Genomic DNA, 144,179 nt, shown 5'->3' on the forward strand with positions numbered 1-144,179 from the left:
TACCATAACCTTAGAGACGCAGAAGGAGTAATATCAGTGAATCTGTTACAAGAGGTTGGGGAAGATATGTGGGTGGATCTAACTGTTGATGTGTATTCACTATTAAAGTATCGTATCAAGTATTTTTACTGCCCTGAAAATTCTTTTTGTCTCTGACTATTCATCCTCCCCTCTCCCTTAACTCTTGGCAACCAGTGATTCTTTTCTTGTCTCCATAATGTTCTCTTTTCCAAAATATTATATAGTTGGAATAATACAGTGTGTAAAATTTTCAGATTGGCTACTTCACTTAATAATAGGCATTTAAGGTTTCTCTATGCTTTTTCATGGCTTGACAGCTCATTTCTTCTTAGCACCTAATAGTATCTCACTGTCTGAATGTACCACAGTTTTTTTGCTTTTTTTTTTTTAAATCCACTTATTTACTAAAGGATATCTTGGATGCTTCCACATTTGGCAATTATGAATAAACAAAGCTTCTATAAACATCTATGTGTAGGTTTTTGTGTGGACATAAGTTTGGGAAAATACCAAGGAGTTTGATTGCTCTTTGTACGGTAAGACCATGCTTACATATGTCAGAAACTGCCAAAATGTCTTCCAAAATCGCTGCACCAATTTTTTTTTTTTTTTTTTTTTTTTGCAGTACGCAGGCTTCTCGTTGTTGTGGCCTCTCCCATTGCGGAACACAGGCTGTGGACATGCAGGCTCAGTGGCCATGGCTCACGGGTGCAGCTGTTCCACAGCATGCGCCTCACCATTTTTTTATTCCTACCAGCAGTGAATGAGAATTACTGTTAATCCAAATCCTTCTGAGCATTTGGTGTTGTTAGTGTTCTGGACTTTGCCATTCTAATAAGTGTGTAGTGGTATCTCACTGTTTTAATTTGCATTTCCCTAATGATATATGATGTAGAATAACTTTCCATATACTTATTTTCCATCCATATATCTTCTTTGGTGAGGTATGTTAGTGTCTTTCGTCCATTTTTTAATTGGGTTATTTTCTCATTATTGAAAAAATAACCCTATTAAACCCATTTTTTAATTGGGTTCATTATTTTCTCATCATTCAGTTTTGAGAATTGTTGTATATTTTGCAAAACAGTCCTTTATCAGATTTGCATTTGCAAATATTCTCCCCAATATGTGGTTTGGCTTTTCATTACCTTGACAATATTGTTCATGGAACAGAATTTTTTTTATTTGAATAACCGTGTAGTTTAACTCTAAAACGTGTAATCACAGGTAGTTATGAAATTATCTTCAATAAAGTAATAAAATTAGTCATACTTTAATTTATGTTTTTAAAAAAGACATCTTTACAAACTTTGATCCTTTCCTTGAATCATATATTCATTCATTTAGGCACTCATTTATTTGTTCAATCCATTATGTCTACAGCAAATATCTATTAAGCCAAGCTCTGTCTACACATAGGACTACTAATAAGTTATATGTGACACACTACAGAGTCATCATTACATGTTACTATACTGTGATTTCTTAATTAAAAATCTTAGATACTATTATAATGATTAAACATTTAGGGTAGGGAGAGATTTATACAGGCTGGAATAGTGTTTGTGGATTCAGAAGGTGGTTGAATTTAAAAGTAATCACAGAGGGTTGATTATGTTTGTTTATCAGGGAGAAGGGGCTTTCCAGGTTATTTAATCATGCAATAATTACTCATTCAACAATATGAATTTGTTAGTGTAGTTAAAACTTCGAAGATTGATCCATAGCTACAAATTATTTTTGATGTAAAAATGCAGAATCTTATTTAACTGTCCTTAATTATTTTGCAGTATGGAAATTCAAGGTTTCAATAAGCATCTCAATATGAAAGTTTTAAACTGAAGCTCTGTAAATGAACAAAATATAATCCCAGAGATCTGGGTACACAGCAAGACTAGAGTCAGTTTAATAAACTATCAATGTGTCTAGTTTGAAATTTGAATTACTAAAACAATTAAAGGAAAATCATATGGCTGACAGTTTCACCCATTTGATCCTTATTAATAGGGTGAAGCATGACATATGCAGGCCAATTCAAAGTCATTGCTCTAATCTATGTAGGCAAATACTCTTTGCTGTTCAACTGTTGACCATGTTCTTGGATTGGAAGAATCAACATTGTGAAAATGACTCTACTACCCAAAGCAATCTACAGATTCAATGCAATCCCTATCAAACTACCACTGACATTTTTCACAGAACTAAAAAAAAAAAATAACAATTTGTATGGAAACAAAAAAGACCCCGAATAGTCAAAGCAATCTTAAGAACAAAAAATGGAGCTGGAGGAATCAGGCTCCCTGACTTCAGACTATACTACAAAGCTACAGTAATCAAGACGGTATGGTACTGGCACAGAAACAGAAATATAGATCAATGGAACAGGATACAAAGCCCAGAGATAAACCTACGCACATATGGTCATATTATCTTTGATAAAGGAGGCAAGAATATACAGTGGAGAAAAGACAGCCTGTTCAATAAGTGGTGCTGGGAAAACTGGACAGGTACAAGTATGAGATTAGAACACTCCCTAACACCATACACAAAAATAAGCTCAAAATAGATTAAAGACCTAAATGTAAAGCCAGACTTTATCAAACTCTTAGAGGAAAACATAGGCAGACCACACTATGACATAAATCACAGCAAGATCCTATTTGACCCACCACCTACAGTAATGGAAATAAAAACAAAACTAAACAAATGGGACATAATGAAACTTAAAAGCTTTTGCACAGCAAAGGAAAGCATAAACAAGACCAGAAGACAACCCTCAGAATGGGAGAAAATATTTGTAAATGAAGCAACTGACAAAGGATTAATCTCCAAAATTTACAAGCAGCTTATGCAGCTCAATAACAAAAAACAAACAAACAACCCAATCCAAAAATGGGCAGAAGACCTAAATAGGCATTTCTCCAAAGAAGATATACAGATTGCCAACAAACACATGAAGGAATGCTCAACATCATTAACCATTAGAGAAATGAAAATCAGAACTACAGTGAAATATCATCTCACACCAGTCAGAATGGCCTTCATCAAAAAATCTAGGGCTTCCCTGGTGGCGCAGTGGTTGAGAGTCCGCCTGCCGATGCAGGGGACACGGGTTCGTGCCCCGGTCCAGGAAGATCCCACATGCCGCGGAGCGGCTGCGCCCGTGAGCCATGGCCGCTGAGCCTGCGCGTCCGGAGCCTGTGCTCCGCAACGGGAGAGGCCGCAACAGTGAGAGGCCCGTGTACCGGAAAAACAAAACAAAACAAAACAAAAAAATCTAGAAACAATAAATGCTGGAGAGGATGTGGAGAAAAGGGAACACTCTTGCAGTGCTGGTGGAAATGTAAATTGATACAGCCACTATGGAAAACAGTATGGAGGTTCCTTAAAAAACTACAAATAGAACTACCATACGACCCAGCAATCCCACTACTAGGCATATACCCTGAGAAAACCATAATTCAAAAAGAGTCATGTACCAAATTGTTCATTGCAGCTCTATTTACAAGAGCCAGGAGGTGGAAGCAACCTAGGTGTCCATCATCGGATGAATGGATAAAGAAGATGTGGCACATATATACAATGGAATATTAACCATAAAAATAAACGTAATGGAGTTATTTGTAGTGAGGTGGATGGACCTAGAGTCTGTCATACAGAGTGAAGTAAGTCAGAAAGAGAAAGACAAATACCATATGCTAACACATATATAGGGAATCTAAGGGGAAAAAAAAAGAAAAAAGGTCATGAAGAACATAGGGGTAAGATGGTAATAAAGATACAGAGAGAGAATGGACTTGAGGATATGGGGAGGGGGAAAGGTAAGCTGTGACAAAGTGAGAGAGTGGCATGGACATATATACACTACCAAATGTAAAATAGATAGCTAGTGGGAAGCAGCCGCATGGCACAAGGAGATCAGCGTGGTGCTTTGTGACCACCTAGAGGGGTGGGATAGCGAGGGTGGGAGGGAGGGTGATGCAAGAGGGAAGAGATATGGGAACATATGTATATATATAACTGATTCACTTTGTTATAATGCAGAAACTAACACACCATTGTAAAGCAATTATACTTCAATAAAGATGTTAAAAATTTTTTTTTTACCTAAAATCTGCTCATATATTTCTGATTCTCCTTGGTAGAAATTCTCAGCTGCTAAACTGATGAGTTTTGATATTATATTTTTGTGAACGACATAGTAAATTGCATTAAGGAAAATCAAAGCATCAAAATAAAATAAGGACCTTACTAGATGTTGTGATGAATGTAAAAAATGCATACATAGGAAATCATCTGTCTTATATTCATGTTGATAATGATAACTAATTTGGCTCAGATTTCTTTTAATGTTTTTGTTAATTTGATTTTGATAGATAACAAACCTTGTATATATGAAGAATTCAGTAAGGTCATCTCTGTTAGCTACAATTTTAATACACTCTTCTATGTAGATTCAGATATCAGGCATACTGAAATATGTCATTTAAATCAAAGCTCTGATCTATTTCATCAATGAGGATGGTATATAATCACTATTTTACTCAAATCTCAAGAAACAGCATGTCTTTGGGAAACATTGGTCAACAGTTTAATTAAAACAGAAAATACTAATAAATGTTTCTTAAACTTACTTTATGAAATTGTTTGGAAATTAGTCAATAAAGGCATTATATGAACACTACGTAGTAACTTCAATTATAACATTAAATCCTGATTTTTAAAAAAGTTTAATTCATTTCCTATCATGTATAGAAATTACTGACAGAACAGAAGGAAATTTTCTGTTTAATCAAAAATTGATTCCAGGACCCTGAACCAAAAGATATATTTTGGGAAACATCATTTATTGACAACTATCTAGCATCAGCTTTATAATATCAAATTATACATACATATAGATTTATATATCTATAATATGCACATATATATGTATAAAAGCTTTAATTCTGAAATAAGTATTTTATTCGTGCTGACCTATGTTGAAGAATGAAAAAATCACACATATATGTCAATGAATCAAAATTTTCCCAGTTTTGATATATGGCATTTTATTATTATTTAAGTTATTAGGTAAATATTTAGCTTACCAAACTCAGTACAATTTTAGTGGCAAATTGATTATTGCATTTGGGAAACCAGAGTTTCTTACAGACTATACATCCCTAAGCTGGGTAAGTCAAAGGCAGTTGTGAGAAAATGTATAAATTCAGCTTTCTGGACTCTATCTCAGAAGAGACTGATTTGGAAATCTAGGGTTGGGTCTGATTATTTGTAAAATTTTTTTAAAGCCCAGGTGTTTCAGATTTGCAGATAAGTCTTACATAATCATATACAATTATTGATTTCACAGGTTATTCTTAAGGATTTGTCCCATTAGCTTATTACTCACAGGATGAAGTTGATATAGTGGAAAGGACAGATTTATGTCCAAATAATGGCTGTGTGTGAATAGTCAGCTACTTAAATTCTTAAAGCATCCATTTTATCATTTATAAAATGGTAATTATAACACCTACATCATGTTATTGTTGTGCTGAATTAAGTGAGGAAATAAATCTAAATGTAAGATAATATACTGTATTTAGGAACTTCTAAGTTCAATACATTGCATTTAATTGAATTTGGAGTACATTTCATTTAATTAAGAGAACTACCCAGATAAATTGATTGTTCCCTCATAGATTATAATAATTAAGAAAAAAAATCTTCATTTCTGTAGACCAAAGGCAGATTAATTCTAGTTTTTATCATCATCTTTATCTCAAAATAAATATTACTGAAAGTTGAAGGATTATTTGACCTAACATTATGGTGCAATATGGTTATGTTTGATTTATGTAGATCTAGATATAAATAATAGCATGGAATTAACCTGTCTTTGAACCTTATTGTAGATCATATATGCTAACAGTGATTAGTTGCTAGGAGAAAGATTTATTATACTTGATTAAAAGTAAGTGGACATTCTGAAGCCTGGGCTATGGAACAAATGTTCCCTAATAATCAAAGATCATATGGGAGAAAGTCACTAAAGTATAGTTGTCAATTATATAGTTGAGAGGAGTATAATAAATGCTGGAGAAAAAAATCTATTAGTGATACATCCATTTATACACATATACATATATGTATTCTGAATAGATAGAGTAAATAAATGAATTTATTTATTCATAAGAATCAGGTATAATATTAGACAATGTTATGGATATAGAAATTAATACAAAAGAATAAACAGATTCATTAGGGATTCATATGCATAAAAATTATGCATTTGACTGACACAAATAATGTAACTGATTAACACAATAGTTATAACACTTAGGTGCCCAAACCTGGCATTTTGTTAGAGCAATCTAAGGATTTCAGTTTTATTTTATAAATAACAAATGAAAGCTCCTGTTCCTTAGTCACAGGCCCACATGTTCTGAAGTGAAGCTTAGATATGTATACATTTTTAAGGTTTGGCTTTGAAACTGATGTAGACAAATATTTGGAAATCATTGCTGATAGATTTTAGAGAATGGAGATTTCTTCCTGTTGGGAGGTCAAGGAGTTCTCTGTGGATGTGTTGGTGTAGGATGTGGAATAACATGATGCTTGCTGATTTTATTGCCATCTGTGCTTGGGTATTCAGTATAAATGCAATGTTGCTTTTCCTCCATTTCCAGTGAAATTTTGTACTATATTCACAATTATTCACCTGCATCATATTTTTCCCCTTCCTTTTTAAGAATTTTTTTTGTTTACTATCAATCAAAAGAATGAAGATACAATATCTTCTTGTTTTGACCATTTTGCATTTCATTTCTTTTCATATTCTGTTTAAATATCAAGGAAATAAAGGCTGCATTTTTTGGTATGCTTAAAGTGAGACAGAATCTTATACTATGTTAATGTTTTAAGAGTTTTTAAATTAATTCCCAGTGATGTGAAATTTATATTTTCTACCTACCACTGTTTAAACTTTATCTTCCACAATAGTCCAATGAGCAAGTTTCATTACAGTGATACTGAACTACTTTGTATTCTCTAGAACACTTTGTTATCTCAAGCCTCTGGGTCTTTGCACATGCTCCTCTGTGATAATTATCTTTTAAACACTAATTCACACATTAATACTGAGCTCTTGGAAAATGTGCACTCCCAGATGCAGAGTTTTTCTATACATACATCTATTGTCTTGCTCATTACACTGTATCGTAATTATCTGCAATTTCTTGGCAGAAAGAATATGTCTTTTTCATCTTTATTCCATAACCCAGCATGATTTCAGGAATATAAAGCATAATTTTTAAAATGAGAGCATACATACATATTTAAAAATATATTTCTATTTCTGAAATAAAATAGAAGAATTGCTTGAAATACTCTCCAATGCATTATAAAGTGGAGGCAATCTCAGAGTTATTGTGGGCTCAGTTCCAGACCCAAAGTGAATGTTGCAAAAGTTAGTCATACAATTTTTTTTGGTTTTATAGTGTATATATATTTTATGCTTACACTATACTCTAGTTTATTGAGTGTGCAGTAGCTTTATGCAGAAAAATACAATGTACATATATTAATTTAAAAAGACATTATTGCTAAAAAATTCTCACCATCATCTGACCCTTCATAATCTTTTTGCTGGTGAAGGGTCTTGCCTAAATATTGATGGCTGCTGACTGATCATGGTGGTGATTGCTGTAATTTGAGGTGGTTGTGGCAATTTCTTAAAATAAGACAATGAAGTTTGTCACATCAATTCTCTTATTTTAACAAAAAATTTCTCTGTAGCATGCAATGCTGTTTGATAGCATTTTGTCCACAGTAGATTTTTTTTCAGAATTGGAGTCAATCCCCTCAAACTCTGCCACTCCTTTATCAACTAGGTTTATTTAATGTTTTCAGTCCTTTGTTGTCATTTCAGTCAACTTCACAGCATCTTTACCAGGAGTAGAATCTGTCTCAAGAAACCACTTTCTTTGCTCATCCATAATAAGCAACTTCTCAGCCATTAAAGTTGTATCATGAGATTGCAGTAGTTCAGTCACATCCTCAAGTTCCACTTCTAATTCTACTTTCCTTACTATTTCCAGCATATCTGCAGTCACTTCCTTCACTAAAGTCTTGAACACCCAAAGTCATCCCTGAGGGTTGGAATCAACTTATTCCAAACTCCTGTTAATGTTATTTTGATGTCTACTCTGAATCACAAATGTTCTTAATGACATCTAGAATTATGAATCCTTTCCAGCATGTATTCAATTTATTTTGCCCAGATCCATCAGAGGAATCACTACTGATGGCAGCTATAGCCTTACAAAATATATTTCTTAAGTAATAGGATTTGAAAGTCAAAATGACTCCTTGATCCATGGGATGCAGAATAGATGTTGGATTAGCAGGCAAGAAGATTATATTAACCTTGTACAATTCCATCAGAGCTCTTGGGTAACTAGGAGCATTATCAATAAGCAGTAATATTTTAAAGAATTGTTTCTTTGTTTGTTTGTTTGTCTTTTCTGAGCAGTAGGCTCCAAGATTGGTGTTAAAATATTCATTAAACCATGTTGTAAACAGATGTGCTGCCATCCAGGCTTTGTCATTCCATTTAGAGCATAGGCAGAGTAGATTTAACATAATTTTTAATGGCCATAGGATTTTCAGAATGGTGGTTAAGTGTTGGCTTTAACTTAAAGTCACCAGTTGCATTAGCCCCTAACAAGAAAGTCTGCCTGTCCTATGAAGCTTCAAAGCCAGGCATTGACTTCCCCTCTCTAGCCATAAAAGTCCTAGATGCCATCCTTTTCCGATATAAGGCTGTTTTGTCTACAATGTAAATCTGTTGTTTAGTAGAGCCACACTTCACTAATTATCTTAGCTAGATTTTCTGGAATACTTGGTGCAACTTCTACATCAGCACTTGCTGCTCACCTTGTACTTTTATATTATAGAGATGTTTTCTTTCCTTCAACCTTATGAACCAACCTCTGCTAGCTTCAAGATTTCTTCTACAGCTTCCTCACCTCTCTCAGCCTTCATAGAATTAAAGAGAGTTAGAACCTTGCTCTGGATCAGGCTTTGGCTTAAGGGAATGTTGTGATTGTTCTATCTTCTATCGACATCATTAAAACTTTCTCCATTATCACTAGTAAGTCAGTTTTGCTTTATTATCAGTTGTTTGTTCACTGAGTAGCACTTTTAATTTCCTTCAAGAACTTTTTCTTTGCATTCACAACTTAGCTGTTTGGTGCAAGAAGCCTAGCTTTTGGCCTATGTTGGCTCCTGAAATGCCTTCCTCACTAAGTTTAATTATGTCTAGCTTTTGATTTAAAGAGAGAAACATGTGACTTTCCCTTTCATTTGAACACTAAGGGGCCATTGTAAGGTTATTGATAGGCCTAATTTCAATATTGTTGTGTGTCAGGGAATAGGGAAGCTTGAGCAACAGTAAAGAGATGGGAGAACAAGAGTTGTTGAGCAGTCAGAACACACATTTATCCATTAAATTCACTGTCATGTATGGGCACAGTTTATGGCACCTCAAAACAATTACAGTTGTGAGATTAAACCACTCATCAAAGAACACCATGACAAATAATAATGAAAAAGTTTGGAATATTGTGAGAATTACCCAGATGTAATACAGAAACAACAGGTGAGCAAATGCTGTTGGAAAATTTGTGCTGAAAGGCTTGCTTGATGCAGGGTTGCCACAGCAGACCTTCACTTTGTAAAAAGAAAAAAATAATATATATATATATATATATATATATATATAAAACATATGTATATACATATACATATCTACAAAGATTAATAAGCAAAACAATATAAAGCGAGGTATGCCTGTATGTGCTATCTTTATTTTTTTTGGTGAAGAAATTATGTTAATAAAAGTTAAGAATTCCAAAATAAAGGGTTTAAAGCAATTAATACATGTCTCATGTTCATTCATACTAAGTTTAAGTTTCAGTAGTGCTGTGTATTTTGAATGGTGAGATAAAAGCAGGCAGCTTAAAGTTAGGAATGTGAGTTCCTATTACTGAATTTTCTAATATACAGTATTATAGAAACACTGATTCCAATGTTATGCTTATACATAGACACTTTCAACAGAATACAATTAAATAGCTTCACATAGAAAAAATGTTAAGGACTAAGAACTACTTTTTCATGAAGTGTATAATTGGAAGTACATTGCCTTTAAAGAATTCATTACTGTACCTCCTTTCCTCAAAAGGAATCATAGAGACAATTGGTGTAGTACTTAGGTTGTCCACCTAAATCCATTCTTGTCGTGATCTGAATGACTGCAATTTATATAAGGATGCTAAAATTATGGGTTATTATTAATTTATATACTTTTGTTTTCTCCATTTTCCTTCCACAGTATGAAGTTGGAATGCAATAAATTAGCAGGGCTTTTTTCCCCAAGTCAAGCCAACAAGCATTTATTAATCTGACTTTATTCGTTAAAAGTTATCAATTGACTCCATGGCTTTGTCTGAATTTTAATCAAGAAACATTTGACAGCTCTTCCCTGAGGCCAAGGAAAATTCAGTCTAGAAATAGAATTTGGCAGCATTTGACTTGTATGATGCTCCAGGGGCTTTTTCACAAGCAATACTTTCACAATGTGCAGGATTTCATTATTCTTTTTAGAAATTTGTATCATTATTATTTTACATTTCTTTTGATTGAAAAAAAAAAGCATTTCATGCTGTTAAAATCCCTAAAAGCAAAATCCACAGTTCTTGGGTACATATCTTAAAGCATTCTGTACTTAGCTGTTCTGATAACACTGCTGACAACTAATATTGCTTCTATGCTTCTTGTGCTTCTTTCTGTTTCTACTATTCCCTAATAGGGTCAGGATTCCAAACACTATCTTAGTACTGAAGAAGACCTATCAAAAATGATTTCTTTGGGTGACTGGTAATCCAGTGACAGCTTAGTAGATGTCCAAGATGCATCTGTCAGATATTGATAGAAGCATTGTTTTCAGTAAACTCTGAACTTCAGTTTGCTGATTTGAATGCATTTCTATGACCATACTAGGAAAAATGAACATTTTTTGCTTAACATTATTATTTTGTAAATCATTTTCCTCTTGCCTGGCTCTTAAAATTTACTTCTAGTGTAGTTAATAAAACTTTTCAGATAAGGAAACAAAAGAGTGAGGAAATTAAATTAACTATGTCACAAAACTAACAAATGCCAGAGTTACTGCTAGAACTCCTGTTTCCTGGATTTCACCCCAGTTCATTCCACTTACTTACCTGGGAGTTATTTCACTAACCACTCACACTAGAAAAGAACCCTAAATTATATACCACAATATTTTGTACATTTCCTTTATGTCACTTAAAATGTTGTTTAAATACTTGTTTATATTTGTTTTCCTTACTACAAAGCAGGTTTGAGAAGAATATTTCTGTGCTGTTCACGTTTAGAAACATAGTATTACTCAATGATATTTGTTGACTAATACACAGCAGTGGAAACTAAGTGGCTCAAAACATTACTTTGATACTGATATTTAAGAACTGCTTTCTGCCTTGTTTCTCCAACAGGCACACCTGCCATCTGGCTGAAGTCTGTCTGTTGAAATTTGCTCTCATTTTTTATATTCTGCTTGTTCTCCCTCCCTTTTATGAGTCTTATCCCCAGCCCTACTCTGACCAGTCCTTCCAACCCACCTGACACCCCACCCCCCAAAAAAAATAACCTGTCAGGAATGACTCAGTTCTGGCATCTCCTTTAGGCATGCTATATGAATTAGAACTAAAACAACAGCATGTAAGTTGCTATCTTTATGTTATCAAATTCTTTCTGCCCATAGATTAAATAGTTGCTTAATTATAAACTTGTTCCTATCTCCAAAGGAATTAATATGGCCAATTGGATTAATAAAGGTTTTGTGACAAGCAGATCTGAATGCACATTCTAGGTGAACCTCTAGCCTCAGTTTCCATAAATATCAAATAACAGTATTAATATCTAACACAAAGTTTTGATAAGAATAGAATATATCAAGCACCGGATGTATAGCAGGTTCTTGTGTTCTCCATCTTTTATCTTCAACATGGAAAAATCACAACTTCTGGGGCTTCCCTGGTGGCGTAGTGGTTGAGAGTCCGCCTGCCGATGCAGGGGAGACGGGTTCATGCCCCGGTCTGGGAAGATCCCACATGCTGCGGAGCAGCTGGGCTCGTGAGCCATGGCCGCTGAGCCTGTGCTCCGCAACGGGAGAGGCCACAACAGTGAGAGGCCTGTGTACCGAAAAAAAAAAAAGAAAAATCACAACTTCTTTTTCTAATGAATGCTCCCTCCAAACTCCACACTCACATCTTTTCATACTTTTCATTTCCATAGAATATATTCCTACCATTACTGCTATCTCACCTATTAGCACTTCCCTGTGTGAATTCTGGCCTTCTCTAATTGTTTACTCCATCACCCTGATCTTACATGTTGATCTCCTTATCTTGATTGAAGGCTGGTTGTTCCTTCTATAGTCCTTTTCCCACTGACTGACCCCAACTCGTAGGCCATGGAGAAGGATTGGACACTCTCTTTGTCCCTATTTTTCATTTTTCTGAATAATTTCTCATATTTTCAAGGCTACTACTTCATACTTGGTCCTTTCTTTGGTATTCTCTCATTTGTATCAGTCTTGTAATACTTACTGCAGCAAACATGTGATGCCTGTATCATCCCCTCAATCCTCTTCTAATTGCAGCCACAGTTGCAGTGAATGGATCAATGTGAACTCAAACCTGCCTCTTACTGCCAGCCACCAACTTCTGTTTTCTACCTCAAGGTCTTCTACACACAATGAGAGCATACTGGACCTAGTTATAGCACAGCCAAGACATGAAGAGGAGTTAATCCCCTAGGACCCCCACAAGCACTGAGGGATTAGAGCAAATAGAGAAATACTCTGATCTCACATATCTCATATGCATAACACTGGAAAGCATGCCTGACACTTCTCAGAGATTCCCTGGATCAAGCCCCCATTGCTCACATAAGTAACCTCAAAAACATTCTGATATTGAATCTTCCTCCTTCCTGGTCTCACTTTCCTTTTTTTCTTTTTGATTCTTGGGCTCATTTCTCAAATAAGCTACTTGCACCCATATCCGTAACATATATTCTCTTATAGGACAATAGAAATTAAAATGCATACACCCTCAAGTATGTAAGCATATAATCCATTATATTCATCCCTCTATTATCTCTGCTGTTATCTTTCCTCTAGCCTACTAACATAACCAAGTACACTATTCCTCCCTGTTTTTTCTTTGTTTTTATTTTGTTTTGTTTTACACACAATAGCTCCAAATTTCACTTTATGTTCAAGTATATTTAGGAAGTAGTTGTATACTAATATTTGCTACTTTCTCAACACTTGGAATCCAGTCCTTTCTGTTGCATTCTAGTTGCCAAATTCTATAAGCTATTTTTCTGTTATCATTCTCCTTGATATTTTGGTGCTTTGATCACAACATAAAGTTGCCTTTCCCTTGATTTTAGGACAAAGTTATCTCTTGCTTCTAGAATTTCTTCTCTGATTACTTCACATATCCTACTAAATTATGTTTAAATGCTTTTCCTTGAGATTCAAATAGTTTTAAAATCTAACTACAGTCTATTTTTTTCCTCTAAGAATGTTTACATTTTATGCTCCAAATATGTGGTTCTCAAATTTTGCTGCACACTGAGATCACCAGAGGATCTTAAAAAAAAAAAAAAATACTGCAGCCTAGCACGTGCTCTCAGACATATTAATTGGTATGGATTGAGAACTGGGCATTGGGATTTAAAAGACTTCTCGTGTGATTTAATGTTCAGCAAAATTTGAGAAACACTGTTCTAAATTAAATATAAATGTAACTTCTAAATTTTTTCAGTATTTGTCCAACGTCTTGCCATCTCCAATTTTTAGTTTATATTGTTGTTGTTTTTTTTTTTTACATCTTTCTTGCAGTATAATTGCTTTACAATGGTGTGTCAGTTTCTGCTTTATAACAGAGTGAATCAGTTATACGTATACATATGTTCTCATATCTCTTCCCTCTTGTGTCTCCCTCCTTCCCACCCTCCCTATCTCACCTCTCTAGGTGGTCACAAAGCACCGAGCTGATCTCCCTGTGCTATGCGGCTGCTTCCCACTAGCTATCTATTTTACGTTTGGTAGCATATATGTCTATACCATTCTCACACTTTGTCACAGCTTTCCCTTCCCCTCCCCATATCTTCAAGTCCATTCTTTAGTAGGTCTGTGTCTTTATTCCCGTCTTACCCCTAGGCTCTTCATGACATTTTATTTTTTCTTAGATTCCATATATATGTGTTAGCATACGGTATTTGTCTTTCTCTTTCTGACGTACTTCACTCTGTATGACAGACTCTAGGTCCATCCACCTCACTACAAATAACTCAATTTCGTTTCTTTTTATGACTGAGTAATATTCCATTGTATATATGTGCCAAATCTTCGTTATCCATTCATCTGATGACAGACACTTAGGTTGCTTTCAACTCCTGGCTATTGTAAACAGAGCTGCAATGAATATTTTGGTACATGACTCTTCTTGAATTATGGTTTCTCAGGGTATATGCCCAGTAGGGATTGCTGGGTCGTATGGTAGTTCTATTTGCAGTTTTCTAAGGAACCTCCATACTGTTCTCCATAGTGGCTGTACCAATTCACATTCCCACCAGCAGTGCAAGAGTGTTCCCTTTCCTCCACACCCTCTCCAGCATTTATTGTTTCTAGATTTTTTGATGATGGTCATTCTGACTGGTGTGAGATGATATCTCATTATAGTTCTGATTTGCATTTCTCTAATGATTAATGATGTTGAGCATTCTTTCATGTGTTTGTTGGCAATCTGTATACCTTCTTTGGAGAAATGTCTGTTTAAGTCTTCTGCCCATTTTTGGATTGGGTTGTTTGTTTTTCTGTTATTGAGTTGTATGACCTGCTTGTAAATTTAAGAGATTAATAATTTTTCAGTTGCTTCATTTGCAAATACTTTCTCCCATTCTGAGGGTTGTCTTTTGGGCTTGTTTATGGTTTCCTTTGTTGTGCAAAAGCTTTTAAGTTTCATTAGGTCCCATTTGTTTATTTTGTCATTATTTCCATTTCTCTAGGAGGTGGATCAAAAAGGATCTTGCTGTGATTTATGTCATAGAGTGTTCTGCCTATGTTTTCCTCTAAGAATTTAATAGTTTTTGCCCTTACATTTAGGCGTTTAATCCATTTTGAGCTTTTTTTTTTTCTTTTTTTTTCTTTTATTTTGCGGTACGCGGGCCTCTCACTGTCATGGCCTCTCCCATTGCACAGCACAGGCTCCAGACGCGCAGGCCGAGTGGCCACAGCTCACGGGCCCAGCTGCTCCGTGGCATGTGGGATCTTCCCAGACCAGGGTACAAGCCTGTGTCTCCTGCATTGGCAGGCAGACTCTCAACCACTGCGCCACCAGGGTAGCCCTTGAGCTTATTTTTGTGTATGGTGTTAGGGAGTGTTCTAATCTCATACTTTTACATGTACCTGTCCAGTTTTCCCAGCACCACTTATTGAACAGGCTGTTTTTTCTCCACTGTATATTCTTGCCTCCTATATCAAAGATAATATGATCATATTTGCGTGGGTTTATCTCTGGGCTTTCTATCCTGTTCCATTGATCTTTATTTCTGTTTTTGTGCCAGTACCATACCGTCTCGATTGCTGTAGCTTTGTAGTACAGTCTGAAGTCAGGGAGCCTGATCCCTACAGCTCCGTTTTTCATTCACAAGATTGCCTTGGATATTCGGGGTCTTTTGTGTTTCCATACAAATTGTGAAACTTTTTGTTCTAGTTCTGTGAAAAATGCCAGTGGTAGTTTGATAAGGATTGCATTGAATCTGTAGATTGCTTTGGGTAGTAGCGTCATTTTTCACAATGTTGATTCTTCCAATCCAAGAACATGGTATATCTCTCCATCTATTTGTATCATCTTTAATTTATTTCATCAGTGTCTTATAATTTTCTGCATACAGGTCTTTTGTCTCCTTAGGTAAGTTTATTCCTAGATATTTTATTATTTTTTTTGCAGTCGTAAATGGGAGTGTTTTCTTAATTTCACTTTCAGATTTTTCATCATTAGTGTATAGGAATGCCAGAGATTTCTGTGCATTAATTTTGTATTCTGCTACTTCACCAAATACAGTGATTAGCTCTAGTAGTTTTCTGGTACCATCTTTAGGATTCTCTGTGTATAGTATCGTGTCATCTGCAAACAGTGACAGCTTTACTTCTTCTTTTCCGATTTGGATTCCTTTTATTTCCTTTTCTTCTCTGATTGCTGTGGCTGAAACTTCCAAAACTATGTTGAATAAGAGTGGTGAGAGTTGACAACCTTTTCTTGTTCTTGATCTTAGTGCAAATGCTTTCAGTTTTTCACCATTGAGGATGATGTTGGCTGTGGGTTTGTCATATATGGCCTTTATTATGCTGAGAAAAGTTCCCTCTATACCTACTTTCTGCAGGGTTTTTATCATAAATGGGTGTTCAATTTTGTTGAAAGCTTTCTCTGCATCTATTGAGATGATTTTATGGTTTTTATTTTTTAATTTGTTAATAAGGTGTATCACATTGATTGATTTTCATATATTGAAGAATCCTTGCATTCATGGAATAAACCCCATTTGATCATGGTGTATGATCCTTTTAATGTGCTGTTGGATTCTGTTTGCTAGTATTTTGTTGAGGATTTTTCCATCTATGTTCATCAGTGATATTGGTCTGTAGTCTTCTTTCTTTGTGAGATCCTTGTCTGGTTTTGGTATCATGGTGATGTTGGCCTCGTACAGTGAGTTTGGGAGTGTTCCTCCCTCTGCTGTATTTTGGAAGAGTTTCAGATGGATAGGTATTAGCTCTTCTCTAAATGTTTGATAGAATTCGTCTGTGAAGCCATCTGGTCCTGGGCTTTTGTTTGTTGGAAGATTTTTAATCACAGTTTCAATTTCAGTGCTTGTGATTAGTCTGTTCATTTTTTCTATTTCTTCCTGATTCAGTCTTGGCAGTTGTGCATTTCTAAGAATTTGTCCATTTCTTCCAGGTTGTCCATTTTATTGGCATCGAGTTGCTTGTAGTAATCTCTCATTATCTTTTGTATTTCTGCAGTGTCAGTTGTTACTTCTCCTTTTTCATTTCTAATTCTATTGACTTGAGTTTTCTCCCTCTTTTTCTTGATGAGTCTGGCTAGTGGTTAATCAATTTTGTTTATCTTCTCAAAGAACCAGCTTTTAGTTTTATTGTTCTTTGCTATTGTTTCCTTCATTTCTTTTTTTATTTACTTCTGATTTGATCTTTATGATTTCTTTCCTTCTGCTAATTTTGGGTTTTTTTGTTCTTCTTTCTCTGATTGTTTTAGGTGCAAGGTTAGGTTGTTTATTCGAGATGTTTCCTGTTTCTTAAGGTAGGATTGTATTGCTCAAAACTTCCCTCTTAGAACTGCTTTTGCTGCATCCCATAGGTTTTGGGTCATCGTGCCTCCATTGTCATTTGTTTCCATGTATTTTTTGATTTCCTCTTTGATTTCTTCAGTGATCACTTCGTTATTAAGTAGTGTATTGTTTAGCCTCCATGTGTTTATACTTCTTGCAGATCTTTTCCTGTAATTGATATCTAATCGCATAGTGTTGTGGTCAGAAGAGATACTTGATACAATTTCAATTTTCTTAAAATCACCAAGGCTTGATTTGTGACCCAAGATATGATCTATCCTGGAGAATGTTCCATGAGCACTTGAGAAAAATGTGTTCTGTTGTTTTGGGATGCCTTATAAATATCAATTAAGTCCATCTTGTTTAATGTATCATTTAAGGCTTGTGCTTCCTTATTTATTTTCGTTTTGGATGATCTGTCCATTGGTGAAAGTGGGGTGTTAAAGTCCCCTACTATGAATGTGTTACTGTTCATTTCCCCTTTATGGCTGTTATTACTTGCCTTATGTAATGAGGTCCTCCTATGTTTGGTGCATAAGCACTTACAATTGTTATATCTTCTACTTGCATTGATCCCATGATCATTATGTAGTGTCCTTCTTTGTCTCTTCTAATAGTCTTTATTTTAAAGTCTATTTTGTCTGATATGAGAACTGCTACTCCAGCTTTCTTTTGGTTTCCATTTGCATGGAATATCTTTTTCCATCCCCTCACTTTCAGTCTGTATGTGTCCCTAGGTCTGAAGTGAGTGTCTTGTAGACAGCTTATATATGGGTCTTGTTTTTGTATCCATTCAGCCAGTCTGTGTCTTTTGGTGGGAGCATTTAATCCATTTACATTTAAGGTAATTATCGATATGTATGTTCCTATTCCCATTTTCTTAATCGTTTTGGGTTTATTATTGTAGGTCTCTTTCTTCTCCTGTGTTTCTTGCCTAGAGAACTTCCTTTAGCATTTGTTGTAAAACTGATTTGGTAGTGCTGAACTCTCTCAGCTTTTCCTTGTCTGTAAAGACTTTAATTTCTCCATCAAATCTGAAAGAGATCCTTGTTGGGTAGAGTAATCTTGGTTGTAGGTTTTCTTCCTTTATCACTTTAAATATGTCCTGCCAATCCCTTCTGGCTTGCAGAGTTTCTGTTGAAAGATCAGCTGTTAATCTTATGGGGATTCCCTTGTGTGTTATTTGTTGTTTTTCCCTTGCTGCTTTTAATATGCTTTCTTTGTATTTAATTTTTGACAGTTTGATTAATATGTGTCTTGACCTGTTTCTCCTTGGATTTATCCTGTATGGGACTGTCTGTGCTTCCTGGACTTGATTAACTATTTCCTTTCCCATATTAGGGCAGTTTTCAACTATAATCTCTTCAAATATTTTCTCAGTCCCTCTCTTTTTCTCTTCTTCTTCTGAGACCACTGTAATTCAAATGTTGGTACATTTAATGTTGTCCCAGATGTCTCTGAGACTATCCTCAGTTGTTTTCATTCTTTTTTCTTTATTCTGCCCTGCAGTAGTTATTTCCACTCTTTTATCTTCCAGGTCACTTATTTGACTTCTGCCTCAGTTATTCTGCTATTGATCCCTTCTAGAGTATTTTTAATTTCATTTATTGTGTTGTTCATCATTGCTTGTTTCCTCTTTAGTTCTTCTAGGTTCTTGTTAAATTTTTCTTGCATTTTCTGTATTCTATTTCCAAAATTTTGGATATCTTTACTATCATTATTCTGAATTCTTTTTCAGATAGACTGCCTATTTCCTCATCATTTGTTAGGTCTGGTGGGTTTTTATCTTGCTCCTTCATCTGTTGTGTGTTTTTCTGTCTTCTCATTTTGCTTATCTTACTGTGTTTGGGGTCTCCGTTTTGCAGGCTGCAGGTTTGTAGTTCCCGTTGTTTTTGGTGTCTGTCCCCAGTGGCCCCGGTTGGTTAAGTGGGGTTGTGTAGGCTTCCTTGTGGAGGGGACTATTGCCTTTGTTCTGGTGGATGAGGCTGGATCTTGTCTTTCTGGTGGGCAGGTCCACGTCTGGTGGTGTTTTTGGGGTGTCTGTGGACTTATTATGATTTTAGGCAGCCTCTCTGCTAATTGGTGGGTTTGTGGTCCTGTCTTGCTGATTGTTTGGCATAGGGTGTACAGCACTGTAGCTTGCTGGTCGTTGAGTGAAGCTAGGTGTTGGTGTTGAGATGGAGATCTCTGGGAGATTTTTGCCGCTTGATATTACGTGGAGCTGGGAGGTCTCGTGTGGACCAGTGTCGTGAATTTGCTCTCCAACGTCAGAGGCACAGCACTGACTCCTGGCTGCAGCACCAAGAGCCTTTCATCCACACGGCTCAGAATAAAAGGGAGAAAAAGTAGAAAGACAGAAAGAAAGAGGATAAAATAAAGTAAGATAAAATAAAATAAAGTTATTAAAATAAAAATAATTATTAAGAAAAAAAATTAAGTAAAAAAAAAATAGATAAAAAACCAGAAGGACAGAATGCTAGGACAAATGGTGAAAGCAAAGTTATACAGACAAAATCTCACACAGAAGCATACACATACACACTCACAAAAAGAGGAAAAGGGGAAAAAATAATAAATCTTTCTCTCAAAGTCCACCTCCTCAATTTGGGATGATTCATTGTCTATTCAGGTATTCCACCGATGCAGGGTACATCAAGTTGATTGTGGAGATTTAATCTGCTGCTCCTGAGGCTGCTGTGAGAAATTTCCCTTTCTCTTCTTTGTTCGCATAGGTCCCGGGCTTCAGCTTTGGATTTGGCCCCGCCTCTGCATGTAGGTCACCAGAGGGTCTCTGTTCTTCGCTCAGACAAGACGGGGTTAAAGGAACAGCTGATTTGGGGGCTCTGGCTCACTGAAGCCGGGGGGAGGGAGGGGTACAGATGCGGGGTGAGCCTGTGGCGGCAGAGACCAGTGGGATGTTGCACCAGCCTGAGGCGTGCCGTGCATACTCCCGGAGAAGTTGTCCCTGGATCCTGGGACCCTGGCAGTGGCGGGCTGCACAGACTCCCTGCAAGAGTGTTGTGGGTAGTGACCTGTGCCCGCACACAGGCTTCTTGGTGGCAGCAGCAGCAGACTTAGCATCTCATGCCCGTCTCTGGAGTCAGCGCTGATAGCTATGGCTCACGGCCGTCTCTGGAGGTCCTTTAAGCAGCGCTCCTAATCCCCTCTCCTCATGCACCAGGAAACAAAGAGGTAAGAAAAAGTCTCTTGCCTCTTCAGCAGGTCCAGACTTTTTCCCAGACTACCTCCCGGCTAGCTGTGGTCCACTAACCCCCTTCAGGCTGTGTTCATGCAGCCAACCCCAGCCCTCTCCCTGGGATCTGACCGAAGCCGGAGCCTCAGCTCCCAGCCCTTGCCCACCCCGGTGGGTGAGCAGACAAGCCTCTTGGGCGGGTGAGAGCTGGTGGGCACCGATCATCCATGCGGGAATCTCTCTGCTTTGCCCTCTGCACCCCTGTTGCTGTGCTCTCCTCCGCGGTCCGGAAGCTTAGCCCCTCCGTCACCCGCAGTCTCCTCCCGCAAAGGGACTTCCAAGTGTGTCAGTTTACATTGTTTTAAGAATGCTTTTCTAGCCTTATCTCCACTGTGCCAACTCTTACCTTTCTTTAAGGTCCAGTGGAAACAGCATTTCTTCCATTAAATGTGTTCTAGTTGCCCCTGCCCTAAGCAGTTTTGACTAATGTTGAACCATTCAAAGATGTTATTGGTGAATATTTTATGAAAATTTGCTTCCGTGAGAATAAATTCAACTTCTGTATTGTTCACTAATGTATCCCAGAGTCAAGGCAGATTTCCTGAAAGTCACAGAGGAGAGTCTCATGAAATACTAGCTAAATAAGTGATCTACTGCCTGACTAAATGAAGAAACCAACTGAAGAAAGACAAACAATCTCAAATGTCTTTGTTCAGGTCCTATGAACACCTATAAATGACAAGCTCCTGAGAGAATTATCTCTGTCTAATTTGTTTAACATGTCTCTCTATTCTGAAGGACTATTTTATATATATATATATATATATATATATATATATATATATATATATATATATATGTTGCTGATAATTATTTTTGTATAGATAAATTAATGAACATATAGATAGCTTTAAGTTTAATTTAAATTTTTAAATAACAGATTTAATTGCTTAAGAAAACATTTGAAATTGACAAAGTCATATGTCTACACTTCAGTTTTCTGTTTCTGAATGAAAAGGCTTTGCTAGGATATTTCTGTTTTACACCTTTTAAACAACCTACTGTTCTATTCATTTTAAATTCTATAGCTATTATTTATTGAACACTAGCTGTGTGCCAAGCATTGGGATAAATTTGTTGAAGGAATCATTTATTTAATTCTCACAAACGTGGCTGTAGGGCATAAAGTTAAGGGCATGAAGTTAGGATACAGACTATATTAGATTCAAATCCAAGCCCCAGTACTAAATGAATCATGATGAAGGTAAACTCCTTAACCTCTCTAATTCACTTTCACTGACTATAAAATTAAGATAATACAACTCATCTCAATGTGTTGTGAGAATTAAATTAGTTAATGAGTCAAAGGTGTTTAGAAAGTACCTGGTACTGAATAAATGATTGGGTTTTTTAAGCTATTAATTGAATAGTTGTTATTCAATACTAACTACATGATGAAAATGGAGCTTAGGATATAAGTGTTTCTCAGGGCCATAGATGCTTTAAATGGAAGAATCTAAATTCAAATAAGATTCATTACAAGCTCCTTAGAAATTGTGTTCCTTTTAATGTTGGAATGTTTCCTTAGCCCTACATATGCAGCCTACTTTTTATAAACCTATGTTGCTTGATACTCTTTAGAGAGAAATTTGGATTCAGTCTGTGATTAGATCTATTATAATGTTATAGAGCTCTAAAACAGATTCATAGAGGAAATCCTGACATAACTTTAACTATAGGTGACACTAAATAAATAAGTGTCTCTGCTTTGGCTCTGAATCTACTCAGTAAAGTGGAAAATGGCTGTGTTAGCTGCGTATGCAATCATACAAAACAGCTCAGTGAATTGTAAGAATGTGTTGGCACCAAATGCTTGTGCGAGAACAGCAATTTTGCAGGACTATGCATATTTAAATTTGAGATCAACTTGCTGAATCTGTAATAACATTTGTAAGAAAAGCTTTTGAAATATAGTTAATGTTTAGTTTCCATTTCTACTGTAACAGAGTCAAAACTTATTATAACTAAAGAACATGTAGTAGTACATAATCTCCCTTAAAAATGTGAATTATATCTACCCAAGTACAGAGCTCATCTATTTAAGCAAGATCCTATATACAGGATTTATCCATTTTCATGTAACATTATGAGCTCAGTAACAGTGCCACCATCAAACCCCAAGAAGTTGGTAGGAAAACAAAGAGTACATGTCTTCTCAGATGTATACTTTAGAAAACACATCAGTTCTTATCTTTAAGATCCATATAATTGACAAAAATAACTGCTCATTTCCAAAGAATTACATGAGCAGAAAAGAATAATTCAATTTTGATAATTACCCATTATCGACAGTGCTTCCTCACATGACTAAAATATAGCTTAAAAAAGTGGAATTCTTAGTAAAGGGATACCTTACTAAGCATACCTCAGCATACCTTAAACAAAACTTTACTTAATTTTTTTTTCCTGTTTTCATTTTTAGGATATCTCTGAAGTATGTTTGGTTGGTACTTTCATTATTGATAGATTACCTTTATTTATTAAGTCTCTAAGAAAATGCTCAATTCTCATTTACTGTTTGATTAATTTTTGGACATTCTGATATATGTCTAACATAGAAACTATAAAATGACACACACATACAAGGAACTATTAAAATAATTTATTAACATAATAATTTAATTTATTTTAATCTAATTATTAAAATAATTTAAAGTTATTCTCCTTTTTACAATAAAGGAAAGTTAGAGATCCACCCTAAGTAGTATGTATTTCTTTGAACTTGTTAACAGCCATTACATTATGAGAAGATTTCTTTCTGTATGTATAGAAGTCACTTACCCTACCACTTTTTCAATATCTATCAAACTCCTCGTCTTTACTTTTATTTTAAATTTTTTTGGAGTATATTAACTTTGGAATGTTTTGTTAGTTTCTGCTGTACAAGGAAGTGAATCAGCTATATATATACATATATCCCCTCTCTGTAGCACCTCCCTCCCCCCACCTTCTAATACAGTTTAGAATACATGGTATACTATTAAAATCAACTATCTGCAAATCCTTAACTCTCCAACCCCTCTCTATTTATTGTATTCATCCTCCTCCCAAATTCCAACTGTTATTAAAATGAAGCACTGATTACACTCTGGCTATAATCTGATTGTCGCACCAAGTCACAGACCCCCTTGATCTCATTCTACTTTTGTGCTAAACATCTAAAATTTCTCTATTACTTTGTCAATATTCTGTCCCTAGGTAAACTCATCTAATTTCTCAGAATTACTCTCTGTAGACCAATGACTATAAAATTTTTTCATCAATTTTTGCTTCTTGAATCCTTATATCCATTTTTATTTGCATATTCACTTGGAAATATAATAGATATCCAATATTTATCATATTCCTAACAGCTACATGTATTCTTCCTCTTCCAAACTGGATCCACCCAAAATGTTCCTATATCACAAATTGCTCAAGCTATAAACCTAGGAGTCATTCTTGATTTTTAACTTTCTCTCACCACTTTACCCAATATATAAGCAATTCCCATTGATCATGCTTTCCTTCTTTCCAATGTTATATTCTTTATTCAAACCTCTCTTATTTCTTATTCACTCTGCCTTTCGACCATCTAAGTGTTCTCTATGTTTCCATTCTTGCTTTGTTACAATATATTCTTCACAAAATCACTACAATAATCCTTTGATCACTGCCCTAAATAAAAATCTTCAAAGACATCTAATCACACATAGAATAAATCTGAAATCTTTATCATTACCTGCAAGACATTAAATAAAATAGGAATCTAACATCTGGTCTCCCATCACATTTACAATAAACCAAAATCTTTACAGTTCAAATAGGAGCCAGTAAACTTGTTCTGTAAAGGGCCACATAGTATTAGTTTATACTTTGTGAGCTATATAGTCTCTGTTGCAATTATTCAACTCTGTTTTATAGTATGAAATTAGCCATAGACAATACATACCAAAGGGCATGGCTGTGTTCTAGTACAACTTTATTTACAAAAGAAGGTGTAGCTCACTGACCCTGGCCTAAAGGACTACACAGATCATGTCCCCTTTCCCAACACATAAACACACACACACACATAACTGATGTGTTTCCTACTCTTCTCCCCTTTCCTTACTAAGCTCTAGTGATACTTGTCTCCATGTTCCTGAAATATGCTAAGCACATTTCTGCCTCAGGGCCTTTGTAATTGTTGCCCTTTTCTGGAATATTAGCAGGATTTTCTCTTTCAATTCCTTTTGCTCTCTTTTTTACCTATTTGTTAAAGGTTGTTTTCATCAATGCTATTTTAAATATCATCCTCGTTGCCTTGACTTGATACTCATCCTTTTGCTTTCTTTATATCTATCTATCTGTCGGTCTATGTATGCTTGTATGTATCTATCTATATCAACATTGGACACAGTTTAGATTTTATTTCTTGCAATATGAAAGCAGGGGCTTTGTCTGTTTTTATTTTTTTTTATTGTTGCATTCCCATATCCTAGAAGAGTGGCACATAATAGATGTTCAGCAAATATTTGCTTCCTCTTTTTTTTAAATTGCAAGTTTAAGTTTAAATTTTGGAAAATAAGACAAGGATTCTTTTAAAAATAGGTGAGGTAGAAATTGCTTGAGGTGAGGAAAAGATGACATATTTGGTTTCAAATACCAATATTATATTACAAAGGAAATAGAAAAAATAACAGTACAAATATAAACCTGATATCATCTAAACTTAAAGTAGCCATGTTTGATTTCAGCTAATTCCCATTAGGCAAACTGGTGTAAAAAGTTGACTATTATTACTTGTTCCACATTCTATTTTTGTAAGATTTCTGTTTCACACCCCAGAGGTGGCAATCGTGAACCATTTCTCCAGCATTTTATTGATTCCTTCCCATAGAAACCCAATGACTACTGATGAACTCATTGAGAATTACACTGCTGCATTTATCAAGAATTCAAGGAAAGACTTTTGTGGTTGTTAACTAATTTCATCTCAATTTTTTTATTTTTTATTTTAATTCTTTAAAATTTTCAACATATACTTTTTAGTTAATATTTCAAAAAATACAAATCAAAAAGTGAAAATGTCACTTTTATCACCTTTTTTCCCACACTTTGGTGATAACCAGTATTATTAGTTTGATTTGTACTTTTCCACATTTACAAATACTTTTTTTTTGTAAATAGCATCAAACTATTCCAATTTTCTATGATTTACCTTTCCACTTAACCACATAGACTAAGAATCATTTCATTTCAGTACTTATAAATTATTTCATTATTTTTACTTTTTTAATTGAATACCATATTAGCAATAAACCATGAATATGTAACAAGTTCCTCATGGAGAGATTTTTTCCTCATATTTAAATAATTCAAACATTATCACAAATATATACTTTTGAATACACATTGTTTTTGTAGTTATCTAGTAGTACACATTTGGCTTAGATTCCTAGAAGTGGAATTGTTGAAGCAAAGAATTTATAGATTTATAGCTTATAATAAATTGTTAACTTCCTCAAAAATCTATCTCAATTTATAATCTTACTATCAGTCTATGAGAGAATCCATTTTTTAACAACTCGGGATTTATCAGTACTCCTATTTGCTTATCTGAGAAATATAATTTGAATTTTTGCTTTTTGAAAGGATAAACAAAATTGATAAATATTTAGCTAGACCCACCAAGAATAAAAAGGTGCCCAGATGGCAGCATTTTATGTTCTGAACTGTTTGTGTTATATAGTGTTTTTTTCCTCTTTGGAACTTTTGTGTTGTTAATAAGAAAAAATAAATAAAATCAGAAATAAAGGAGAATTATTACAACTGAGACCACAGTAATACAAAGAATCATAAGAGACTACTGTGAACAACTAAATGCCAAAAAAGTGAACAACTTATAAGAAATGGATAACTTCCTAGAAACATACAACATTCTAAAACTGGGCCATGAAGAAATAGAATATAAGAACAGACCAGTTACTAGTAAGAAAACTGAATCAGCAATTAAAAACCTCCCAATAAACAAAAGTCCAGAGTCATGTGCCTTCACCTGTGAATTCTACAAAACATTCAAATAATAATTAATAACAAATCTTCTCAAACTCTTCTAGAAAAGAGGCCAGAATACTTCCAAACTCATGTTATGAGGCCAGGTTTATTCTGACATCAAAACAAGACATGGACACTACAAAAAAAGAAAATTGCAGACCAATATCCTTGATGAATACAGATGCAAAAATCCTCAACAAAATATTAGCTAACCAAATTATATATATATATATATATATATAAAAGATCATACACCATGATAAAGTTGGATTGCATGAGAGATGCAAGGATTGTTCATCATTGGCAAATCAATCAATATGTATGCTGCACTAAGAAAATGAAGGACAGAAATAATATGATCATCTCAATAGGTGCAGAAAAAGTTTTTTACAAAATTCAGCATCTATGTATAATAAAAAATCTCAATAAAATAGGTAAAGAGGGAACTTACCTCATCATAATAAAGGTCATATACAACAAGCCCACAGCTAACATCATTCTCAATTTTGAAAAGCTGAAAGTTTTTCCTCTAACAGGAACAAGAGTAGGATTCCCACTCTCACCAGCTTTATATGACATAGTGTTGGAAGTCCTAGCCACAGCAATTTAGCAAGAAAAAAATGGCATCCAAATTGGAAAGTACGAAGTAAAACAATCACTATTTGACAATGAGATAATATTACATATTAAAAAAAAAACTAAAGACTCCACCGAAAAACAGTTACAATTAATAAATGAATTCAGTGAATTTGCATGATAAAAAATAAATATACAGAAATATCTTGCCTTTCTACACACTAATAAACTATCAGAAAGAGAAACTGAGAAAAAAATCCATTTACTATTGCATCAAAAAGAATACAATACCTGCAAGTAAATTTAACCAAGGAGGTAAAAATCTGTACATTGAGATTACAAGAATTTGATTAAAAAAAAATTGAATAAGATACAAATGAATGGAAAGATATTCTATACTCATGGATTGGAATAATTAACATTGTTAAAGTGTTCATACTACACAAAGCAATATACAGGTTTGATGCAATCTCTATCAAAATTCCTATGTAATTTTTCACAGAAATAGAGTAATCATAAGTTTTGTATGGAACCACAAACAAATCAGAATACCCAAATGATCTTGAGAAAGAAAAACAAAACTCAAGGCATTATACTCCTGATTACAAAGTATTACAAAACTATTGGAATCAAACAGTATAGTTTTGGCATGAGACAGACACATAGGTCAATAGAACAGAACAGAGATCTCAGAAATAAATCCACACATATACGGTGAATTAATTTACAACAAAAGAGCCAATAACATACAGTGGGGAAATGACACTCTCCTTAAGAACTGGAGTTGTGGAAAATGGACAGCCAAATGCAAAAGAATGAAAAACTGGGCTACCCAAAAAAACTGGGCTTACACCAACAAACAAAAATCACCTCAAATGGATGCAAGACTTGAATACCTAAAATGATAACACTCTTAGAAGAAAACATAGGTTTTCTTGACATCAGTCTAAGTGATGATCTTTTGCATCTGACACCAAAAGCAAGGACAACAAAAGCAAAAATAAATAAGTGGGCCTACATCAAACTAAAAAGCATCTGTCCAACAAGGGAAACCATCAACTAAATGAAGAGGCAGTTTACTGAATGGGAGAAAATATTTGCAAGTCATATATTTGATAAGAGGTTAAGATCCAAAATATATAAAGACCTCATACAACTCAATAACAAAAATCTAACTGTGCAGCTGAAAACTGAGCAGAGATCTGAATAGACATTCATCCAGAGAAGACATACTGTTGGCCAACAGGTATATAAAAAGATGCTCAGCATCACTAATCATTAGGGAAATCCAAATTAAAATCACAATGAGATATCACCTCATAGCTGTCAGAATGAGTATTATCAAAAAGTCAAAAAAATTACAAGCATTGACAAGGATGTGGAGAGGATGACACATTTGTGCATCATTGGTGGGAATGTAAATTTGTACAGCCACTATGGAAAACAGTAAAGAGTTTCCTCAAAAAATTAAATATAGAGCTACCACATGGTCCAGCAATTCTACTTCTGGATACTTATTTGAAGAAAACAAAAACACTAATAAAAGCTATATGCACCCCTATATTTATTTCAGCATTTTTTATAATAGCCAAGATATGGAAACAACCTAAGTGTCCATCAGTAGTTGAATGGATAAATGAGATGTGTTATATATATATATATATATATATATATATATATATATATATATGGTGGAATATATCTCATCCAGCTTTGAGGACATTATGCTAAGTGAAATAAGTTAAACAAAGAAATACAAATACCTACAAATACCATAAAATCTCACTTATATGTGGAATCTAAAAAAAATTACAAAAACAAAACTATGCTCATAGATATAGAGAACAGACTTTAGTTGTTAGAGGTGGTGGGTGTAAGGGGTGAGTGAAATGGATGAAGGGAGTCAAAATGTACAAATTACTGTGGGGAGTGTAAGGTACAACATGGCAAATATAGTCAATAATACTGTATTACATATTTGAAATTGTATGAGTCAATCTAAAAGTTCTCATCACAAGAAAAAAATCCATAATTATGTATGGTGATGGATGTTAACTTGATTTATTGTAGTGATCACTTCATTATATATACAAATAAAGAATTGTTATGTTGTACAACTGAAACTAATATAATGTTCTATGTTAATCATAACTCAATAACAAAATTTGAATTTTACTTTAAATTTCCTAATATATGATTCTTCTGATTACTAAGGATATTGATCTTTTCTATTCATTTCTGTTTTTAATATTTTCTATGACTATCATATTCATATTCTTAGCCTATATCAGGTTGCTTAGTCTTTTTAGTTATTTTTTCTTCCAGTTTTATTGATATATAATTGATATACAATAATAAGTTTAAGGTGTCCAACATAATGATTTGACTTACATATATCATGCAATGATTTTTACAATAAGTTTAGTGAACATTTATCATCTCATATAGAGGCAAAATTAAGGAAATAGAAAAATATTTTCTTGTGAAGAGAACTTTTGGACTTACACTCTTAACAGTTATCATTTATAATATATAGCACTGTTAGTTATCTTTATCACATTGTACCTTATATCCCTAGTAATTAATTGTCTTGTAATTAATTGTCTTGTAACTTGGAAGTTTTAACTTTTGACCACATTTCTGAATCCCTCCACCACCTTTGCCTCTGGTAAAAACAAATCTGATCTCTTTTTATATGAGTTTTATTGTTAGTTTGTTTTTGAAGTATAATTAACCTACTACACAAATTTAGCTCCTGTTAAACAATGTAGTAATTCAATACTTCTATAACTTTCAAAATAATTACCACAATAAGTCTAGTCTTGTTCCTGATCTTAGAGGGAGAGCTTTCACTTTTTCACCATTGAGTATGGTGTTTGTTGTATACGACCTTTATTATGGCAAGGTACATTTTTTCTATACCCATTTTATTGAGAGTTTTTTATTATAAAGGGGGGCTAAATCTTTTAAAATGCATTAAATGCATCTATTGATGTGATCATAAGATTTTTATTCTTCAGTTTGTTACTGTGGTGTATCATATTGATTAATTTGTTGATAATGAATCATTATTGCTACCTTGATCATTATATTAATCTTTTAATGTATTGCTGAAATCAGTTTGCTACAATTTGTTAAGGATTTTTGCATTCATGCTCATCAATGTTATTCGCTTATAATTTTCATTTTTGTGATATCTTTGTCTGTATTTGTTATCAGGGTGATGCTGGCCTCATAGAATGAGTACAGAAGCATTCCTTCCTCTACAAATTTTTGAAATAGTTTGAGAGGGACAGATGTTAACTCTTCTCTAAATGTTTTATAGAATTCACCTGTAAAGCAATCTGGTCCTATACTTTTGTTTGTTGGGAGTTTTTTCATTTCTGATTTAATTTTATTAGTGGTAATTGGTCTGTTCATGTTTTCTAATTACTCACTGTTCAGTCTTGGGAGACTGTACATTTCTAGGAATGTGTCCTTTTGTTCTAGGTTGTCCATTTTATTGGCATATAATTGTTGCAGTCTCCTATGATCTTTTTGTTTCTATGGTGTCAGTCATAAATTCTCCTTTTTCATTCTGATTTTTTTGATTTGGACTTTTTTTTTTTTTCCTTGATGAGTCTAGCTAGAGGTTTATCAATTTTGTTTATCTTTGGAAAGATGAAGCTCTCAGTTTAATTGATCTTTTCTATTGATTTTCTTTTTGATTGTTTCTAGTACATTATTTCTTCTCTGGTTCTTAAAATTTCTTCCTTCTACTTACTTTGTGTTTTGTCTTTTCCTTTTCTAGTTCCCTTAGGTATAAGTTTAGATTTTTATTTGGTACTTTTCTTATTTCCTAATGTAGGCTTATATCACTATAAAGTTTCCCCTTAGAATTTCTTTTGCTGAGTCCCATAGATTTTGATCTTAGTGTTTTCATTTTCTTTTGTCTTCAGATATTCATTATTTTTATTTTCTTCTTTGATTTCTTCAGTCATCCACTGGTTGTTTAATAATATTTTATAGCTTCCCTTTGGTTGGGGTTTTTTTGTTTTTTTTTTCTTGTAGTTGATATCTAGTCTCACAGCATTGTGGTTGGAAATGATGTTTGATATGATTTCAATTTTCTTAGATTTACTGAGGTTCATTTTGTGACCTAGAAGTGATCTATCCTGGAGAATGTTCCAGGTGCACTTGAAAAGAATGTATATTCTGCTGCTTTGAGAAGAAATGTTCTACACATATCTATTAAGTTCCTTTGGTCTAATGTGTCATTTAAGGCCAGTGTTTCCTTATTGATTGTCTGCCTAGATGATCTGTCCATTGATATAAATGGGGTGATAAAGTCTCCTGTTATGAATGTGTTGCTGTCAATTTCTCCTTTATGTCTGTTAATATTTGCTTTATATATTTAGGTGATCCTATATTGTGTGCCTATGTATTTTCAACCATTATATCCTTTTCCTGGATTGATCCCTTGGTCATTATGTAATGTCTTTCCTTGTTTCTTGTTACAGTCTTTGTCTTAAAGTCCATTTTGTCAGATATAAGTATCGCTACCCCAACTTTCTTTTCATTTCCATTTTCAATGAATACCTTTTTCTAAGCCCTCAGCTGCAGTCTGTGTGTGTCTTTAGATTTGAAGTGAGTCTCTTGTAAGGAGAATATATATGGGTCTTGTTTTAGTATCTATTCAGCCACCCTATGTCTTTTGATTGGACCATTTAGTCCATTTACATTTAATGTAATTATCTATAGGTATGTACTTATTGCCATTTTGCTAATTGTTTTTATATTTATTTTAAATTCCTTTCTTCTTCTTTTGCTCTTTTCCCTTGTGATTTGGTGACTATAGTTAGTGTTATGTTTTGTGTGATTAAGAGGTGCGAGACATCTTGGATCTGGTGTCAAACTTATGGTAGGTGTAGCCAGTGTCCAGGGTTGTCCCAGAACTGGCATTGGCGTGCTGGTAGGCAGGGATGGGGCCCAGGAGTTCTCAGGGCTAGTGCCAGCCTACTGTTTGGTGGAGTTAGGTCCTGGGGTCTCTGGCTACAAAGTCCTTGGGGTCTCAATGCCGGAGTCTGCCTGTTGGTGGGTGGGGTCATTTCCTCACCTAGCTGGCTGCATGACCAATGGTGTCCTGAAGCTGGTGTCAGCCCACTGGTGGGTAAGTCTCAATCTTGTAGTGGCTCACTGAGGGGCCCAAGGTGTTCCAGAGCTGCTGTTGGCTTGCTGGAGCAGGAGGACTGGGCCCAACAATTCTGTGGCCTTGTCTTCCCAGTACAGTACCCCAAGTTCTTTGAGGACAACCTATGTAATTGTAATTATTCTCCCATTTGTTGGTCACCTACCTAGGGGTATAGATCTTCACCATACTGCTCCTCTGTCCCTCCTACCTGTCTCATTGTGGTTCTTTCTTTGTATCTTTAGTTGTAGAAAATCTTTTCTGCTAAACTTCCAGTCTTTCTCATCAGTGGTTGCTCTATAAATAGTTGTAATTTTGCTATGTCCATGTGAGGAGTTGAACTCATGGTCTTCCTACTCTGCCACGTTGGCCACTCCCTGTTTGGTCTTTTAAAATATTTATTTGTTTATACGTTAAGACTAAATCTTTGTTTATTATGTAAAGATAGTTTTCTTTGACTTTTAACTTTTTATTTTATTTATGATTAAATTTTTCTTTCAAAAATTTTAATTTATGCCATATCAAATTTATATAAATGTAATTTTTACTGTTTCAGAAAAAATACTAAATATACACATAATATGTGTATATTATATGCACATATATATTTTACTGTTGCAGTTTGTTTCATTTTATATATATAGGGAATCCCAAATGTGATAGAACTTGATATTTCAGGAACACAAATCCTCCTCACATCTTTTTTATAATGCCCATGGTTGAGTATAGAAAAGTCAGACCTATAGATAAATGGAATATAATTATTTAAAACATTAGAGTTTCTTTGAAACTTTTTTAGGTTTTTGTTTTAAATGTATAAATCATTATGAACTATATAATATATTATTAAGTGACATTTGTCTCTTAATTTCTTTATTTTCAATATACAGTGCAATTTAAACAATTAAATTAGTGCACAGAAAAATCATTCATGTGAGATTTGATATCATGCAGATTCTTAGGCTCATTCCCAAAATTTTGTTTCAACAGCTTGGTTATTAGGTGTCATAATCTATATTTTTAACAAGCACACCAGGTCATTTTCTTGTGGATATATCATTTTTGAGAAATCTCTAGCTTACAATTTACATGTAGTTTTGATTATTAATGAGATTTCCACTAGCTATTATAAAATCAATTAAAAGATAATTGTATAAAATTTGTATTCAATATTCTGTTGAAAACATGGAATAATAAATAAATAACTGATAATACATAAGACAGTTGCAAAACAATGTCATTTTTTTTCCTGTTTCTGTAATAATATACAGCAAATGACTTTGCACTTTTCTCTGACTTCCCGAAATATAAACCAAATTTTTCCTCTTAAAAATGTAGCTCAGGGAGGGGGACCTTGAAGATGGCGGAAGAGTAAGACGCGGAGATCGCCTTCCTCCCCACGGATACACCAGAAATACATCTACACGTGGAACAACTCCTACAGAACACCTACTGAAGGCTGGCAGAAGACCTCAGACATCCCAAAAGGCAAGAAACTCCCCACGTACCTGGGTAGGGCAAAAGAAAAAAAGAAAAAACAGAGACAAAAGAATAAGGACGGCACCTGCACCAGTGGGAGGGAGCTGTGAAGGAGGAAAAGTTTCCACACACTAGGAAGCCCCTCCGTGGGCGGAGACGGCGGGAGGCGGAGAGGGGAGCTTCGGGACCGCGGAGTGGTGTACAGCGATGGGTGCGGAGGTCAAAGCGGGGAGATTCCCGCACAGATGATCGGTGCCGACGGGCACTCACCAGCCCGAGAGGCTTGTCTGCTTGCACGCCAGGGCGGGCGGGGCTGCGAGCTGAGGCTCGGGTTTCGGTTTTGGACAGAGCGCAGGGAGAGGACTGGGGTTGGCGGCTTGAACATAGCCAGAAGGGGTTAGTGCACCACGACTAGCCGGGAGGGAGTTCGGGGAAAAGCCTGCACCTGCCGAAGAGGCAAGAGACTTTTTCTTCCCTCTTTGTTTCCTGGTGCGCGAGGAGAGGGGTTTCAGAGCGCTGCTTAAAGGAACTCCAGAGACGGGCGCGAGCCGCGGCTAAAGCGCAAACCCCAGAGACGGGCGGGAGACGCTAAGGCTGCTGCTGCCACCACCAAGGGGCCTGTGTGCGAGCATAGGTCACTCTCCGCGCCCCTCTTCCGCAGAGCCTGTGCAGCCCGCCACTGCCAGGTTCCTGGGTCCAGAGACAACTTCCCCCAGAGAACGCACGGCGGGCCTCAGGCTGGTGCAACGTCACGCCAGCCTCTGCCACAACGTCACGCTGCCTCTGCCGCCGCAGGCCCGCACCGCACGCAGTGCCCCACCTTCCCCCCACCACCCCCGGCCTGAGTGAGCTGGAGCCCCCGAATCAGCGGTGCCTTTAACCCCGTCCTGTTTGAGCAAAAAACAGGCGCCCTCCAGCGACCTACACGCAGAGGCAGGGCCAAATCCAAAGCTGGGCTCCTGTGAGCTGTGAGAACAAAGAAGAGAAAGGGAAATCTCTCCCAGCAGCCTCAGAAGCAGCGGATTAAAGCTCCACAATCAACTTGATATACCCTGCATCTGTGGAATACCCGAATAGACAAGGAATGATCCCAAATTGAAGAGGTGGAATTTAGGAGCGAGATCTATGATTTTTTTCCCTTTTCCTCTTTTTGTGAATGTGTACGTGTATGCTTCTGTGTGAGATCTTGTCTGTATACTCTTGCTTCCACCATTTGTCCTAGGGCTCTATCCATCCATGGTTTTTTTTTTTTTTTTTTTTTTTTCTTAATAATTTTAATTGTAATAACGTTATTATACTTTACCTTCATTCTTTCTTTCTTTCCTTCCTTCCTTCCTTCCTTCCTTCCTTCCTTTAGACAACGAATCAACCCAGATTGAGGAGGTGGTCTCTGAGAGCAAGATTTATGATTTTTCCCCCTTTACCTCTTTTTGTGAAGGTGTATGTGTATGCTTCTGTGTCAGATTTTCTCTGTATAGCTTTGCTTCCAACATTTGTCTTAAGTTTCTATCCGTCCCTTTTTTTTTTTCTAAATATTTTGAATTCAATAACTATAATATACTTTATTTTATTTTTACTGTATCTTCTTTCTTTCTGTCTTTTTTCCTTCTTTCCCTCATTCCTTCTTTCCTTCCTTCCTCCCTCCCTCCCTCCCTCCCTCCTTTCTTTCCTTCTTTGCTTCTTTCTTCCTTCCTTCCTTTCCTCCTTTCCTTCTTTTTTACTCATACTTCTACTAATTCTCTCTACTTTTTCTCCCTTTTATTCTGAGCCGTGTGGATGAAAGGCTCTTGGTGCTCCAGCCAGGAGTCAGGGCTCTGCCTCTGAGGTAGGAGAGCCAACTTCAGGACACTGGTCAACAAGGGACCTCTCAGCTCCACATAATATTAAATGGCAGAAATCTCCCAGAGACCTCCATCTTAACACCAGCACCCAGCTTCACTCAACGACCAGCAAGCCACAGTGGTGGACAACCTATGCCAAAAAACTAGCAAAACAGGAACACAACCCCACCCATTTGCAGAGAGGCTGCCTAACATCAGAATAAGGCCACAGACACCCCAAAACACACCACCAGACGTGAACCTGCCCACTAGAGACACAAGATCCAGCCTCATCCACCACAACACAGGCACTAGTCCCCTCCACCAGGAAGCCTACACAACCCACTGAAACAACCTTAGCCACTGGAGACAGACATCAAAATCAAGGGGAACTACGAACGTGCAGCCTGCAAAAAGGAGACCCCAAACACAGTAAGATAAGCAAAATGAGAAGACAGAAAAACACACAGCAGATGAAGGAGCAAGATAAAAACCCACCAGACCTAACAAATGAAGAGGAAATAGGCAGTCTACTTGAAAAAGAATTCAGAATAATGATAGTAAGGATGATCTGAAATCTTGGAAGTAGAATGGACAAAATGCAAGAAACAGTTAACAAGGACCTAGAAGAAATAAAGATGAAACAAGCAACAGTGAACAATGCAATAAATGAAATTAAAAGTACTCTAGATAGGATCAATAGGAGAATAACTGAGGCAGAAGAACGGATAAGTGACCTGGAAGATAAAGTAGTGGAAATAACTACTGCAGAGCAGAATAAAGAAAAAAGAATGAAAAGAACTGAGGACAGTCTCACAGACCTCTGGGACAACATTAAAAGCACCAACATTCGAATTATAGGGGTTCCAGAAGAAGAAGAGAAAAAGAAAGGGACTGAGAAAATATTTGAAGAGACAATAGGTGAAAACTTCCCCAATATGGGAAAGGAAATAGTTAATCAAGTCCAGGAAGCACAGAGAGTCCCATACAGGATAAATACAAGGAGAAATACGCCAAGACACATATTAATCAAACTGTCAAAAATTAAATACAAAGAAAGCATATTAAAAGCAGCAAGGGAAAAACAACAAATAACACACAAGGGAATCCCCATAAGGTTAACAGCTGATCTCTCAGCAGAAACCCTACAAGCCAGAAGGGAGTGGCAGGACATACTGAAAGTGATGAAGGAGAAAAACCTGCAACCAAGACTACTCTACCCAGCAAGGATCTCATTCAGATTTGATGGAGAAATTAAAACCTTTACAGATAAGCAAAAGCTGAGGGAGTTCAGCACCACCAAACCAGCTCTACAACAAATGCTAAAGGAACTTCTCTAGACAAGAAACACAAGAGAAGGAAAAGACCTACAATAATGAACCCAAAACAATATAGAAAATGGGAATAGGAACATACATATCGATAATTACCTTAAATGTAAATGGACTAAATGCTCCCACAAAAAGACACAGATTGGCTGAATGGATACGAAAACAAGACCCTTATATATGCTGTCTACAAGAGACCCACCTCAGACCTAGAGACACATACAGACTGAAAGTAAGGGGATGGAAAAAGATATTCCATGCAAATGGAAAACAAAAGAAAGCTGGAGTAGCAATTCTCATATCAGACAAAATAGACTTTAAAATAAGGACTATTAAAAGAGACAAAGAAGGACACTACATAATGACTAAGGGATCAATCCAAGAAGAAGATATAACAATTGTAAATATTTATGCACCCAACATAGGAGCACCTCAAAACATAAGGCAAATACTAACAGCCATAAAAGGGGAGATCAATAGTAACACATTCATAGTAGGGGGCTTTAACACCCCACTTTCACCCATGGACAGATCATCCAAAATGAAAATAAATAAGGAAACACAAGCTTTAAATGATACATTAAACAAGATGGACTTAATTGATATTTATAGGACACTCCATCCAAAAACAACAGAATACACATTTTTCTTAAGTGCTCATGGAACATTCTCCAAGATAGATCATATCTTAGGTCACAAATCAAGCCTTCGTAAATTTAAGAAAATTGAAATTGTATCAAGTATCTTTTCCGACCACAAGGCTATGAGACTAGATATCAATTACAGGAAAAGATCTGTAAAATATACAAACACATGGAGGTTAAACAATACGCTATTTAAAATTGAAGTGATCACTGAAGAAATCAAAGAGGAAATAAAAAAAATACCTAGAAACAAATGACAATGGAGACACAACGACCCAAAACCTATGGGATGCAGCAAAAGCAGTTCTAAGGGGGAAGTTTATAGCAATACAAGCCCATCTTAAGAAGCAGAAAACATCTCGAATAAACAACCTAACCTTGCACCTCAAGCAATTAGTGAAAGAAGAACAAAAAAAAACCCAAAGCTAGCAGAAGGAAAGAAATCATAAAAATCAGATCACAAATAAATGAAAAAGAAATGAAGGAAACGATAGCAAAGATCAATAAAACTAAAAGCTGGTTCTTTGAGAAGATAAACAAAATAGATAAATCACTAGCCAGACCCATCAAGAAATAAAGGGAGAAGACTCAAATCAATAGAATTAGAAATGAGAAAGGAGAAGTAAGACACTGCAGAAATAAAAAAAATCATGAGAGATTACTACAAGCAACTCTATGCCAATAAAATGGACAATCTGGAAGAAATGGACAAATTCTTAGAAATGCACAACCTGCCAAGACTGAATCAGGAAGAAATAGAAAATATGACCAGACCAATCACAAGCACTGAAATTAAAACTGTGATTAAAAATCTTCCAACAAACAAAAGCCCAGGACCAGATGGCTTCACAGGTGAATTCTATCAAACTTTTTGAGAAGAGCTAACACCTATCCTTCTCTAACTCTTCCAAAATATAACAGAGGGAGGAACACTCCCAAATTCCTTCTACAAGGCCACCATCACCTTGATACCAAAACCAGACAAGGATGTCACAAAGAAAGAAAACTACAGGCCAATATCACTGATGAACATAGATGCAAAAATCCTCAACAAAATACTAGCAAACAGAATCCAACAGCACATTAAAAGGATCATACACCATGATCAAGTGGGGTTTATTCCAGGAATGCAAGGATTCTTCAATATATGCAAATCTATCAATGTGATAAACCATATTAACAAATTGAAGGAGAAAAAACCATATGATCATCTCAATAGATGCAGAGAAAGCTTTCGACAAAATTCAACACCCATTTATGATAAAAACCCTGCAGAAAGTAGGCATAGAGGGAACTTTCCTCAACATAATAAAGGCCATATATGACAAGCCCACAGCAAACATCATCCTCAATGGTGAAAAACTGAAAAGATTTCCACTAAGATCAGGAACAAGACAAGGTTGCCCACTCTCACCACTCTTATTCAACATAGTTTTGGAAGTTTTAGCCACAGCAATCAGAGAAGAAAAGGAAATAAAAGGAATCCAACTCGGAAAAGAAGAAGTAAAGCTGTCACTGTTTGCAGATGACATGATACTATACATAGAGAATCCTAAAGATGCTACCAGAAAACTACTAGAGCTAATCAATGAATTTGGTAAAATAGCAGGATACAAAATTAATGCACAAAAATCTCTGGCATTCCTATATACTAATGGTGAAAATTCTGAAAGTGAAATCAAGAAAATACTCCCATTTACCATTGCAACAAAAAGAATAAAATATCTAGGAATAAACCTACCTAAGGAGACAAAAGACCTGTATGCAGAAAATTATAAGACACTGATGAAAGAAATTAAAGATGATACAAATAGATAGAGAGATATACCATGTTCTTGGATGGGAAGAATCAACGTTGTGAAAATGACTCTACTACCCAAAACAATCTACAGATTCAATGCAATCCCTATCAAACTACCACTGGCATTTTTCACAGAACTAGAACAAAAAATTTCGCAATTTGTATGGAAACACAAAAGACCCCGCATACCCAAAGCAATCTTGAGAACGAAAAAAGGAGCTGGAGGAATCAGGCTCCCTGACTTCAGATTATACTACAAAGCTACAGTAATCAAGACAGTATGGTACTGGCACAAAAACAGAAAGATAGATCAATGGAACAGGATAGAAAGCCCAGAGATAAACCCACGCACATATGGACACCTTATCTTTGAGAAAGGTGGCAGGAATGTACAGTGGAGAAAGGACAGCCTCTTCAATAAATGGTGCTGGGAAAACTGGACAGGTACATGTAAAAGTATGAGATTAGATCACACCCTAACACCATACACAAAAATAAGCTCAAAACGGATTAAAGACCTAAATGTAAGGCAAGAAACTATCAAACTCTTAGAGGAAAACATAGGCAGAACACTCTATGACATAAATCACAGCAAGATCCTTTCTGACCCACCTCCTAGAGTAAAGGAAATAATAACAAAAATATACAAATGGGACCTAATGAAACTTCAAAGCTTTTGCACAGCAAAGGAAACCATAATCAAGACCAAGAGATAGCCCTCAGAATGGGAGAAAATATTTGCAGATGAAGCAACTGACAAAGGATTAATCTCCAAAATTTACAAGCAGCTCATGCAGCTCAATAACAAAAAAACAAACAACCCCATCCAAAAATGGGCAGAAGACCTAAATAGACATTTCTCCAAAGAAGATATACAGAATGCCAACAAACACATGAAAGAATGCTCAACATCATTAATCATTAGAGAAATGCAAATCAAAACTACAATGAGATATCATCTCACACCAGTCAGAATGGCCATCATCAAAAAATCTAGAAACAATAAATGGTGGAGAGCATGTGGAGAAAAGGGAACACTCTTGCACTGCTGGTGGGAATGTGAATTGGTTCAGCCACTATGGAGAACAGTATGGAGGTTCCTTAAAAAACTACAAATAGAATTACCATATGACCCAGCAATCCCACTACTGGGCATATACCCTGAGAAAACCAAAATTCAAAAAGAGTCATGTACCAAAATGTTCATTGCAGCTCTATTTACAATAGCCCGGAGATGGAAACAACCTAAGCACCCATCATCGGATGAATGGGTAAAGAAGATGTGGCACTTATATACAATGGAATATTACTCAGCCGTAAAAAGAAATGAAATTGAGTTATTTGTAATGAGATGGATAGACCTAGAGTCTGTCATTCAGAGTGAAGTAAGTCCGAAAGAAAAAGACAAATACCGTATGCTAACACATATATATGGAATTTAAGGGAAAAAAATGTCAAGAAGAACCTAGGGGTAAGACAGAAATAAAGACGCAGACCTACTGGAGAATGGACTTGAGGATATGGGGAGGGGGAAGGGTGAGCTTTGACAGGGTGAGAGAGAGTCATGGACATATACACACTAACAAACGTAGTAAGGTAGATAGCTAGGGGGAAGCAACCGCAAGGCACAGGATATTAGTTCGGTGCTTTGTGACAGCCTGGAGGGGTGGGATAGGGAGAGTGGGAGGGAGGGAGACGCAAGAGGGAAGACATATGGGAACATATGTATATGTATAACTGATTCACTTTGTTATAAAGCAGAAACTAACACACCATTGTAAAGCAATTATACCCCATAAAGATGTTTAAAAAAAAAAAAAAATGTAGCTCAGGGCTTCCCTGGTGGCGCAGTGGTTGGGAGTCTGCCTGCCGATGCAGGGGACGCGGGTTCGTGCTCCAGTCCAGGAGGGTTCCGTGTGCCGCAGGGCGGCTGGGTCCGTGAGCCATGGCCACTGGGCCTGTGCGTCCGGGGCCTGTGCTCCGCAGCAGGAGAGGCCACAGTGGTGAGAGGCCCGCGTACAAAAAAAAAAAAAAAAAAAATGTAGCTCAAACATATAAAAAGCTTCCCATTGACAGGGATACTGTTATTCTTTCTATTGTCTGGCTTGCTTCCTGAAACACAAACAGATATAAAAGGAGATAGATTTCTTACCAGTATCTTTATAAGTTTTTTTAAGAGAGTACATGTGTGAGTGTACGTGGATTTTCCTCTTTGTTGCTAAAGTACTACTGGGGATATTGTGATAATTTTAAATGCATAGCAAAGGCCATAAATGAATATGAGATGTAGAAGTAACTCCAGAAGAGAGAGACTAAAGTATTTGAAAATAGTACTATTTGATTTTAAAATGTGTTTCCATTTTATGGGTCTAGAAAGCCATAGGAAAAATGGAAAGTGAAACTCAACAGATATTAGTGTGATATATCATAAAGCGTATTAGGAAATGAAACCAGGCCTTCCTGATGGACTAATGGACCATACAGTCCAGCTTCTTGTCTCAGATATGTCCAATCTGAAAAATAGTAAGGCAATATGAAAGTAAAGCAAAATTTAAAATAATACTATAAGAATATATTTGCTGTCATTTTTCCCATTTCTCACCCTGACTGTGCTTAATCTATTCTTATATATATAAGAGATGGTAATAAATGAAATAATATCTGTCATTTACTGATACCTTATAGTCTACTTTTATTCTTAGTAATGATTCTATACAGTTGGTAGTTTTAACCAAGACTTGCAAATTGGAAACAGAAACCAAGAACAATTAAGCAATTAGCCTAGTTTTGTAATAGCCAGAGCCACTATTTACATTAAATTATGCCTAGTTTTTGGACTTCCCTGGTGGTGCAGTTGTTAAGAATCCACCTGCCAATTCAGGGGACACGGGTTCAAGCCCTGGTCTGGGAAGATCCCACATGCCACGGAACAACTAAGCCCTTGTGCCACAACTACTGAGCCTGCGCTCTAAAGTCCATGAGCCACAACTACTGAAGTCTGCATGCCTAGATCCTGTGATCACACAAGAGAAGCCACCACAATAAGCCCACCCACTGCAATGCAGAGTAGCCTCCGCTCATCGAAACTAGAGAAAGCCCGTGCACAACAACAAAGACAGAATGCAGTAAAAAATAAATATTTTTTTTAAAAATGTTTTTTTTTTCAAGGGAGTCCAGGTCTAGGTTGGTATATTTAATTACTGCCTCTTTGAGTATTTCCAGGAAGGCTGTCGTATTTTCATTGGGTTCCTGGCTGATGGCTGAAACCTTTGAGTAATTAATGAGTTTCCTTATGCTTGCTTTGAGTTCAGCTTTTATACAGATTATAACATGTTCCTTTTCCCATTGCTCATTGGGGTTATTGCAGTCCCAGTGAGGGTCCATATGTGAAATGGTTTCCCCCACAGGTTATTTTGAGCTGGAAAAATGAAGACTGTCTGCAAAGTTGTGGGCCTCCTTCAGGACCTCTTCCTTCTCAGTATCTAATAGAGTTTGCCCCAAGATTATCATGACATCCTTCCAGGCTAAGTCAAAAGCTAAGGTTAAGTGTTGGGATTTGTCAGTGTAGTGGTCAGGATCTTCAGAAAATTTACCTAGTTCCATTTTGATCTGTTTCAACTCTAGAAGAATAAAAGGTTTCTGAATAAGTTGGGGTCTGAATTTGCCCATTGCCTCCACCAAAGGGTAAATTCTAGGGGGAGGCTTCATGGGATTCAGATCTCCCGGGTAAAGCAGTAAGGGGGCTGTTGGTAGCAAAGGGAGATAGTTGGAGGATGGGGTGGTTTTAGCGCTATCCCCAGGTTTAAAGATTTTTGCCCATATCGGGTTCAGGTCCGCTCAAGGAGAGGGTGGGTGTTGTTCCATCAGGGTCAGCACAGCAGAGTCAATTTTACAAGTCTTGTAGAGGTCTTCCCTATCTCTAAGAGCAAGAAACGCTTGAACATAAGGAATCTCACTCCATTTTCCTTCTCATTTGTAGAATAGATCTAGTTGAAGGATTGTATTAAAGTTAATGCTACCATATAAGGGCCTTTCTTCTTGGTCTCCCAGCTTATACTGGTGTCAAGCAGTGCTGCAGAAAAAGATCAGTCTCTCTTTCTTCAGGGTGTCAGGGTAAAAAGCCAACCACTTTTTGAGGATGTAGCCTAAGGGAGTGGCAGGTGGCAGGAGGCCAGTGGTTTGGTTACCTATCTGGAATGAGAGAATACACAACACTGTCAGGGGAGTCTCAGAGTCCTGATATCCCTGACCGCCTGCAGGAGAGGGTGTCCCTCCCCTCCTCCTGGTATCAGTGGAGGGCCCTGGCCATAGGCCCCGCAGGACTATTATCTATTCCCTCTGGCCCCACAGGCATTGTCATCAATAGAGATCCCCCTGCCTTACTGGCAGTGAGGACACACAACATTCAGGGAGAGTAACAGACCATGTGCCAATGGTTGTGTCACCTATAGAGATTCTCTCACCTAGATGAGCAATTTGTCTGGTAGAGGGAATACCCAGCATCGAGGCTATGTAACCAATAGAGATTCCCTCACCTTAATGAGCAGTTTGTTTGCACTCTCTGGCTCCTCAGTTTCATGATAGTGTGGTTATTCCTTCTTTCCCATTGCCAGTGGGCCTATGTGGGTGGTCAGGGCCATAAAGGCAAGCCCCTGGAGATTCCTGACAGGCTGGCAGTCGGCAAGGTCTGGGTAGTGATAGAAATTGTGCTGGGTGGCCAAGTGGAGGAAGAATTAGTTCACCTTAGGGACCATGCAAAACAGATGTTTGAGATGGCAAGGAAAAGAATGAGGGGATCTAAAATAAGAGCTGTCCAGCTAAAAAGGGGACTTTCCTCGAGGCTGGGGAGCATAGAACTGCTGAGATTCCCCACAAATACAACAGATTGGGTGTTTTGGGTGGTCGTCAGCCTGATCTATCAACAGAAGAAAGCTCCTTTGGGTCTCAAAACAGGGAAGAAGGGTCCTGAAAAGATAGTGGAAAAATCTCCCAGAGTCCCACAACTGATCTCAGTTCCAGCCAGTTCCTCTAATGTAGCTGTCAGCAGTGGTGAATGATGCAAGCCAGAGGCCTGAAAGGAGAGTTGTGGGTGGGAAAATAATGGGTATAGGTCTCTGGGGAGCACCACTGGGGCCATCTCAAGTTAGTACTGGCACACAGGCAGCAGCCCTTTCTCAGGCATATTAGGCAAGGAGCAGAGGTATGTAAGACAAAGGAGATAAACCAAGGCGGGACAATTGTCATGCAATGGTCAAAAGCCAGAGGAAGCTGCAAGGCCGGTGGCTCAGACATAACTTTAGTGATCAGAGTCACCACACCAAAGATATTACTGAGTTGACATGTGTTGTGTCAAATGGCTTCAATCGAGGAGGTCAACGGAAGGCCCAGACCAGCAATCCTGGTCCTTGTGATAGCAAGCAAAGAAATTATTTCAAGTATTCATTGAACACTTACTACATAGTAAGCAAGTTAAAAACATCATCTCTTTTAAAATTCACAGCAATTCTACAACTTAAGCAATTATGAAATGAAATATATATGTATAGATCCTTAGATTGCCTTTTTAATTTAATTTTACTTTTTTTAACAGTTTTTTTTGAGTATAATTGCTTTACATTGATCTGTTAGTTTCTGCTGTGTAAGAAAGTGAATCAGTTATACATATACTTATATACACATATCCTCTCCCTCTTGTGTCTCCCTCCCACCCTCCCTACCACACTCCTCTAGAGGGTCACAAAGCACTGAACTGATTTCCCTGTGCTATGCAGCTGCTCCCACTAGCTATCTATTTTACATTTTGTAGTGTATATATGTCCATGCCACTCTCTCACTTTGTCCCAGCTTACCCTTCCCCCTCCCCGTGTCCTCAAGTCCATTCTCTACATCTGTGTCCTGCCTGTAGGTTCTTCAGAACATTTTTTTTTTAAATTCCATATATGTGTTAGCACATGGTATTTATTTTTCTCTTTCTGACTTAATTCACTTGTATGACAGACTCTAGGTTCAACCACCTCTCTACAAATAACTCAATTTCATGTCTTTCTATGGCTAATAGTCCATTGTATTTATGTGCCACATCTTCTTTATCCATTCATCTGTAGATGGACACTGAGGTTGCTTCCATGTTCTGACTATAGTAAATAGTGCTTCAGTGAACATTGTGGTACATGACTCCTTTTGAGTTATGGTTTTCTCAGTGTATATGCCCAGTAGTGGGATTGCTGAGTCATGTGGTAGTTCTATTTTTAGTTTATTAAGGAACCTCCGTACTGTTCTCCATAGTGGCTGTTTCAGTTTACATTCCAACCAAGAGTGCAAGAGGGTTCCCTTTTCTCCACACTCTCTTCAGCATTTATTGTTTGTATATTTGATGATGGCGATTCTGACGGGTGTGAGGTGATGCCTAATTGTAGTTTTCATTTGCATTTCTCTAATGATTAGTAATCTTGAGCATCCTTTCATGTGTTTGTTGGCAATCTGTATATCTTCTTTGGAGAAATGTCTATTTAGGTCTTCTGCCCGTTTTTGGATTGGGTTGTATGTGTTTTCGATATTGAGCTGCCTGAGCTGTTGGTATATTTTGGAGATTAATCCCTTGTCAGTTGCTTAATTTGCAAATATTTTCTCCCATTCTGAGGGTTGTATTTTCATATTGTTTATGGTTTCCTTTGCTGTGCAAAAGCTTTTAAGTTTCATTAGGATTCATTTGTTTATTTCTGTTTTTATTTCCATTTCTCTAGGATGTGGGTGAAAAAGGATCTTGCTGTGATTTATGACATAGAGTGTTCTGCCTATGTTTTCTTCTAAGAGTTTTAAAGTGTCTGACTTACATTTAGATCTTTAATCCATTTTAAGTCCATTTTTGTGTATAGTGTTAGGGAGTTTTTTAATTTCATTCTTTTACATATAGCTATCCAGTTTTCCTAGCACCACCTATTGAAGAGGCTGTCTTTTCTCCATTGTATATTCTTGCCTCCTTTGTCAAATATAAGGTGACCATATGGGTGTGGGTTTATCTCTGGGCTTTCTATCCTGTTCCATTGATCTATATTTCTGTTTTTGTTCCAGTACCATACTGTCTTGATTACTGTAGCTTTGTAGTATAGTCTGAAGTCAGGGAGTCTGATTCCTCCTGCTCTGTTTTTCTTTCTCAAGATTGCTTTGGATATTCAAGGTCCTTTGTGTTTCCATACAAATTGTGAAATTTTTTGTTCTAGTTTTGGGAAAAATGCCAGCAGTAGTTTGATAGAGATTGCAATGAATCTGTAGATTTCTTTGGGTAGTAGAGTCATTTTCACGATGTTGATTCTTCCAATCCAAGAACATGGTATATCTCTCCATCTGTTTGTATCATCTTTATTTTCTTTCATCAGTATCTTATATTTTTCTGTATACAGGTCTTTTTTCTCCATAGGTAAGTTTATTCCTAGCTATTTTATTCTTTGTGTTACAGTGGTAAATGGGATTTAATTTCTCTTTCAGAATTTTCATCCTTAGTGTATAGGAATTCAAGAGATTTCTGTGCATTAATTTTGTATCCTGTTACTTTAACAAATTCATTGATTACTCCTAGTAGTTTTCTCGTAGCATCTTTAGGATTCTCTGTGTATTGTATCATGTCATCTGCAAACAGTGATAATTTTACTTCTTCTTTTCTGATTTGGATTCCTTTTATTTCTTTTTATTCTCTGATTGCTGTGGCAAAACCTTCCAAAACTATGCTGAATAATTGTGGTGAGAGTGGGCAACCTTGTCTTGTTTCTGATCTTAGAGGAAATGGTTTCAGATTTTCACAATTGAGAGTGATGCTGGTTGTGGGTTTGTCATATATGGCCTTTATGATGTTGAGGTAAGTTCCCTCTATGCCTATTTTTTCTGGTTGTTTTTTATAATAAATGGGTGTTGAATTTTGTCAAAAGCTTTCTCTGCATCTATTGAGATAATCATGTTTTTTCTCCTTCAAGTTGTTAATATGGTATATCACATTGATTGATTTGCGTAATTGAAGAATTCTTGCATTCCTGGGACAAACCCCATTTGATCATGGTGTATGATCCTTCTAATGTGCTGTTGGATTTTGTTTTCTAGTATTTTGTTGAGGATATGTGAATCTCTGTTCATCACAGATATTGGCCTGTAGTTTTCTTTTTTGTGACATCTTTGGTTTTGATATCAGGGTGATGGTGGTCTTGTAGAATGAATGTGGGAGTGTTTCTCCCTCTACTATATTGTAGAAGAATTTTAGAAGGATAGGTGTTAGCTCTTTTCTAAATGTTTGATAGAATTTGCCTGTGAAGCCTGCTGGTCCTGGGCTTTTGTTTCTTCAAATATTTTTAATCACAGTTTCAATTATAGTGCTTGTGGTTGGTCTATTTATATTTTCTTTTTCTTCCTGGTTCAGTCTCGGAAGGTTGTGCTTTTCTAAGAATTTGTCCATTTCTTCCTGGTTGTCCATTGTATTGGCATATAGTTGCTTTTAGTAATCTCTCATGATCCTTTGTATTTCTGCAGTGTCAGTCGTTAGTTCCTTTTCATTTCTAATTATGTTGATTTAAGTCTTCTCCCTTTTTTTCTTGATGAATATGCCTAATGGTTTCTTTTTTTTTATCTTCTCAAAGAACCAGCTTTTAGTTTTATTGATCTTTGCTATCATTTCCTTCATTACTTTTTCATTTATTTTTGATCTGATCTTTATGATTTCTTTCCTTCTGTTAACATTGGATTTGTTTTGCTCTTCTTTCTCTAATTACTTTCAGTAAAAGGTTAAGTTGTTTATTTGAGATGTTTCCTGTATTTTTTCTTGAGGTAGAATTGTATTGCTATAAACTTCTCTCCTAGAACTGCTTTTGCTGCATCCCATAGCTTTTGGGTCATCGTGTTTTCATTGTCATTTGTTTGTAGGTATTTTTTTGATTTCCTCTTTAAGTTCTTGGTTATTTAGTAGTTTAAAGTTTAGCCTCTATGTCTTTGTATTTTTTACAGTTTTTTTTTCCTCTAACTGATCTAGTCTCAGAGCATTGTGGTCAGAAAGGATACTTGATATGATTTCAATTTTCTTACATTGACCAAGGCTTGATTTTGACCCAACATATGATCTATCCTGGAGAATATTCCATGCCTACCTGAGAAGAAAGTGTATTTTTTTTTGTATGGAATGTCCTATAAATATCAATTAAGTCCATCTTGGTTAATGTGTCTTTTAAAGCTTGTGTTTCCTTATTTATTTTCATTTTGGTTGATCTGTTCATTGGTGAAAGTTGGATGTTAAAGTCCCCTACTACTATTGTGTTACTGTCAATAAAGTACTCCTATGTTGGGTGCATTAATATTTACAATTACAATTACAATTATTATATCTTCTTCTGGATTGATCCCTTGATCATTATATAGTGTTGTTCTTTGTCTCTTGTAATAATCTTTTTCTTAATTCTATTTTGTCTGATATGAGAATTGTTACTCCAGCCTTCTTTTGATTTCTATTTGCATGGAATATATTTTTCCATCCCCTCACTCTCAGTCTGTATGTGTCCCTAGGTCTGAAGTGTGTCACTTGTAGATAGCATATATACAGGTCTTGTCATTGTATCCATTCAGCCAGTCTATGTCTTTTGGTTGGGGGACTTAATCCATTTACATTTAAGGTAATTATCGATATGTATGTTCCTATTACCATGTTCTTAATTGTTTTGGGTTTGTTTTTGTAGGTCTTTTCCTTCACTTGTGTTTCCTGCTTAGAGAAGTTCCTTTAGCATATGTTGTAGAGCTGGTTTGGTGGTGCTGAAATCTCTTAGCTTTTTCTTGTCTGTAAAGATTCTAATTTCTCAGTCAAATCTGAATGGGATCCTTGCTGGGTAGAGTAATCTTGGTTGTAAGTTTTTCCCTTTCATCACTTTAAATATGTCCTGCCACTCCCTTCTGCCTTGCAGAGAGTCTGCTGAAAGCTCAGCTGTTAACTTTATGAGGATTCCCTTGTGTGTCATTTGTGGCTTTTCCCTTGTTGCTTTTAATATTTTTTCTTGGTATTTAATTTTTGATAGTTTGCTTAATATGTGTCTTGGCATGTTTCTCATTGGCTTTATCCTTTATGGGACTCTGTGCTTCCTGGACTTGATTGACTATTTCTTTTCCCATATTAGGGAAGTTTTCAACTATAACCTCCTCAAATATTTTCTCAGTCCCTTTCTTTTTCTCTTATTCTTCTTGGACCCCTATAATTCTGATGTTGGTGCATTTAATGTTGTCCCAGAAGTCTCTGAGACTGTCCTCTATTCTTTTCATTCTTTTTTCATTATTCTGCTCTGCAGTAGTTATGTCCACTGTTTTATCTCCAGATCACTTATCCATTCTTCTGCCTCAGTTGAGTCCTTCTAAAAATTTTAAATTTCATTTATTGTGTTGTTCATCATTGTTTGTTTGCTCTTTATTTCTTCTATGTCCTTCTTAAACATTTCTTGTATTTTCTCCATTCTATTTCCAAGATTATGGATCAACTTTACTCTCCTTACTCTGAATTCCTTTTCAGGTAGATTGCCTATTCGCTCTCCATTTGTTTCGTCTATTTGGTTTCTACTTTGCTCCTTCATCTGCTGTGTATTTCTCTGTTTTCTCATTTTCCTTAACTTACTGTTTTGGGGATTTCCTTTTTGCAGGCTGCAGGTTTGTAGATCCCGCTGTGTTTGGTGTCTGCCCTCAGTGTTTAAGGTTAGTTCAGTGGATTGTGTAGGCTTCCTGGTGGAAGGGACTTCTTCAAAAAGTCTTTTATTGATCAATTGATCTTTCTTCTTTGGAACTTTAAGGACTACGTGTTCCCTGGAATTTATAAGGTATTCTCTCTTCTTAGTCAAACATCTTTATATACATTAGTGTGAATCAGCAGGAGGACAATGCAGGATGCATTCATCAGGAAGCTCTCTATCATGGCAGTCATCTGGGATTTGTAAGTTCTGCCTTCCACCTGGTAATTCAGAAAGCCAGCTTCTTTCTCTCTTGTTATTTTGCAATCTCCTGAAGCATTGGAGTCCTTTGCTCTCAACTTCATTGTGAATCTGGAACACCAGCTCTTCTTCATTCTTAAGCAGGCTGAGTTCCCAAGATTGTCCTTTTTTTAAAAGTTGCAGGGTTTTTTTCTAGGTTCAGACCAATAATGATCTGCTACTTTAAAGAAAAAGAAAAAAAAAATGTCCACCAGGAAATTAAAACACATACACTTTACACTAATTGAGGTTATGAAGTGTTTTGTTTCAACATAGAAATAAACTCCTTCCTTCTTCCCCACTGTTCTCTCCCTTGTGTCTTTATGTCTGTTTGTCTATATGTTTATCCATCTACCTGCCTGTCTGCCTATCTATCTCTACTAGAAAGTGTATTTATATAAACACAATCTCCTCAGAATGTAGAGAGGGTCATTTTTATTCCATCACAAATGTTCTAGTTACTAAATGACTGGGGAGGACTTCTATCCATGTTTTCTGATGCTAAGCAATGTCTGCTAAGTTATATTATATAACATGTTTACAAAGCACAGCCATTTGACTGGTCAAACAACTTAGGGTAAAGAGGTTTTTTTCCTACTTTTATGGTTTCTACAGATTATCTGTTCAGATTAAACCTGGTAAAATAAAACTAACTCTGACCTTGAAGATAGGAAAGCAAACATAAAAAAGAGGACTGCAGTAAGCTGAGTAGAGAAAACAGTAGTGCAAAAGCCCTGAAGAAGGAATATGCTGTGGTGTTGGAAACATGATCAAGGAGGGAAAGAGGTAGGACATGAGGCTTAGAAGTAGCTGGAGCCTGCTGAATTAAAGTCTTGAATACAATGAGTATTTTAGAGTTCCTCTGATTGTGACCAGAAGCCAATGGAAGGTTCTGTTCAGGGTGGGAGTGATGAGTCTTAATTTAAATTTTAAAAGATCAATAACTGTGTTAACTGCTATTGATTACTTCAGTAACATGTTTAGAGAGAATGCCATTTAGCAAAAGAGGTTACTAGTGACCTAGATAAGAAATAAATGTGTAGCTGGAGGGCAGTGTGGAAATTGAGAGAGGGCTTTGGTTTTGTTTGTTTTAAGACAAAAAGTTTATAGTTGCTTATGCAGCTAAAGATGAGAGGCAAACATGATTTCTAATAAAGCAATTTAATTTTTATTTAACAATCTGTAAGAGATAATTTCCATGGATTTCTCCCCTATTGGTACATTTTTTGAACAGAAACACTGACTGCCCTTTGTTTCAGACAATTTTTTCAAGAATATTTGTATAGCAGTTTTGGAAGATAGAGGTAATGCCCACCTTTAGAGGATAGAGACGCTTTGTTTACAGCCTTTGAAGTTAGAGATATGTCTGTCTCTAGAGCAAAAGACAGGCTTAATTACTGTCCAGGATAATGAAGGTAACATCTCCATCAGAGCACAGACCAGACATATTTACAGACCACTAAAAAACAAGTAGGCTCCCTAAATTTGTTTCCTCTCAAATAACACAACTCTCTCTATATGCAGATATCCATAAGGGCCCAATAACTTCACATCCATGAGACTTGTATGCAAGGGAAAATGACAAGACAAGAATACATCAATATTTATGATACTTGCTGTGCTGTGAGTAATAAAGTTGTCTTGTGTCTTTTTCCAGCATTCATGAAACTGTGGCAGGCTAACTTGTTAACTTGTAAGTTGGCTAAAATCTCAGGCCCTTCGTAGTTTTTGACAAAACCTTCCCATGAATAAAACTCCAGTCCCAGATATCTTCACCTGTGAATTCTAGCAGACATGCATGAAATAAATTACACCAATTATTCCAGAAATTTGAAAAGGAGAAAATATTTCCCCATTCATTGTAAAGCCAGTATTACCTTGATATAAAAATCATAAAAAGGTATTACAAGAAAAACTCTCATAGATCAATATCTCTAATGCATATAGATAACAATATTCTAAACAAAAATTTAGCAGTTTTAATTCAACTGTATATCAAACATATCATATCTAAGGGTATTTTGTATCAGGAAAGGAAGGTCTAACTTTTGAAGGTCAGTCAATGAAATTTATCAGATTGAAGAACTAAAAAGAGAAAACACATGATTATCTCTGTAGACACAGAAAAAGCGTTTAAAAAATCCAATATTTCTTCCTGATAAAAATGCTCAGCACACTAAGAACACAAGGGGTTTTCTCAATATGACAAAGAGCATCTTTGAAAAACCTATAGTTAATATCATATTTAATGGATAAAGTCTCAAAGTTAAGATTTATAAAATATGACACCAAAAATATGTTCCATAAAAGACCAACCAAATTCATAAACATAATAAGTTCTACTCTCTGAAAAGTATATAAAGATAATAAAAAGATGAGGCAAAGACAGGAAGAAAATATTTGCAATTCTCATATCTAAAAAAATGACTTCTATCCAGAATATATAAGGCACTGTCAAAAATCCAAAATAAGAAAAAAATGAGTAAAAATTTGAGAAGTCATTACCCCAAATTAGAAATGTAGATGACAAATAAACAAGCACAAGAAATAGGTACTCAGCATCATTAGCTATTAGAGAAAGACAAATTAAAACCACAGTGGGATACTACTGCACCAATTAGGATAGCTAAAACTAAAATGAATGACTATATGAAACATTCACAAAGATCTATCACATTACTGGTAGGGGTGTAAAACAGTATAACTGTTTTGGAAAGCAGCATGACAATATTATGGAGATATGAACAAAATGAAAGTTTTATAAAAAGTGAAGTTAGTTCAACAATACTAGGTTTTAAAATATCTAACCTTAATCTTTTTATCTCTATAGTGTTTGTATGTGGGTAGGATAGTGGCTAATAACATTTATCATTGAAAAATATCAGAATCAAGTGAGAAATTTTACATGACTGTAATTTTAAAATGTAAAGCATTAATGTAAAGATGAAGTGTTATTATACTTATTATTACTTTATCTTGTTGAAAACTATAATACCCTTTCAATAATGTGGTTATTATTCAATAACATTTCAATTATACAGTTGTATTTCCTTCTACTTCCTCCAGCATTTTTACTCCTAATAGTAGGTGTAGAGCCTAAAATTAGCCAAATTCTACTACTGATACTATCCCTAAACCAAAAGATTAGATCAGTCCATTAATTCCACTGCAGAAAAAAATATTTCAATGCAAAAAAAGTTAGTCATTATGAAACATGGGATTGGGAAATTTAGAGATAATGTATTAGATGTACAGAAGGCCAGGACGACTGTAGAGAAGAAAAAAAGGCACAGATCTCTGAGGATACTTTTATCTCTTGTGTTGATGGGCCATTGGTTAATAAAGCAGCTTCTCTTTTTATAAAGTGACACGAGAGGGTGAGAAATCTGTTGTTATCTTTCCTGAGTGAGAGAATGAATGAAGAAGTGAGGTAGGAGGTAGATAGGCCCCTGGGCTGACCAGCTGAAATTTGTCAAGCAGATAAATTGGAACCTTGTTTTCCCTAGATATTCCAAGGACAAAGTTAGTGGCAGGAGCTGAGTCTACTGGAGTAATGAGGTAAGATGACCACATCTATTACTCCTGAGGTCAGAGAAACCTCTCCCACTGCACATGCACAGGAAGGCTCCTTTGGGGTCAAAAAGGGAGGAGGCACCACCCCATGATAAGTGTTGTCAAACCTCCCATTAGCCTCTGCTGTGGAATCCATCTTGGTGAAAAATGTACATGCATATTGGGTAGGGTCCTAGTGCAGGTCAGATGTGGGAAAAGAAGTGAGGTAATTGGCCAGAGGAGAACAAAGACCCAGAAGAACTGTCCCTATATAAATGATTTAACTGCCTCTTTACTGCGCTCCTGCTCATTAGGGAGGATGCCCACACCCTTTCTCTCAGGATATGTATTTCTGCCTTGCTTCAGTCTTAAATAAATAAACTACTTCTCTGTGTGCTCTCCTTCATGTTGTCCTGTGCTAATAATAATAATTTTTTTTACTATTTTTACAGTTTTTGCCTCTTTGAAACGTTCTTGCTTTCAAATGGGGCAAGAACCGGGCAACTTTTTTCTAGCCTCCAGCCCCTGGTGGACTAACAACTAGGATTACTGGTTTTCATCCAGGCTATTCAGGTTAAATTCCTGGACAGGGAACTAAGATCCTGCTTCAGCACCACTTACTGCTGTCTCTCCGAGAACAGAAGCAAGAACTCAAGTCACTAGAGATAGTTATTGTGTGGTTAAAGCAGAGCTGCCCATTTTTTAGTAATCACTTCACTGAACATTTACTTAGCACTACTTTATGCCAAGGACAGTGCTAGGTGTTCAAAGATTATTTGTTGCAACTCTATGTGACTGGATTTTGTGAATCCAAAATGACTGTCTTGTATTTCATGTATATATTTGTATGTATTCTTATAGCCCTGATAATTTGTGACAGATTTTATTTTTTAAAGAATTGTAATGTAGCACGGCTATACTTCCCCATGCAGCATGTAGTTAGAGACACTGAATGCATATGTACCACATGGAATTTAGGAGTCTTGAAGTGGAAAGTCACAGCTTTTGCAAGGCCTCAAATTAGTGCAAAATTCCTCACATTGAGGTGAGACCTGCAGGTAAGCACAGAGCTGCAGGGTACTTTAGAGGTATTCATTGGAGAAAAATCTCACAGTGAAGAAAAGTAATATTGACCAAATGCCTGCTGTTTTATACTGAACTTTTAAGGAAAAGTTCTGTGACAACCTCTTTTTTTATCACTGCTATCTTTTGAAATTAAAAAGAAAATAATTAACTGTCCTAGCTTCAGTAAAATGTGATAAAAGGGTCAAAAGATGAAAAGCCAGGATAAGAGCATTTTTCTTTAAAGAGCTCTCAGTCCTTTACATAGCTGATCTAATGAATCCCTGCAATGGTTATATGAAGTGGATATGGGATAAGTATTGTTATTCTTTTAGTGCTTTGCAGGGGAAATATAAAAATCATCAAATAGAATTTTCAAGCCCTTCACTCAAAGAGTTCAGTGTTTTATTTGTCTTCTTAGCTTTGGATTTCTCCCCCAGATGTCAGAAAAGATGACCCATAATCTCTCATGGGTATGTTTGATGTGATTCACATAGGGCAAAACAGATGGCAGAAATGTATAACCTCTTTGGAGGAGAAAATAGAAGCTATATTCAACAAGAGATGGAGGGAAGTGAATGCTGTTGAGCCATAATCACCAGCAAGCTGAGAGAACTGCAAAGGCTTTGCTTCAAATTTCTGAACAGAATAATTTTTTATCACAAAGCAAAAATAATTCTTAAGAACTGTAGAGACACTTGAGAGAAACATAAAATCCTGAAATATAGAATATATAGAAAGTACCCAAGACCCCCCAGCAAATTGCATGTTTAAACTATATTAGTGTAGCAGATGTTTTCTGGATTTTTGAATTCGAACATAAAAGTATCTATCCCATATGAAGAAAAAGATATCATTTTTTCATATTAAGATAAAACAGAAAGAGAAATAGAAGGAGTATAATGATGACCATTTCTATCGGACTGTGTAATTGAAATGGAGTTTCTGGACTGGATTCAGAATGAATTCTACCTAAGAAGGAATATTACAATGTCTTCCACTCAATATTTACCTATATGTCTTAAACCCACACACACACACACACACACACACACACACACACACACAGAGACACAAATTCATTTTGTACAAAAATTTATTCAATGTTTTGAGCAAATTCTATGTGCTAGTAATTGTGTTTGGCATTATTATGCATATGTTCATATTCTATGCCCACATTAACACAAAAACTCATTTTTTAAACCATTTTGAAATTCCATTAAATCATTTAACTAGGCTGAATTAACTGTAGTTTGACTGGAGATTACTGATGTAAGCAATAAATAATGACTATTTCAATACTGTATATTTAGGTAATTCACATTTCTAAACCTCCCTGCTTGGTGTTTACACTTTTAATCTTTTTTTTTTTTTTTTTTTTTGGCTTATTGAATTTTTTCTTTCCTCTTATTTGCCATAGTCATTTCTCCTCTTTCCTTAAATAAATTTTGTAGAATCCATGCTATTGCTATTCTGGTTATTATTTATACCTGATTTGGTGTCATTCTTTTCCTGAGTCTACCAGTACTAGAACTAACTGTAGAGGAACAGAGAAAAGTAGCAGTGACTACTGTTTACTGCTCAGCAAGGGATTCATACTTTACTCTTTCCTAGGAAACATTACTATAGGAGAAAAATTCACTTCAGGGCCAATGGGAAATTTTGCTCCTCATGGTGGAGGTGTTTACACACATATTTAGGCCAAGTATATTTGTATTTCAATTATTTCTTCTTTCTACTGATCAACAACAGCTGCTGGAGAATTCATTATCAATTATTTCTCTCCTCCAACTATGGATCACTTGGCTTCAGAGAGTTTAGCATACACATTCACTCACAGGTATATATATATTTATGTTTATATTCTCAATAACTTATATGTTCCCTAACACATAAAAAGTCTTACATTACTTTTTTTTTTAATTTCAATTTTATTTTTTTATACAGCAGGTTCTTATAGTTATCCATTTTATACATATTAGTGTATATATGTCAATCCCAATTTCCCAATATTTCACACAACTACCCACCCCCCCCGGCACTTTCACCCCTTGTTGTCCATACGTTTGTTCTCTACATCTGTATCTCTATTTCTGCCCTGCAAACCAGTACATCTATACCATTTTTCTAGGTTGCACATATATGTGCTAATATACGATATTTGGTTTTATCTCTCTGACTTACTTCACTCTGTATGACAGTCACTAGATCCATCCACATCTCTACAAATGACACAGTTTCATTCCTTTTTATGTCAGAGTAATACTTCACTGGTTATACGTACGACATCTTCTTTATCCATTTTTCTGTCGATGGCCATTCAGGTTGCTTCCATGACCTGGCTATTGTGAATATTGCTGCAATGAACATTGGGGTGCATATGCTTTTTTGAATTATGGTTTTCTCTGGGTATATGTCCAGTAGGCGGGATTGCTGGGTCATATGATAGTTCTATTTTTAGTTTTTTAAGGAGCCTCCATACTGTTCTCCATAGTGACTGTATCAATTTAATTCCCACCAACAGTGTAAGAGGGTTCCCTTTTCTCCTCATCCTCTCCAGCATTTGTTGTTTGTAGATTTGTTGACGATACACATTCTAACTGGTGTGAGGTGATACCTCATTGTAGTTTTGATTTGCATTTCTGTAATAATTAGTGACGTTCAACAGCTTTTCATGTGCTTCTTGGCCATCTGTGTGTCTTCTTTGGAGAAATGTCTGTTTAGGTCTTCTGCCCATTTTCTTATTGGGTTGTTTGCTTTTTTAATATTGAGCTGCATGAGCTATTTATATATTTTGGAGATTAATCATCTGTCCACTGTTTCATTTGCAAATATTTTCTCCCATTGAGGGCTGTTTTTCATCCTGTTTGTAGTTTCCTTTGCTGTGCCAAAGTTTTAAGTTTCATTAGGTCCCATTTATTTACTTTTGTTTTTATTTCCTTTACTCTAGGAAGTGAATCAAAAAAGATCTTGCTGTGATTTATGTCAAAGTGTGTTCTTCCTACATTTTCTTCTAAGAGTTTTATAGTGTCCAGTCTTACATTTAGGTCTCAAATCCATTTTGAGTTTATTTTTGTGTATGGTTTTAGGCAGTGTTCTAAGTTCATTCTTTTCCATGTAGCTGTCCAGTTTTCCCAGCACCACTTATTGAAGAGACTGTCTTTTCTCCATTGTATATCCTTGATTCCTTTGTCATAGATTAGTTGACCGTAGGTGCATGAGTTTATCTCTAGGCTTTCTATCCTGTTCCACTGATCTTTATTTCTGTTTTTGGGAGAGTACCATATTGTCTTGATTACTGTAGATTTGTAGAATAGTCTGAAGTCCGGGAGCCTGATTCCTTCAGCTCCATTTTTTTCCCTCATGACTCATTTGGCTATTCGGGGACTTTTGTGTCTCCATACACATTTTAAGATTTTTTGTTCTACTTCTGTAAAAAAATGCCATTGGTAATTTGATAGGGATTGCATTGAATTTGTAGGTTGCTTTGGGTAGTAATTTTCACAATACTGATTCTTCCAATCTGAGAACATGGTATATCTCTCCATCTGTTTGTATCATCTTTAATTTGTTTCATCAGTGTCATATAGTTTTCTGCATACAGGTCTTTTGTCTTCCTAGGTAGGTTATTCCTAGGTATTTTATTCTTTTTGTTGCAATGGTAAAGGGGAGTGTTTTGTCTCTCAGATTTTTCATCATTAGTGTACAGGAATGCTAGAGATTTCTGTGCATTAATTTTGTATCCTGCTACTTTACCAAATTCACTGATTAGCTCTAGTAGTTTTCTGGTGGCATCTTTAGGATTCTCTATATATAGTATCATGCCATCTGCAAACAGTGAGAGTTTTTCTTCTTCTTTTCCAAGTTGTATTACTTTTACTTCTTTTTCTTCTCTGATTGTTTTCGCTAAGACTTCCAAAACTATGTTGAATAATAATGGTGAGAATGGACATCCTTGTCTTATTCCTGATCTTAGATGAAATGCTTTCAGTTTTTCACCATTGAGAATGATATTTTCTGTGGGTTTGTCATGTATGGCCTTTATTATGTTCAGGTAGGTTCCCTCTGTGCCCACTTTCTGGAGAGTTTTTATCATAAAGTGGTGTTGAATTTTGTCAAAAGCTTTTTCTGCATTTATTGGGATGATCATATGGTTGTTCTCCTTCAGTTTGCTATTATGGTGTATCACATTGATTGGTTTGCATATATTGAAGAATCCTTGCATCTCTGGGATAAATCCCACTTGATCATGGTGTATGATCTTTTTAATGTGTTGTTGGATTCTGTTTGCTAGTATTTTGTTAAGGATTTTTGCATCTATATTCATCAGTGATATTGGTCTGTAATTTTCTTTTTTTGTAGTATCTTTGTCTGGTTTTGGTATCACGGTGATGGTGGCCTCATAGAATGAGTTTGGGGTTGTTTCTTCCTCTGCAATTTTTGGAAGAGTTTGAGAAGGATGGGTGTTAGCTCTTCTCTAAATGTTTGATAGAATTCACCTGTGAAGCCATTTGGTCCTGGACTTTTGTTTGTTGGAAGATTTTTTTTTTTTTTTTTTTTTTTTTTTGCAGTAGGCTGGCCTCTCACTGCTGCGGCCTCTCCCATTGTGGAACACAGGCTCTGGACGTGCAGGCTCAGCGGCCATGGCCCACGGGCCCAGCCGCTCCACGGCATGTGGGATCCTCCCGGACCAGGGCATGAACCCTGTTGGAAGATTTTAAATCAAAGTTTCAATTTCATTACTTGTAATTGACCTGTTCATATTTTTTATTTCTTCCTGGTTCAGTCTTGGAAAATTATATCTTTCTAAGAATTTGTCCATTTCTTCCAGGTTGTCCATTTTATTGGCATAGAGTTGCTTATAGTAGTCTCTTAGGATGCTTTGTATTTCTGCAGTGTCTGATGTAACTTCTCCTATTTCATTTCTAATATTATTGATTTGAATTCTATCCCTCTTTTTATTGATAAGTCTGGATAATGGTTTATCATTTTTGTTTTTCTTATTAAAGAACCAGGCTTTAATTTTATTGATCTTTGCTCTTGTTTTCTCTGTTTCTATTTCATTTATTTCTGCTCTGATCTTATGATTTCTTTCCTTCTATTAACTTTGGGTTTTGTTTGTTCTTCTTTTTCCTGTTCCTTTACATGTAAGGTAAATTATTTATTTGAGATTTTTCTTTTTTCTTGAGGTATCCTTGTATTGCTATAAACTTCATTCTTAAAACTGCTTTTGCATCCCATAGATTTTGGATCATCGTGTTTTCATTTTCATTTGTCTCTAGGTACTTTTTGATTTCCTTTTTGATTTCTTCAGTGATCTGTTTGTTATTAAGTAATGTATTCTTTAGCCTCCATTTTTTGTGTTTTTTTCCCTGTAATTGATTTCTAATCTCAGAGCATTGTGGTCAGAAAAGATTCTTGATACAATTTCAATTTTCTTAAATTTACTGAGGCTTGATTTTTGACCAAAGATGTGATGTATCTTGGAGAATGTTCCATGTGCACTTGAGAAGAAACTGTAATCTGCTGGTTTTGGACGGAATTATCTATAAATATCTTTTAAATATATATGGTCTATTGTGTCATGTAAAGCTTGTCTTTCCTTATTAATTTTCTGTTTGCATGATCTGTCCATTGGTGTAAGTGAGGAGCTAAAGTCCCACACTATTATTGTGTTACTGTTGATTTCCTCTTTTATAGCTGTCAGCAGTTGCCTTATGTATTGTGGTGCTACTATGTTGGGTGCATATATATTTTTAATTGTTATATCTTCTTCTTGGATTAATCCCTTGATCATTATGTAGTGTCCTTCCTTGTCCCTTGTAACATTCTTTATTTTAATGTTTATTTTATCTGATATGAATATTGCTACTCCAGCTTTCTTTAGATTTCCATTTGCATGGAATACCTTTTTCCATTCCCTCACTTTCAGTCTGTATGTGTCTCTAGGTCTGAAGTGGGTCTCTTGTAGACAGCAAATATATGGGTCTTGTTTTTCTATCCATTCAGTGAGCCTGTGTCTTTTGGTTGGAGCATTTAATCCATTCACTTTTAAGGTAATTATCAATATGTATGCTCCTGTTACCATTTTCTTAATTGTTATGTGTTTTTGTAGGTCCTTTTCTTCTCTTGTGTTTTCCACTTAGAGAAGTTCCTTTAGCATTTGCTGTAGAGCTGGCTTGGTGGTACTGAATTCTCTTAGCTTTTGCTTTTCTGTAAAGATTTTGATTTCTCCATCAAATCTGAATGAGATCCTTGCCAGGTAGAGTAATGTTGGTTGTAGTTTCTTCCCTTTCATCACTTTAAATATATCATGCCACTACCTTCTGGATTGTAGAGTTTTTGCTGAGAAATCAGCCATTTACCTTATGGGAGTTCCCTTGTATGTTATTTGTTGTTTTTCCCTTGTTCCTTTCAATAGTTTTTCTTTGTCTTTAATTTTTATCAATTTGATTAGCATGTGTCTCGACATGTTTCTCCTTGAGTTTATCCTGCCTGGGACTCTCTGTGTTTCCTGGACTTGGGTAGCTATTTCCTTTCCCATCTTAGGGAAGTTTTCAACTATAATCTCTTCAAATATTTTCTCAGGTCCTTTCTCTCTCTCTTCTCCTTCTGGTACCCCTATAATGCTAATGTTGCTGTGTTTAATGTTGTCCCAGAGGTCTCTTAGGTTGTCTTCATTTATTTCCTTCATTCTGTTCCATGGCAGTTAATTCCACCATTCTGTATTCCAGGTCACTTACCCGTTTTTCTGCCTCTGTTATTCTGCTATTGATTCCTTCTAGTGTACTTTTCATTTTAGTTATTGTATTGTTCATCTCTGTTTGTTTGTTCTTTAATTCTTATAGGTATTTGTTCTTTAATTCTTCTATGTCTTTGTTAAACATTTATTGCATCTTCTCAATCTTGCCTCCATTCTTTTCTGACGTCCTGGATCATCTTCACTTTCATTATTCTGAATTCGTTTTCTGGAAGGTTGCCTATCTCCACTTCATTTAGTTGTTTTTCTGGGGTTTTATCTTGTTCCTTCATCTGGTACATAGTCCTCTTCCTTTTCTGTCTTTCTGTGAATGTGGTTTCTGTTCCACAGGCTGCAGGATTGTAGCTCTTCTTGCTTCTGCTCAAGTCTTACATTACTTCTTATGAAGTATTTGTTTAAAAATGAACATTGAACAATTATTGTGAACTTACAATAATGAAAATATCAATCTGGCTTGTTATGTAAATCAACACCTTTTTTTTATACACTTATGTCAACATAAATTATATCAATATGTATTTTAGTTTGAATCATATAATCTTTAGACAATTTCAATTAAATATTTCAAAGATTCAATTTTTAGTAGTTAGTAAATAAGTTAAATATATATTTAAGTAGGTATAATTCATATCCTGATGCCCATGCAAGCCAAGTGCTAGATTTTCAACTAACCTGAAACTAAAATGTCTGTGTTCAAATGGAAAAAGAAAAGTGAATCTTAATACATGGAAAATCAAGTAGAGGAAAGAAGAACGGAAGAAAAGAATGAAATGAAAGAGAAGAGAGGAAGAAAAATTGAGAAAGGAAGGAAGGAAGAAAGCAATAGAAATACTCCCTAAATACTTTATACACACTATTTTACTCTATCTCAATAAACTCCCACAAAATAGACACTATTGTTACCACCATTTAAAAGATGAGAAAACAAATGCAGAGTGAGTTCATGTAACTTCCCCAGACCATATAGTCCAAGAATCATAGAACAATAATTTGAACCCAGGGAACCTCATGCCAAAGTTAAAACTCTTAACCACTTTATACTACTGTCTTTATCACAGGTGAGAAAATATAAGATACAGTAACATTATCAGTGCCCTTCAATTAGCAAGCATATTTTAAGTAATGTTTCAGCAACCTCCTCCTTAATAAAGTGATCTCAATGGAAAATACTTGGCTTTTGAAACAGGTAAGACTGATTTCTCTTCTCAAGTTGGCACACCAAAACTCTTAAAACTCATTTCACTTATTTAAACTTATTTAATCTGTGGCTCTTAATTAAGGACTAAGATAAGGTGTTTCAACAAATAATTTGACAAGGTAAATATATTTAGAGTCAAATAGAATTAGTTTGAATATTGGCTTTGCCACTCTCACTTTGGATAAATTGTTAGTCACTCACTCTGAGTAGATAATATGAGAATAGTCTTAATTATTTTATTAGACTATTAGCAGTATTAAATAAGATAAAATAGTAAATGTAATATAACAATGTGTGCAAAGTTCAAAACAGTGTATGTAAATCAGAGATAACATTTGATAAATTTAAAAATGTACAGTTATTGTTAAAATTTCCTTGCGATTCTTCATTCTTTCAAAATATGAGAATAATTCTATATATCTCACAGCTGAATTGGGGCAAGATTTAAAAGTGGAGTGCACTTAGGTATCTAGAGATAGAGCAGTGCCTGCCATATGTTTGATACTCAGAATATATAATTACCTTCCTTCATGTATCTCTTATTTATACTTTAATTAACTTTAAGTGATTTCCAACTGGTAAGTAACATTCCCACATTACTCAACGTGTCAGTTTGCTGCCTATCTTTCTAGGAATCTCCCCAACCAAGCTCTGTTATGTGCTTTATTATAAAAAAAAATCCATTATGTTGTCTCAGTAGCATCCACTTGGAAAAGTAAGTTGACAACAAACTGAACATGCTGTTTCTCTTACATGAAAACATTATCTTAGGTTACAAAGTCATAATATAGCAATTTCTTAAAATAAACATATAACTGAAACTGTGTCATCAAAACCAGGGGTCTGGAAACTTTTTCTCTAAAGAGGTAAATAGTAAATATATTAAGTCATATGGTTGCTATTACAACTAATAAACTTGGACATTGCAGCATGTATGCCTCTATAAAGAATATAATTTTTATAATGGTGGAACTTTCCTCCAATTATATTTTATTTACAGAAGTAGAATGTGGGCTCTATTAGGCACACAGATCACAGTTTCTCATCCTTGACCAATATCAGTGGTTTAATTGAAGTGTGGAATAAGAACTTGCTAATTTATTCAAGAAAAACGTATTTAAGACAAAAAAAAATATAACAGAAGTTACCATCATCAATATTATTGATTATAAACTCTTTGTGGACAGGGAAGTGGGTTTTGTGATATTTTATGTTTTTGTAGAGTAGATGTTTAATAATTATACATTAATTCATTTAGTCATAAGGGAATATTTATTGAGTGCTTAAGATATGAATAAATGAACTAGTACTTTGATTCCATCTCAAATAAATTTTGTCATAAGTATTAAAAAGGCAGTAATTCTTCTAGATTTTCTGTAGACATTGAAGAGAGGATATACTTGCTACAAATAATTCTGATCTTCCTAAATAGGCACTGAATATGGGGTACAGAAACATATCAAAAGGGACAAATAATAAATGTTTACCTGGTTAATAAGAATCAGAACTGGGTGTATAATGTCAAATAATTTCTGAGAAAGGAAAGCAGTAACAGTTCTAGAAGTTTGTTATGATAGCTAGGAAAGGGTTTGAGAAAAATTGTCATGTGAAACAGAGAGAAAAATCACAAATATATGTGGAAGTCAAAGTTGCATGACTAGAAGTTAAATGCAATTTGAATAAACATCATTAATCATAGGCTTACAGGAAAAAAGGTTGAATAATAGAGAAGAAAACATTTAAACTGAGTGTCTACAATGTATTAAGACATTTGAGTAATGAAAAACTTCACCTTTTTGCTTGGTTCTTTAGCTTATTTTTAATCAGAAAATGATGAAATATTATCCCACTACAATAAAAAATACTTAAAAATTCAGATATGGTTTTATCATACATTTTACCCAACCAATCAAAATACTTTGAATATCCTAGAGAAAGAGGGCTTTGACCAGAAGTTTGGATAATATAATGAAGTCAAGGTTAGAATGGAAGCAGACCTTCATTTAAATTATAACAAAGGAATAAAAGAAAATACAAAGACAAAAGTAGGCTGAATGATCAATGGATCCCTGACTTAATTTGCTGTGGCTATATATAGTGACTCTGTTTCTGGTAGAAAAGTCAATTTTAGTAGAAAAAATTACTAGCTTTTAATGAATGAATTTCCCTGACTGAATTATGAATGCTTAAATTTATTCCTAGGTATTTATAGACCCAGAAAAGAAAAAAAGCAGAAATGATTTCAGAACACAACTGGATATAAAATACAATTTGTAAATGTTATTAAAAGATACCATTTTAACAACTCTGGGGTATAAAAATCTGAAATAGAATAAATTCATTTGGACAGAACAAGAGCTATTAATAAAATGAACTACAGAAGGAGCTTTTGAAGAATTCATACAAGAAGGTAGAAGATTTGAATTATGAACTGAAGATATTTGTAATACAGAAAGATGTCACTGAATCTAGATTGAGCAAATGTTGATGAGTTGATTTAGAAAACACTCTGTCTAGAAATATGTAGGTGGATTTTATTTCAGACCCTAAATAATTTAGGTCAATTTCCTGCAAGATATACTGACCAAAAATGAGCAAGTCTAGATTGTTTCTCTAGAAAAAGTATGAACTTTATCATACAACTCAATAACAACAATGACAACAACAACAAAAACCAATTGAAAAATGGGCAGAAGACCTAAATAGACATTTTTTCCAAAGCATATACACAGACGGCCAATAGACACATGAAAATATGCTCAACATCACTAATTATTGATATTAGAGAAATGCAAATCAAAACAACAGTGATGAAATACCACCTCACACCAGTCAGAATGACCACCATTAAAAAGTCCACAAATAGGGTGAGAGGGAGATGCAAGAGGGAGGGGTTATGGGAATATATGTATACATATAGCTGATTCACTTTGTCATACAGTAGAAACTCACACAACATTGTAAAGAAATTGTACTCCAATAAAGATGTTAAAAAAAAAAAAGTCCACAAATAACAGATGTTGGTGAGGGTGTGGAGAAGCGGGAACCCTTTAATGCTGTTGGGAGGAATGTATCAATAAATTGTGCAATCACTATGGAGAACAGTATGGAGGTTCCTCAAAAAACTAAAAATAGAATTGCCATATGATCCTGCAATCTCACTCCTGGGCATATATGTGGAGAAAACTATAATTTGAAAAGATACATGTACCCCAATGTTTACTGCAGCAATATTCAGTATAGCCAAGACATGGAAACAACCTAATGTTCATCAAGAGATGAATGGATAAAGAAGATATGGTACATATATACAATGGAATACTATTCAGCCATAAAAAAGAATCAAATAATGCCATTTGCAGCAACATGGATGGACCTAGAGATTATCATATTAAGTGAAATAAGTCAGAATGAGATAAACAAATACCATATGATATCACTTATATGTGGAATCTAAAATATGACACAAATGAACTTATCTCCAAAACAGAAACAGACTTACAGACATAGAGAACAGATGTGTGATTACCAAGTGGGAGAGTGGGTGAGGGAGGAATGGATTGGGAGTTTGGGATTAGTAGATGCAAACTATTATATATAGAATGGGTAAACAACAAGGTCCTACTGTATAGCACAGGGAACTATATTCAATATCCTGGGATAAACCATAATGGAAAATAATATAAAAAAGAATATATATATATATATATATATATATATATATATATATATATATATATATATGTGTATAACTGAATCACTTTGCTGTACAGTAGAAATTAACACAGCATTGTAAATCAACTATAATTCAATAAAATAAATTAAAAAATAATAAAAGAAGTATGAGCTTTAAACTCCACAGTATTATGAAAGAGTAAATTGTCCCCATAAAAATAGGAGCAAAAAGAATAATTAATATACCTAAGTCAATCATATTCAAATTTCTGGTCAGTGTCATAACACATGAGAAAATAATAAAACATAAGTACTTGATAAAAGAAGTAAAAATCATTTCTATTTGAGAATAATGTGATTCAATAACAAGAAAACAAAACAGTTGCTTAAAGATAATAGAAGTTTATGAAAAAACTAAACATTTTTTAAATGATCAAAATAATCAGTAGGGAAATACAAACTGTTAAAAATGTGGTAAAAGAAAAATTGCACAAATTGAGAGAAGCTAATTTATGCAAAGAAGAAACTAAACGTAGTACAAATGTTTTTTCTTCTTAAATCAATATATGGTTTCATCTTAACTCTAGTTAGTAGTAATTGGGCAATGGGGGGGAATATTTTTAATTCTATAGAATAATTTGTTCTCTATAAGAACATAAAATTTATCTGGAAGACACGGTTGCCCCTTTATATCCACAATTCCCCATTCATGGATTCTAGTAATGTTTCATATTTACTGAAAAATAGCCATTTATACACTGAGCTCAAACCCATATTGGTCAAGGGTCAACCTGTATTCTTTAATTTCTTTCCATAACACTCTGTAGTTTTCAGTGTAAAATTATTTCACATATTTTGTCAGATTTATCCTTAAATATTTCACATATGTAAATACTATTGTAACTTAGCATTTTTATTTTTACTTTTACTTTTTCTTTCCAGTTGTTGGAATCATTGTTAAGATACAGAAACACAATTGCTTCTCATAGGTTGATCTTGTCCTGCAGTCCTGATAAGGTCACTTAGTAGGTGTAATAGCTAATTTATAGATTTCATAACATTTCCTATGTAGATGATTGTGTCATATTTGAATAAAGACATTTCTATTCTTTCCTGTCCTATTTTTTTTTTAATTTATTTTTTTGCTTATTGCACTGGCTAGAGCATCCTGTACTATGTTGAGTAGAAGTGTTGAGAACAGTCATCCTTGCCTTGTTTCTGATCTTGGGAGAACAACATTCAGACTTTCACTCTGAATTCCTGAAATAAGCCCAAATTTGTCCTGATTGATGAACATTTTCATATATTGTGGCTTTAATTTGCTAAAAATTTGCAAGAATATTTTTCTTCTATGTTATGAAAGATATTGTACTGTAGTATTCTTTTCTTGTATGGTCTTTGCCTGGTGTTAATACCAGTATTTCTGGGCTCATAAAATTAGTTGTATATTCCCTCATCCTCAATGTTTTGGAGGAGATTTTGTAAAATTAGCATTGTTTTCTTAAACATTTGGTACAATTCACCAGTAAAGCCACCGAGCATGAGAGTTTTTTTGTAAAAATGTTTTAATTAAAAATTCAATTTATTTACTAGAGATAAAGCTATTCTTGTTCGTTATGTGTATTTGTTGCTTTCTTCCTTATTAAGAGACCACTGATTTTTTTTTTAATTTAATTTATTTATTTATGGCTGTGTTGGGTCTTCCTTGCTGCACAAGGGCTTTTCTCCAGTCATGGCGAGCAGGGGCCACTCTTTGTTGCCACAGCATGTGGGATCTTCCCGGACCAGGGCTCGAAACTGCGTCCCCTGCACTAGCAGGCGGACTCTCAACCACAGCACCACCAGGGAAGTCCCGAGACCACTGATTTTGATTGTGTATAAAAACATACCCAGTTAAACATATTTGCCTTCCCAGACTCCTTTTCAGATAGGAATGACCCATGTGACATTTTTCTGGCCAATAAGATATAGGTAGAAGTCTGCTAGGCATTTTAGAGGAAGGTTTTTCTTTCAAAACACAAATCCTACTTCTCCACCACTTCCTTTTACATATACCCAAGACAAAAGCTAAATTGTATGCATGATGGAACAAAAAGTTAGAAGGAATAAGAATCTTTGATTACATACTTGGTTAGCTGTATTATCTTTAGCTACTCCTGAAAACCCAATACTTTTTAAACAATCTGGATTTTTGCATAATGATAAGTTAATTACATATGAATAATTATTCATATCAAGTACTTAGATTAAATCTGTAAGCTATTATTCTTTATTTTAAGTGTTATTCTATTTTTGTTTTCATTGCCAATTGCATATTTAGTAAAGTTTCATATCAATTTACTATTTTGATATTTTCTAAAATATCACATTATAAGTTCAATACTTTGTAAATCTTTTTGCATGTGGCCTGGCCATTTTGTCTTTCTAGTCTCAAAATTTTAAAACAAATAATTAAATGTCTTCAAAATACATACCATTCTCTGAGATAGTAAACACATGTTCAGGTTCACATAGAAATCTCAGAATCACAATATGCTGGTTTTGGCTATCATCACTTATAAAATAAAATTATTGATTTTTTGGACTTGAGTATTTCCTGGTTACATTCATTGCAGAAAATCATAAGCATCTGAATTTGAGGAAACTTTTCTCAGATAGATAGATACATATAGATATAGATATTAATATTCTATATGAATATCTAAATATGAATATATAGATATTCATATTTATTCATGATATAAATATTTAGGAATTTTTATCCAATTTTGTTTGAATTATTAAACAATGGGATCAATTTACATGAACACATAATATATGATCATACATGAAAAGAATGAGAAATTATGTAGCCTATAAAATGATGTAAACCTGTATTTATTGACATAGAAATATGTATAAATAAGTCCCCCACATAGGAAACTTCTAGTTGTGAACTTTCAAAGATGTGAACGTGCATTTGCATGTCTAATCCATAAGTTAGTTCACGTGTCTGGTGTACATTGTCATATATGTCCATCCTCTACAAGTGGTTGTGCTTTGTATACTTTACTGTACAGTATTTTATATAGTACAGTAGTATAGTATCTTTATTTCAAAACCAGGATGTCCAGAAGCAAGCGTAAGAGATTCATGACACAGGAAATGGCAAGGGAATTTCCTTTATTTGAGAAGGCACTGTTAGTTTTTGAGGCACAGGACCCGAATGTAGAATAGTACATGAGGGTTGCAGCAGCCTTTCAGAAGGCAATCCAGTGCTACCGTGTCATCTATGATGAGAAGAAAAAAAAAGTTACTACCCAGACATCACTGGATCATTTTTTCAAGAGGGTAGATAGAACTGAATCCAGCAAGGAACCAGAACCTGTGCTCTCAACATCAGGAGTGAGTGAAATTGCAGCATGCCCTCAGTCTCCTATTCTTTCAGCTCTACCATCTCCCACCTCCTCTCCCTCCTCCAGTCAATAACCCTCCTTGCCTGTTCACTTGATGCCAGCCCCTGTATGCCAGCTGTTGTACTGTACTACTGTACTTTTAAAGGTACTGTAATGTAAGATTAAAGATGTTTTCTTTATTTTTTGTGTTTGTTTGTTTTTTATGTATTATTTGTGCAAAAATTATTATAAACCTGTTACAGTACTGTACAATATAGCTGATTGTGTTAGTTGGGTACCAAGGCTAACTTTGTTGGATTTACGAACAAATTGGACTTATGAACATGCTCTCGGAATGGAATCCATTTGTATATTGGGGATTTAATGTACAAAAAGTCATTAAATGAAGAATAAGGTCACAACTAGTATGTATCATATAAATCAATTCTTATTAAAGGTATGATATAAACCGTGTGAAAATTAGAGTTACACAAAATTATATTTTATGTGATATCATGTATTTTGTTATGTTATTTATATTAGGCTATATTGCAAGAGAATACCAGAAATATCTGGAAGGAATTTTACCAAAACATTAAGTGATATACTTCCAGTTGATTTTTCAATTTATTTAGATTTTCAGTACTATCTGCATATATTTTTAAAATATATTACTAATTAATCATTCATAACAATGGAATTAAAACCTTCAATTATAGTTTAAGTTTTGTTTATTGCCAGGAAGATCAAGCCTAGGATGTGCCCATGCATTATGTTGCTGATTTAAAATGAAATTAAAGAGTACTAGAGTTGAACGTATAAGTATTTAATAGGCATGGGTTTTAGAGGACTCAATGACTATTTGGAGATATAAGGCAATTTGTTTAGGTATACTTGGCCTCCAGAATGCATTGAGGAAAGTTGACATAGAAGAAAGTCAAGGGAGGATGAGGTTGGAGAGGAAATAAGACCAAGTTTGGCTAATACAAGAGCACTAGGGATAACTGATAGCCAGAAAGTGTTCATTTCCCAACCATGGAAAGGGATGAAAGACATGGCTATTGATCAACTTCAAAATTCTTACTAGAGTTTTATTATAAAGATATTTTCATCCTGATTCACTCAGAGACTCTCTAAGAAGTTGTCATTGTTGGCAGTCTAGTCAGTAATTTAGCCTTTTCTGTCTTGTGTTTTATTACTTGCTCAACAAATCCTACCACATTGACTCCCCATAATTTTATTGACTTCCTACCTTGTTGCTTTCAATCATACTGTCTTTCTGAAATGGCTTTATGTCCTATTTCAACTTCTAAAGTTTTACTTCCAATGCAATGACTTCCCTCATTATCTTGAGGGTGAATTACTTGCTTTCTTCTCTGTGATCCAGCAGAATTATTTTAGAGTCCACTGTGATAGAAATTGCACATTACATCACATTGTAGTTTAGAGAAAACATGGAACTTGAGAGCTTACAATTGTGTCTGGTAGGTACTAGCCATTTTAAATAAATAATTTTATTTAAATTTGTGATAATTCTGAATATATGGACTAATGTATTATATCAATTTTATAGATGATAAAATTTAAGCTGGAGAGTAAAATAAACTCATTCAGAGCCACAGAGCTGATATATGGTAAAACAAGCACTTAATGTCATGTGCATATGCCTCCAAAGCCTAAGATTTTTTATACTAGACTATCCTTAGTTACACATCTACCTCTGATTGATTGTAGGTCTTTCCAGGGTAGAGATTTTGTCTTATTCATTTAATATCCTAAGCACTTGACCTAGGTCTTTGAACATTGCAGTTGATGTATATGTATTTTTTTAAAATAAATGAATAATTTAATTCCTGCAATAAAACTGTACAGTTTTCATTTTGCCTCTCTAGATATGTTAAGACCAGATGATAAATCATTTAGTTCTATACTTAAACATGAGTAATGAATAAATATATGTTGCTACAGTTAAATTTTGAAACAAAAAAGCAGTTTTATTGACACAGTGTTGATGAATGTAGGTCAATATGGAGCAGGAATAAACTCTGTCAATAGAGAAATAAATCAAGTTTTGGAATAAAGATATGCTATTATATTTGGAAATTAGACATATCTTATTTTAAATAATGAAGTTTATTAAGACTAAAATAGCTTATCATCTGTTATGTTACACTATATTTACTAAGAAATAACTAGTAAGCTAAAAAATATTTTTAAACAGGTCCCAAGGAAATAGATCCCATATAACTTCACACTGTAATATCAATTTGCTCTAGGACATGACTTGAAGACTGTTAGGATTTTGTTCTTTCTTTTTTCCTTTCTTAACTGCTTTATCCTATATGTTGCCTTAAAAAATCCATATATAAGTTCTTGCCTAGAAGATAGCTTCAGAATCATAATGATGTGCTTTCAGTAAATTGAAACATCTTAAGTTTACAACAAAATCATCTTAAAATAATGTCAAAATTGGTATAAAATTGATAGATACAATATTTGAAGTTTTTAACCATGAATAGTCACCTGATGGAAAGCAGAATGCAGTATTCTTCATTTGATTAATTTGATTATCCAAATGATACTATAGTCATACATACAGAAATATAATGCTAAATCAAGACTTGTTATGAAACCATTAAACTTCATTTTTATTCTCTGTCTCCCCAAGGGACATATATTGTGAATAGGCAGGGTACAGAAAAGAAGTGAAGAGCAATGCTACAGTATTCTAAAATGACTTATCTTCATTTTTTTTTCCAGTCTATACTGACAGATCTAAGGACTCAGGCTTATATGAAGATAGAAGGATAGGAAAGAAAAAAAGACATATAAAAATATTACATATATGGCACAGTGATCTCAGTCTAGAATCCAGCAATACTGAGAGGGAGATTTATTACCTGCATTTTATAGATGAGTAAACTGAAACATTGAAAATTACATGAAATTTAAATTTTTTGACTAAGAGATAGTAAAGATTTTAAAACTATTACTGAATAATTCTAATCTCCATTGAATTATAGTATATCTTCGAAGTTACAAATTCATAAATTTATATGTTGTTAGAACTACATGGAAAGTGACCTCTCCCCCCAGAATGATGGCAGCAAAGGGAAATACATATTTAAGTTCACTTTATAAATTAAAAAAATAAATTTTCCAATTATTTCCAAACACTAAGTTATTGTCTCAAAAATGTTTTCCTGTTGAAAAACACAGATGACTTATATTAATTTATGTCAATCAATTACCAGAAAACATAATTATCTCAAGGTTATATTGTTTGGTCTTATTTTCTAAAACCTCAAGCTGTTATTATATATTGAACAAAATGGTAAATTAATTCTAAGGAGAATAAAAACAAGTAACGGTTGTAATTTTTGTCAGGCTGACAGCATATAATTGGCTAAAAGCAAACATAGATTAAATAAATATTGGATTTTGAACAGAAATGTCAAACCAGGCTTACATTATGAGATGGTTTTTTTTTTTTTGGTTTTGGTAATTTATTCATATGAATATTACAGTTATGCATTTTGTTAAACTTCTGAGGCTTCTCCACTTCCTAGTCATATGAACGTTGACAGTTTACTTAAAGCAAACAGAAATGTACTGCCCAGATCTTTCTTCAAGAAGGGTCTTTTTGAAAAACTTTGGAGGAATTTGGCTAGTTGACAGCCTCTTTTACCTCCTTTTGATTTACCTTTGCTTTTGAGTTTAGATTATAATCTTCTAGGGATGGCCCTAGCCAATGACCAAACGGGACTGAGATACATGCACCTGGCATTAAACATAATGTGACGTACATTTTACAGGCAATCTTTGCTGGAAAGCTCTCCTTTGACCTAGCAGAGACTTTGCCATATTTACTTCATGATCCAACAACTCCTCTTGCCAAAATTTGCTTTCTTTATTTTCTTTTTCAGGTATAATACATCCCCTCAATTTTTTGTACTTTTAACTCTATGTCAGCCTCTCCTTTCCAGAGGACAAAACTGACACAGAAGTTCCAGGAGTCATTTGAGAAAGCAGAGAGTGAGATAGAATTGGGGAGCTTGATGACTCATCTGCTGGCAACAAGGACACTGTTAGGGGTTTTGTGGGTTAGGGTAGTCCTGGGAAAAAAATGACAGCTCAATTGCTAAAACTTATACAGATGGTGACTGGAGAGAATGTTCAATAAAAAGAAAGACTCTGGTCTGTGCAGTGATATAGGAATTGTAAAAATATGAGGATGCAGGAGTGAGAGAAGGAGGAGATAGAAAATTTCCATACAAGGAAAATAGAATAGGCTTGTTGTTATTAAGTTATACTGATACTCTACAGAAGGAAAATGGAAAGCTTAACAAATAACTAAAAATTAAGTGTGAAGGCCAGATACTTTCTCTGATATTTTACAAGGAGAAAAGAAGAAGGTGAACACCAAACATAGGATTGAGTAATCAGAGTGGCTAAATTTTAAAAATGATGTAATGATCGGCTAAGGCAGGTCTATAATGACAGGGTCTGAGCCTGGGAAATGGTGAAATGCTTGGCTGTCAGGTCAGGGATCTGGAAAGGAAAGGGTTATAAGATTAGAGACAAGGAGATCTGTGTAAAGTTATGTGGATGAACATATGCGAGTGGGTACAATGTGTAAATATTATAGTATTACTCAAATTTTATGTAGTGCTATCATTCAGGTCACAATGTATTTATGAAACTAGGTTCTCATATGGTGTTGTATCCTCAGGAGGAAGGATACATGGTCCTAGGAACCAATGAGTGGAAGTAGGCTTTGCCATCATTTTCAGTGCCTCATTGGTGGATTTTGTTTTCTATCACAAAATCTGGACTCTGTAGGGATGGAGGTTCTAAACCTAAAAGGGGGCATATAATTGCCAGGCAACGCAGAAAAGTTCTCACTGAAACTACGTTACCTGTTACAGTTGATGCCAGTTCAGCAACATAAAACCTTATATGGTTCAACTGTTTAAGTGTGCCTAAATTAGGGTTGGGTAGTAAATGGATTCCTGGCACCAAATCCAGCATACAGTGGGTTCACTGAGCTTTTGGATCTACCCAGTGATCATTTCTTCAGTCCCTGAATTCATAATTGAGATTGATATACTTGGCAGCTGGAGCAACCCCCATATTGAATTAAGAGTTATCTCAATGGGGAAAATCTATCTTAGTGAGAAAGCCGAGAGGAAATGTCTGAAACTGTCTTCCTCTGGCCAACATAATAAATTAAACATAATACTGCATTAGAGTGTAGACAGTATAGACCACTGCTACAGTTAAAGTTCTAAAGGATACAGGAGTGGTAGATGCTATCATAGCAGTAATAGGCCATCCACCCTGACAAGGCAACGCAACTAGAATGAAAGCACTCATGCTTGTTAAAGAAGAGGCCTGAGAGGTCCTACCCACAATGAAGTCTACAGTCTATGGGGCAAGGAAGTTATACACACACACACAAATATTTTCTCCACGTGGTGGAATGAAAGAGTTGGTTTTTCTGAGAATCACATCTTCCATTTTCATTCATTCTTTCATTCATATCAGTAGCTGGATTGCAAAAATTTCTTTGATGAGGAGGTGGTGAAAATTATGAACTTGCTCTTGTTACATTATAGCACAACCTGTGTATGACTTTAACTGTTAGATAATAATCCAAGTGTCCTCCAGGACATACAATTATTTTGGGGGTGGAGTGGTGAGGAGAAAGAGAACATAGAATTTAGCTTAATCTATTTATCAGTTGAATGTTTCATTAAAATATTAGGAAAATAATAAAACAGCTATTCCTATTTTTTTAGAAAAACATTGATCTGTATCTCATTTCTCTTTTATATTCATTGTACTCTTTCACATATAAACAAAACTAAGATCTGTCCATTTTACTAATAATTACATTTTTAAAACTTTTACTGTGCACAATTTTTTATCCACATCAATCTAGCTCAGTTTTTAACCATATGAAACTATACATTCTTTACTCCTTGGAATCTCTGTGATTTAACTTGATGTTCTTGCATGTCCTAAGTTTGTGCTAAAAGCTATGTCAACTAATTTTTCTAGAAATAAATATAGCATTCCTGAATTGATCAGTTAAATTCATAAATATATTTTATCATGTGCTAAAATAATGATTGACAATATTGATTCTGGATGTTTTCTATTTTTGTTTTGGAATTATACATGAGACAATTGTGTGATCACTTCTTTTTGGCTGAATATTTTAGTCAATTTTTATCTGTATTTGCCCTTGCTTTCCATATTTCCTCTTGTCTTAGAAAAGCTAATAATTCTAGACATCTCTGGCAATTCTTTCTTAACCTTGTTTTTATAGTCTAAAGCAATTCTTGACATACTGCTTCTTAGACTGGGGATATGTTAAAAGTACAAAATATGACTAAAATTCACAGTCTTAATGTTTGAATCTTGATATTATCAGCACTCTAAGTTTAAATATAAAATGTTAGTGCCTTTTCATTATATGGTTAAAAATATTCATAAGGAATAGTTCAAAGTATCATTCTTGCCTCAGAAGATTTGCTATTTGGTTTCAAATAAAAAGCAGTATGAGTATACAAATACTTAAAAATAAAGAAATATTTTCATGGGAAAGCACCTACTCTGAAAAGAATGAGGAAATGAAAAGGTGTCTGCTTATTATTTTAGATTATATATTTTTTTCAGATTTGAAGAGCAAGCATAGTAGTTCATGTTTTCTATTCAGACCTATTGAGACAAGTTTATTGTTTAACCAAGTACAAAAGAAATAAAACACAATAGATTCATGAGGGAAAATAATGATAGATTCTCTCATGATTTAAACATCTTATTTTGGACTTGTATTAAATATGAATATGTCAACAAAGTTCAATGGATTAGAATCATATCACAAAGTGAAGGAATGAAAACCTGCTGGTAGTATAAATCTGATTAGATCTGGTGAGCAGGAAGTAGCAACTACTGTAGACAAAATAATAAAGCATATGTAAGACAAGAGGTGGGAAATAAATCCTACAAAAAAAAAGAAAAAGTGCCTACTACATTGCTGGTATGGAGCACATTTAGGAATCTTTGGAAGATAAAAGATTAGTTGCTGCATATTGTCCCTCCTATCACTAAGAAATAATCAAAATGTCTATTGGACCTCTTTGGACTTTGGAGAAAATGTCTGTCTCATTTGAGCATACTGCTCTGACCTATTCACTGAATGACGCAGAGCTGGAGAGTCGATACAGCCTGGAATTAGGACTTGGAAGGTTAATCCCTAGCCAAGCATGCAAGTAGAACATTGAAGGTTAATCTTGGCCCTGCCAGCTAAAAGCAAACTTCTGATGATCTTCACTAAGTATTTTTTTTTAATTAATTAATTTATTTATTTATTTTTGGCAGTGTTGGGCCTCCGTTGCTGTGCAGGGGCTTTCTCTTGTTGCGGCGAGCCAGGGCTACTCTTCCTTGTGGTGCGCGGGCTTCTCGTTGTGGTGGCTTCTTTTGTTGGGACCACAGGCTCTAGGCACATGGGCTTCAGTAGTTGCAGTACGTGGTCTCAGTAGTTGTGACTCACGGGCTTAGCTGCTCCACAGCATGTGGGATCTTCCCGGACCAGGATTCAAACCCATGTCCCCTGCATTGGCAGGCAGATTCTCAACCACTGCACAACCAGGGAAGCCCTTCACTAACCATATATAGAGAAAAAAGTGATTTGCTACATCAACAGTTGATACAAGTTGCCAGAGGTACCATGGGATGTGTTTATTTGCTCTAGCAATAAAATCACAAATGGAAGAGCAGCTGCCATTGAAGTCACCACCTGATTAAATTTATGATAGTCCACTATCATTCTGCACTGGTCAAATGTGAAACTTGAATGAAGATATTTTCTTTAAATACAAATATAGAGTTTATTGAAAGCTATTTCTATACCTACAACAAGCTAAATACATCTGTTCATACACATATATACATAATTGCTCTGACTGTAGTCTTAAATCAGAACTGAGTGAAACAGTAAATGAATATTAATATTCTTCATCTTTTTACAGACATTACTATACATTGACCTGTTTAAAAAATAAAAAAAGTATTTCTCTATTTTTATTAAACTTTAAATAAAATATAACATATATACAGAAATGTACATAAATAATAAAAGTACACTTTGAAAAACTGGTGACACACCATTGTAACTGTCTTTCAGATTATGAAATAGAAAATAACTGACATTCTTTAATCTACCTTATCACTTTATAGTCACTGCTCCAACTAAGTGTAACCATTAGCCTCATCCAATGTCAGAAATCAATTTTCCTGTTTTTAAACTTGGATTGAATGAACTCATACAGCAGATAATCTTTGATTCCTGGATTCTCCTCTTATTATTTGGGTGAGTCTTCCATGCTGCTCTATATAATTATGTAGTTTGATATAGTTTGCTTATTTCCATTTATTCCACTGTGTGAATAGGTCATAATTTATTTATTTAATCTATTGTTAATGTTTTGACTACTGTAAATTGTTTTTCCATGATACTTTTTCATGTATTTTTATCAACATATGTATTTATTTCAGTCCCATATATGCTTGGAGTAAAGTTGATGAGTTATAGATTATTTGTATTTTCAGCTTTAGTAAATACTAGGAAACATTTTCCAAAGTGATTGTTCTAAATTATACTACTACCAGCAGGATATGAGAATTTCTGTTTACTTTACTCATCAGCATTTGGTATTGTCTGTCTTTCTCATTTTAGCCATTCTGGTGGCTGTGTAAAATAACTCTGTGGTTGTAATTTACCTTTATCTGAGAACTAGTAATGTTAATAAAGTTAGTAAAGTTAAGGGTCACTTCATATGCTTATTTCCTATTTAGATAGCCCCTTTTATGAAATGTTCAAGGTTTGTTTGCCTTTTGAAAATTGGATTATTTGCTGTTTATATTTAGGAGTTCTTTGTATATTCTGGATATAGATCATTTGATAGTATCAGAGATTATCAGTCCAGGTTCTACCAGAGAAACAGAGAAAAACAAACAAATTATATATATATATATATATATATATATATATATATATATACACACACACACACACACATTTCTCTTATGATTAGTGAATTTTGTGTAATCTTAAAGAAATATTTGTCTATGCTAAATTCATAAAGCAATTTTTCTATTTTCTTCTAAACAGATTTAAAACTTTCACATTTAGATTTAGAATCCAACTGAAACTGATTTGTATTTCTTCCTGATTCAGTCTTGGGAGATTATATATCTATTTTAAAATTTATATTTGATGACTTTCATAAAAGTCATAATTAAATATTCCTATATTTAGCCTTCTTTTATTTCCCTAACATTTATATATTCAATCCTTTATTCCACCAATATTTATTGACCATCTACAATTTATAAGTATTGTACTAGAAATGGGATAGAATGATTTAAAATAAAAACAAATTTCCTTTTACCTTATTTTTTTCTGTTTTATTTTTATTACCTTTCTTTCTTTTTTTTTTTTCGGTACGTAGGCCTCTCACTATTGTGGCCTCTCCCGTTGCTGAGCACAGGCACCAGACGCATAAGTCCAGCAGCCATGGCCTACGGGCCCAGCCACTCCACGGCATGTGGGATCCTCCTGGACCGGGGCACGAACCTGTGTCCCCTGCATCGGCAGGTGGACTCTCAACCACCGTGCCACCAGGGAAGCCCACCTTTCATTTTTGATAACAAACAAATTGATTTTTGTTCTTAAAAAAGGAAAAGTGTCAGTCAATTAATATCTATACTAAGGTTATAGCAGAATATACTAGAAACTAGTGAAGTAGATGATGATTTATGTAAAATTAATGATAGTTAAATTGTCATTTAAAAATTGGTGGCTTCCCTGGTGGCACAGTGGTTGAGAGTCTGCCTGCTAATTCAGGGGACATGGGTTTGAGCCCTGGTCTGGGAGGATCCCACATGCCATGGAGCAACTGGGCCCGTGAGCCACAGCTGCTGAGCCTGCGCATCTGGAGCCTGTGCTCCTCAACAAGAGAGGCCGCAATAGGGAGAGGCTCATGCACCGCGATTAAGAGTGGCCCCCGCTTGCCACAATTGGAGAAAGCCCTCGCATGGAAACGAAGACCCAACACAGCAAAAATAAATAAATTAATTAATAAACTCCTATCCTCAACATCTTAAAAAAAAAAAAAAATTGGGACCCTGCTCCCACCATGCATAAACATCATGCTATACACTTGCCAAAGATAACTAATCCACAGGTCTCAATGTTTAGGTCATTTAGTCAGGGACGCCTTCTCAAATCCATATTATATGTTTTCATAGCACCTAAAATTCTTTATAGCGTTTATAGTAATTATGAACAGTTATTTGTGTAATTATTAATTTAGAGTCTATTTTCTCTCTACTAAATGATATGTTTCACGAAAACAGAAGAAATGTAGGCTATCAGTTAATTAAAAATGGAAGAGCAGAAGAAAAAAATAGAGAAAACAAGAAAGTGAGAGATAAAGAGGATGAGAAGAAGAAAGGTATTTATGAGGGTGTTGTGCTCATAATCTTTTATAAGTTTTCCAAAAAGTTTATGTAATTTTCAATGTTTTGAAAACACTTCCATGCAGCTACTAAACTTCGTGGAGGAATTTTATGTCCCTTGTAACAAAAAGTCTGACCCTATTTTTTTTTTTTTTTATGTTTAACAGATGACAGATTTTAAACCTCATTTATCTCTCTTCCCCTTGTATCTTGCATCTGGGAAAGCTGGTAAGAAATCCTGGGTGCTTCCTCCTTTGGCACTAGAGGGAAATTCAAACCAGGTAACCTCCTGCCTATGCCGCCTTAGTTCCAACCCCATCCACTATGAAAATCACAAACCCATCTCCTTTCTCAAGCCTTTTCAGACCTGTTTTAAGGGACTGCCTGGCTCTCTCCAGGAAATCCTCAATTATGCAAGCAGTAAATCTTTTCATATCCTCTTGGTGTGACATCATCAGTTTTGACATCTGAACCAAATTTTGGATGGCATTTTCTCCTATTTATGTAGAGTACAAAATATACAGTCTCCCTGTATAGTCTATGTATAATTAGATATAAAGTTGTTAATTTATACATCAAAATATGTAACAGAAATGATGCAAGTTAGATAACCTGAGGTATTTTGTAGTGAAATAAAGTTAAATCCAAAGCCATTTCAATTTATGTCTCAAAGCCTGGCTTTTTGCACATTTTATGAACAATTTTTTTCTTACCAAAATTTATTTTTTCTTATTTGTAACAAATTTACATCAGAAGTCTTACAGGGGTATAAAATTTAATTCACATTTGATTTACATATAATGTATAACTTTAATCTTAAAAGTATACAATTACATGAAGAGAAAGTTAAAAATTCAACCAAGACATATATTAGTTAATATCATATTTGCATTGTCATTTTCATCATCTGCGATTGAAATGATGGCACATTTTTTCCCCACGTACGAGTTTAAAGAAGTTGACTTATTTAATAATCATTTATTCTTTCCAGTTTTTTTCCAGCATTTCTTGGCAAGTCTCTGAGCATTTCATGTGGATTATCAGGAAAGATTTTACAATAACCAATGGCTGGCAACGGTTATTCCAATTTCCAAAAGTTGTTAACACAAAACAACAACAAAGAGTAAGCAAGTAAATAATAACAACAACTCTTCTCCATCTAGAGTTTGGACAGAGACTGAGTTTATACATTTTCTTTCTGTTTGGAAGAATAATGTTTCTTTGTTGAAAACCTTTAAACACATTCAACCATCTTTGATCTATAGATATTTCTTTTGTTGTATTTCACTAGCAAGTTCTCATGAAGATGTGACTTAAGGACACAGTATTCATTAAAAGGATAATATGACTGAGTTCATTGCCTATTTTCCAAGATTTATCATTAAGTTAAAGATTTACCATTCTGGGCCTCCCCAACTGAACCTAGCAAACTTACAGTTTCTATGAAGATTTCCTTTCTAAAGGACTAGTTAATTATTAATCTACAACTATGCAGCTGCCTACTTCCCAAGGTCCAAATCACACAAACAGCATTTTAGTAGTTTTCATGTTAAGGTCTTTTACTTTAGCAGTAAAATTAATTATTTTTCTTACAATTCTTTTATGATCACCAATATTTATATGAGATTTATGGTGCTGAAAAAAGAAATAGCCACCATATATAGAGGTTTCCTGTGTTCCAGGCAGTGTGTTGAGTACACGCATGAATTCTCTCACTTAATCTTTACAACTATTCTGAGTCTGCTACTTATTCAGCATGTGACTTTGGACATGTTATTTAACTTTTCTGTGTTTATATTTTCTTATCTATAAAAGAAAGATAAAATTACCAACCTCATGGGATGGTTGAACCATTTTTTTTCATATATATCCTGGCCAAAAAAATAACTCTGATTTTGTTACTAATGAAATGATTACACTAGCTCTTGATTACCATAAGTCTCATCCAGCTATTCAATATATTTCACCAAAGGTAAAATGTAAATAATGTTTTTATCAAGGTAAAAATAGAATCTACTACAGTTTGGCTCTATAATGGAATAAACTTCAACCACATATAAAATTATGCACTTTTTATACAAATGGTTTTAATCTCAGATCTTCTGAACTCATTATAGAAATCTATATAGAACTACCCTACCATGATTATTAAATGTTTAATTTCATTTTGTGACTAAGAATTAATTTTCTTGGTCATCAATTGAATCGATAATATAATGATATCATAAATGGGTGTTGAATTGTCAAAAGCTTTTTCTGCATCTGTTGAGATGATCATATGGTTTTTATTCTTCAATTTGTTAATATGGTGTATCACATTGATTGATTTGCATATGTCTAAGAATCCTTGAATCCCTGGGATAAGTCCCACTTGATCATGATGTATGATCCTTTGAATGTGTTGTTGGATTCGGTTTTGAGTCTATGTTTATCAGTGATATTGGTCTGTAATTTTCTTTTTTGTGATATCTTTGTCTGGTTTTGATATCAGGTTGTTGGGAGTCTCCTAGAATGAGCTTGGGAGTATTCCTCACTCTGCAGTTTTTTGGAAGAGTTTCAGAAGGATATATTTCTTCCTAGTTCAGTCTCGATGGTTGTACCTTTTTAAGAATTTGTCAGTTTCTTCCAGGTTGTTCATTTTATTGGCAGATAGTTGCTTGTAGTTGTCTCTTATGATCCTTTGTATTTCTGTGGTTTCCTTTGTAACTTATTTTTCATTTCTAATTTTATTGATTTGAGTCCTCTCCCTTTTTGTCTTGATGAGTCTGGCTTAAGTTTTATCAATTTTGTTTATCTTCTCAAAGAAACAGCTTTTAGTTTCATTAATCTTTCCTACTGTTTTCTTCATCTTTATTTCATTTATTTCTGCTCTGATCTTTATGATTTCTTTCTTTCTACTGATTGTGGGCTTTGTTTGTACTTCTTTCTCTAGTTGCTTTAGGTGTAAGTTTAGGTTATTTATTTGATATTTTTCTTGTTTCTTGCTAGAAACAAGAAACATTTTATTGCTATAAACTTCATCCTTAAAACTGCTCTTGCTGCATCATATAGGTTTTGGGTCATCGTTTTTTCATTGTCATTTGTTTCTAGGAAGTTTTTGATTTCCTCTTTGATTTGTTCAGTGAACCATTGGTTATTTAGTGACATATTGTTTAACCTCCATGTGTTTATTGTTTACAGTTTTTTCCCCCTGTAATTGTTTTCTAATATCATAGCATTGTGGTTGGAAATGATGCTTGATATGATTTCAATTTTCTTAAATTTACTGAAGCTTGATTTGTGACCTAAGATGTGCTCTATCTTGGAGAATGTTCCATGTGCACTTGAGAAAAAAGTGTATTCTGCTGCTTTCAGATGGAATGCCCTATAAATATCAATTAAATCTATCTGGTCTAATGTGTTATTTAAAGCTTGTGTTTCCTTATTAATTTTCTGCCTGGATGATCTGTCCATTGGTGTAAGTGAGATGTTAAAGTTCCCCACTATTATTGGGTTACTGTTGATTTCCCCTTTTATGGCTGTTAGCATTTGCCTTTTGTACTGAGGTGCTCCTATAATGGGTGCATAAATATTTACAACTGTTATATCTTCTTCTTGGATTGATCCCTTGATCAGTATGTATTGTCCTTGTCCTTCCTTGTCTCTTGTAACATCTTTATTTTAAAGTCTGTTTTGTCTCATATGAGTATTACTACTCCAGCTTTCTTTTGATTTCCATTTACGTGGAATATCTTTTTGTGTCCTTTCACTATCAGTCTGTATGTGTCCCTGGATCTGAAGTGGGTCTCTTGTAGATAGCATATATATGGGTCTTGTTTTTGTATCCATTCAGCCAGTCTATGTCTTTTGGTTGGAGCACTTAACCCATTTACATTTAAGATAATTATCAATATGAATGTTCCTATTGCCATTTTCTTAATTGTTTTGGGTTAGTTTTTGTAGGTCTTTTTTCTCCCCTTCCTCTTTTCTTCTTTTCTCTTGTGTTTCTTGCCTAGAGAAGTTCCTTTAGCATTTGTTGCAAAGCTAATGTGCTGGTGCTGAACTCTCTTAGCTTTTGCTTATCTGTAAAGCTGTTGATTTCTCCTTTGAATCTGAATGAGAACCTTGCTAGGTAGAGTGTTCTTGTTTGTAGGTTTTTCCCTTTCATAATTTTATATATACCCTGCCACTCCCTTCCAGCCTGCTGAAAAATTTTTCTGCTGAAAAATCAGCTGATAACCTTATGGGGATTCCATTTTATGTTATATTTGTTGCTTTTCCCTTGTTGACATAAAAAGGTAACAAGATAGACTGTATTCCCTGAGTCTGTATTTTGAAAAGTATTTTACATTTTCTTCAGTCTATTTTAAAAAGTTTATTGTATCTACACAAGAAAGAACCATTGTGTCTGCTCACTAAAGGAATATGTTTTTATTAATCTTTTAGAGGCAAGCTAAATACCACAGATATATTTCTTCTCACCTATGTTATTTACTGCTCTAGTTTGTAGCTTTAGCTTTTCTTTCTCATTCTGCATTTGAGAAAATCATTTTGAAATAAAAAATCATTAGCTATTTTTATCATTTTTTTGTTTTACCCATAATTTTTGTAACATTTTTCCAGATCCAGAATATTGCCTTTGTTTTATAGAAGAAAATTCCCTTTAAACCATGAATTTGTTTGAACTTATTAATTTGGCTTCATTTTTCAATGTAAATACTTACAAAGTTTTTAATTTTGATTCCTAGATCCCAAAACTGGCAATTTTGAGGTTTTACTACATTTTTGGACCCATAATACTTTTTATCCTGAAGTAACCTTATCACTGCCTTGTTAATTTTTTTAAATTAAAAGTTATTTCATCTTGAAGTGTGGCTTGGGAATCATCGATGTACAATATATGCTGATAGATAATAGCAAAAAGAGAATTATCTTTCAAAGTCCAAGTTGAGCATTTTTATTACATAATAGAAAAAATCTTGGCAATAAAAGTAAATTTATTTATAAAGAACCAATTACAGTATCTGCTTTCCATCTTTAAGAAACCAAAAGTGTCCTCCCACACACAATACACAATGAGTTCTTCCTCCTCTATACCTCCAGGCTCCTCCCTCTGGCGATCCCTTGCTTAGAACCCACTGAATAGCTGATCTGTGAGAGAACCATCGTCTCTTGTTACACTTAACATTAGCAAGTCTTTTAGGTGCAAGCAACAATGTTCCTGGAAAAAGTAACTTAAAGAATCACTCTTGGGCTTCCCTGGTGGCGCAGTGGTTGAGAGTCCGCCTGCCAATGCAGGGGACACAGGTTCATGCCCCGGTCCGCGAAGATCCCACATGCCGCGGAGCGGCTGGGCCCATGAGCCATGGCCGCTGAGCCTGCGCGTCCGGAGCCTGTGCTCCAAAACGGGAGAGTCCACAGCAGTGAGAGGCCCGCGTACCGCAAAAAAAAAAAAAAAAAAAAAAGAATCACTCTTTAAATCATGCAAATTTTTGTTAGCTCATTCTTTTTTCTTTTTTCTTTTCTTTTTTTTTTTTTTTTTTAACAAATACTCATTAAGTATCTAAGATGTATGTATCTGGAATTTTGTAAGTGCCTGTCAGACCACAGAACAAGGACCATCAAAGTCTTCCTGGGAAAAAGTAAGCAAGGAAAAAGGGGTTTGACTTGATTTAAAACATAAAGATCATCAGGAGTTTTCCTCCCTACATCAATATTACACCCCTATCACTGGAGGAGTTGATTTCTGCATAGAGAAGTACTCCAGACACATCATAGATCAAGTAGTTATAGTATTAAATGCTGTAGAGACATGAAGTGGAAGAAACACTAATGCAACCTAGGGTTTCACTGGGATGGCTTAGGAAATTTCAAAATGGTTTGTTTAGTCAAGATATAAAGATGATATATTCAAAACAAACAAGAACAGCTTATATTAAAGCATATGCTATGTTTCATAGATACTTTTTGCAAATGCATTTTAGAAAAGGGTGATATAAACATGCAAAGCAGTGAGAAGAGAACATTCAAAGAAAGACATCTGACATAAGATTCACTTGCTTGCATCTTTTCTTTCTTATTCCCTCTCATTTTCCTTTGCTAGCTGTTGAGTGCTAGGAATGGAAACTCAAATAACAGTGAAAGAATATTTATAAGAAACTCATTTCAGTTATTGGAAATATATGTATAATGCTACAGAAATTTAATAATCATTCTAGCCAACACATAAGGAAATTATTTTTGATGGTACACCTAGAATATTGTTTCACAAAAGTGGTGGATTTCAAAATCAAGTGCAGAATATTTAAACTTTGTAAATTTATTTTTTCATTCAGACATTTACCTATCATATTGTCTTATTTGCATGTCACACACTGTGTAGGCAAGATATTAGTGAGTTGGATTGTCACCTTGTGCTTACATAAAGTAAGATAAAGTAGTTAACATTAGCAAATACATAAAATAAAATATTTACCTAAGTGTTTTTCTGATATAAAGAGAGTAGATGTTAACCACTTATCCTTGCCATAGCTACTATTAATCCTTAAGACAAGTTTGCCCAATTGGCTTTTCAGGGAAATAAATACTATAAAGAGTAAACAATTATTAAGTTTCTAGTCCTAAACTCTTATGTAATCTTTCCTATTAATCCACTGGGCTGGTCAAACCCTTAAACACAATATTAATCTAGTTGAACGCAAAAATCATAGTGAGCTTAAGCAGCCTGTTATGTGCCTCTTTTCTCCTAGATCTTTACCCATATTCTTTCTCTTAATCCAAGTGAAACAAAAGTGATTTCTCCTAATTTGGTTCCAGCGTTTAGTATTAGGGTACTGACTTGTCCACACGTGCATAGCACATATTTCAACATTAACATTCTGGTTTCAACCTGCTAGATATACCTGCCTATCTTTCAATTCATTTTCAGTTCAAGCAAGAAAAATGGGTGCTGCTTTTTTACCCCTCAAATCCCAATAAATCACATGAGAGATGAAATAAATTACAAAAATGCATGTTGCTGAGTCTATACCTATACTTATGTTTTTATATACATATACAAAAAGAGAGATAAATAGACACATTTTATGTGTACTATCAAGCAGGTGGATGCATGGAGATAAGATGACCTTTATCTTAATAAATACAGTGTTCACCAAGGTGAATTTCTGTCAAGATGCTCACAGAGTTTAACAAAAGTCCTCATTTTAGAACTGAAACCAAATTGCTTGTTCCCATTAAGAAAGACCTTTATGACCTTTCTACATTTCCTTCCACAAAACTAAAAGCAGACTAAGCATGGGTGACAGCACTTGGTAAAAGTGATTGTAGTGACATTTTAGATCTGTCAAGTCTTTCTGTAACTACTGCACTGTAGGTAGCCTAATGAGACACAGTGCATAGTAACGCAGTGTGAAAAACCCTTTAGAACTCTTGTTACAGTCATTTGAAGGGGGTTACAACTCTGAAGGCCATCATTTCCTGCTGAGAAGTGGAATCTTTTGGTAGCTGCTGAATTGCAGCAAAATGTCTTGAAAGCAATTCCCTTTCACTCATAACAATACAAAGATTTAGATATACTGGGCTTCTGTTGATGATGGACACAGCTTGGCCTCCTTATAAATGGAATTCACATCCAGCATAGTGCTTTCTGAAAATTCAAAGATCTACTTAAATAACTCCTACTTCCTCTGCATATAAAGTGTAAATTTGTGATGAATAGACTTAGACTATTTATTAAATTATTTAACCTTTTAATACTATATAGAGCTTGTATTTTTCTGTCACAATAAAATTACTACTGTTGAGAATGGTGCTAATGTTCGGACATTTCCTCTGAAAGGTAATCACAAAAAGATTTCTATCCAGAATAACTGAATATAAAAAAGTTTCAGATTTTGAGAAATTCTAGGTAAATAAAAGTTATGTATGTCCCTTCAATAAATATTTATTGAGAATCAACTTTATATAATACAGGCACCATGGTAAGAACAATGATTAAGGCATGATAGCTGTGCCAAAATAGCTCAAACTGCAGAGAAGAAGTAAGGTGTAATATTGTTGTAAAATAATGCAGGATAAAATAAGTGTGAAAATTTACATTGCATATTTGTATGTTCATGCATTATTTGTTATTCGGTCTTCCATCTATTTATAACCCCTTACTTTTCAAAAACTATTTGAGGAAACTTACTATATATGAGTGTGTATTATGTGTATGATTGAATGTTAACATTTGTTTGTAGGAGTCCTATAAGCCTAAAATAAATAGGAAATGTGAAAATATAAATAATTCATTTTATCTTATAGAAATAGTTTCTTGCTATCTATATCTAAAAGAAAATATCCATGTAATCATGTAAGAAGCTATAACAGATATTGGTTATCGGTGTGAACAATATCTTTGAAGCTAAGCTAGAAGAATTTTTTTTTCTGTTTTTTTGTTTATTGTCTTCAGAAGAATCAATTCATGTCATTAAACTGTAACGTCTGTATAAACTAATTTCATGTAGACTATAAATGTATTTTTCTAATGAAACTTGTGCATGCTGGGAAATTGGAGTGGTGATAAAAGAATGCTGTATACACTTCTTCCACAGCAGGAAGTAAATAGATCATGTCTGCAACTGAAAAATGAAGACACTGAGGTAGATTTGATTTCAATATTGGGAAATATTTTAAAACAGGATAATGTTTTCCTCCCTGGGAATTGTAATTAGTAAAAAAGTAGTTATAAAATGGACTGCATTTTTTATTATAAGCTTTATGCTACTACAGGGGTCCCCAACTCCTTGGCCGCAGACCAGTACTTGTTCGCAGACCGGTACTGGTCCGCGGCCTGTTAGGAACCAGGCCACAAAGGAGGAGGCGAATGGTGGGCGAGTGAACAAAGCTTCATCTGCCGCTCCCCATAGCTTGCATTACCACCTGAACCATTGCTCCCATTACCACCTGAACCACTCTCTTCCCCCTCCCACCCCACCCCTACCGTCCATGGAAAAACTGTCTTCCATGAAACCAGTCCCTGGTGCCAAAAATATTGGGGACCACTGTGCTATTATTTAGCTTTTTAAAACCTGGTACTTCTATCCAATATATTTATTTATAACTGCCCCAGGTATCTGATTCTTCAAATAAAATCCTATCTGGATTTCTTTCAATTCTGAGATTGTGTTTTCCATAATTTCCCTTTTCTATTTAAGAAGAAACTCATCAGAGATAGGGAAGAAGAGCGTTCCTTTTATTTCCAACATACAAAACCCAAAATTTGTTGTATTGTTTTTTAGAATTTCAAAAGACTGACTAATCTTAATTTCTTTTCAAGTAGATTCACTTAAACATAAATATAGCCCTTATACTATTCTAGGCATTAAGTACTATACAAACATTGATTAATGAGCACAAGCTTACGATGAATGCACTAAATATAAGGAAACTGAGGCACAGAGATGTTAAGAAATCTGCCCAACATTACACAGATAGTAAAAAAAGCTGACTCAAACCTAGGATGTGTACCTCCAGCAGCCATGCTGTACACTGTGCTTCCTGTCCATTGATAATTTATTTCTGTTGCTAACTACAGTCATTAGTTATAGTCAAATTTCTTAAAAAGATGATTACTGTTTATAGAGAATTATCCTGGATATGCATTCTCTTCAATGTAAAATTTATAATAAACTTTACTTTTATGGTACAATACCAATTAGATTTATTAAGACTAAAACTAAAGCAATATTCCATTTCAAAGTAGAAAGTGCAAACACAGAGAATAGCACCCACTTTCTCCTTAAGTTTATTACAGCTGTTATTATCCTATATTATAATTGATACTTACCCTTGAGAATAGGGATCTTTCTTCTAAGCCTGGTTAATGTCAAAATACAATGGATGCTCTAATAAAGAAGGAATTGAATGAACTATATATAGCCTCATAATAAAACTTGTCTTATGCTTTTGCCATTTATTAACTGCATACAATTTATCTATTATTGTGCTAAGTAGATTATATACATTATCTACTGCCCTCTCGACAACAATGCAAATCATACATCATTACTAACATGTTGCACAGAAAAAAACAAAAAACTCTGAGATGTTATATAACTTGGCCACAATCACACAGTGATTAAGTGGCAGATTTTTCATCCAAATCTAGCTTCATCCATCACTGCACTTTACAGTTGCTTTGCAGGGAATACTTTTCTCTGAGTGCCTTTTACAAAGAAACCCATGGGTTGAATGTGAACTTCATCTGGGTTATCTCAGGACAAGTTTAATTTCATTATTATTTCAATTTCAATTCAGTTGATAGAGGAGCAATTAACATACCATATTATCTCTTTTTGTATATTAATTATCAACAAACAGAACACTGGTTCAAAGTGAAGATACTACATCTTCTTCTTCAGTTAAGCGTAATCATAATGATGGTTTCATTTCAGAATAAGTTAAGATAAGCAAAGCCTTCACGCACAGTGAGTTTCCCAAAGTAACCTCTCGAATTTGGTTATATCTTAACTGAATCCTAGTATTTCCACCTGCATGCTATGAACAGTTGAGAGATACAACCCTGGAATATATACCATTCTGAAAACCTGGATATTTTATTCAGATTTTCCTTTTGATCATCTAGAGACAACCTACTAGTCATGTTTGAGATATAAGCTTTATTCTACTCCCATCAGGATAGATGGCTTCATCCACTAAATTGTGAAAGGGATTAAGAGATACACTTTGTTGTTCCTTTTGACATGTTTCAATAAGTAGATGGAAAGCAACTTGTAAGAGAAAACTTTCTGAGGCTTCCCTGGTGACACAGTGGTTGAGAGTCCGCCTGCCGATGCAGGGGACGCGGCTTCGTGCCCCGGTCCGTGAAGATCTCACATGCCGCGGAGTGGATGGGCCCGTGAACCATGGCTGCTGAGCCTGAACGTCCGGAGCCTGTACTCCGCAACGGTAGAGGCCACAAAAAAAAAAAAAAAACAACAACAACTCTCACCCACTGTGACATATTAAGGAGCCAGACACTGCTTAAACTTTATCTATTTTTCTTTAACCAACACTGTTTCCTACAAAGAATTGTCTTTCTTTACTCTTTCCTTGTGAAGGCAACCACTGTGCTGAGTTGAATCTTCATTTGAGGACTATTGGAACTAGTTTATTTCTATTGTTCAGTAAAATGTTGTGGGAAGAATCAAAACTCCATATTTCAAATATAAAATGAGCTAGAAGCTGGTGTTCTTCTACTTGAACATTTCCTAATCTCATTGTATTTTCAGCCGTTCTTATCTGGGATGGTTTGCTTTTGTTTTGGGAATTTAAAACTTTCAAAAGTGTCCTTTAATTCTACATGTTTAATGGCAAATGCATTTTTCTTTGAGAATAGAAAGATGCTTACCTAAAGAATTTAGATTCAATTGTGCCATCATATTACATCCATTTTCTGTTTGAGTTCATTAAATTTCCATATTTTACCAGAATAATCAGAATATCCTACTCTGCTATATTGATATTTAATTTAATTGTCTTCCAATAATGAGCATTGTAGTCTTTAATTGTTTTTCACTTTCTAAAGATGTTTTATTGGAATTTGCTAAGATATGCTTCAGTAATTTCAAAGTTTTTCAATATGATAATCTTTATGGTTTTATCTGCTTTAGAAATGAATGTGTTTTGAAATTCCTTCATGAGACACACTCTTTTATATATTGTTTTATAATACAATTTCAGAATGATTTTTACCCTTTAATCTCTGAATTTATGATAAGGCAATACCATCTTTATTATTTATTTAATTTATTTCACCTCTGGGACAAATGTGTTCTTTTGAATTTTGACATACTTTAACTGGACAAATGTTTGTTTAAGTCATATTCACATTTAATACTCCAAAGTGATTCAGAGTTAAACATGCCTTGGTATTAATTATCATGCAAGTTGTAATAAAAGTAGCAATGACTTTGGAGCCAGAATCCTTGTGTTCAGGTATGGGCAAAGCCAAGACTGCCCATATCTGGTGGAGAATCCCAAAGCTAGGCAGACTTAGATTCAAATCCCAAACCCATAACCTACTCACAGTATGAGCTTGGATGAAAATGTAATTGTAGTTCCTTTATCTGTTAATTGAGATGATAGTACATAATATTCAGAGTAAAAGTTAAAATGATAATTTAAGTTTTTTGTGTTCTCTACAGTTCTTCCCTCTTGCCTCCCTCCCTCCTTCCCATCCTTCCTGCCTTCCTTCCTTCTGAGGCAGGAGATAGATGGACCCCAGGCTGAACAGCTGGAGTTGTCCCCTGTGGACAGATACTCCAAAATAGCAGGAGCGAGAAAGAGCTGAGAACTGTCTAGTTAAAAGATAGAGAACACATATTTCTCATTCTCAAGGTTAAGGAGAACTTCCTGACTATACATGCATGGAAAGGTTCCTTGGAGGTCAAAGGGTGGGGAGGCATCACCTCCTAGTAAATGATGTGAACCTACCCATAGCCTCTTTACTAGAATCAATCTTGGTTAAGAGGACCCTGAGATATACCAAATAGGGACTCAGAGCCAAGCAAAGCAAGATGATTGGCCGAAGGAAACCCAGAAGAAATGCCCCATAAAAGTTATTCAAACTGCCATGGTGATGCACCTCTCCCTCTGAGCCCATCTATGTGTCTATACATATGTACTCTTTTTCCTGCTAATAAACACTTTACTTGTTTCACTACTTTCCGTTTCTGTGGGAATTCATTTCTGCAAAGCTGACGGGCCAGGGTCTTGCCACTGGTCACTGGTCTAGTGACTAGGATTCAGTGCTCTCACAGTCATGATCTGACTTCAATCTCTGGCTGGGAACCAAAATCCTGCTTCAAGCCACTGCAGGCTGAAGCCACCTGAGATCACTTCCTTCTCTTCTTCTTCCACCTATCGATTTATTATTGTTTTCCTTCAACCCAATAACATTTTACATCCACTCTAAGCCAGTCATTTTCCTCATTCTGGGAACACAAAGACCAGAAGGACAGAGACTCTGGACTCAAAATGATCAATCTAGTAATACATGACCTGAGCAGGAGTGCTGGGGTGAAGTTAGGGGCTGGTGGAGAGAAAGAAAGCTTACACTTATAAAAGACTTTCAGGAAGCCTGGATTTTTACATATGTTTTCAGATTTAACACATCCAAGAACCATTTCATATTTCATATATTAGGAAGTAGGACTTAAAATTGATAGTTTGTTGTGATACCTTAGTAGGTGACAAAGCTTGGGTGTAAAAATAAGTTTAGCTTGTTCCAAAACATATCATTTTACTACAAGTCAATATTAAATCCTAAAATGTCAATCATCAGTACTTGTCTCTGTATTTACGTAAAGTTGCACATTAAAATCAGAACCCACAGAAAGTGCTTTTCTGGATATTGTAATATTATTCTTAAAGGCCTATAGCTACATATTATATATATTTATGTTAATTATAATATATCTGATTTATGTTATATACTCTCTACATGTATAATATTTCATTTCATCAAATACATGGACAACTACACTTCATATTTCTTCTTCTAAGTTATCAAATATCTGTATTTAGCCCTCATATTAAGCCTTGTTATCACTGATATATTTTACCTTTGATATAGTACTTTAAACTCCTTTGAAACTTTTAACAGCTGACTTCAACTGTTCAGGAAAACAAAATGTTCAAAGGCAAGTTGATTTCATTTAGTTTTGTTACATAGCTGTTAACTTTAAAACTTAGGTAAATGTATGAAACCTAATCTGAATATCTTAAATGTTTGAGTTAGCCAATGTGCTACCTATTCAAAGAAGCAGGTTGGTATTGTGCCGTGGTGCTAATGGCTAGAAGTAATAACGTCTGTAGAAATTAATAATAAATTAACTTGAATGAAAAACATCATATTGCTCAAGCTAGCCTTAAAAACAAATCCCCTATATAGTGTTAATATGTATGAATAATTATTTCAGATCTATTTAGAATCTAAGCATTAAACGTAAGACAAGATGGGGGAAATTAATAAAAAATAAAAGGAAATTAAAGATGCTAAAACTACTGAAATATATTCCCTACATTTTCTGAACTTGATCAATTGTATTGATAAATATATATATATATATATATATATATATATATATATATATATATATAAAACAATCTTGAAAGAGAAATATTAGTAATAAGGATAGAGGAGATATTATGAAAATGCATTGAAGAAAGTACAACTTTAATTGCTCTGCAGGACAAGTTTGGTGAAAGAATTATTCCAGATTTTTTAAGATAATGTTTTAAACTAGTTACTGGACTGATATTTATGCAATAAAATAACTTGGGTCTTCACTATAATTGCAATAAACTTTTTTTCAATGTCTTTATTGGAGTGTAATTGCTTTATATTGTTGTGTTAGTTTCTGCTGTACAACGAAATGAATCTGCTATATGCATATATATATCCCCATATACCCTCTCTCTTGCATCTCCCTCCCACCCTCCTTATCCCACCCCTTTAGGTGGTTGCAAAGCACGGAGTTGATCTCCTTGTGCTATACAGCTGCTTCCCACTAGCTATCTACTTTATATTTGGTAGTGTATATATTTCAATGCTACTCTCTCACTTCGTCCCAGTTTACCCTGCCCCCTCCTCGTGTCCTCAAGACCATTCTCTACATCTATGTCTTTATTCCTCTCCTGCACCTAGGTTCTTCAGAACTTTTTTTTTTTTTTTAAGATTCCATATATATGTGTTAACATATGGTATTTGTTTTACTCTTTCTGACTTACTTCACTCTCTATGACAGACTCTAGGTCCATCTACCTCACTACAAATAACTCAATTTCCTTTTGTTTTATGGCTGAGTACTATTCCACTGTATGTATGTGCCACATCTTCTTTATCCATTCATCTGTCAATGGACACTTATGTTGCTTCCATGTCCTGGCTATTGTAAATAGTGCTGCAATGAATATTGTGGTACATAACTGTTTTTGAATTATGGTTTTCTCAGGGTATATGTCCAGTAGTGGGATTGTTGGGTCGTATGGTAGTTCTAGTTTTAGTTTTTTAAGGAACCTCCATACTGTTCTCCATAGTGGCTGTATCAATTTTCATTCCCACCAAGAGTGCAAGAGGGTTCCCTTTTCTCCACACTCCCTCCAGCATAGGAGAAAATATTTGCAAATGAAGCAACTGACAAAGGATTAATCTCCAAAATATACAAGTAGCTCATGAAGCTCAATATCAAAAAAAAAAAAAAATCCAAAAATGGGCAGAAGATTTTTTCTCCAAAGAAGATATACAGATTGCCAACAAACACATGAAAAGATGCTCAACATCACTAAGCGTTAGAGAAGTGCAAATCAAAACTACAATGAGGTATTATATCACACCAGTCAGAATGGCCATCATTAAAAAAGCTACAAATAATTGCTATAAACTTTTAAAGAAGGGATTAATATAAACCTGAATATAAAACTGGTTTTACAATATTAAACAAGCAGATAAGATGGAGCTTAGACTAAATAAGCCCATCAAAATAAGAAAAATATTGAGAGATAACTGATTCCAAAACAAGCAGATTAACAGATGAGAGACCAATTCAAATCTGACATCAATATTCAAGAGGGAACCAAATCTAAGCGAGCAGGATAGTAGTGAAACATCTGAAATGCTGTGTAAAATTTATAAAAGATCAGATGTGGAACCACATTATATTACACAGCAAATATAAAAGATGCCCCAGTTATAGTAAATGGTACTAGAATAAGTTATTTTGAAAAAACAGGAACTTGACAAGCTACCTATGATATCAGATAGAGTTCTATAGATGTCAATGATCAATAACAAAAGGAAACATCCAAGTATTGAAAAACTAGGTAAGAGAGAGCAATTGAAAGTTTTAGGACACCTATGATACAAGTAGCTTGGGAAGTTGATATTCTCATGTTACATGATATACTATTCTTTTTTTTAATATTCTAGCCTTCAGGACAAAATTAGAATGTTATTTGCCATAGTTACAACTTCCACTCCCATCTCCTATAGCCCCAATGCCTCTCTCCCACCAGTTATTAAAGAGAAATATTTCTAATGTTCAGCTAGGCAGAGATCTAATTAATTCTGTGACACATCAAGGTTATTACATGTAACCAGTATGGTGCCAAGAGTAGCAATATCATGGTCATCAAAGTCTTCACACTGACACACAGGCAGAAGAGAAGCTCTTGAAGGATACCATGACTACCACTAGCCTCCTTCTCCTGTGAATAGTACACATTCAACGGTCTGAAGATTTATTATTTTTGTTATTTACATAATAACAAAGTAATAGAGGTTTTGTTTGTTAACACCTGTTCCTTTTGGGGGCTATAAAACTCATCTATTGGAAGTTCATCCATGTATTTTGACCACTTCTTGGTTATTGAAATTGCTCTTATCTATCATGAACCAACTGAACCACACTTACCCACATACTGTTTTCCTGCCTATGGACTCTGCATAAAGGACACCCTTAAACTGGAAGGGTGATATTTACAGAGAATAAATACTATGATTTAAGGTTTTACATCATCTAGATAAAAGACAAACAAAGGAATATGAACAAGTACTTTGTTATAGCTTGCAAGTCTCTATACAACCCTCCTTGGATTGTAAGCTTCTCACTTCTTGATTTGAACATTATGTTCAGGCATCAAGTCTTAGCTCTTGGTGTTCTTCATTTCTGCTTACAAAATCAACTTATCTCTATCTTCTCTCCTCATCTATGTCCTACTCAAAAGGGACAGCACAGGATCATGATCACTGTCTCAATGAAATCTTCCTGAAAACACACAAACACACACACACACACACATTTTTGCAAAAATAGGTATTTGTTGAAAGAGTGAATCTTTTCTTGCTATATTTGAAAGTTCACTGTAAGCTTTTAGAACAAGAGGATCAGGAATTTTTATTGTCCAAATCTTCACATATTACTTAGTCTATAATGAACTTTGACTAATATTTGCTGATTTAGAAAAAACAAATACCCATTTTTAGAGTTATGAAGATGTTTATCTCTAGCAAAAGAACCTAAACTTCTTTAGATTAGAGACAATCTTTTTATCCATTTTTATACCTTTAACATCTAGAATAGGTTAGGCTCTCAGTGAAAGTTGATTTGATTAAATGGAATTTGCTGCCAGTCATTCCCTTAAATATCATTTACGGTACACCCACAGGATACTTAACCTTTCACTAGAAGCTTATCTTATTTAAATCCTTTTCACCATACAAACACATTTTGTAGAAAGTGCTGACGATGTGACCTCTTTTGAGAAAAATAAACACTGCATAGTAGAGTCTTCATTGGGTGCATGACTTTAAAAAGACATCTGGAAGACCTACTAAATTAAAAAATAGTTTTTTAAAATTTCTCAATACAAGGAAAAAGATAAATATGTGATAAAAATTTATTAACACTGAGAGTTTTTTTGAACATTCACATGTAAAATGAAACTATTTAGTGCTTAACAAAATAAATTGTTTGCCTGACAGAGTTTTAACAAAACAAACAACAAAATACCTAGTTGACTCTGAGTGTTTAAAAACATGATTCATGAGAAAACATAGGCCAGTAAAATATTACACAACTTCTCTGCAACTGATGTTCTATTGCATTTCTTCCTGTTTCTGTGTTTGCATGTATAAGTAGAGTTAAATGTCAATAACAATACAAATAATTCAAGTTGCATCTTTTCAAGTCCTATCATGTCTTCAAATATCTGATATCCTAACTCAATTTTCTTGGATATGAGACAATTTATCAACTTTCTATTCATTATTTTTAAGGAACAATATCTTAGAAAGAATATGGCCTGGAATTTTTACTTGAATTTGTATTTATTTATTAATTTTTATTTTATAACAGAAAATAGTTGATTTACAATGTTGTGTTTGTTTCAGGTGTACAGCAAAGTGACTTAATTATACATATACATATATCTATTCTTTCTCAGATTATTTTCCCATATATGTTATTACAGAGTAATGAGTAGAATTCCCTGTGCTATAAAGGAGGTTCTTCTTGATTATTGAATTTGTATTTAATCAAAGATACAATCAACATAAATGTTCTGCTGTTAGGTAACATTTATTGCATTCACAAATTAAATTCACACTGATGAAATAAAATTTGAATTTTAAGGCACTTAAAATTCACATGAAAAAGTTCATGATTTATGTTCAGATCCTGGATTTTGTGTTGCCTCAGTATGAATACAGTTATAATGGCCATATCATTAAAAATATACAAACAATAAATGCTGGAGAGGGTGTGGAGAAAAGGGAATCCTCTTGCACTCTTGGGGGGAATGTAAATTGATACAGCCACTATGGAGAACAGTATGGAGTTTCCTTAAAAAACTAAAAATAGAACTACCATACGACCCAGCAATCCCACTACTGGGCATATATCCTGAGTAAAGCATAATTCAAAAAGAGTAATGTACCATAATGTTTATTGCAGCTCTACTTACAAAAGCCAAGACATGGAAGCAACCTAAGTGTCCCTTGACAGACAAATGGATAAAGAAGATGTAGCACATATATATACACAATGGAATATTACTTAGCCATGAAAAGAAATGAAATTGAGTTATTTGCAGTGAGGTGGATGGACCTAGAGTCTGTCATAGAGAGTGAAGTAAGTCAGAAAGAGAAAAAACTAATACCGTATGCTAACACATATATATGGAATCTAAAAAAGAAAAAAAAAATGGTTCTGAAGAACCTTTATTCCTAGGACAAGAATAAAGATGCAGACATAAAGAATGTACTTGAGGACATGGGGAGAGGGAAGGGTAAGCTGGGAAGAAGTGAGAGAAGGGCATGGACAAAAATATGCTATCAAATATAAAATAGATAGCTAGTGGGAAGTAGCCACATAGCACAGGGAGATCAGCTCAGTGCTTTGTGACCACCTAGAGGGGTGGAAAGGGAGGATGGGATGGAGACACAAAGGGAGGAGATATGGAGATATATGTATATGTATAGCTGATTCACTTTGTTATAAAGCAGAAACTAACACACCATTGTAAAGCAATTATACTCCAATAAAGATGTTAAAAAATACATCATAATTATATGTTTTCAGTTCTAATTCATTGTGATAAACAATTTTAGAGCAGTTTGTTAACAATACCCCAAATCAAAAAGAGAGAGGACTAAATAATATTATACTGAATCATGATTCAATCAGAAGCAGAATTATAATTACAACAGATCTGTTATATAGGATAGATTAAATGAGGTTTTTACTTTATATACATATTATACATTGTAGACAGAGAGGTTATCCAAGTCAAATGAGAGAAAAAAAAAAAAAGGAATGAAGAAAAATGAACAAATCCTCGGAGACCAGTGAGACACCATCAGGCATACATATAAAGGCTTAAAGGGAGAAGGAAGAGGAAAAGGGAAGAAATAATATTTGAAAAATATTTGAAAAAACAATGTCTAAAGAAAATAATGTCAAAAATGTTCCCAAATTTGATTAAAAAATGATCTATTCATTCAAGAGACTCAATAAACTCCAGGTACAATAAACCTCATTTTACAACTTGACACATAATAATCAACCTGTTCTAAGCTAAAGAGATTTTGAAATATAAAATACAGTACCAATGTATTTTTGTTTGTAAATTTCTTCTATGTGATTAAAAAAATATATAAAATTAAGCATAAATATATGTTAATGGGCACACAGTGTATATAGAAGGAATTTAACAGTAGCAGCACAAAGGCAGGAGTTAGACATATACAGGAGCAAAGTTTTTGTATACTATTGAAATTAAGTCAGTATTAATTAAATATAAATATATTAATTTCTCCAATCAAAAAGCAGGCAGTGCTTCAACTATGTCTTCAAGAGACTCATTTTAACAAGTTAAAAATAAAATGATTAGAAAATGCATTAGATGCAAACACTACTTAAACAAAAGCTGGAATGGCTATATTGATTTCAGACAAAATATATTTTAAGACACAAATTATTACTACAGACAAAGACAGAAATTATAAATTGTAAAATTTTAAAAGTTCAATCTGTCAAGAAAATACAAGTTCAATCCATTAAGGAGATATAACAATTGAAAGCATATATGCAACAAAAAGCAGAGTCCCAAAATACATGAAACAAAAGCTAACAGAAGTGAAGTGAGAAATAGACAATTAAATTATAATAGTTGATGACTTCAATATCCCACTTTCAATTATAAAGCAGAAAATCAGCAAGAATATAGAATACTTGAACAACACTATGTAACAACTAGACATAACATACAACCAACAGGAGCAGAATGCATATTCTTCTCAAGTGCACTTGGAATATTCTTAAGACTAGATAATAGGCCATAAAAAAATTCTCAATAAATTTTACATGTTAAGGAACTAGGAAAAAAAAAAACAACTAAAAACAAAACTAGAAGGAAAGAGATAATAATGATTAGAGAAGAGATAAATTAAATAGAGAATTAAAAAAAAAATAATAGAATGAGTAAAACCAAAATTTGGTTCTTTGATATATCAACAAATCTGGCAATGTGTTACCATGACTAACCATGAAAAAAGAGAGAAGACTCAAAACTAAAACTGGGAATGAAAGAAAGGACATTACTACCAGCTTACAGAGATAAAATGATTTTTAAAAGTGTAAGGGAATATTATGAAAAATCAGATAACCTAAATAGCATTGAAAAATGACAAAAAGCACACAAGCTACCAAAATTTACTCAACAACAAAATAAAATCTAAACAGTCCTATAACAAGTAAAAGCATGGAGTTCACAATTTTCAGAAGTCACTGAATAAGAAAATTTTAAAAATAAGAAAAAATAACTTTCAGCAATAAAAGATCAGGACTGCTTTATTTCACTGAAGTCTACAAATTATTTTTTAAAAACTTAACACAAATTTTTCTCAAAATATTTCAAAAACAGAAGAGGAAGTATCCCTTTATTATGTTACTCAGCATAACTCGTTGTTTGAAGCCAGTATTACCTTGATACCAGAGTCAGAAAAAGACATAACAAACAACAAAAACAAACAAAAAACTACAGACAAATATCCTTTGTGAATATAGATGCAAAGCATCCTCAACAAATACTGACAAAATAATTCAGCAGCATACAAAAAGGATTATACACCATGGCCAAATGGAATTTATCCCAGGAGTATAAGGTGGCTCATCTTGTAACACCCAAACAGTGTATTTACCATGTTAATAGAATTGAAGTATTCATATGGTGAGATACATATGGGGAGGACATGACCTTCTAGGTACAGAAGAAAGCGTTTGGGAAAATCCAGCACATTGTAAGATTTTAAAAATACTCAACAAAATAGGAGTAGACGGAAACATTCTCACTGTGATAAAGAACATCTATGAAAAAACCCATTAAGTGAAGCTTATATTTAATTATGAAAGTCTGAAATCTTTCCAAGATCAGGGGAAAAAACAAAAAACAAAAATGGAATTTCCTTTCACCACTGTTATTTTATCCTGCACTGAAGGTTCTAGATAGAACAGTTAAGTAAAAGAGATAAAGAGCATGAAGATTAGATTAGAAGAAGTAAAACTATCTCTATTTGGAGATGATATAATTTTATATATTAAAAAAATAAGAACTACAAAACATATTAGAGCAAGACAAAATTAATATATAAAAATTCATTGCATTCCCATACACAATCAATGAAAAATCTAAAAAAAAATAAGAAATAATTTCCATATACAATAACATCAAAAGTAACAAAATACCTGGAAACAGATTTTAAAGAAGAATTACAAGACTTGTACTCTGAAACTACAAACAGATTGAAAATTACTTAGAGAATATAAAAATAAATGCAATCAACAGTATGGTACTGACATAAAAGTGGACACATAGATCAATGGAACAGAATAGAGAGCCCAGACACAATCCTACACATACAGAGCCAACTAATTTTTCATAAGGGCACCAAGAACACACAATGGGTAAAAGATAGTCTTTTCAAAAAATGAGGTAGAGAAAACTAGATATTCATAAACCAAGAATAAATCTGGACCCTTATACCTTCACAAAACGTAACTCAAGGGAGACGGGGGAAGATGGCGGAAGAGTAAAACGTGGAGATCGCCTTCCTCCTCACGGATACACCAGAAATACATCTACACGTGGAACAACTCCTACAGAACACCTAGTGAAGGCTGGCAGAAGACCTCAGAGCTCCCAAAAGGCAAGAAACTCCCCACGTACCTGGGTAGGGCAAAAGAAAAAAGAAAAAACAGAGACAAAAGAATAAGGACGGCACCTGCACCAGTGGGAGGGAGCTGTGAAGGAGGAAAAGTTTCCACACACTAGGAAGCCCCTCCGCGGGCGGAGACTGCGGGAGGCGGAGAGGGGAGCTTCGGGACCGCGGAGTGGTGCACAGCGACGGGTGTGGAGGGCAAAGCGGGGAGATTCCTGCACAGACGATCGGTGCCGACCGGCACTCACCAACCCGAGAGGCTTGTCTGCTCACCCGCTGGGGCCGGCTGGGCTGCGAGCTGAGGCTCGGGTTTCGGTTTTGGACGGAGCGCAGGGAGAGGACTGGGGTTGGCGGCTTGAGCATAGCCTGAAGGGGTTGGTGCGCCACGACTAGCCGGGAGGGAGTTCGGGGAAAAGCCTGCACCGGCCGAAGAGGCAAGAGACTTTTTCTTCCCTCTTTGTTTCCTGGTGCGCGAGGAGAGGGGTTTAAGAGCGCTGCTTAAAGGTACTCCAGAGACGGGCGCGAGCCGCGGCTAAAAGCGCGAACCCCAGAGACGGGTGCGAGCCGCGGCTGAAACCGCGGACCCCAGAGACGGGCAGGAGACACAGGGGCTGCTGCTGCCGCCACCAGGGGGGCTGTGTGCGAGGACAGGTCACTCTCCGCGCCCCTCTTCTGCGGAGCCTGTGCAGGCCACCACTGCCAGGTTCCCGGGATCCAGGGACAACTTCCCCGGGAGTACGCATGGTTGGTCTCAGGCTGGTGCAGCGTCACGCCGGCCTCTGGTGCAGCGTCACGCTGCCTCTGCCGCCGCAGGCCCGCCCCGCACGCAGTGCCCCTCCTTCCCCCATCCCCCAACCCCCGGCCTGAGTGAGCCGGAGCTCCCGAATCAGCGGCTCCTTTAACCCCGTCCTGTCTGAGCAAAAAACAGACGCCCTCCAGCGACCTACACGCAGAGGCAGGGCCAAATCCAAAGCTGAGCTCCTGTGAGCTGTGAGAGCAGGGAGGAGAGGGGGAGGTCTCTCCCGGCAGCCGCGGAGGCGGTGGATTGAAGCTCCACAATCAACTTGATGTGCACTGCATTGTGGAATACCTTAATAGACAGGGAGTGATCCCAAATTGAAGAGGTGGAATTTAGGAGCGAGATCTGTGATTTTTTTCCCTTTTCCTCTTTTTGTGAATGTGTGCGTGTATGCTTCTGTGTGAGATCTTGGCTGTATACTCTTGCTTCCACCATTTGTCCTAGGGCTCTATCCGTCCATGGTTTTTTTAAAAAAAAAAAAAAAATTTTTTTTCTTAATAATTAATTTTAATTGTAATAACTTTATTGTACTTTACCTTCATTCTTTCTTTCTTTCCTTCCTTCCTTCCCTCCTTTAGACAGCGAATCACCCCAGGTTGAGGGGGTGGTCTCTGGGAGCAGGATTTATGATTTTTCCCCCTTTGCCTCTCTTTGTGAACGTGTATGTGTATGCTTCTGTGTAAGATTTTCTCTGTATAGCTTTGCTTCCAACATTTGTCCTAGGGCTCTATCCATCCATGGTTTTAAAAAAAAAAAAAATTTTTTTTCTTAATAATTAATTTTAATTGTAATAACTTTATTGTACTTTACCTTCGCTCTTTCTTTCTTTCTTTCCTTCCTTCCTTCCCTCCTTTAGACAGCGAATCACCCCAGGTTGAGGAGGTGGTCTCTGGGAGCAGGATTTATGATTTTTCCCCCTTTGCCTCTCTTTGTGAACGTGTATGTGTATGCTTCTGTGTAAGATTTTCTCTGTATAGCTTTGCTTCCAACATTTGTCCTAGGGCTCTATCCATCCATGGTTTTTTAAAAAAAATTTTTTTTTTCCTAATAATAAATTTTAATTGTAATAACTTTATCGTACTTTACCTTCGTTCTTTCTTTCTTTCTTTCCTTCCTTCCTTCCCTCCTTTAGACAGCGAATCACCCCAGGTTGAGGAGGTGGTCTCTGGGAGCAGGATTTATGATTTTTTCCCCCTTTGCCTCTCTTTGTGAACGCGTATGTGTATGCTTCTGTGTAAGATTTTCTCTGTATAGCTTTGCTTCCAACATTTGTCCTAGAGTTCTATCCGTTCCTTTTTTTTTTTCTTTCTAAATATTTTTTAGTACAATAACTATATTATACTTTATTTTAGTTTTACTGTATCTTCTTTCTTTCTGTCTTTTTTCCTTCTTTCCCTCCTTCCTTCCTCCCTTCCTCCCTCCCTCCCTCCCTCCTTTCTTTCCTTCTTTGCTTCTTTGTTCCTTCCTTCCTTTCCTCCTTTCCTTCTTTCTTTCCTCATACTTCTACTAATTCTCTATACATTTTCTCCTTCTTTCCCTCCGTTCCTTCCTTCCTCCCTCCCTCCCTCCCTCCTTTCTTTCCTTCTTTGCTTCTTTCTTCCCTCCTTCCTTTCCTCCATTCCCTCTTTCTTTCCTCATACTTCTACTAATTCTCTCTACATTTTCTCCTTCTTTCCCTCCTTCCTTCCTTCCTCCCTCCCTCCTTTCTTTTCTTCTTTGCTTCTTTCTTCCTTCCTTCCTTCCCTCCTTTCCTTCTTTCTTTCCTCATACTTCTAATAATCCTCTCTACTTTTTCTCCCTTTTATTCTGAGCCGTGTGGATGAAAGGCTCTTGGTGCTCCAGCCCAGGAGGCAGGGCTCTGCCTCTGAGGTAGGAGAGCCAACTTCAGGACACTGGTCAACAAGAGACCTCGCAGCTCCACATAATATTAAACGGTGGAAATCTCCCAGAGACCTCCATCTTAACACCAGCACCCAGCTTCACTCAACGACCAGCAAGCCACAGTGCTGGACAACCTATGCCAAACAACTAGCAAAACAGGAACACAACCACACCCATTAGCAGAGAGACTGCCTAAAATCATAACAAGGCCATAGACACCCCAAAACACACCACCAGACGTGAACCTGCCCACTAGAGAGACAAGATCCAGCCTCAACCACCACAACACAGGCACTAGTCCCCTCCACCAGGAAGCCTACACAACCCGCTGAAACAACCTTAACCACTGGAGACAGACATCAAAAACAAAGGGAACTACGAACGTGCAGCCTGCAAAAAGGAGACCCCAAACACAGTAAGATAAGCAAAATGAGAAGACAGAAAAACACACAGCAGATGAAGGAGCAAGATAAAAACCCACCAGACCTAACAAATGAAGAGGAAATAGGCAATCTACCTGAAAAAGAATTCAGAATAATGATAGTAAGGATGATCCGAAATCTTGGAAGTAGAATGGACAAAATGCAAGAAACGGTCAACAAGGACCTACAAGAACTAAAGATGAAACAAGCAACGATGAACAATGCAATAAATGAAATTAAAAGTACTCTAGATAGGATCAATAGCAGAATAACTGAGGCAGAAGAACGGATAAGTGACCTGGAAGATAAAGTAGTGGAAATAACTACTGCAGAGCAGAATAAAGAAAAAAGAATGAAAAGAACTGAGGACAGTCTCAGAGACATCTGGGACAACATTAAACGCACCAACATTCGAATTATACGGGTTCCAGAAGAAGAAGAAAAAAAGAAAGGGACTGAGAAAATATTTGAAGAGATTATAGTTGAAAACTTCCCTAATATGGGAAAGGAAATAGTTAATCAAGTCCAGGAAGCACAGAGAGTCCCATACAGGATAAATACAAGGAGAAATACGCCAAGACACATATTAATCAAACTGTCAAAAATTAAATACAAAGAGAGCATATTAAAAGCAGCAAGGGAAAAACAACAAATAACACACAAGGGAATCCCCATAAGGTTAACAGCTGATCTCTCAGCAGAAACCCTACAAGCCAGAAGGGAGTGGCAGGACATACTGAAAGTGATGAAGGAGAAAAACCTGCAACCAAGACTACTCTACCCAGCAAGGATCTCATTCAGATTTGATGGAGAAATTAAAACCTTTACAGACAAGCAAAAGCTGAGAGAGTTCAGCACCACCAAACCAGCTTTACAACAAATGCTAAAGGAACTTCTCTAGATAAGAAATGCAAAAGAAGGAAACGACCTATAATAACGAACCCAAAACAATATAGAAAATGGGAATAGGAACATACATATCGATAATTACCTTAAATGTAAATGGACTAAATGCTCCCACAAAAAGACACAGATTGGCTGAATGGATACAAAAACAAGACCCTTATATATGCTGTCTACAAGAGACCCACCTCAGACCTAGAGACACATACAGACTGAAAGTAAGGGGATGGAAAAAGATATTCCATGCAAATGGAAACCAAAAGAAAGCTGGAGTAGCAATTCTCATATCAGACAAAATAGACTTTAAAATAAGGACTTTTAAAGGGATAAAGAAGGACACTACATAATGATCAAGGGATTGATCCCAGAAGAAGATATAACAATTGTAAATATTTATGCACCCAACATAGGAGCACCTCAATACATAAGACAAATACTAACAACCATAAAAGGGGAAATTGACAGTAACACATTCATAGTAGGGGACTTTAACACCCCACTTTCACCCATGGACAGATCATCCAAAATGAAAATAAATAAGGAAACACAAGCTTTAAATGATACATTAAACAAGATGGACTTAATTGATATTTATAGGACACTCCATCCGAAAACAACAGAATACACATTTTTCTCAAGTGCTCATGGAACATTCTCCAGGATAGATCATATCTTGGGTCACAAATCAAGCCTTGGTAAATTTAAGAAAATTGAAATTGTATCAAGTATCTTTTCTGACCACAACGCCATGAGACTAGATATCAATTACAGGAAAAGATCTATAAATTATACAAACACATGGAGGCTAAACAATACACTACTTAATAATGAAGTGATCACTGAAGAAATCAAAGAGGAAATAAAAAAATACCTAGAAACAAATGACAATGGAGACACAACGACCCAAAACCTATGGGATGCAGCAAAAGCAGTTCTAAGGGGGAAGTTTATAGCAATACAAGCCCACCTTAAGAAGCAGGAAACATCTCGAATAAACAACCTAACCTTGCACCTCAAGCAATTAGAGAAAGAAGAAGAAAAAAGCCCCAAAGCTAGCAGAAGGAAAGAAATCATAAAAATCAGATCACAAATAAATGAAAAAGAAATGAAGGAAACAATAGCAAAGATCAATAAAACTAAAAGCTGGTTCTTTGAGAAGATAAACAAAATAGATAAACCACTAGCCAGACTCATCAAGAAAAAAAGGGAGAAGACTCAAATCAATAGAATTAGAAATGAGAAAGGAGAAATAACAACTGACACTGCAGAAATAAAAAAAATCATGAGAGATTACTACAAGCAACTCTATGCCAATAAAGTGGACAATCTGGAAGAAATGGACAAATTCTTAGAAATGCACAACCTGCCAAGACTTAATCAGGAAGAAATAGAAAATATGAACAGACCAATCACAAGCACTGAAATTGAAACTGATTAAAAATCTTCCAACAAACAAAAGCCCAGGACCAGATGGCTTCACAGGTGAATTCTATCAAACGTTTAGAGAAGAGCTAACACCTATCCTTCTCGAGCTCTTCCAAAATATAGCAGAGGGAGGAACACTCCCAAATTCCTTCCACAAGGCCACCATCACCTTGATACCAAAACCAGACAAGGATGTCACAAAGAAAGAAAACTACAGGCCAATATCACTGATGAACATAGATGCAAAAATCCTCAACAAAATACTAGCAAATAGAATCCAACAGCACATTAAAAGGATCATACACCATGATCAAGTGGGGTTTATTCCAGGAATGCAAGGATTCTTCAATATACGCAAATCTATCAATGTGATAAACCATATTAACAAATTGAAGGAGAAAAACCATATGATCATCTCAATAGATGCAGAAAAAGCTTTCGACAAAATTCAACACCCATTTATGATAAAAACCCTGCAGAAAGTAGGCATAGAGGGAACTTTCCTCAACATAATAAAGGCCATATATGACAAGCCCACAGCAAACATCATCCTCAATGGTGAAAAACTGAAAGCATTTCCACTAAGATCAGGAACAAGACAAGGTTGCCCACTCTCACCACTCTTATTCAACATAGTTTTGGAATGTTTAGCCACAGCAATCAGAGAAGAAAAGGAAATAAAAGGAATCCAAATTGGACAAGAAGAAGTAAAGCTGTCACTGTTTGCAGATGACATGATACTATACATAGAGAATCCTAAAGATGCTACCAGAAAACTACTAGAGCTAATCAATGAATTTGGTAAAGTAGCAGGATACAAAATTAATGCACAGAAATCTCTGGCATTCCTATATACTAATGATGAAAAATCTGAAAGTGAAATCAAGAAAACACTCCCATTTACCATTGCAACAAAAAGAATAAAATATCTAGGAATAAACCTACCTAAGGATACGAAAGACCTGTATGCAGAAAATTATAAGACACTGATGAAAGAAATTAAAGATGATACAAATAGATGGAGAGATATACCATGTTCTTGGATGGGAAGAATCAACGTTGTGAAAATGACTCTACTACCCAAAGCAATCTACAGATTCAATGCAATCCCTATCAAACTACCACTGGCATTTTTCACAGAACTAGAACAAAAAATTTCTCAATTTGTATGGAAACACAAAAGACCCCGAATAGCCAAAGCAATCTTGAGAACGAAAAAAGGAGCTGGAGGAATCAGGCTCCCTGACTTCAGACTATATTACAAAGCAACAGTAATCAAGACAGTATGGTACTGGCACAAAAACAGAAAGATAGATCAGTGGAACAGGATAGAAAGCCCAGAGATAAACCCACGCACATATGGTCACCTTATCTTTGATAAAGGAGGCAGGAATGTACAGTGGAGAAAGGACAGCCTCTTCAATAAATGGTGCTGGGAAAACTGGACAGGTACATGTTAAAGTATGAGATTAGATCACTCCCTAACACCATACACAAAAATAAGCTCAAAACGGATTAAAGACCTAAATGTAAGGCAAGAAACTATCAAACTCTTAGAGGAAAACATAGGCAGAACACTCTATGACATAAATCACAGCAAGATCCTTTCTGACCCACCTCCTAGAGTAATGGAAATAAAAACAAAAATAAACAAATGGGACCTAATGAAACTTCAAAGCTTTTGCACAGCAAAGGAAACCATAACCTAGACCAAAAGACAACCCTCAGAATGGGAGAAAACATTTGCAAATGAAGCAACTGACAAAGGATTAATCTCCAAAATTTACAAGCAGCTCATGCAGCTCAATAACAAAAAAACAAACAACCCCATCCAAAAATGGGCAGAAGACCTAAACAGACATTTCTCCAAAGAAGATATAAAGAATGCCAACAAACACATGAAAGAATGCTCAACATCATTAATCATTAGAGAAATGCAAATCAAAACTACAATGAGATATCATCTCACACCAGTCAGAATGGCCATCATCAAAAAATCTAGAAACAATAAATGCTGGAGAGGGTGTGGAGAAAAGGGGACACTCTTGCACTGCTGGTGGGAATGTGAATTGGTTCAGCCACTATGGAGAACAGTATGGAGGTTCCTTAAAAAACTACAAATAGAATTACCATATGACCCAGCAATCCCACTACTGGGCATATACCCTGAGAAAACCGAAATTCAAAAAGAGTCATGTACCAAAATGTTCATTGCAGCTCTATTTACAATAGCCTGGAGATGGAAAGAACCTAAGCGCCCATCATTGGACGAATGGATAAAGAAGATGTGGCACATATACACAATGGAATATTACTCAGCCTTAAAAAGAAATGAAATTGAGTTATTTGTAATGAGATGGATAGACCTAGAGTCTGTCATACAGAGTGAAGTAAGTCAGAAAGAAAAAGACAAATACCGTATGCTAACACATATATATGGAATTTAAGGGAAAAAAAATGTCATGAAGAACCTAGGGATAAGACAGGAATAGAGGCGCAGACCTACTGGAGAACGGACTTGAAGATATGGGGAGGGGGAAGGGTGAGTTTTGACAGGGCGAGAGAGAGTCATGGACATATACACACTAACAAACGTAGTAAGGTAGATAGCTAGGGGGAAGCAGCCACAAGGCACAGGGGTTTTAGCTCGGGGCTTTGGGACAGCCTGGAGGGGTGGAATGGGGAGGGTGGGAGGGAGGGAGACGCAAAGAGGGAAGACACATGGGAGCATATGTATATGTATAGCTGATTCACTTTGTTATAAAGCAGAAACTAACACACCATTGTAAAGTAATTATACCCCAATAAAGATGTTAAAAAAAAAAAAAAGAAAACTAAAAAAAACAAACAAACAAAAAAAAAAACGTAACTCAAAATAGATCAAAGGCTTAAATGTAAGACCTGAAATCTTAAAATTCATAGAAGTAAACAGAGGCAGTAAGCTTCTTGACATTGGTCTTGGAAATGATATTTTTGGATTTGACACCTAAAGCAAAGGCAACAAAAGCAAGAATAAACAAATGGGACTACATCAAACTAAAAAGTTTCTGTTCAGCAAAGGAAACCATCAACAGAATGAAAAGACAGCATATAGAATGAGAGAAAATATTTGCAAATCATATATCTGATAAGGTGTTAATATCCAAAATAAATTTAAAAACTCATAAACTCAATAGCCATAATAATAACAACCCAATTAGAAAATAGACAAAGGACCTGAATAGATATTTTTCAAAAGGGAGATATACAAATGACCAATATGTACATTAAAATGTGTTCAATGTCACTAATCATCATGGAAATTCAAATAAAAAACATAATAACGTATCATATCTTACCTGTTAGGATGATATTATCAAAAAGGTAAAATCTAACAAGTGTTTGTGATGATGTGGAGTTAAAAGGAAACTTTGGCAGCATTGTTAGTAACATAAATGGGCACTGCCACTATGGAAAACAGTATGAAGCTTTGCCAAGAAATTAAAAATAGAGCTACCATATGATCCAACAATTCTACTTCTGGGAATATGTCTGAAGGTAATGAATTACTCCTTTGAACAGGTATCTACACATCCTTATTCATAGCAGCATTACTTACAATGGCCAAGATTTGGAAATAATCTAAATGTCCTATGGAAGAATAGCTAAAGGAAATGTTGTATGTGTATACAATGGGATATTATTAAGACAAAAAAAGAAAAGGAAAGGAAAAGAAAACCCTGTCATTTAAGATACCATGGATGAATCTGAAGGGTATTACTCTATGCAAAATAAGTGAAACAGAGAAAGACAAATACTGTACAGTAACATCTATATGTGGAATCTGATTTTTTGTTGTTGTTGTTATAAAGATCCAATTTCATAGAAACAGAGAAAAGAATCTTGGTTGCCAGAGCCTGGGGGCAAAAGGAAATAAAGAGATGTAGGTCAAAAGGTACAGACTTTCAGTTATAAGAAAAATCAATTCTGAAGATCTAATGTACAGTATTGTAATTATATTTAATAATACAGTATTATATAGTTGAAAGTTGCTGAGAGTTAATCTTACATCTTATTACACACACACACACATGCACACACACACACACACACACAGTTAGCTATGTGAGGTGATGGGTATGTTAATCATCTTGATCTTGGTAATCATTCCACAATGTATATGTATATTAAATCATGTACCCTTTAAATATATATATAATTATACTGGTCAATTATTCCTCAATAAAGTTGGGAAGAAAAAAAGGAAAAACATCCTGTGGTCATGGATTGGAAGACTAATTATTGTTAAATGATGTCTCCCCTAATTTATCTAAGATTCATTCAAGCTCTAACAAAATTCCTATAGCTTTTCTTTTTAAAGAAATTTAAAAAGCTGATCTTAAAATTGATATGGAATTGAGGGTACAGAGCATAGTCAAAAAAATCTTGAAAAAGAACATAGTTGGAGCACTCTCATTTCCTGACTTGAAAATATACTGTAAAAGTACAGTAATCAAAACACTATTGCTGACATAAGGATCAACATGTATTCCAAAGGAATATAATTGAGATGTCAGAAATAAACACATATATTTAGGATCATTTGATTTTTGACAAGAATGTCAAAACTATCCAACGTGAAACGAGTAGTATTTTCAGCAAATGGTGCTAAGGCAACTGTATATCCATATGCAAAATAGTAAATTAGGATACCTACCTCATACAGCATACAAAAATTAACTGAAAATAGAATTTAAAAAATCCTATTTAAGAGCTAACAATATCAAACTTTTAGCTGAAAACAAAGAGGGATCTGCAAGACTTTAATTAGGCAACTAATATATGACACCAAAAGTACAATAAGCAATCAAAAAGTAGATAAATTTAACTTAAGGTTAAAAACTTCTGTGTGTCAAATAATATTATCAATGAAGTGAAAAGAAAACCCACATAATGGGTGAAAATACTTGCAATCATATAACTGATAAAGGTCTAGAATTCATAATTTATAACTCTTGCCACTCAGCAATAAGACAAATAATACAATGCTAAAATGGGAAAATGATTTGAGCAGTTATTTCTCCAAAGAAGATATACTAACGACCAGTAAGCACATGAAAAGATGTTAATATCACTAGTCATTAGGTGAATGCAAATCAAAACCAAAATGAGATACCACTTGGCAACTTCTAAGAAGGCTATAATCAAAATAATTGCAAGTAACAATTGCTGCCAAGGGTGTGGATAAGTTGGAATCCTCACACATTGGTAGTGATTAATGTAAGAAGAATCTGGCAGTTCCTCACAAAGTTAGATGCAGAATTGTCATATGACCCAACAATCCCAATCCTAGGTATATACCCCAAATTGAAAACATATGTTCACACAAAAACTTGTATATAAATGTTCATAGCAGCATTATTTATAATAACCCAAAAGTGGAAACACTAGCTGATGAATAAAGGAACATGGTAACTCCACATAATGGAATATTATTCACACACAAAAAGGAATATAGCACTGTTAGATGTTATAACATTAATGAACACAGAAAAAATTAGCTGAAATAACTCAGGCACAAAAGGCTACATATTGTGTGATTTTATTATATGAAATATTCAGAATAGTAAAGTTAATGAAGAAAGTTGATGAATGGTTTTCAGGGGATAAGGAAAAGAAGTATTGAAACCAACTGCTAATAGGTACAATTTTTTTTTTTTTTTGGTGGGGTAAGGATTTGTTACAGAGATGTCCTGAAATTAGGTAGGTATGATAGTGGCAAAGCATAGTAAAAATGTTAAAAACACTGAAGTGTGCAATTTAAAATGGTATGTAAAAAGTCTAAATAAAGCAGGTGTGTATAGTTTTACATTCATTCAAGGAATAATTAGTTCTAGATATATAAAAATTTGCTAGTATAAATTGTTAAACAGAGTTGTGCTCTCTACTAATTTTATAAGACTAGTACGGCTTTGAAATTTGATACAGAGAAGTACTGCACAAGCTAATCTTTATAGGTCAATATCATTTATGAAAATAGGCAAAATAATATTAAGAATTACTAAAAATGTAATCCAAATACCCTCTTCTCTCTTTTCCATGCATTTAATTATGTAGATACATGTTTGTAAAATACTAGGATTGAATTGGATTCACCCCAGGAATGCAAGAGTTGTTTAATTTAAGAAAACCCATAAATGTAACACAATGAATATATTAAGATTAAAAATATCTAAAGAAATACATAAAATATCACATGATTTTTATAAAATAAAAACATTGAAAGCACAACTACATATTGCTAAATAAAAATATACATACATTCTATAGTCTTAAAAATTATGTATAAATAAATCCCATACTCTATCTACCTATCTATCTAGAGAGAATGGTGATTTCCTTTAGGGAGATGTCAAATTTTGCATGCAACCTGGAAGGTATGTTGTTGTGGGAGGCTTGTGTACTTTATTCTTTATATCTTTTGCATATTTTCAGTATTTCATAATAATTTTAAATAACCAAATGAACAAATCTGACATTTTTATGAGCTCTGTTGTCCTAATTTTCCAAACTAATACCCTTATATGTGAATATAAGATTCCAATCATAATACATAATTTTCCAGGCTACCTAACATTTTTACATACACAAAGAATATTCAAGTCATATAATTTACCCCAAAATATTTGTGATTAAAAAGCATAAATATAAACAACAGTTTCATATTCATGAAAAGGAGACTTACCCACATGCCACTATAAATTTTCTTGTTGTTGTACATGAAATGATTACTTGTGTATTGGATTGAAGGAAGTATTATTTTAGTAGCTAGAACCAGAGTTTCTCTTAAGAAATATTTGCATTTAATTAAGAAGAATTATCTTCATATGCTCCTTGAGGAAGACAAAGAGTCCAAAATGTATGATGATGTGAATAGAAATAAAAGAGTGACAAAATTGGAGCACAAAAGAAAATAAGTTGACCAAGGGGGTAGGGGAGAGAGTGAGAGAGAGAGAGAGAGAGAGAGAAAGAGAGAGAGAGAGAGAAAATAGTCTAGAAAAAAAACTGGGTAAGGCATTAAGAGGCAGTGAGGAAAGTTAGAAAAGAGGACAGGTAAGGGAAGACAAAGATAAATAAGAAGGGAGGTGGGGAGAGGGAAAGCAGCCCCACAACATGGCAGGAAAGCAACTACCACAGGGGACAATGGCCAGCGAGATCTTTGAAGTGTTAGATGAGCAGGGACTTCTAAATTAGAGGAATTTAACATTCACTTGCAAGTTATTTGCATTGCTTTGAAGTTCCTCTGACAGTAATGTTTGATAATCTTGGAAGTCTTTTGTGGAGAAGGTGAAAAATAATTAAAATATACAATACAGAGGAGTGTAGTCTCTCTGATAGTTACTCCTTTGCTGATAGCTATGCAGAGAGCCCAGCATCCTATTTAGGACACACTTGTCCAGGAATTCTAAGCAATGACTTGCACGTTATGAGAAAGTACAAGTGACAGGTGGATTCCTCAGTCATGGGCACACACAAACACACAGACACACACAGACACACACACCTCTTTTCTAAATATATGAGAAAAAGTTGATTCAAGTAAGTTAGATAAATTAGGTTGTCCTTGTATATGAAAACTGAAACAGAATGGCTTTAATTTCATTCTTACGTACTGTTTTTTTCTGTAAAAATTTTACTAATTTAAAACTTAACATATGTTTTGGTACACACCTCCATTTTGTGGGTTCTCTCAGAGTCTGCAAAAGTGAATGAAGACATAGAAGTTTTTCAACTACTTTCATCTATTGCATGTGTCTATATTATGTAGAAATGTAGAAATTAAGTATTATAAGTTTGAAAGTTTCTGCTGAGTGGAGATTTCTTTGATTTTTTTTTTTTTTTTTTGCGGTACGCGGGCCTCTCACTGTTGCGGCCTCTCCCACTGCTGAGCACAGGCTCTGGACGCGCAGGCTTAGCGGCCATGGCTCACGGGCCCAGACGCTCCACGGCATGTGGGATCTTCCCGGACCCGGGGCACGAACCCTTGTCCCCTGCATCGGAAGGCGGACTCTCAACCACTGCGCCACAAGGGAAGCCCTGATATTATTTTTAATTTGCAGTTTCTCCATTTCCAAAGTGAAATCTTAACATAGCATCAGTGAACTCTGTTTGCAGGTGCTCCAAGGGGTCAAAGTCAAACCATACATTTTAAAAAGTAAACACTAAATTTCTCATTTCTGGAGATGAAGCTGTTTTTTGATATTTAGGCATTATTAGCAATTTATTTAGTTTCTATTCTTTACAGAAGCAAGAATATTACATATCACTATTCATATTCAAAAAGGAAGATTTCCCCAGAAATCCATTGCAATACTTCCATATTTATGATCAGTCTAATACAATGATATTTATAGTTCATTTGATTCTTTCCATTACTCTAATTTGTCATATGTATACTTTATAGAAATTTTCCATGTATGAAGGAAAGGAAACATTTAACATAATATATTCATCTTCCAGAATAAGAATGTTACCAAGGAGTAAGAAAAAATAATAAAAATAAATGATTGAGTGGTGGTAATGTGGGTGATTTTAACAAAACTTTCCACTGATTAATACTCTTGTTTAGATACCAGGTGATGCTTATTATTATTTTCCTATATTTTGAAAAGTTGTACCTTACTCTAGAGAAAAGCAGATAACTGTTTCTAATGAAATATAATTACAAGAGATATAGGCACTTTAGTATGAGTTAAGAATCACCTTTCTTTTAGAAAACGATCAAAATTAACCTTGTGTTTGAGTGAAACTTCATGAATGGGCACTTGGAAACATTGCATGCCAATTATATCACAATAAAATGAAGGGGAATTTTACCAAACAAAATGAAACATATACAGTTGGAGCAAAATTGTTTCTCTGTAAACATAAAGTATGCTACACAAAATTATCCATAATAATGAACACCTCTAACTATATAGGTAGCCAATTTTATCGTGTATTATTTTAAAGCTGAGAATATCATTACTGAGATTCAGTGACTGTGGTAAATTGTTTACAGTGGATAAAAACAAGTAAGGAAGGGAAGGATGTGGAGGCACTGTTGTTGCTGAAGAGCACACAGGTCCTAATAGTGGAAGAAGGCAGTGCAAGCAGGTGAAACCTAATTGTAATCAAGAATGATAGTGAGCAACAAAGAAGGATTTTCAAGGTGATGTGAAAGGAGTGACCTATAGGTAGCTGGAATACAAGTACCAGTATCAGGCAGAAGAGTTGTTGTGTAGCAGAGGCTAATGTACTGTGCCATGGAAATTACTACTGACAGTGTTTAGACATTTTGAAGAGAAGGATCCTGGCACCAGAATTATATGGGGCATTAAACTAGTTATCAAAGGAAATATTTAAGGATGGAAGTCTTTAATTGAGTCATTCTAGGGCACCTCAAGAGCCTAGAGCTTGGAAATGTTGAAGTAGTGCAATTAACTTTTAATCATAGCATAGAGTCATGATGAGGAAAGTAGCAAGGGCAGAAGAAAGTATATATTGTTTAATAATCTCTTATGAGGATAGCTCATATTTTGAATACCATGCTCCATTTAATTCTCAAGAAAACCTATAGTTGAGTGGATGTCTCAAATTTAACTGACTGGAAAAATCATCTATAGCTGTACCTAAGCCATAAACTCTGAGAGGATATTGTATCTTTTACTGTTTCTTATATCTTCTGTGATATATACATAGCACTTGAATTTTAGTGGGCATTCAAGCAATATTTGTAGATGAAATTGTTTATGAAGTAACAAAGCTGAGATTAAACTCTGAACTGAAGAATTTTTCTTTATTCAGGATTTTTTTCCTGTGGGAAATGGCCTAGAGTTTGGAAAGAATAAGGTAATAGAGGGTGGGAATAAGCTTGGCATCATGGCCTACATATTCTATTTTTATCTACTTGGTCATGCTGACTGGATGAGAGCAATTAGCTTTTTTTGGTCGCACCATGCAGCTTGAGAGAACTTAGCTCCCCTCCCAGGGACTGAACTTGGGTCCTCAAGCAGTGAAAGCACAGACTCCTAACCACTGGACTGCCATGGAATTCCCCGGAAGGGAGCAATTACTGGTTAGTAATTGCTGTCTATGGCCGCATTTTGGGGGGAGGTGGACTGAGGAAGGCACAAGAATAACCCATTATTTCATTAAACATAACACAGACACACACACACAAATACACTAGAACATTGATGAAGAGATACAGCTATTAGAGGTTTTCTACTCACTACCTGGAGTGGATGACAGAGAACTGAGATACAGAGAAGAAAATTGGTCTTCATAATAAAAATAATATTTTCTTCTGCTCAAAAAGCCTTACTCTATGAAGCACAAATTAAATTAACAAAGTATAGCATTGTGTGGATATAAAGTAATTAGAAATTCATCTTAAGATGTGAACATGCCCTAAGGTTTAAAATCTCCATTTGAACCCTGACTGTGTAAATGTGAATTTGAATTATTTTTAGAATTTAACAAACAAGGTAAGATTAGCAGGAGTTCAAGAAATGTTGAAGATTCTGACTTTAAGAATATAATGCACCACAGGAGGCTATGCTTGCCAGTTAGAACACAGCACTGTAGTACAATTTGGGGATATTTATTATGACAGTCTGAAAAGTTTCTTCTGAAAAGTTTTTAAGGTATAGCAAGTGTTTTACATTTTTAACTATAGATAGACCAGTGGAGAATTTTTTCTACAAAATGCTTGTACCAGACCAATACCATAGCATAATTTTTTCTAGGTGAAAGAGGATATTAGGACAGAATTATCTATATGAGTGGATCATGCATGCTTACAAATGTAATGTGATATATTCTCTGAAAATAGTGAGAAATAAGTGTATATCGTATTTTAGTTTGTATAGATAAAGTTAACTCTAATCAAGAATCAGTATGCAACTTGGCAATTATACTTTTTTAAAATGAATCAAAATGAGAAGGTATGGACTCAAATCTTTTTTTTTTTAATTTTTATTGGAGTATGGTTGATTTACAATGCTCAAATCTTTTGCAACAGTGTGGTGTTCTATGAACAAATAATATAGGTTTGAGATCAAGGGATGATTTTCAGGGAAGTGCAGTTTAGGAGAAATTTCTCTCCGTCACTGGTATATTTAGTAAAACATTATATTGCACTAGCCTTTGTTATTGTTAGCTTTAAAGCTCCTTTTCAATGTATTTTTATTCCAAGAGAAAGAAAGGGTGGGCAAATGGAAGAAGATGTTGTGATTCTCAGACATCTTGACAGTAAAAAGGATCATAGCTAGCAGCCATAGTCATAGTAACAGCCACAGCAACAGTGGCAGGAATGGGACTGATTTTTTAATCTGTTTTTTTGCTTTTAGATATTGTAATAGATGGTAGGCTTTCAGCACCAGTGCCTTCTTCTGCAGGTGAGTGTCTTTACTTCATTTCATTAGATGTTGCCAAGGAGGCAGAATAATGGAGTGTCTCTGGAATCTGACTGATAGAATTTCAAAATCCCACCTCTATCATCTAATATATATATTTTTAAATTTGGTCCCTTTCAATCACATTTTCTAATTTTTCCCAGCCATATAATGAAGAGATAAATAATACATTCTGATTTATAGGATTTCCATGAGGACTAAATTTTAAAATATGTTTAAAATACTTACATCATGCCTGACACCTATTAAGTACAGAGAGCTAGCTTTTGTTACTCTCATTTCTGTTGAGGAAAGGAAAACTTAAAAAGTTTAACTAACATTTTATATCATAAAACAAACAACTTTCAAAGCAAGACAGACCCCAAGTTCTCTATGATTCTAGAATGCAACTTGTTGCTTATTTAATATTATATTTGTAGGCATCAGAATTATACATTATTTTAAAACCAACAACTTCAGTTATTATTTTTATAATCTGATTTAAGTAAATTTGCTTAATCTTCCTAAAGGAAATAAAGCAATAAAGAAAATTACTGAACTCTGTATGGAATGAGAACAATGTATTATACACTGAACAGTTAGAGCATACCCAAGTGCACATACACACACACAATAAATTACAAAAATTATATAGTATGATTCTGGTGTAAGCTTAAATAATGTGGGTCTAGGACAATAACTGATTTCAAATCAATCAAAATAGACTACTTTGGCTATCTGGATCTGATGTTAATTTTCTATCTTATCATTTATACTTTCTCCATGTAGACTACTTTTTTTTCCTTTTAATTAAGTGCCTTAAAGTTTTTTGAGTCTATGAAAATATGTATAGAAAATGAATAATATGCTTGAGGTCAGAGAGTGAGAAATTGAAAAATACTGTACTTGAACCTGGCACTTTTGACACATAGCCCAGTACTTTTTAACTAAACTATCTTCCTCAGAAGCCAAATTACTGACTTTGGGAAATCAGGAATGTAACAAAATTGATATTGCATATAATGCAGTATTTTGACACATTTAAAATCCTCAATAAATATATAAATAGCTCTCTTTCAATTAGAAAACTCTGAAAATGATTCCCAGATAACTTCCCAGTTGTTGCTTTACCATATCTTCTTTCTTATGCACCCCAAGTCATACTTGTACATTTGAGAATTAGCTACAATCGCTATGTGCTCAGGCAAGGGTGTGAGTGCTTGTGTGTTTGTATACTGACAGATAATATAAGAGTAATCATTTGAATAAACTTAAAATTGTTCTCAATTCAAAAATATTAAATTAACTTCTTGGTCTAATCTAAAATGTTAGAAGACATACAAATTTGCCAATATCTATTGTCTCTACTAAGAGGCATTTATAGGCCAACGTCATTAAAGCTTAGATTCTTTTTGCTTTTCCACTTCATTATTCTTTCTTTTTTAACATCTTTATTGGAGTAGAATTGTCTTACACTGTTGTGTTAGTTTCTGCTGTATAACAAAGTGAATCAGCTATATGTATACTTATATTTTTATAATGTCATTGATTGCCCTTATAAAACAAACATCGGCTACACAGATGCTTCAAGAGACAAGCATTTGTGGGAGATTTTGAACTCAATGTTGAAGAGGTAGAGATGCAAAGAGAAGAAATGGTTGATACATTACCTCATACTTATCAGTCTGTGAGCCCTGCTGCCACTTTTTTCTTTCATTTTTTTCTTAAAATATTAACTCCTATCATCATTTCTATTATTTTTCTCAAAATTACTATTTTAGAAATAATTTATTACACAGAAATTAAGTATCGGAAACAAAGAAGAGGAGGAAGGTACAGGATTGCAAACATTACTCTGGATAACTTTACCAGTAGGAAGATCATTAACAATTTTTTAAGTTATTCTTAGATAATGATATATTTGAAAACCTACCACACACTTCACCTCTCCATTAAAAAAAAAGTCTGAGCTTTTAAAATATGCTTCTATTTCTCTTCATTTATTTATTCAATAGACATTTAAAAATATTTACTGTTTTGGTATTTTGAATAAAATATAAGTACACACCAAGGAATAAAATAAACCTGCCTTCAAGGAACTCAGAATTTGTGGGGTATAGCAATAGTCAGACAGGTACAACAGAGTATGTGGTAAGTACTGAGATTAGCACTGAGAGCTTGGGGACCACATTACAGGAAACTTAAATTCTGGCAAATTTGGTGGAGCCAGTGTCAAGAAAACATTACATCACTAGTAGGACACTGTTTTCCACTCTATTTAAGAGGTAGATTTGATACCAAATATTCATTTTCATGCACATAAGACAGTATTATAAAAATTTTCTTCTCTATTTAAGAGTCCAGTTCCAAACTCAGATGGTCTCATGTGATTATAAAATCTAGCTAATCTATTGCTTAAACTCACTGAATGTTTAGACACTCCATATGTTCTTGGACCCGGGATCTTCTGTTTCTACATCATCTCTACTCTGTAACACACATATCTGCAGAACTATGTAACCATTTTCAGTATTAACTTGTATTCCAGTCACTGTGCTAAAAACTTTACCTGTATTATCTAATTTTTATCTTCACAACACTCAGTGTTAGATATCTCTTATACCCATTTCAGATGAAGGAATTGAGGCATTAATGAGTTAAATAACTTGGTGAATTTCATTTTTAGTAACTAGTCAAGCCAGAATTTAAACCCATTTAAGCTGTCTTCAGAGCCTGTGATCTTAAACTATTGCATAAAATGTTCTTAACCATGGGAGTACCCAGTTTCTCTTCATAATAACAGGATACTGAAAAACTTTTATCTTTTGCTCAGAAAATGCATTTGGCATGTAGTAATAGATTATAAAAGATTAGCCCTGATCATTTTAACTTTTTTAGCTTGGCTTAATGAAGTTTAGAAGACAAAGTACCTAGTAAGACTTCAATGAAAGAGAAATCAATAAAAGTAGTTATAATATTCATAATAATGGAATATATTTTTAATTAAATCTAATATTTATGTCTCGCTAATAGTTGAAAGAATTGTTTATATTTATTACTTAGATAAACTTATAAAACTAATAATATTTATATAGTAATACAAACCTGTCTACCCAAAATAATTTCTTGCATAAGTTTATTTAGTTTAAAAAATACTATTTGCTTTATAAATTTGTATTGAAAGGTTTAAGGTTGACAATAAAAATCTTAACAGTGAATTATTTTGTGAATGAAAATAATGTAACTGACTGACCAATGGCCAATGTAAAATTTACTATCATAGTTCTGTTTGTATTTATGATTATTTGGTCCAAATGGTGGTTGGGATGCAATGAATCATTTCTTCTTTATCAGAGATTAATGTCTAATTCTCAATGACATATTAGTAAGGCGTGGTCTTTTTGCTGTATTGTGAGTACAGAAATCAGACTCAAGGAGGCTGTGGTACTCAGAATCTATGGGATAGAGGGATGAAAAGGGGGGAAATAGATAAAGAGATTCAGAAATCTAAAAAGAAGACCTTTGAGTTTGTTACTAAATATTGAGGAATTCATAAGGGGAAATTCCAGGTGGCTGTGAAAGAATGATCAGGAGGAAATTGTATGTTGAACAATTTCCACCCAGAACTTGGAGGCATTCAAGTTCTTACCAGTAAATGTGGAAAATCCTCACAAACGCCAAAGATATTCAGTAGAACCACTGCAAGGATTGTGCCTTTACCCTGAGATAAAGGTTACTCTGCTCCTCCAAAAAGTTAAAAACAAGTCAGAAAAGGATTAAGGTGATCTGCAAATAAATTAACTCACTGCCAGAAAAAAATTCAACACTCATTAAAGCAAAACAAAAAATACAGCATTCAAAAATGTATAATACATGTTGTGAAGCTTCTGATAAAAAAAAAATCACTAAGCCTATAAAAAATTAAGAAAATGTGACCCACAACCAGGAGAAAAATCAGTAACCAGAGGAAATCCAGAAATGATAAAATTTCAATAAAAACAAATATGATCACAGACTTAAAAAAAAAGCATGACTAGAATAAGGAAATAAATGAGACATAAAACAAAACTAGGTGAAACTTCCAGAAATGAGCATATATTGTCTATACTAAGAAATCCATTGTCTGACATTAATAACAGATTAGATATTGCAAAACAAAATATCAGTGACCTTGAAGACATAATATTAGAAACTATAAACTAAAATATAGAGAGAAAAAGACTGCCATAAAATGAACTGAGTTTCATTGCCTGTGAGACAATATCAAGTGGTCTGACTTTCATGAATTTGAGTCTCAAAATGAGACGTGAAAAAGTATAGACAGAAAAAAAAAATAAAGATGTAATGACTAAAGTTTTCTAAATTTGATAAACTACAAAGAGAAATACCCAAAGGTATAATTATACTGAGACATTTTAACACATCTCCCTCAATAACTGGTAGATCAAGACAAAATTCAAGGCTATGAAGCCTCTGCTTGATTTTCATGGGGCACTTGCTCTGGGGGAAGCCAATCAGCTGTAAGAAGTTCAACTATTCTGAGACTGCTGTCTGGAAATGCCACGTACAGGAACTTGAAAGCCTCAGATGAACTCCCAGCAGATAGCCAGCATCAACTCATAGCTATGTAAGTGAACCATATTAGATGTTATCTCAGTTACACCTTCAGCCAATATTTGGATATTATTCCATAAATGAAGCCAGTCAAGAACTGTTCAGCTGTTCTTTCCCCAAATTCTTGATCCACAAAATAAAATTATCAAATAGAGCCACTAAATTTTGAGGTATTTTTAATCCAGAAATTGAATATTGGAACAGTAATTAAATCATAATTAAAAATTGTCACACATACTACACACACAAAATACACACACAAATATATTTCCATAACCTGTACACCAAGATGACTTCCATAGTAAATTCTACTAATATTTTAGAAAGAAAAAATGCAAACATTTCCAGAAACCACAATAAAGTGATCAATTTCCACATTATTCCACAATGTTAGCTTAACTTTGTTGTAAAAACCTTATAAAGACATGATATGAAATTAAAAAAAAAAAATAGAAGTCAACTTCACTTTTGATCCAGGTTGCAAAAATCCTAATCAATATATTAATTAGATACTAACAATAGACAGATGTTAGATAAATAGATAGATAATATGTCATGAGCCAACAATTTTTTTCTCCTGCATTATTTTGATATTTGAAAATGTATTGGAGTAATTTGACATATTATCAGAATAAAGGAGAAAAAATTAATACAATAGATTCAGGGAAAAATGCAATAAAATTCAGCATCCAGTTGTGATAAACTGTCTTAGCAAATCAATTTTCCTACACATCAGTTGAGAGTGTAATCAGCTATAGCCACTGGGGAAACTATCTTGACATTGTCTGGCAAATTTGTATATATCCCTACCCATTGTCCCCAAATTTTTACTCCTGGTTTATACTTTGTATACTTGCAAAAAGGCAATAAAATACATGTACGAAATTTTCTCTGCTGTACCATTTGAAAGGACCCAAAACTGGAAGCAATCCAAATACTCATCAACATTTGAATGAACAAATAATTTGTGCTTTGTTCATACAATGAGATGCTACATAGCAGTAAAGTAAACATATGTCAGTAAGAACGTGGATTAATATCACATGCAAAATGTTGAATGAATAAAAGCCAGACACAAAATAATATGCATCATATGGTACTATTTTTAAGTTTCCCAGAGTGATAAACTAATCTATACTTTTAAAATTCAAGGTACTGTTTTCATATGAGAAGGAGGTAGAAATGATTTACAACTGACATATAGGAAACTTTGCATATGCTGGTAATGAAACATTTCTTGACCTCTGTTTATGGTTCTCACATGTAGTCACTCCAACAAGCTGTAGTAGGCAGAATAAAGCACTCCACACAAAGATGTTCCTGTCCAGATTCCTGAATCCTGTCAATATGTTAGTTACATGACAAAGAGGAATTAAAGTTTACAGATGCAATTAAGGTTGCTAATCAGCTGACCATGAGATAGAAAGATTATTCTGGATTATGGTAGGGTGGTTTAGGAGATGTAAGCACACAGTGGAAGAGGGAAGCAGAAGATTGAGAACCAGAGAGATGGTAGAATAAGAAGAGTTGGCTCCAAATTGCTGGCTTTGAAGATGAAGGAATGGGGCCATGAACCAAGGAAGGTGGGTGGTTTCTAGAGGCGTTGTCTTCTAGAGAATCCAGGAGGAACAGAACCCTACTGACACTGATTTTAGCATAGTAAGTTCCATTTCTGACTTCTGACTTCAACTTTAAGTGCAATTTTAGAAAATTCTCTTATGATTCATTTCATATTTTAAATGAGTTTCATTTGGCTCTATGCTTTCACATTTTCTGGTAGAAAGCTTATTAAAGAAGGAAAAGTGCTTCAAATATCCACTTTCCACAACACCTCAAACACTTTATTGGTTCAACAAATGCTTTTTGAGCAGAAAAAAATGAATTCATTAACACTTATGTGGCATTTAAAAATATTGCTTTGGTATTTTAATCCTCTATGAAAAACTGCTGGTGGGTAGGATATAATTTGTTTTATTTGGTATTTTGTTTGCTTGTTTGTTAACATGTATTTTATACTGAAAATGCTATTTTAAAATATGCATATTTTGAAATAAAATCACCTTTTTCAAATAAGTATTAATCTAAGTTACGTTACTTTTTGCATGCAACTTATTTTTAATTTCAGGAAGACAAATACATTTATTCATAAAGGTAGTGTTTGAGATACTAAGATTAATGAAGATAGTGAGAGAACTAGTGGAAATTACTTCAAAATAGAAAACACACACATTTAAAAATAGAAGAAAATAACATTTAGAGAGTTTAACTTGAGTTGGTTATAATTAGAAATAATTTTCAAAATATTTAATGCTTGGGAGACATAGGTACAGACCAGCTAGAATATAATCAGTCTGTAGAACTGAATCAAGATCTTGGAGGATTTTACTGGTCTTGGTGTTACTATTTTAATTTCTTTATTTGAGCAAATCCAGATTTGACCTAAATATGACCCAAGAGAGGGAACAGAGATAAGACTAGTCATTATTTATCAACTGGTGTAAACAAATTTCATTCTTTGAATAATGTGTATAGCTGTACCAGTGCATATGAGCTCAATAGCAAAACTACTTATAATTTTTAGTAGTGAAATCCTGACATAATGGAGTGCAAAATATTAACTTGTATATATTTTAGAATCACATCATTGCAGGGTTAATTAAATATTGGGGTTGAACGTGTACTGTTAGCCAGCTAGGTGTTCTGGGTTTCATCTGCACACTTTCAAATCTGTTAAGTCCAAGCTGCAGTTTGCTACCATCTTATGGCTATTGACAGCTTTGGTATATATATTTATGGGGAAGATTCTGTATTCAATGTCTGACTGGGACTTCTGGGAAAGTGGAAACTCTTCTAAGAATCCTTCTGTCACAGGCCATCCATTTCTTCAGCTCAAAGAATAAAGGGAAGAATCAGCTCAAAGTAGACTCTCATCATAAATACTCATCTTCTATCTTTCAAATACTTGCTTCTCTATCCCTGAACATATTTCCCACATCACTTCTCTCCTCTGAGAATATATAAACTTCAGTCACCTTTTTGAATAATGGTTTCTGAGCAAGAAATGCCAGCCAATCAATAATCATCTCTTACCACCTCTGCTGGATGGAATGCAGACATACAATGGAGCTACCTTACATCACAGGAATGAGAGTGACACCCTAGGAGAGTTGAGTAAAAAGAAAAAGAAGACTAGACCTGTAATGAATTTACAGAATGTTTATATCATTCTCTGGCTTAATATATGAGAGAGAACATAACTTGGAAGTTTAATGTCAATTGTATTTTAAGTAGGTTTATTTACCAGACACTGTGCTGAATTCATGGGTATGGTATATATGGAAGAAGTTACACATTGTGTGTGACAAGTGTTGTTATGGAAATAAACTGGCAAATAAGATTCACAGGAATGGTGGTGAGGGTGGTGTTTAGGGTTATGGGTGGCAGCAGTCTCAGCAGCGATTGTTCTATCTACAGTGCTTAGGCAATGTCAACTTTCCTTGGAGCAAATCTGAGAAATAAGGACTCTGATATTTCTTTTAAAAAATATCTTAGTTTTTAAAATATCCCCTTTTAAAATTATTACTTATTTCTAAAGAAACATTTCAACCATTCCATTTGAAAATTTAGCACACATTATTTGTAGTTGAAATAGAATTCTTAGCATATGATTGTTATGTACCACAGTTACAGAAAAATAATCTAAAGAGCAGTGACTTTTCTAATGCATTTTGGTATTTAAGAGCTAAGTAAAATTACAGAGCCAAATATGAATTGAATCAATAAAACACTGATTTATCACCCTGATCCTTTTTAAGAGCTTTTTCTTCTTCCTTTATATTTACTTTAGGCTCTTGTTTCTAAGTCAAAAGGATCCAGGCAGGATTTCATGTTTTTTCCTAAAGTGAAGGCTGCACTCCCTCTCCAGTCTTGCACTTCTCCTGTCTCCCTCTCTGCCCTCATTCATTCTCATGAACACTCCAGGAGAGCCAATAGAAGAATCCCCCTTGAGTCAGTGGCTCCCTGAGGTTCTACACTCTCCCTTTGTTAGGGAAACATTGACTGATACCATTCACCCTAACCAGGCACAATAATAACTGCTTGCTTTAGTTACCTCACAACAGGAGGTCCTGCCCAATAAGAACACTGACCTGACAAGCTGCTGCCAACAAGCTACTGCAAACCAGAAGAATCCGGGAGGAGCCAAAAAGAGGGAGGAGACCCCAGATCATATGACCAGCCAACATCCCAGAAACCCTCATTCTGGAATCCATCTTGGCTGAGAGGCGTACACACCACCTGGAAGGACCCTGAGTCAGACCAAATATGACTGCAAACAAGAAGGTTGGCCAGAGACAACACAGAAACTAACCCCACTATTATAAAATCTGAGACTGCGAGCAGACCATGTGGAAGAGTGGTTCTCCTGGGTTCCTTACCCTGCTGCTCTCCACTCGATCGTCCCTTTCAATAAAGTCCTTTGCTTTGTCAGTATGTGTGTCTCCTCAGATAATTCATTTCCGAGTGTTAGACAAGAGGCCACTCTCGGGCCCTGGAAGAGGTTCCTTTCCCATAGGACATTCAGCCCATTCATTAACAATCTTTCTCCTTTCCTGAGGGGCTGGCCGGGCCAGAGAAAGAGAGACCGAGAGAGAGAGACAGAGGTGGCTGCAAGGAGGCGTAAAAGTAAACTGGGAAGTAGACTACTGAGTTCACACTTGGCTTATGGATTTGCATCTCATCAAGGAGCTCCTCCTCATACAGGTACTTGTTAAAAGGAAATATAATGATCCAAAGGTAACCTTTCATTACAACATACACTTAAAAGTATTGCCCAATGTTTTATTACTGATGGGGTGTTCCTGGATTACTTCGAACCCCCTGATTCCAACCCCCATGAAAAAACAGTGGCATATGTGTGGATGAAAGGCTCTTGGTGCTCCAGCCAGGCATCAGGGCTGTATCTCTGAGGTGGGAGAGCCAAATTCAGGACAATGCTCCACAAGAGACCTCCCAGCTCCACGTAATATCAAATGGAAAAAATCTCCCAGAGATCTCCATCTCGATGCCATGACCCAGCTTCACTCAACGACCAGGAAGCTACAGTGCTGAACACCCTATACCAAACAACTAGCAAGACAGGAAGACAGCCCCATCCATTAGCAGAGGGGCTGCCTAAAATCACAGTAAGGCCACAGACACCCCAAAACACACCACCAGACATGGACCTGCCCACCAGAAAGACAAGATCCAGCCTCATCCACCAGAAAACAGACACTAGTCCCCTCCACCAGGAAGCCTACACAACCCTACTGAACCAACCTTGGCCACTGGGGACAGACACCAAAATCAATGGGAACTATAAACGTGCAGCCTGAGAAAAGGAGAACCCAAGCACAGGAAGTTAAGCAAAATGAAAAGACAGAAAAAAAACACAGCATATGAAGGAACAAGGCAAAAACCCACCAGACCTAAAAAATGAAGAGGAAATAGGCAGTCTACCTGAAAAAGAATTCAGAACAATGATAGTAAAGATGATCCAAAATCTTGGGAATAGAAGAGAGAAAATATAAGAAACTTTTAAGAAGGACCTAGAAGAACTAAAGAGCAAACAAACAGTGATGAATAACACAATAAATTAAATTAAAAATACTCTGGAAGGGATAAATAGAAGAATAACTGAGGCAGAAGAACGGATAAGTGACCTGGAAGATAAAATAGTGGAAATAACTACTGCAGAGCAGAAAAAAGAAAAAGAATGAAAAGAATTGAGGACAGTTTCGGACACCTCTGGGACTACATTAAATGCACCAAAATTCAAATTATAAGGGCCCCAGAAGAAGAAGAGGAAAAGAAAAGGACTGTGAAAATATTTGAAGAGATTATAGTTAAAAACTTCCCATATACACACTAACAAACGTAGTAAGGTAGATAGCTAGGGGGAAGCAGCCGCAAGGCACAGGGATTTTAGCTCGGGGCTTTGGGACAGCCTGGAGGGGTGGGATGGGGAGAGTGGGAGGGAGGGAGACGCAAGAGGGAAGACACATGGGAGCATATGTATATGTATAGCTGATTCACTTTGTTATAAAGCAGAAACTAACACACCATTGTAAAGCAATTATACCCCAATAAAGATGTTAAAAAAAAAAAAAAAACTTCCCTAATATGGAAAAGGAAATAGTTAATCAAGACCAGGAAGCACAGAGAGTCCCATACAGGATAAATCCAAGGAAAAAAATGCCAAGACACATATTAATCAACCTATGAAAAATTAAATACAAAGAAAAAATATTAAGGCAGCAAGGGAAAAACAACAAATAACACACAGGGAATCCCCGTAAGGATAAAAGTTGATCTTTCAGCAGAAACTCTGCAAGCCAGAAGGGAGTGGCAGGACATATTTAAAGTGATGAAGGAGAAAAACCTACAACCACGATTACTCTACCCAGCAAGGATCTCCTTCAGAATGGAGGGAGAAATTAGAATATTTACAGACAAACAAAAGCTAAGAGAATTCAGCACAACGAAACCAGCTGTACAACAAATGGTAAAGGAACTTCTCTAGGCAGGAAACACAACAGAGGGAAAAGACCTACAATAATAAACCCAAAATAATTAAGAAAATGGTAATAGGAACATACATATTGATAATTACCTTAAATGTAAATGGATTAAATGTTCCATCCAAAAGACATAGAATGGCTGAATGGATATGAAAACAAGACTCGTGTATATGCTGTCTACAAGAGACTGACTTCAGATCTAGGGACACATAAAGATTGAAAGTGAAGGGATGGAAAAGATATTCCATGCAAATGGGAATCAAAAGAAAGCTGGAGTAGCAATTATCATATCAGACAAAATAGACTTTAAAATAAAGACTATTACAAGAGACAAAGAAAGACACTACATAATGATCAAGGGATTGATCCAAGAAGATGATAAAACAATTCTAAACATTTATGCACCCAAGATAAGAGCACCTCAACACATAAGGCAAATACTAAGAGCCATAAAAGGGGAAATTGACAGTAACACAATCATAGTAGGTTACTTTAACACTCCACTTTCACCAATGGACAAATCATCCAAAATGAAAATAAATAAGGAAACACAAGCTTTAAATGATACATTAAACAAGATGGACTTAATTGATATTTATGCTACGTTCCATCCAAAAACAACAGATTACACATTCTTCTCAAGTGCTCATGGAACATTCTCCAGGATAGATCGTATCTTGGGTCAAAAATCAAGCCTTGGTAAATTTAAGAAAATTTAAATCATATCAAGTATCTTTTCTGACCACAATGCTATGAGACTAGATATCAATTACAGGAAAAAAAAATCTGTAAAAAATACAAACACATGGAGGCTAAACAATACACTACTTAATAACAAAGAGGTCACTGAAGAAATAAAAGAGGAAATCAAAAAATACCTAGAAACAAATGACAATGAAAACACGATGACCCAAAACCTATGAGATGCAGCAAAAGCAGTTCTAAGAGGGAAGTTTATAGCAATACAATCCTACCTTACGAAACAAGAAACATCTCAAATAGACAACCTAACCTTACACCTAAAGCAATTAGAGAAAGAAAAACAAAAAAAATCCCAATGTTAGTAGAAGGAAAGAAATCATAAAGATCAGATCAGAAATAAATGAAAAATAAATGAAGGAAATGATAGCAAAAATCAATAAAACTAAAAGCTGGCTCTGGGAGAAGATAAACAAAATTGATAAACCATTAACCAGACTCATCAAGAAAAAAGGGACAACACTTAATAGAATTAGAAATGAAAAAGGAGAAGTAACAACTGACACTGCAGGAATACAAAGGATCATGAGAGATTACAAGAAACTCTATGCCAATAACATGGATAAACTCGAAGAAATGGACAAATCATAGAAATGCAGAACATTCTGAGACTGAACCAGGAAGAAATAGAAAATATGAACAGACCAATTCCAAGCCCTAAAATTGAAACTGTGATTAAAAATCTTCCAACAAACAAAAGTCCGGACCAGATGGCTTCACAGGTGAATTCTATCCAATATTTAGAAAAGAGCTAACACCTCTCCTTCTCAAACTCTTCCAAAATAGAGCAGAGGGAGGAACACTCTGAAACCCATTCTACGAGGCCATCATCACTCTGATAACAAAAACAGACAAAGATGTCACAAAGAAAGAAAACTACAGGCCCCTGTCACTGATGAACATAGATGCAAAAATCCTCAACAAAATAATAGCAAACAGCATATTAAAAGGATCATACACCATGATTAAGTGGGTTTTATCCCAGGAATGTAAAGATTCTTCAATATAAGCAAAATAATCAATGTGATACACCTTATTAACAAATTGAAGGAGAACAAACATATGATCATCTCAATAGATGCAGAGAAAGCTTTCAACAAAATTCAACACTGATTTATGATAAAAAACCCTGCAGAAAGTAGGAATAGAGAGAACTTTCCTCAACAAAATAAAGGCCATATATGGCAAACTCAAAGCCAACTTCATCCTCAGTGGTGAAAAACTGAAACCATTTCCACTAAGATCAGGAACAAGACAAGGTTGCACACTCTCACCACTATAATTTAACATAGTTTTGGAAGTTTTAGCCACAGCAATCACAGAAGAAAAAGAAATAAAAGGAATCTATATCGGAAAAGAAGTGAAGCTGTCAATGTTTGCAGCTGACATGATACTATACATAGAGAGTCCTAAAGATGCTACCAAAAAATTACTAGAGCTAATCAATGAATTTGGTAAAGCAGCAGGATACAAAATTAACGCACAGATATCTCTTGCATTCCTATACACTAATGATGAGAAATCTGAAAGTGAAATTAAGAAAACACTCTCATTTACCATTGCAATAAAAAGAATAAAATATCAAGGAATAAGGCAAGAAGACAAAATACCTGTATGCAGAAAATTATTAGACACTGATGAAAGAAATTAAAGATGATACAAATAGATGGAGACATATACCATGTTCTTGGATTGGAAGAATCAACATTGTGAAAATGACTCTACTACCCAAAGCAATCTATAGATTCAATGCAATCCCTATCAAACTACCACTGGCATTTTTCACAGAACTAGAACAAAAAATTTCAGAATATGTATGGAAAAACAAAAGATGCTGAATAGCCAAAGCAAACTTGAGAAAGAAAAGCAGAGCTGGAGGAATCAGGCTCCCTGACTTCAGGCTATACTACAAAGCTACAGTAATCAAGACAGTATGGTACTGGCACAAAAACAGAAATATAGATTAATGGAACAGGATAGAAAGCCCAGAGATAAACCCACACACATATGGTCACCTCATTTTTGATAGAGGAGGCAAGAATATACAGTGGAGAAAATACAGCTTCTTCAATAAATGGTGCTGGGAAAACTGGACAGGTACATGTAAAGGTATGAAACTAGAACACTCCCTAGCACCATATGGAAAAATAAACTCAAAATGGATTAAAGACCTAAATGTAAGGCCAGACACTATATCACTCTTAGAGGAAAATATAGGCCAAACACTCTATGACATAAATCACAGCAAGATCCTTTTTGACCCACCTCCTAGAGAAATGGAAATAAAAACAAAAATAGCAAATGGGACCTGATGAAACTTAAAAACTTTTGCATAGCAAAGGAAACCATAACCAAGATGAAAAGACAACCCTCAGAATGGAAGAAAATATTTGCAAATGAAGGAACTGACAAAGGATTTATCTCCAAAATATACAAGCAGCTCATGCAGCTCAATATTAAAAAAGCAGACAACCCAATTAAAAAATGAGCAGAAGACCTAAATAGACATTTCTCGAAAGAAGATATGCAGATTGCCATCAAACACATGAAAGGATGCTCAATATTACTAATCATTAGAGAAATGCAAATGAAAACTACAATGAGATATCATCTCACACCCGTCAGAATGGCCATCATCAAAAAATCTACAAACAATAAGTGCTGGAGAGGGTGTGGAGAAAAGGGAACCCCCTTGCACTGTAGCTGAGAATGTAAATTGATACAGCCACTAAGGAGAACAGTATGGAGGGTCCTTAAAAAACTAAAATTTGAACTACCATACGACCCAGCAATCCCGCTACGGGGCATATACCCTGAGAAAACCGTAATTCAAAAAGAGTCTTGTAACAAAATGTTCATTGCAGCACTATTTACAATAGCCAGGACATGGAGACAACCTAAGTGTCCATCAACAGATGAATGGATAAAGAAGATGTGGCACATATATACAGTGGAATATTACTCATTCATAAAAAGGAACAAAATTGAGTTATTTGTAGTGTGGTGGATGGACCTAGAGTCTGTCATGCAGAGTGAAGTAAGTCAGAAAGAGAAAAAACAAACACCCTGTGCTAACACATATATATGGAATCTAAAAAAAAAAAAAAAAAAGGGTCATGAAGAACCTAGGGGCAAGACTGGAATAAAGACACAGAGCTACTAGAGAATGGACTTGAGGATATGGGGAGGGTGAAGGGTAAGCTGGGGCAAAGTGAGAGTCACATGGACATATATCCACTACCAAACGTAAACTAGATTCCTAGTGGGAAGCAACCACATAGCACAGGGAGATCAGGTCTGTGCTTTGTGACCAGCTAGAAGGGTGGGATAGGGAGTGCGGGAGAGAGGGAGATGCAAAAGGGAAGAGATATGGGAACATATGTATATGTATAACTGATTCACTGTGTTATAAAGCAGAAACTAACACACCATTGTAAAGCAATTATACTCCAATAAAGATGTTTAAAAAAAAAAAAGAAAAAACAATCTTAGAGGAGTCCCCACCCACTGGTACATCTAGCTGCCTTGAGTTCCTCCCATGGTTGCCATGTGGAAGTCAGCACTCACAACTTGACTCTTATGGAGAAGACTGATGTCCCTTCATTTCTAGCTACTGGCGTGTCCTACAGTTTCAGCTCTCTGGTGGGTCCAAGAAAGATATTTGTTTTATAAATAATCTGACTTGATATATCATTAGGCTGGAAACATTCGGTTTTCAGCCTACTGCACCCTAAGCGGCAGTTGGATGTTTATTTAAATCATTGTTAAAGTGTTTTTGATTGCATTTTTCCAACTTATTCTTAGCTAGACTGAAGTATCTTAGATATATTCACAAGTTTTGTTTCTATTTTTAGCTCCAAAATTTTTACAAGCTTGATTTCTTTCTTATATTTTTAGAAAAAAGACAATTTGTCTTAATCATTAATTTTACATTACCATGAAAAGCTAACCTGTCACTGCCCTAATTTACCAATTTTTTGCCATTTATTTAACATGTGTAGCAATAAACTTAGTATTTGTGCATTCATGTAACAAGCCTGGAATGTTAATATGCTTACTCAATTACAGACTTCACTTTCATGTACATCCATTCTATATGAATAAAGTTATTTTACTTTTCCAGTTTCTGAATAATAGTTGAATACTTCACTACCATGAAGCCTTATTTTAAAAATCAAGACCACTTGGCTGGAGCCCTACCTTCATGCCTACCCAATATTAACTACTTTTCCTAGATATGGTTCCCCATAACCAATTAGTATTCTATTTGGGTGAATCATCTCCCTTAATTTAAGCATTGTTTCATAATATACACAAATTTTGACATGTCTAACCCACCATACATGATTCTTCTGATCACGTATGATTTCAGAGCTTGAAATTGTTGTTCACTGAAAAATAGATTGTATATATGTGATTCCTCTGATATTGGTCTTGGCTCAGAGAATGTCCTCATTTCCACATACCTTTTAATACTGAAATTTGTTTTGCCACTTAACACAGAAGTCCACCTAAAATCTCCATTTATCTTTACTTCCTAGAGTTGTTTCAAAATAGTATTGGATCATACCTATGACACATATTTTAGGTGCAGATTTTATGAAGATGTTAATAAGAGCTCCCTGTAGTGAGGACTGGGCTTTATACTTCCATGTATCTTCAGGCCCTGATGTAGAAACTGACAAATTAAAAATCAAAAATATTATTTGCTGAGTAAAATATTATATGTTCTAATAAGTTAATTATTTATGATAATGTCAAACTAAAAATGATAATCTTCTTGATCTAAAGACCTTTTTATCCCTACATTTATGACCTCAAATTTTGTCCTAGTCTTGGGTAATAAGGGAGAATGACCTTGTTTCTTTCTAAAATTTAGGAATCTGGTTGAGCCTTGTTTTATTATTTCCTACAACCAAGGAACATCTATTTCAATAATACTTCCTTCAAAATTTACTAGTTTTTCTTTTTTCTATGAAAACGTTTAAACTTTGAAATTTAAAAAAACCTACTCACGTTTAATAACAAACTACTAATATTGCAAAGTATCTCCACTTATTCTCTCACATCTTGAATTACACTTCTTAAATTAATGATTTCATGCGCTGGTAAATTAATTTCATACCCAAACCATCTAATTTTCCTTAACTACCTAAATTTTATTTTTCTTTCTACTATTTACTTCCTCAAAAACAGACCATTCATATTCTTGTTAACCTTATGTTCTTGATTTATTTCTTCATTTATCAAGACCCTTTTAAGTGGCTAATACATACCAGGTACTGGGAAAGATTCAGATACACATTGGTGAGGAAAACGAACATTGCCCTTTTCCTCACTGTTACTTACAGACCAGTAGCAAAAAGAACAAGGAGACATTATTGAGAAGGGGCACTTGTGTCCTACTCTTCCTTTTCCATAGTGATGAAATCTATTTTCTATGCATAATGTGATTTAGGGCTAGAGCTCAGCATGTTTGACTCAATCTTTTTCTCTTTTATTTTTAGGTTTTTATTATCTATGTCAAGCTTAGAATTTCTGCTCTATATGTAGTCAGTTCTGCGAAGCTCAGTCCTCATGGAAGAGGCCTGTAATAGTTTAATGTGGCCTAAGACTATATGGGTAATTCTAATTAGGAGCAAAATATTAGCACAACCTCTCTTCTATGACCTAAGTCAACTTCTTGTAGCTTCTATCAGCAATAATGCTAACATTTATATATCCATCTCTGTCTTCTGCAATTATCTCTCAGTTGGATCTAGACTGGGAAGAGGAAGACTTGCATAAATTATTTGGATACTTCAAGAATGCAAACTTCTGTAGCATCAAACATGAACTTTACAAAATGTTCAAGAAGTAGAATTTGTGGGAGAAACTACATAGAAAGGCCAGTTTAGGTAATATTAGTCATTAGAGTTTCAAAAGCAGGTGAACCATATGTGACTTTAATAATAGGAGCCTGCAGAGGACTTTAATAAGAAGACAGTTGCAGTTTGACTTTAAAATGCACACAGAGGTGACAAGGATTAGATATATCTCTAATAAAGTTTCGCCTTGAACCAAGCAATACTTTAGTAACAATATATATTTTTCCTTTTACTCTATTTTTCAGTCACTACTGCAAACCAGACCAGGACTTTTTAAGTTTTTAAGGCAGCTGTCTTCTCTGTGTTATCCAGAGGTATAATAAGTGCCTAATTTTAAATTGTTAAAGCCAAGTATGAGATAGGCAGTGCAAGAGTAGCTTCTTCAGATTCTGAATTCCTTTTTAATATTTTGAATTGTAATGCACACTCTGCTCAACCAGCAGTAGTGATTTTCTTTTCAAATTGACAATCATATTTACAAAACACAATAAACTTCACTACTGTCAAGTTTTCTTATCATCAATATAAGAAACAGGACAGACAACACACAAAATGCATGGTGATAGATAGAGTAATGAAGGTCCTGAGTGTAGCAGCTTCTGGATATCCTTAAGTCACTCCACAATTAGAGTACATGTGTTACAGACAGCAGTATGATTGGGCATGAACCAACATCAGTTCTAAGGTCCCTTTGGGTTTTATACTTTGCTAGTCATGTAGCCACCTCAAAGATGTCTCCCAATCTCCAGTTCAGCTACACCTCATGAATTATACAGTATTCATAAAAAAACAGGTTATCAGTAAACAATATTAACAAGAAATACACATCTTTGTTTGAATACAAAGTATTATCTTGGATGCAGTATATGTTTATAAATTCCTTGAATTAGTATTACAAGGAGGATTTGAAGTAGATTTTATTAAAACATGATGTTTGAACATGATGTAAGATTGCAGAGCTTGAAATTGTGGTTCACTGAAAAATGAATTGTATATACTTAGTAGTAGTTAAATGAGAAAGTTTAGACTTCTGTTAATAAATGATCATGCCGTTAAAGAGAAACATATTTTAAAAAAAGAACAAAAACTCAAAGAAATATCATATTATGTATGTATTATATATATATATATACATACATATATCTATATATACAGATATAGATAGATAGATAGATCTCCAATAAAATGTTTGTGACTGGATCACAATATCTATGGAAAAGAAGCCTATTTTTTTCTGCAGTGGTTTGAAAACATAGTTTACTCTCACTGTCAAGTGAAAAGCATTGGTAAATGAAAAAAATAAATAAATAAAGGAAGACTTTAGTTTAGTTAAGTCATTTAAAGAAGGATTTCCCCAGGGAGAAGGCTAAATCCTACAAGAGAAAGCAAATATTTATGAAGGTGAAATGATCGTAAAAGCCAGGATAAAGTAGATATAAAAGATAAAGAAATGTACTAAGACTAATTGTTCTTAAAATAGCCCTTAGAAAATGGGGGAGACACTTCAGTTATTATTAGATCACAGTGATGAAGAAGAGAAAAATGACAGGACAGAAAAAGGTCATAGAAAAAGGACTGGAAGAATCCTCCAAGGAGGCCAGTATGCTGGGAACTTTTGAGATGTGACCTTTTAAAGCTGTGGAACGAGTACATTCTAACAACAGTTGAGGAGCCACTCTATAAAGATGAAAACAGCTGTTCTAGGATGTACATGAATGGATTTGAGATACAAATATTAGAAAGGCTACTATAAAATACTCCAAAAAGTTTCTGAAGAGTTTGAAGATGACATAGATATTATAGATGGGGGACTATGTTTCTTGAGAGAATATATCTCAGAATTTATGTAATTGAGACTCTAATTAAAAATAAAACAAAGGAGAAATAAAGGGAAATCATGAAAAGAAAATTAAATAGGGGAATGATTGGATTAGATGCTTATTTGATGGGAAATATAATCCACATGGAATCATCCAACTCAGAATAGAGATATGCAATATTTTTTATAAAATTTTAGAGACACTGAATGTATCCATTTGTTAGCTCTTATTATAAGAAAACCAATAAGATAAAGTCAAGAGATTATGTTAAGGAGGAAAGCAAACAAAAATTAAAAGAAAAAAAGGTACTTAATTCTAGCAAACACATTAACTGATATGTTATAGATGGAAAGTGAATTTAGCTTAATGAAGTTGATTAAGCTGTTTCAGCTTTAACAGCTTTAAACTCTAAGTGAAAAAGAGTGATACAAGTAAAAGAACACTAGAGTCTTACCTTACTACGGATGTAAAGTAATGATAGAAATTTTATTCCAGGCCTAGAAATTCAAAATCTTGGAAAGATAATGCCTTCAGGAGCATTTGGTAGAGCAATTGGTCCTAAATGAGGATAAATAGACTTCAAATACAGTAACCGTAACTACAGTTTCCTTGAAACTAAGGTGGGACTTCAGATGCAAGGAAAGTTTTTCCTAGAGACAATTTCCACAGGTTTAAGTAATTCCATAGCCAAAAGCAAAATTGCAAAGCAAAAGCTAGTGTGGTATAAAAATTTTAAATATTCAATCAAAAAATGTATGACAGGACTTCCCTGGTGGTACAGTGGTTAAGACTCCAAGCTCCCAATGCAGGGGGACCAGGTTCAATCCCTGGTCGGGGAACCAGATCCCACATGCATGCCAAAACTAAGAGTTCGCATGCTGCAATTAAGGAGCCTGCCTGCTGCAACTAAGACCCAGCACAACCAAATAAATAAATAAAATATTTTTTAAAAAATGTATGACACCGGATAAGAGTCCATACTCAAAATATGACTAGAGTGTTAAAAATATAAGCTTCAAAAGGAAATTAAAATTAAGAAATTTTGTTACAATGAATGGGAAAGAAGGGCACTTCAAATGAGATATGGTGACAGGCTAGGATTGTTTATTTTCTAGTTAGAAGAGAAAACCTGTATTTAAGTGATAGTCACTCATTGAGACAAGAGACAATAATTCTAAATACTCCCTTTCCCAATTTGGGGAAACCATGACAATATTGACCTCTTTGTGGGGGTCATTTCAACCAATTTTACTTAAGTTCAAATGTAATAAAACCTGGACAATTAGCATTGACTTAATTGGTGAGACTAAACAAGAATGATTTCTCTACCCAACCTCATTCTTTTAGAAATCTTTGAGTTCCTCCTATATTCTTTGGTAACAGTAAGTACTGACTTCTGATAACTATACTTTTCACTAGGGGAAGGCTTTAGGGACTAAGGATTACCTTTTAATTAATTTGTTAAATATAGGCCTAGTGATATGGGCCTCTGGTGAGTTTCATGAAGTTTTTGAATCTTTAAAAGTAAAGCATATCAGACTTTCTAGACATAGATTCAGTGCTCTCATGAAAGATAGAACCACTTACTAGGAAAACTGGACAGGTACATGTAGAAGTATGAAATTAGAACACTCCTTAACACCATACACAAAAATGAACTCAAACTGGATTAAAGACCTAAATGTAAGGCCAGACACTATCAAACTCTTAGAGGAAAACATAGGCAGAACACTCTATGACATAAATCACAGCAAGATACTTTTTCACCCACATCCTAGAGAAATGGAAATAAAAACAAGAACAAACAAATGGGACCTAATGAAACTTAAAAGCCTTTGCACAGCAAAGGAAGCCATAAACAAGACCAAAAGACAACCCTCAGAATGGGAGAAAATATTTGCAAATGAAGCAACCTACAAAGGATCAATCTCTAAAATTTACAAGCAACTCATGCAGCTCAATAACAGAAAAACAAAAAACCCAATCAAAAAATAGGCAGAAGACCTAAACAGACATTTCTCCAAAGAAGGCATACAGATTGCCAACAAACACATGAAAGAATGCTCAACATCATTAATCATTAGAGAAATGCAAATCAGAACTACAATGAGATATCATCTCACACTGGTCAGAACGGCCATCATCAAAAAATCTAGAAACAATAAATGCTGGAGAGGGTGTGGAGAAAAGGGAACCCTCTTGCACTCTTGGTGGGAATGTAAATTGATACATCCACTATAGAGAACAGTATGGAGGTTCCTTAAAAAAGCTACAAATAGAACTACCATATAACACAGCAATCCCACTACTGGGCATACACCCTGAGAAAACCATAATTTAAAAAGAGTCATGTACCAAAATGTTCATTGCAGCTCTGTTTACAATAGCCAGAACATGGAAGCAACCTAAGTGTCCATCAACAAATGAATGGATAAAGAAGATGTGGCACATATATACAATGGAATATTATTCAGCCATAAAAAGAAACAAAATTGAGCTATTTGTAGTGAGGTGGGTGGATCTGGGGTCTGTCATACAGAGTGAAGTAAGTCAGAAGGAGAAAAACAAATACCAAATGCTAACACATATATATGGAATCTAAGAAAAAAAATGTCATGAAGAGCCTAGTGGTAGAACAGGAATAAAGACACAGACCTACTAGAGCATGGACTTGAGGATATGGGGAGGGGGAAGGGTAAGCTGGGACAAAGTGAGAGAGTGGCATGGACATATATGCACTACCAAACGTAGGGTGGATAGCTAGTAGGAACCAGCCACGTGGCACAGGGAGATCAGCTAGGTAGTTTGTGACCACCTAGAGTGGTGGGATAGGGAGGGTGGGAGGGAGGGAGATGTAAAAGGAAAGAGATATGGGAACATATGTATAACTTATTCACTTTGTTGTAAAGCAGAAAGTAACACACCATTGTAAAGCAATTATACTCCAATAAAGATGTTAAGAAAAATAAAAAGATAGCACCATTGTTAAACACACTTTTAGTCTTCCCAGGCGTTAATATACTCTGTCACTGAGAATAAGCAGTAAGAAATGGGAAGGACATAAAGAAGCTTTTATTAAATGAAAGCAGGATAATTTTATTTGGTACTTCAATTTATTTGTATTATTTTTGAATTTTAATGTCTCCCCAAGAAATTAATAATGGGTAAAATTTATAATCATTTAGGGAGTATCTCTATATTAATTTTACTGAAGTACCTTAATGTTGCTATTTAATTTCATTACAAAATCTCTACTAAGTCGTTTTGTACAATGTAGCAGGATATAATTTGGGATTGAATATAGAATATGAAATAGGTTTTCATACGAAGGTAAGTGTGAAAATTAATTTAACTAATGGTTATTATTATGTTCTAATTCAGAGTCAGTATTGATGGAAAGATATGGGCACATGTCAGAGATATTTGGGAGATAAAATCAACAGAACTTGGAGTTGGATTGGATATAGGCCATGAGGAAGAAGGTATCAAGGATGTCTCTTAGGTTTCTGATTTAAGAAATTTGATGGATGTGAGTGCCCTGGAAAAGAATGTGATTTTGGACAAAAGTCTTAAATTGAGTTCTGTTTATGTAAGTTTAACTGAGATCTCCACAGTGTTCAACAGAAAGGTGAATATGACATTGGGTGTTCAGGGGCAGTTCTGGGATGGAGATATTAAACTAAAAGTTTTGCAATCCAATAAAAGAATAAGCTTAAGAAGTAAAAAACAAAACACAACTTAGAAGCAAGAAGGATAAAATTTAAAACTGAGAGAAGTTAACTTTTCACCATTGAGAATGATGTTAGCTGTGGGTTTGTCGTATATGACCTTTACTATGTGGAGGTAAGTTACCCCTATTCCCACTTTCTGAAGAGCTTTTATAAATGGGTATTGAATTTTCTCAAAAGCTTTTTCCACATCAATTGAGATGATCATATGGATTTTATTCTTCAGTTTGTTAATGTGGTGTATCACACTAAGGGAGAGGAAGGGTCAGGGAGGGAAGGATTGCGTGTTTGGGATTAGTAGATGCAAAGTATTATATATAGGATGGATAAACAACATTGTCTTACTATACAGCACAGGAAACTATAATCAATATCCTGTGATAAACTATAATGGAAAAGAATATGAAAAATAATATATATGTATAAGTGATTGGAACAGTTTCAGAAGTATAGATGTTAACTCTTCTCTTAATGTTTGATAGAATTCCCCTGTGAAACCATCTGACTTTTGTTTGCTGGAAGTTTTTAAATCACTGTTTCAATTTCAGCACTTGTGAATTATCAGTTCATATTTTCTACTTCTTCCTGGTTCAGTCTTAGATGGTTGTACCTAAGAATTTGTCCATGTCTTTTATGTTGTCCATTTTATTGGCATATAGTTGTTTGTAGTAATCTCTAATTATCTTTTTTATTTCTGTGGTGTCAGTTGTAACTCCTCTTTTATTTCTAATTTTATTGATTTGAGCCCTCTCCCTTTTCTCTTGATGAGTCTGGCTAAAAGCTGATGTATTTTGTTTATCTATGTAAAGAACAAGATTTTGGTTTTACTGATCTTTGCTATTGTTTTCTTCATTTCTATTTCATTTATTTCTGCTCTGATCTTTATGGTTTCTTTCCTTCTACTAAGTTTGGGTTTTCTTTAATCCTCTCTCTCTAGTTTCTTTAGGTGTAAGATTAGGTCATTTATTTGAGATTTTTTCTTGTTTCCTGAGGTAAGATTGTATTGCTATAAACTTCCCT

The sequence above is a fragment of the Phocoena phocoena genome, chromosome 8, assembly GCF_963924675.1.
Source record: "Phocoena phocoena chromosome 8, mPhoPho1.1, whole genome shotgun sequence".
Lineage (NCBI taxonomy): Eukaryota > Metazoa > Chordata > Mammalia > Artiodactyla > Phocoenidae > Phocoena > Phocoena phocoena.